Raw genomic sequence first — 144179 nt, 5'->3', positions numbered from 1 at the left:
AGATTTTAGTTTAAAAAAAAAAAATCAGATTTGAGCATTTAGACCTGCAGTGTGAATACAGCCTTGTCTCTCCTGTCCTTTCTGTGTTTAATTCACCATCTGCATTTTGAAACTTGTTGTTCTGTCTTTCCTGTCGTCTCCACCCCAACCAGTCGAGGCAGATGGCTGCCCTCCCTGAGCCGGGTTCTGCCGGAGGTTTTCTTTGTGTTAAAGGGGAGTTTTTTCCTTCCCACTGGCGCCTTGTGCAGCTCAGGATGGAGGATTGGATCGAAGTCATGATTCAATGCAATCAGTTGGTTTCTGTTATAGGATATGTATGAATTGGCTTGAAATGATGTGGATGTAAAGTGTCCTGTGACAACATTGTTGTGAAGTGGCGCGATACAAATAAAGCTGAATTGAATCGAATTGAATTTAAATCTGTGAAATTGGCTATCAGACCCATCGACCACTTTAGTGCAATTTATGAAAATTTTTGTCTTCTCACTCTTCTTTTTCCACAACTAAAAGTCCCACTGTTGCCAAATGAAGGTCATACCATAAACAGCATCCAGCTGCAGGTCTGGATGGTATGTTTTACCTGTTTAAGTACCATTTGTTTGCCCAGACCCCCTCAATACTAGAAGACTTAACAAGGTGTGCTTGATCGCTTCTGGTTCTTGTTGTTGGTTTGGTGTCCTGAGAGAGTCAACATTGGATGATACTGTCATCGGGCCCTCAGTTGACACGGATATTTAGCTAAAATTATAGAATGTATTTCTACAAACCCTGTTCAGAGAGCAAAGTTTTAGGTAAAATCTGTCAAATGAAAACATGCAACAGTAGTTGAGTATAACTCACGGTGGTGTATCAACACTTTGGGTTTGTAATAAACCTCAGGGAAGTGTGGTGTACACTGCCAATCATCACTCTGAATCAATCATATGAAGAAGATCTCCATAACAAAAGTAACCGTGACAAGCTGCTTTAAAATAAAAAGCCCAACTTCAGCCTCAGTTTCTTTACAAGCAGCATGCAGCTTATAAAGGAGCAGGTCATCAGTCAGTACCCCATGCGTGCATGACCTTTATTTTATCTCTATCTAGAGTTGTCACTGATGGGATCATTTGTAGATTCTTCCTCCATTTTGAAAACAACTTAAGCTTTGTCTGGTTTGTATTGAGAACAAGTTTCAGATGAAGTAGTGAATGCCGGACCGCAACAAAGGTTTTCTGCAGGCCTGAAAAAGAGCTGATCCATACCAGTAAATGACTGTGTCACCAGTATAAACATGTAAATTAGCTACTGACACATTTTGACCCACATCATTCATATAAACAATGATAGATAAGGACTTCATGCAGAACTTTGAGATACCTCTTTATAGACAATAACTAATTCAGAATACAGACCATCATTTCTAAAATGCGGTTGCTATGGCAGCAGCCCTTATGAGCATACGGGTACTGGTTCCTGGTGTGGATGGATCCTTAGACATCGTTTCCTCACATCAGCATTAAGTCAGAATTTTATCACTTAATTAATGTTTTATCTGTTTTATTAATGATTAAAATCGTCTTAATTGTTTTTAAATGTCTTGTTATCTACTATTTGTTTTAATCCTTATGACTTGATTTTATGTTGTAAAGCACTTTGTGTTGCCCGTGGCGTAAAAAGTGCTCAAGAAAAAAAGTTTGATTTGATTTGATTTGATAAAGAAAAAGTCTTATGATTGCGATCAATATGAACCAAGCAGCTGAATGCTCCGACAGTCCTGAATAAAGTTTTAAAATTTAGACTCCTTCATTGGTTTATGTTTCACATTGCAATGATGGGAAAAGAAAAACCAGATGATGGACATCAGATTAATATTGAACTTAATACAAATTCAGATCATCAAACTTTATTTTTCTTTAGTCATCGGCTTGTGAGTTGTTTTTGACTGGCTCACTAACTGGATGTTATTTGTGGATGCTGGTGTGTTCACAACAATGGATTTTCCCATCCGCTGGGACGTCTAAGTGGGAATTTGTCAGCATCTGAATGAAGACACGAGACAATATGGGAATAAAACAACCTGCAGTGTCACCACTTCTTTACGGTTTGTCTTTAACCTCTTGACTTTCATCGTGTGTGCGCTGCAGATCTGACTACATTAGGAAGGTAAAGAACCTTTTATTTGGGGATGGGAGGGAGGAGGGCTGGGACGGCGGAGAGGAACGCAACCTTCGCAGTTTAAAAAGAGACGTCTCTAATTGACAAGTTGCCCCTCCTCTGCGTTTCAGACGGCATCCCTTCGAGGGCTCTTCACCGTAATGCCTGCTTTTCCTGCTTACCCATGACTGACAACCCCCCCCCCCCATTTAAAACATTCCACACCTCCCCTCATAAACACACAAACACACATTCACATGCTTGGTTTCACTTGTCTGCACACAGCATGACATGCAACTACCAAAACACCCACGTGCACCACTCTGCACACATGCATGTATCTCATCATACAGCGACGCACATGCACACACTTTCTCTTTTTCACACACACACACTCACACAGACATGCAGAGAGGGGAGGAGCCCGCTCTAAAAGACTTGTAATTTGTGTTTTGCCAACAAAGGCGGGCTAATCCTGCAGTGGGCTTTGTCGCAGATACCATTGTGTGAGCATGTGTGTGTTCGAGTGTGTGTGTAATTGAGAGACAGAAAGAAAATAGTGGAGGGGGGGGGTTAATGGAGAGAAATGTGTGAGATGAAGAAAAAGAGAGAACTAAAGGAAAACAGTGTGAAGTAAAAAGTCTGTATGTGTCATTCTTTGTCTCAGCTGTGCATGCATATCTTAGCGTGCGTCTTAGTCCCCCCCCCCTTCTGCAGTTTTCTGCATGACAGAGCTCATTTCACTCCATCTCCTCCGTTTCCCATGGCCACTCCTCCTGGCCCGGACTCAGACCTCTGCTCCTCAGGCGGCCCGTGGTGCCAAAAGGTCGTGGGGGACAAGAGCGGAGGGCTACAACGCTTGTTGGAGCCGTTTAGCTTAAGATGGAGATGATCTCTCTGATATCTGCAAGGGGGCCTCAGTTGAGTCCAAATAAAGTCACCAAAGTGTGACAGGTGGAAAGAGAGCAAGCTAATAGCTTCGGAGCGGCAAAGGCTCCCCCTGCCTCCCCCTTCACCCTCACACACTTTAAAGAAACCACTGAATCGAATTTACTTCCCAGTGACAAAAAACAAAGGCAACCTGCTGGTAGGTTGATCAGATTGAGCAAATTCATCAGCTTTCGCAGCAAACTTTAAACGTGCAGGTATCACAGGGCTTGTTTGCCTTTTTCTCTTCACTTCCAGAAAGTTTCATAGCGCCTGATCTTTCTGTGAGAATCTGCTGACAGGCCCCTCTGTTCGATCCAGTGGCCTCAGGGAAGCAACTGGCGTGCAGTCTGCACATTTTCCTCTTTTCAGGGAGCTCTGCAGTGGAGCGCTGCTGAGCTGCTGTTGGCAAACCCCCTCCTCTCCTCCCCTTCAGAAAGCAAAGATCATAATCTCCAAGTGGAGTTTGCTATGACACGATCTGACAGAGAATGAAGCTGAAGTAAACATTTGTGGAAAATGTGATTCCAGCGTGTCGTACTGAAGATGAGCACAATCTAAACAATCAGCGAAGACCTCGTGGCTTTACTTATCTCTTTTCTAAGTTGTTAATCTGTTAAAACTACGTCACAGATGTTTTGTTTCTTGGTTGGACCTTTGTGCCTTTTCTTCCATCAAACTGGAGGTATGTGACCTTTGTTGTCTGTTTGTTTGTCTCTTTGTTAGCTGAATGCCAGAAACTTGCAGTAAATTGTGAAATAGGTCAAGATGAATTGCGTGTGTCCTTTATTTTATCCTTTAAACTTTTAAACCCACAAGGTAAAATTGGAAAAATGAAAGTAAAACCAAAAATAACTTCATAAAAACTAAATAAAAAGAACTACAGATTAATAATAGGAGCAAAGAGACGTGGACTTGACACCCTTCATCTTGCAGGAGTTAATGTTTAATCAAGATGAAGTTCATGAGCCCAGCAATAATTGAAATCAGCTTCAAATGGAAACCATTAATAAGAGAAAAAACATTGCACTGTTGGGAAAATAAACAAGCCAGACAAGTCTTTAAATATCTGACTACTGGTCCTGAGGACAGCTTGTCTCACAGTGGAGAGACACTTCCACTGTCCAACACAAAACCAACACATGTCAGGAATTTTTCCGTGTTTATGTGACATCTTGGAGCTGATAAGCAGTGATGATTGATAAATACTGAGACATACCTTTCCCTTTCAGGCCCGCATGCTGCAGCGGGCAGGCATCGACCAGCCATCCTTCTCCTTCTCTAAGTTTATTCTGTAAGAGTTATTCATGCATACACTCGGTTTTGAATGTGTCCTTGTTTACACATCTGTACAAACAGTAAGATCTGTGCCTGTTTCAACAGCCAATGGAAGCAAGAAAAAGTTGCTGAACGTGATGCAATACATTCATCACAGTATCTGGTGATCGTGTGAAAAAACGGAGTGTGTACTGTAGATTCTGGGAATGTAGCACTGAAGCTTTTTTTGTTAGAGTTGCAAATGAAAAGGAGATTATTAAGCAATGAAATAAACTGATTTGTGATATGACTGATTGTTTCTGCAGAAGAACAATAAAACTACATCTGGGGGAAAAAAGGGGTTAAAAGAAGCAGTTTCATACGACATTTTTATCATTTCTGAACATTAAGTTAAGTTAGACGGTTATAATACACAACGTGGAGTCTAGAACAAGTGCATTATAACCGTCTAAGGTGACGCTGCGTAACGGAGGGACATTACAATGATTTAAAGCCGAACCATGTGTGCGTATATACGAATATAATTCACACCAGTTTTCATTAGAATTACCAATGACCTAAAAGGAATAGATGGGGTTAAGAGGCTTCTTAATGCTGTCTGACTAGTATACTATTTAATCCTTCCTTGTTGGCTGATCTCTGTAATGCGTTGGTTGAGAGGGGGGGTGGGGGATTGGGTGGGTAGAGGGTGTTCCATTGTTGAAAATGTTAATAAAAATTCCATTACAAAGAATTATCAATGACCATGATATAATGGATGTGAAACTAGACTGGATGGGATGTTTAGGATATCTGGAAGTCAGGTTATTATGTGAGAAATTAGTGTTTTATCTCAACCAGTGTTTCCAAATGGTGTTGCAGATGTTTAGCTTCTCAGGATGATGCCTGAAAAGGCATCATTTTTATGCACCTCATATAAAATTTGAGGCTTAACAGTGTTCAGTACAGACCATTATTATGCACTTATATGACCTCTCTGTTCATTTAACTAAGTTCAACTTGTTTGTTCTGGGGTCAATCCCATTTTGTCTTTAAAACAGCCATCATTCTTGGTGTCATTGATTCACTAAGGTGTTGGAAACATTCCTCAGAGATACTGACATGCTAACATCACACATTTGCTGCAGATTTGTGAGCTGAACATCCATAATGTGAGCCTCCTGCTCCACCACATCCCAAAGCTGCTCTGTTGGACAGAGATCTGGTGTCATAAAGGGATGGACATGTTCAGCAACAATCCTCAAGTAGGCTATGGGGTTTATATGAAGGTGCCTAAAGTGCGTTGGGAAAATACCTTGCACACCACACCCCCAGCAGCCTTAACTGTTGAACCAGGGAGGGATGGATCCAGGTTTTCATGTGTACAACAAATTCTGACTCTTCCATCTGAATGTTGCTGCTGTAGTGGAAACACATCAGACCAGGTAACATTTTTACCATCTTCTGTTGTACATCCCACATTTAAAGTAATTTAAATCTCCTTTTTTCTTCATTTTAAGTTCAGTTTGAACTTCACCTAGATTTTTTTAACATGTCTACATCCTCATTGAGTTGCTGCCATGTATTTATTTGCATTAACCAGCAAAAAAAAAAAAATAGGTGGGCCTGATAAAGTGGCTGGTGAATGTACGCTTGAGGTAATACTGTTACAAACACCACAAAACTATTGCCATGCAGATGATACTAAGCATATCTGTTAGTTGTTCAGAGTAAAAACACATCTTCATGAGGTAAAGGCATCTCCTTTCATTTTAAGACTAACGTCATTGTCCTTAGACCTGTTGACCTCAGAAAGCCCCAGTCTAGCTTTGTAGTTACCTTTGATGGCGTTACCTTGGCTTCTGGTACTACAGAGAGAAACCTGCATGTTATTTCATATTTTAACTCAAATATAAAATGTTTTTAGGAACAGATTCTTTCAACTTAACAGTCTTGATTTACAAAGCTCCATAACTGTGCCATGTATTTGTTATATCATGATTAAACTACCAGTATCGGCTACATGGCGTCCAACTGGATTGGATTTGAGTTACTCGGTTTCTTTTTTTTTCTTTTTTACCTTGAGATGATTTGTAAAAATAAACCTAGCTAAACACTGGATTTAATCTTGTTTTCAAACAGTGATTAAAATAACAAGCAATGCAACAGAGCCTTGTGACAACTCGCAGCAGATCAGATAACATCTATTTTGACTGGCATATTGTAAATCAAGTCAGTCATCGAAGCACTCGCTGCTGCTTTGACCCAAGCTTTACAAACAGGTTTGACTGGCATTGTGAGTCTCTCCTCCACCTGCACCTTTCCACCTACGCTGCTGCTCTCGCAATCCTGCATTTCAGCGGCCAAACCCTGTGGTTCTATGTGAAAAACGAGTTCAGAGTTCTGCCTCTCTGCCCTCCCACACAGTCATTAAAACGGCCTCATGTAGCCGACAGAACGAGAAAAAAAAATACCTCACTCTTGTCAGATGAAGGCAACATATCTTCTGATGTGTTCGAGTGATAAGAGCTGGCTGTAAGGGCACCGCACTGCAGCACAAGTGAATTATGGGACAAACCAGCATTGCTTTATAACTAGTATAGTTTTCAGTGTTAATCTTACTTACGTCACTAAACACACATGAACACTAACACACAAACCTCCACCCATCCCCCTCCCTTCCAGTCAGCTACAGTATGCAGCTGTGCCAGTGTGTCAATGTTCACACAGTCTCACTTGCATCCAAAAGCATATTCTCATGATCTATGAAACCCATAAATATATCAGTCGCTCCAACTCTTTTTTTGTAGCAGCAGCTTTTTGATGTTAGTAACTAAGGGAGTGGTTATGAAAAATATATCAGGCTAAAAATAGGCTGCGGATGAAGAGCGGGCAGAAAATAGCCTCACATCTGTCTTTGGCACATTCATTTTTACCTTTTCTTGTTTCACAGTGAAGAATAATTCCAGAAACCCGCACACTGTGAAACAGGCTGGAACTGTGAATTCCAGATTGCATTTTTCCAGGTTCTCCGACACACAACAGATTCCTTTTTAAGAAAAGCTGTACAGCAATATGTTTCCTTGCTCATGACTTTTCTTTTTGACTTCACTGCCTTGTTCAGAACAATTAGCTTCATAGGGGTGAAATGAGAAACATCATGTCTCACTTTTCTCCAGTGTTAGCATCTTTTAAGACCGATGGTACATTATGCTAACACGCTAACATTAGTTCTAACACAAGTTAAGCTAACTAGCTATAGATCACGTGACAAACACGACTGCGCTCAGTCTACCTCACGCTTAGTGTTTGCACAAAGAAAAAGTAATGGAAAGAAATGCTTCTTTTAATTCATTTTCTTAGGAGAATGGCAATAAAAATATGTTTTTTGACAAATGGTTAAGATAATAGTCAACAATTAAGTAAGTGAGTAAATGTTTATTTATATAGCGCCTTTCAAGATAAAAATCACAAAGCGCTTCACAACAAAACACAAAAACTTTAAAACAACATAAAACATTAAAAGAAAACATAGAAACAGAAAAAAAACTAAGTGAAAGCAAGATTAAAAAGACGTGTCTTAAGCTGCTTTTTAAAAGAGATCAATGACTCAGCCGATCTCAGGCTGAGAGAAGAGAGTTATACAAAGAGGGTGCCACTGCTGCGTATGTTAAAGGGTTATTTATTCTAGCTTTGGTGGGATGGTGCTGGTCACCTACGGCTAAATTGATTTTTTTTTTTTTTTTTTTTTTTGTTAAGTTTCTTTCAGGTTCTTTTAGCAGCAGCACAAAGGCAGCCAGTGTTTCCAACATACATCTTGTGTCCGTACAGAACAAACATGTTTAGCTAACATGCTAAAAGTTTAAAGTCCCATGCTGATGTAGCACCTCTCAACAATGACATCAGAGTTGGTCGGACATTTGAACGGATCCTTCAACAAATACTTTTACACTGAAAGAGCTGGTTTACATTAATATCTTTGAGTTGGTGTTTACTTTAAAGACACACGACAGAACTTTTACCATTTTCTCCGTCACGCGTCCTGTATCGACGGATAATTTAGGATCCATCTTGCCTCGTACCTGACCTGTTAGCGTTCTCCAGCCAGCAAAAGACAATCTTACGATGACTCTTGCTTTGTCTCTTTCTCTCTTTTAACTTCTTGCATTTCTTTGCTGAATCAGCGATGTTGCTTGTTAAAAACAGCCAGTTCCTTATTTTACCACAAAGTAAAACTCTGCTGCAACGTCACGTTGTGTCCCAGATGTAAAAGCTGATTAGTGTCGGTTTCCCATCCTCTGATTGCTGCTGGGAAGCAGCGACACATAATAGATGTCACTGTGTCATCGAACAAGTCAGAACAAGTCAAAAAAATTGCAGAATTCATCTTTAAAGTTCAGGAAAATTATTAGGTTTTTTTTTTGTTATTGTTTTTTTGTCCTTGATAGTAATATCAGAGTGGTACACTGCACATATAAAGCTTTGTTTAGCGTCCATTTGTATCAAATAAATCTAATTTAACTTAAAAGATGTCAACAACTGCAGCTGTGCCAAACATAGAAATTTAGCCATAGAAACCATAGAAATATTACCACTGATGATGGGGGACAAATTTATATATTACAGTATGTCTTTTAATCATGGTGAGAACATTACAATAGCTGCTTTTCAATGATGCTTTTAACTCACTGTCATTATGAGTACACCATTCGCTGAAGAGGCAGTTTTGTACATTACCTGCATCCCCTCCTGAGGGCTGAGCCCCCCATCTTTAAATCTTGGAAACACCCCTGTTGGTCCATGTCTGAAATTTTTAAGCTAAAGCATCTTCTGACAAAACATAGAACAGCTTTGATCTGTGTGATCATGTTTAACTGGAAAAGTTGCTAAAAATTTACTTTCTGAATGTTTTCCATCAAGGTTTTACTGCGCAACTTCTCCAATAGCTCAGCTGCTCTGCTGCATGTTTAGTGGTGCAGCAGGGAAAAGGTTCCCTCCTCACACAGCTTCCTGTTGTGGTTTCGAATAATTAAATCAGGGTTTGTGTTCGAACTGATTTACTGCCCAATACTAAAATCTTCCTTTTTAACCCCTTAAAATTGGAAATTAGCTTTAAATAACTTGCAACTTTTACTTATCTAGTTTTTTTTTTTTTTTTATTCACTTATTATATTTGATTCATTCTTATCTATGTGTTTACTTTATTTATTTTATTTACTTTATTAATCTATTTCATATTAAACTGTACTTTATTTTGTTCCCATCTTTTTCGGTGTTAAGGGATTAAGACAAGACTTTAACAACATCACAAACCTGCAAAAAAATAAAATAAAATACAAAGAAGTCTGACTGAGAACATTTAAAAGTCATACTTACTAAAGAATACCACATTTCTGTTGTCAATTATATTGTCATCTTCTGTGGGGAGTGAAACTAATAAAGTTTAAGCTTCTAAGCAGCTACAAAGTCTGCTTTGGTACACCAGAAAATAATGAATTGTAACTAATACAGTGTTTCACAATGAGCCTCAGCTGGGTGTTGAGACAACACATGATGGATTAATAGAGCCTTTTGGTCTCAGAGTGTTTCTGTACTGGATTTTGAAGTATTTTGTCACAATTTCAACACTGTCAGTGGTGAAATAGCCTCATCCCTTCTCCCACCAGTGATTCCTCCGCCTGTTATTGCACAAAACTGATGCTTATTCTCTCTAACTCTCCACACCAAATCTAACTTCAGTCTACCATTAAAATGTTAAAGCTGTGATTTATATTCTTCCACCAGGCTCAGTTGTGCCAAAGTCTTGCCACCAGTGTAGGGGAAGTTATGAAAAAATGCACCAGCAAACATTAAAACTAATCATATTACCAGAGGCTACTGATGTATTTTCCTTTCATCTCCAGCTGATTCAACTTTCCCATCATACTTCCACTGTTCTAATATCTCTTTCTCTTTTTAATACTCCTCTCCTGTAGTTTATCTTCCTCACTGTAGGACCTCCACCTCTTCATGCCACGTCTCTGTCATGGTATCAGAAGTAGCCTCAGGTGAACACACACTACCCAGATGTCTTTCTGTCATTACCAATGTAGCACCAGCATGCAATGATCACAAGCTAAAACCTCTGAAGTACTGATAATATGAGGCAGTGGCTCTGAGCCTTGAGACGGCTGAGTTTATATAACCTCACTAGAGGAGCTTGTGTACTGTTATGGCTCTGCGCCTGCACCAAGTCTTCAATATATGTTTGGATAATGAAATGTATAGTCTGCCGACTGCTGTGTGTCCTCTGGAACAGAACATAAAGTCCTTTTTTTTCCCCTTCAGTCATGTTGGAAAATATTTCAAAATGCTGCAGTGACAGAAAATGTGAAAATACATCCAAAGAAGAAGGACGCTTCTGAGCATGTCTGAACTAAAACTCGTGGTTCAAGAGTTACGGGTGGGAAAGAAGGTGAAACAAAAAGGTGGAGAGGTGAAGAATGTGAATGAAACTAATAACTTAAAGCTGGGTTTGGTTAATCTTGCTTTTTACTCTGGGTGAAGTGGTTCCTCGTCCTGATATTAGTCTATACATTTTGTCATCATGAATAAGAAGAAATATAGTTAGATCCCTCAGTTTACTGTACATCTGTAAAAACTCTGACTAATCAAAACGTTCGGACTGATTTCAAGTTGTTCATTTATTATATTTCGTAAGCTTCTTCTCTCGGCTCCCCTCATCCCTCTCCTGCAGCACATACCTGATAGCCACACCCTGCACATAAACAGCGTGTTAGGATGAAAATACAAAGTAGTGAAGAAGAAACTCAGAAGGAAAACATGGCTGAGAAAATGCAGGAAGGATTTCCCGACCCGGCTCGGTTTATTTGCCTCCTCCTGCTAAACAGCCGAGAAAGAGAAAATCGTTGGTGGAAAAAGCTGCGCATAACAAAGTCTTGGATCACGCAAGGAGCAAAACCAGAGGGGGAGGAGCCAAGACGGGGGAGGAGCCACAGCAGGGGGATGGGCCAAGGTGGAGGAGGGGCCAAGACGGGGGGAGGAGCCAAGACAGGCTGCCACTTTCACATCTTTCCAGCTCCCCAAAATTACCTACCCCAGATTTAATTAGGAAGGAAAAAACCGAGCAGAGACGAAGGCAAAGAGCTCGATGGAAGGTTCAATAAGGACAGAAGAGAGGAAATACAGTTATGATAAAAATAAATATGACAAAAGGAAGAATTGGTAGAAAAACAAGAATATGACGTAAGAAAGTAACAAATGGAAACAAGTATTTAGGAACAGGAAAGTAGGAAAAAATTAAGTTAGGACATAATCAAATGAAGGCAGGAAGACATGCAGATGCAAAAGACAGAAAATATAATTAAAGATTTTAGTAAACAAAGAAAAAGGAGTCAGTTTCACTTCACTAAACTAACTCTGATGTTAAAGACTCAGATGATACAACCCAGTCCACATGCTTGCTGCGTTCTGAATGAATGTAGAGGCAGAGAAAAGCCACATTCTTCTCTAATCCAAGCACGGATCAGTGTCTCCAGCATCACCACCTTGATTCAATAAAGTTCAATAAATCTCCCTTTTTTACACCGTCTGGCTGGCAGAGAGGCAGCTGGCAAACTCTGACAAGACCGATGCACTGAAAAGAAAGTCTTCCTAAACACATCGCCTCTTCTACTCCAGTCCTCTCTGTTCAGAATTGATTGTTTTTCCCTGCAATGCAAACCAGCATCAACTTTACTTGTTTGTTGTAGCCTAAAATTGAAATCTAAATAAAAATGTGTGGCGCAGTGCCTCTTTTGTTTATTCCTTATAAACAGCAGGTTTTCTGTAGGAAGGGAGGCAGAAATAAAGAAAACAGCTTTTTGACTTTCAGAGGGGTTTTTTCAGGGTGTGAGTGCAAACGCAAACACAGCTGAGAGCTTGTTTTTGTTTGTCATGTTGACTCTGTTGTACACCTCGGCTTGTAATCAGAGCAGAAAGGAGGCAAAGCCGGAGTTTGACATGGGGACGGGGACATCGTGCCAAGGTCCTGACGCGAAACAAGCAGCCAGTGTGTGCTGAGACAACAGAGAGATTTAAAGTTCCCGAACTCTTGTGGCAAACTAGCTTTGAAAAGGTCTAAATAATCTTCAGCTGACTTCCTTTCATTTACTCAGAGGAACATGTCGGGGTGTTTTTTTTTTTTTTCAATTTCATTCATTTTTCATTCTGGGTGATTTTCAGGAGAAAATTTGTAACTTCCAATAAGAAATCTTAAACTTAAAAGGAGCCACATCCGATCAGGAAAAACAATCTGAAAATCTGCACTTAGCATGATGCAACCAACAAATCTGCAGTAACTATGTGATGGTATTGTGTATATACGGAGCAAAATATATGACACCAATTAAAGCAGTTTTGAAGATGAAAGTAGGTCCAACTCAGTACAGTTAACCCATGAAGACCCAACCCATGAAAAAATGATCAGATAAGTCCATTTTCTTAGCAAGAGGTCTTTATTTACTCCTTCAACAAATTATTAAAAAGGAAAAATTAGGAATATTTACCATTTTATTGTGACAAAATGGTAAATATTACCTTTTATTGTGTAGTCTAATCCTTTCTGGTGTCCATTAAGGGCCAAAAGACAAAAATCAGATTGTGTTTAACAGGAATTTGTGCAAAGTTTGCACCATAAAGTGATGCCAAATGTCTCAGAAACTGTGTGTATCATATATGTCATGTTGGGTTCTTATGGGTTCAAGTAGATCTGATAAAGGGGCCGTTGACTGTAGTTGACTATTGCCTTGCAAAAAAATCTGAATATGCATATACAGTGTACTTTTTAACAGACACAATCCACTGTCATTAATTATTTGAAACATTATTATTTAATGACATTAAGTCATAAATAAAGCATTTTATTATTATCATCATTATTATTATTATTATTATTATTGTTATTATTATCATCATCATTATTATTATTATTATTATTATTATTATTATTATTATTATTATTATTATTATTATTATTATTATCATCATCATTATTATTATTATATATTCTAAAACTAAGAATTTCAAGTATTTGCTCAAGTAATCTTTTACTTTCCATATTTCCATTTGACAGATTCGGCTTCTATTTGGGCCTATTTTGTTTTTAAACCAGTCAGCCTAATATATTCTGAAATGTTTCACCAGTTTTTGTTGTTTTTGTTTGGTTTTTTTCTTTGTTTTTTTTTTTCCAGTTTATTGTTGCCTCACTTCTCTATATGAAAATTAGCTTCTAAAAAACACTGTTGGACACTGAGCCACTGATGGTTTTTTTCTGATGTGATTTCTCCCTGCTGCAATTTATTCAGCCAGTTCACATAAAAGACTTGCAGCTCATAAATACTCCTGTAGTTTGAATTGCATTAATTCACAGTAAAGCAGGCTATAAATATCTGATCTTGGCACAGTGAAGGTCTCCTGTTCGTACGGCAGGAACATGTACAGAGGATTGCAGTGACAAGAGGGATGATAGAAGGAAGTATAGAAAATATATTTGTCCTTCAAGTTTGCTTTCAGGATGTTCTCTGTGTCCCCAAAGGGAAATGTCTTCGAGTCTTCTGAAGTGTTTTTCAACATTTCATTGTCTCATGGTAAATAAGTTTCTGTTCTGCAAGCAGCCAAGATGGAAACTTAGGTTTCCATCGGTAGGAGGCTGGAATGCAAATTGTCAAACGATTGATGACAATAAGTTTTGCAACCATTTGAACATTAGATGTAGGACGGACAACGTGGCAATGACATGAAGGAATGCTCTAACTCAACAGGAAGGAGGAGTCGTGATCAGCTGCTGGATGTCAAAGGAAGATATCCTGAAGATCCCTGAAGATCTGAGACAGCCCAGGTGTCCATTCCACGTCCTCCTTATTATAAGGACAACAAACTCTGCACAAGTCTGCTAATGAGCCATTGATTTGAATCTGGATGGAAGAGGCTTCTCTACATAAACTCACAAAAAGGAGTTGCATGGAAAGAAGCGTCGCCTGTATGGAGAGAAATTTGTGTCTTTATTATCCAATCAAAAAAGTTAGATTTGAAACCAAAAATGATTTTTGAGAGCAAAAAAAAAGTGAGAATCAATTTTTTTTTGTAGAGATAGAAACTAATTAGGTTCCAATTAAAAAATATATATATTTGAGAAAGCAGACTTCTCCAACTTCAATCAAAACTAATGTTTTTAAATCAAAACTACAGTTTTCTTCAATCAAAACTAATGTTTGTAAGTCAGAAATTACAACCATTTCTCTTTACAGTTAAAAACATTTGGTTACAAGTTGTAAAGTTTTGTTTGCAAATCAGTCCTCTTTGCTTGCAACTTCTAAAGTTTTGGTTGCGAATTTAACTGCATTCGATGGGCGGGGCCTGCGCTGGTGAATGAGAGCAGAGTTTCTATTGGTTGGTTTCACCTGGCTTTGTCGCCAGCTGAATCTTCTGCGTTTCACCCATTTCTCTCTTGCTGCCCTGCAGCAGTTCTCCAGACTAATTCCGTGCATTTCCACATTAAGTTAATAAGAGCTACTATCAAAAGTTAGATTTGGTTTCAAGTCTAACTTTTTTGATTGGATAATAAAGACACAAATTTCTCTCCATACACCTGATCAGTGCTGTAAGGTAATAGAGAAGTTGCTGCACTGAACTATGGACCATGTTTACCAAAGCAGGGCTCCAAAGTTTAGTTGATATATCAGAGAACTGTTTCAGATTGTGTTTAAAGTTCATTTAATTTCCCCTTAAGGCAAATAAGTGGATCTTCCAACAATGGCCGAGTCAATCATCGGCTCACAATGTTTCTCTTACTTAAGATTCAACTGAAGGCAGGAAGACCCACAAACAGCAGACGTCTCCAGTAAGGGTCAGACGAAGCATCACAAAGGAGGAAACCAGTGTAAAGTCCGTGGATTTCAGATTTCAGGACATCACTAAACGTCACATCGTTTGTTTTACTGAGCACCACCTCGACAAAAAACTTTCCTTTCTCTCTCTCTGTCTTAACCACTCAGTTGACAATCATAGACAATCAATTATAAAACAGAAAAGCGAACTGGAGCAGAGAGGAAGGCCTCTCTGAAGCCACCAGTTGTGTGTGTGTGTGTGTGTGTGTTTGGGGGGGCTACTGTGCAACTGACAAGGTGAACTGAAACCAGCATTAATGTCTACTTAATCTTTACTTACTAAAACTGTTTCTTTGCTCCATATGTACTGGTCCTGTCCTTCTTTAGCTAGTTAAAATAATAATAAAACAAAATCATTTCTGAAGTCCTGCAACATCAAATTAAACCGGATCCACTGTGTGCTATTTTTGGAGTGGTGCCAGAGCTTAAATGGCCAAACTTTAGGTTTAGGATATTAAAATTTTCACTGTTAGTAGCTAGACGTGCTATATTGTTTAAGTGGAAAGACTCTGCTCCCCCTTCACATGCACAATGGGTAAAAGATATGATGCTTTGTATGGATTTAGAAAAAATTATATATACAGTCCGTGGATCTGAAAATAAATTCTACAATTCCTTTTTTAGAATTTTTTGAGAGGTCCACTATAGGTCTCTGAGTAGCCTTTGTCAGTCACTTTATATTTATTATTATTACTATTATTACTTTTTTTTTTTTTTTTTTTTTTTTAATTAATTTTTTGTAGATGTTTATTTTTTGTTTGTGTTATGTATTTTGTTGGATATGGGATAGTAAAACAAAACATGTTGAATATTTGTATTGCACATTTCATTGATACTTTGTGTAATAAAAAGACCTTTGAAAGAAACATTGTTTATGCCGACATTGAGCAAATGTGCAACTGACAAGTTGAACTGAAACCAGCATTAATGTCTAATTAATCTTTCTAAAACTGTTTCTTTTCTCTCCATCACTCGGACCCAGTCCTCCCACTCTGAGAAACCAGTTGTGCTTCTGTGATTTACTTTTCTCTGAACAACCACAAAAGGAGCTCAGAATCAAACTGTCTATTTTGCCACAATACAGACAAGTGTAATAACAGCTTCCAGTTTTTCTTCAGGAGAGGTTTCAGAAGGAGCAGCTATGCTAAACATGTGGACTAGCTCAACAATTCTATCTCCTGCGAACAGTTTCCATTACTGAGACCATTACACCCAGTGGGAGAGCTGATACAAACCGGGGAGCCCTGCAAAGATTCAGCAGGAACTTCAGCTCAACTCATCTTGTTCTTCAGACGTGCTGGTTTCAGTTTTTTATGACAATTGTTGTTTACCAGTGATTGCACACACCGTCCTCCCAACTGGCTCCATGTTTCTGTCATTTTGTTGCACAACTTGTTTACATGCAAATGAGATCATGGAGTTACTTCATTACTTTCCTACATAGACACGGCCATGTAGCAAATAAGGAAGTACTTTTTACATATCAAGAATTCTTGGAAATGATTTGATTGGACAGCAAACTATGATTAGATATAATCCACTTTAGGAAAAATCGAATCTTCTTATAATCATTTTGTTACTTAATCCACTTAAAGTTTCCAGGTTTCACTTTCTGAGCAGGCTAAATCTTATTCCACATTCATGATGTAGGGATTCACAGGTTGTTGAGAAGGAGAAAATGCTTTAAAGATTATATAAAAGTGTTGGAGGAGCTAACTGTGTAAAACAAATGTCTCTGGTGAGAACATCCCTTCGTGGAATTTCCTGCTCTTCATTCTGCATGCATGTCTTCCGTCAATCCATGTTTAAGGCTCATCTGAAGCTCCCCTCTCGAGATGGTTGTCTTACAGTTGTGGTCCAGGTTTGTCTTCATGGTTTCTCAGGATCTATATACCCTTGTTCCTCTGTACATTTCAGAAAGAGCCTTCAAACCACTAAATCAGGGATGCTCCAGTCCGGTCCTCCAGATCTTGTATCCTGCAACTTTTAGAGGCATTCCACTCCAATGTACTGGAAACAAATTGCAGAATTTCCTCATCCAGCTCTGCAGAAGCCTGGAAATGAGCCATGCATTTGACTCAGGTGTGTTGGAGAAGGGATATATCTAGGGTTGGGCGATATGACCTTTTGGTAATATCCCAATATTTTTATGCCATGTCACGATATACAATATATATCTCAATATTTACCTTAGCCTTGAATGAATGCTTTGGTGCATACAATCACATCAGTAAGATGATTTTGTGTCTCCATTAAAACATAATTGTTCATACTGCATTAAGATATGCTGATTTTAAACATTCATGCTAAAAGGATGAAATTGTAACGAAGGAAATTGATCAAAACCGTTTTCATTGAACAGTTAAAGCAGTGGCAGAAACATGTAATTTTAAAACAAAATAAAGTGACTTTGCATGATGTAATAAATGCAAGGTATGAAAATACGTGCTCTAGGGGTGACTTTTCAAATGATGAAATAAATTTGTGGTATTACGACCTTTTGCGACACACTTTGCATGCGACAGTTGTTTGGTCAACATCCTCTCTCCGGTATCCAAATCACCTCCAGATGATGGATCCTGTACTACTTTTCTTCGGAACAAATTCTTCCTCCTCCATTTTTTGTAACTCGTGCTGCTACTGCTACCGGAGTTCTCTGCTAGAAACACGCTGCCTCTCATGACGTAGCACGTAGCTCACATTACGTACGTAATGAGGTGCGCTTGCTTTGACTCTCTGTGCAAAGCGGTGCAGAGAGTCGAGGAGGAGGGAGAAAACCCCGTCTACAGCTAACAACTGCGTGACAACAGGATGCTCGAATATGACGGATATACGATATCTCGAGTATATTCGATATACCGCCCAGCCCTAGATACATCTAAGAGTTGCAGGATAGTAGATCCTGAGGAGTGGACTTGGGCACCACTGCACAATATCAAGACGACTCTTTTGTGTCCAGGCTGGTTCACCTAAAGATCTGCAGTAAGCTCTCTGACTATACTCAGCTGCCTGTCCATCCTCCACCATCTCAATCAGCCTGAGAGTCCCCGGCCCATTCCCAGACTCTGTTCTGCCTGACTGGGAAGTCAGTCATTCTTCCAACAACATGACCGGTATGGCCTCCTGTGTGGAAGATCAATACTTTTTGTTGCTTCTGTTGATAATTCTAACATTATGGTCAACAACACCTTTAGTTCATGCGGTTAGATTTTTAGGTTTTAAAGTAGGAGTGTCCAGCTTTGGTCCACAAGCGCCACAATCCTGCAGGTTTTCAGTGTTGAAGCAGGGAAACACCGGAAATCGGCCGAACAGCGGCCCTTCAGGACCAACTTTGGACACCCCTGTCTTGCAGTCTTACACCATAGTTGCCTCATATGACGAGACGGCCTTTGGAGGAGGCGACAATGACTGTGGAAATTACTGAAGCATGTCACGCTGTCAGTCATTTGCCAAGAAAAATATCAAATCACCACCTCCAGAATATTCTTACTTGGAAAAGAAATATTGCAAGATCTTTAAAATATTTAAAGTATGAGCTGCCATGCAGTTAAATTTCTATTAAATGCTTTAGCTGTCTGAGCAGCAAACAATCCAGTCTCCTGCTGGGAATAATAATGAGCCTGAAATTACTAATAATCACTGTGATGGCTAAGAGGACAGGTTGGGTAGAAACAATACATGTGAAAGAGAGGAGTTATTGTCGTTTAGAGGGAAAAAAACAAGGTTTGTAGAGGAATTCTGCTTGACATTTTAAGAGGGATTTTATGTTTACAATGCATATTAATGGGGGACCTGAGGTCTGTGATGTTAATTACAATAAAGTCTACCCCAGTTAGTTTTACTTTTACATTTCACATGTTTTATGTATCAAATAAATGGCATCGCTGTGACAGTCTCAGGTTAAAGATGAGGTTTTTGTACGGAAGAAGAAACTGACACCAACATTTCTGTCTAAAATACTCTGAACAAGCTGCAGCTAAGAACAAACATGGCTATTGATTGTCAAGTCTTAATAAAGAATAAATGAAAGCAAAGCATGAGCTCAACTGCAACAGATGTTCTTCTTTGCTCAAAAACAAAGAAAAAATGTTTTATTTTCTGAATGGAAAGAAGCAAAGATCAGGGAAAGATCAGTTTTCTTTCATTAAAATTTCAGAGCGTGTTCACATCAGCCTATTTAATCCGAATCTGTTTGCTTGGAAAGTCTGCCAAGTTTGGGGAAATGTGAACACACCAAGCAAATTCTGATTCGGACCAAATAAGTGGACCGGATCTGCCTACAAACGCAGGTCTCAGTCCGTTTCAAGCCGACCAAATACAGGAAGCGGACTACCTCGTATGTTCACACTGCGCCCATTGTTGCAGAGTATTTCTGCAGTATACTTGCATAAGACAAAATAAAAACCCAAAACAGCCATAGTTTTGTCTTCATATTTAACTCACAAGCAGAGGAGTTTTCTTCTTCACGCAGATCTCATCCTCTCTTTCGCTAAACACTATTTCAACGCCACCTCTGGTGGGAATTGGGAATATATTATTCTGATGGTTTGGCTCATTTGACGAAAGTGCAGCGTGAACACGACCTCGGTCCGCATGGATACACCCCCCTGCAACTGAGCCGAGTCCACAGTCAGAACAAGTTTATGTGAATGAACCTTAAAGTGCAAAATTTGCAAATACAACCAAATAAATGTGTCTCCCCTTGTTTCTTCAGTTTCTTAAATTTTCATAATCCCAGATGGGAGATGTCAGTACATGAACAGAATCTGTTACGTGGAGCTAGACTGGGAATTGCTGCTGGGAGGTCTTGCTGAGGTGTTGGCAGGTAAAAACGTTCATCATGTGTGGCATTCCACATTTTCCACAACAGCATAAAGGCCCGTTTATGCCCAACGCAGACTGACAGTTTCATCTGTCTCCTGCATCAGTTACTTGCCTAATTTGATCCATTTTTGGGAGCTTGTCGAGGAAAATGGAGCAGTCGTTGTTAGTTGTATAGCTGACATGCAACCAATGAAAAGTACGAACCAGAGAAGAAGAAATGTGGCAGGAAGAAGATGACAGAAACTGCAACTAGGAAGCTCCAGAAGAAGATGCAGAAGAAGTCGAGTAGAAAGGCAAGAAATCTTTTGGTTTATTCTTCTAGCTCTCATGATGTTTTCAGAAGGTTGTAAACACCTTAATGGTGGTGCATTTCTGCTACAAGCGATGTCAAAACATGCAATGACCTCTGAACTTAGAAGTGCCTACTGGTGGATAAACTGACTTCACAATTATAAAAGAAGGAAGTATGAGGACAGCGACGTTTACATATGCAAAGAAGCAGAAATGGACCTTTATACTTTAAATGAAACGTCTTGCTGCTCTCTTTGCAGCTATAGTCCAGCCCGACTCTCACTGAGAGGCTGTTTAATCGCTGCAGGGAGTAGAAGTTATTAGATTTCACTCAACTCTCCTCCTGGTACTGTTAACAGACACACCAGGGTGACTCGCCTTGATGAGCCAACATATTGGACGTGTTGCAGAGTGGCTGTGAACTGTTTGCTCACAGTTACAGTAATCTACTTACCACCCTCATCAAAGGCAGGACTGAATCCAAAACACTCCCACACACACACAGCAGACTGAACCCATTATACTTGTACATCCTCAAACTCTTTTTTTTCTTCCCCACTTGCTTTGTTTACACCGGACCTGACTGATGGTGACAAGGAGGCCTCGTCACGCGTCCCGTCGATAGACGTCCCACAAACACATGCCCACACATTCATCCCGACATTCAATCTGCCGTTAGCAGATTATTAGGGGTGCACACCTAGTTGTTCCGCTATGAATACTGCGAATAAGCTGTTGGACTATTACTTACCGTGTGTCTTCAGGTCTGCTGGTAGTTTGTGAAAACAAAGGCAACACTTGGGCCACGCAAGGCAGCAGTGACTTCAGCATCACGTGACTCACTGAAACGCCGCTGCACATCAATTATCATGTTTATTTTCTTTGTACAATGTTGATTATCATGATGTTGATTATGATTATCATGGTTGTTTGAGTATATATCCTTTATGTGATGTTTTTGCATGTGTATTTGAAAAAATGGAACATAGGAAAAGAACTTATCTTATATAATAGATAATTTGGAAGCTTCCTGTTGTGGGAGGAGCTTTGGGTTTAAAAGCAGCTTAACAGGGTGGAGAGTGGGTTGGTTTGAGCATTGCAACGCTGGCATTGAGAGAACTTATAGTGAGAAGCCCTTGTATATATTGTACAGAGTGTTGATATTGTACATATTTCTTGGGATCACTGTATATATTGCTGAACATGGGAAGAACTGTAAATAAACCATCTCAACGGAACCACAACGTTGCCATCTTTCATTGGGAACAACAGACAACCCTTTGACACTGCTCGGCTCAATACTTAACCTGCATCCATGTGAACTTAGAGAGGGGGAAACATAGTTAGTGTCACAAAGTTTTGTTTCACATGCCCTAAACCAAACAATAAGCACATGCTCCACATTGAGAGCTTTTTGTTGTGTGATAAAACAAAAGACATCTGAAAAGAAAAAAGAATCTGCATTTTCTGCTCTTCAATCTGAGAAGAGCTATAAGGTCATTTCCAAATGATTTGCAGTTGGTAGCTTAGCTTAGCTACAAAACATCTGGAGCAATGTTCCTGGAACAGATGAGACCAAAGTTGAGATGTTTTATTATAGTACACAGGCTTATTGTGCACTTCAGTGAGCAGTCTCAGACCTTGTCCACGCGTAGCCGGGCTTTTTAAAAACCGAATCTCTTCACTCCCAGTAAAAAAAAATAGTCCACACAACATTGTTTTTTAAAAACAAATCCGTCATGTATCCGCATAACCACGTTGTTAAGCACATTCATGAGCATATCAAACCTTTAGAGCTGAGAGGGGATCTGTGAGCATCATGGTGGATGATTGACATCGAGCGAACTCCGAGCTTTCTGTAGCTAAGAGCTAACCGAGCTAACCCGGAGATAACAGGAGCTAACCAGCTAACGGAGCTAAGTGGGCTAAAGCTAAGTCACGTTGTTAACCGGCTAAAAATCGCGGTTGTTCTACGTTCTTACTTGAAGCGGGATATCAGGTACCTGTCAATCAAAAGGACACGTCCCTAAATGTGCCGAATTTTTAGATCAAATTACTTTTAAACGGGCGAGTTAGAAAACAATTCACTCCCCCACAGTTGTCATGAAGGTAAATCTGACCTATTAAACTAAAAATGGATTTTTGAACCAGGCTGTAAACATGTTTATTTCTGCTGTAAACATGTTTATTTCTGCTGTAAACATGTTTATTTCTGCTGTGAAGTTGGTCTTTTTAACATGGGAGTCTATGGGGATTCACTTGTTTTGCAGCCCCTAGTGGATGAAGGGGGAACTGCAGTTTTATGCACTTCCGCATAGGCTTCACTTTTAACCGCCAAAGGTTGCCGCTTTCTGTATACAAAGAAATCATAGAAATATTTACTTTAAAAGTTTAACAGAGACTATACATATATTTACATAAGCCTTAACCACCCCAATTAACACACCTAAATATTCCAATCAATGATTAACTAAACGATAAGAAATTCTTCCCCACAAAATCCCCCTTAAATTAATCTAAACCTTCAGTTCCCTCCCACCGGAACCGTTAAAAGCCACCTGAACACCTGGGGACATCTTTTCTCTATTCGTCCTTCCTTATTTAAGCATAATATGGAAGACTCTGTGCCTCTACTCCATGGACACACATATCATAACACAATAAACCAGTTAACCCACATGTTTGCTGTCATTGATCCATATATCCACAGTACAGTCACAACAGCTCGTTGTGACGTTTACATCTGATAAAACCAAACACAGCATGTCAGCTACAAGCACGGGGGTGAAGGTTTCATGATGTTGATGGGTTTAAGTCACAGCACTTAAACACTTTGCTGTCATTCATGTTTGCATGAACAGCTGAGTCAGAAACTTTTGTCATAAACATGCAAGGTGACTGGGAACATACGGAGAAACATCTTTTAGTGTTTATCGTCCTCGCCTGTGGAACAACCTTCCAGGGGACCTGAAGGCGGTCGGGAGTGTTGAGATCTTTGAGAGGCAGCTTCAAACTTACCTTATTATTACAGCTTTTGATTAATCATTTTTCAATTTATAATTGTTTTTGTCATTTTTAAGTTTTTTTGTTTTTTTTTACATGTCAACTTTGATATATTATTTCATTTTAAAGTTTTTATTAGTTCTTTATTGCTTCTTACTATGTGTTTGTTTTTACGTTTCAATGTTTTTTATTCTCTTAAATTTTTATTTAGTCTTTGTATCTTTTTCATTTTGCAGAGTTTTAGCTTCCCAACACAGCTGGTTGAGACGGCGCCTCTTGAGACACAATTTAATGTGTTTGCTACGTTGTTTATATGCCGTTTTTTAGGAACTCTTCATTCAGGGGAGTCTGATAAGTAGTTTTGTCTTTATCCTCTTGCTTTTAATATAAAACACTTTGCGCTACATTTTCATTGCATGAAAAGTGCTTAAATAAAGATTGACGATTGATTGAAGGTGTTTGTAGAGTTTTGATTTTATACAAATTCAGTCAGAATAACGTCTCTGTTTGCACTTTAAGGTTGGAAAGACAATTATATTGTATGTAATTTGGAAAACTATAACTTTAATGTGTTGTTAAAACCTTATACCAAGTTTAGTTTTAAATTCAACTTTGGCACCAAACAGACCAATAATGTCACATGACCTGTGAGGTTGAACAGTATCTGCTCGCTGCCTCTGTTGTTTCTGCAAAACAACGCGAGTCGTTTAAATTTGACCAGATAAGCTTACAGCAGGAACAGATGTCCGATCAAAGACACAACGATGCAACGAAGTGAGCTTTTTCGTGTTATCGTGCCTTTCGAGATGGACTGCAACATGGACAATCTGCAGTAACTTCGTGTTTATCAGGGTCATGAGTGCAGAGCAAAGAGCAGCTTTCGGCCCAGTCTGAAGCCGCCTCGGTGATCTGTTCCCTCCCTTTGTGCTTCGGCTTTGTCTCCTGTTAATGATTAACCCTTTAGCTTTTGTCCACATCGCTTCCAGTCAGTTGGCAGTTGCCCATACAAGCAGCGTACAGCAGGTCTGAAGAGAAAACAGCTCCTTCGGGGCTATCAGTGAAAAAATGCGACATGATAACGGCGGCCAGGCAGTCTGCTGGGCGAATGGGGATTTACTGAGCTGCTCAGATTTTTCTGGACATTTCCAACGAGCTAATCAATCCAGACTCTGAGGTTTTTCTTCTTCTTGTTTAATTTTTAACTCCATTTTAAATGAAAAGGCTTCACCTTTCATCTCCTGCTGATCTCCTCCCTGGGGGGCTGGGGAAAGAGGAATGTAAGGGGAGGGGTGGGTGTGTGAACGTGTGTGTTTGTGTGTGTGTTGTGAGAGTTCATTAGATGTTAGGGTGTTGTAGGGGTGCTGGGAGGAGTTTTGTTTTTCCTATTAACATCAGCAGTTGTGGCAAGCCGGGGATTGGGGTTTGTTTGTGTGTGTGTGTGTGTGTGTGTGTGTGTGTGTGTGTGTGTGTGTGTGAAGGGGTCATTTGGTCAGTTTGCCCATCAGTACTTGAGATGTCTAAGTGAGCATTCTCACCATCTGTATGACCTCTCCTTCTGACCGGCTGGCTTTTGTTCCCGAGCTTCTTTCCCTCCCACTAACATCTCACACAGAACTGTAGTCCAGAGTCACTCGTCCCCATCTTCATCCTCGCTCTCTTCTCCTCTTCCTCTCTCACTTTAACGTGGACTCTTTGTTCTTTAGGAGGATTTTTCCCACCGTGACACTTTCCCATGGTGTGGGATCTCTTACAGAACATAAGCAACTTAAAAACCACCAAATGCACTGAAGTAAAAGAACACTTTTACATTTCTCTGTCTCTGTGTGTTTTTTATGTAGTGACAGCATTTAAAGACCTTGAAATGGTCTTCAGAGCTCCTGCACTTCTGCTACTTTGTGAGAAAAGGGAGTGAAGTGTTCAGTTCATGTCTGCATTATGTTATTATCTCTGTCATCTGTGGGTGTGTGCAGCCTTTAAGATCCAAAGAGCCGTTTTTGCCATCAGCCCAGATAAAAGAAACCAGTTTAAAGCCACAAATGACCTTTTGAAAACAATTTATACTTTCTGATAAATAACAACTATAGGATTTTTTTTTCTTTTTTAAAGAACCAAATATTTTTTCCCGTTTTAGGTTTTTATTAATAATAAATCAAGGAAAAACATACTAATTTAGCACAAAAAAGAATTTATTTTACTTTTATTTGTTTGGCACAGTTTGCTCCAAAAATTACGGTATCAGTTGATATTGGTATTGGTAAAAAAATAAATAAATAAAAAAGCCAATATCAAACATCCCTTCATCTAACCCTAAACCTGAACATAGAAACTATGTAGAGTGAAGAGTAACAGACAGAATGCACGGAAACAGTTTCTCATTTCAGGTTGGAGTCAAACGGCCTTCCATCTTCCTTCTGAGTCAGATTTTATGTCTTGTTCAGTTAAACACTTTGTAAAACCATTAGGCCCAGTACAACATGTGGGAACAGTTATAGTAGGTACTGTTTGTATGGAAATACTGACCAACATCTGGGAAGTAAAGCTGTGATGGTGAACAAACACAACTTCAAAATGATACTTCCACTTTTGTTTGGTTTATTGGAAGCAACCATTATCAGAGACGTGTTTGATTCAACCCACATTTAGCCAAACTTTACTGCCCTAAAAAAGAAGATTTAAACTGCTGACATCCGTCGCAAAAATGAATGAATCAAAATATCTGCTTATAGGTGCACTGCTCATCTTGTCTCATGACCTTGTTATTATTCATGTGTTGTCAGATGGTCACAAATCACGAGGGATCTCCTGCACCAACATGGAAGACAGCGGCACACTCCTTGAGCCTCCTCACAGGCACTTGGCAGAGGGCCGCTCAGCTTTACGGTGTCGTAAAGTTGCCTTCTCAAAACACACTTTATGAGATGACAGTAATTAGTGTGTTGTTTAGAGCTGGGTGGGTCAGGTGCTATCACCTCTGTCCTGACGGCAGTAATTAGCCCCAAAGCTGCAGTACATGGCAGATTAAATGGGGGTTGATGGTAATTTATTCCTCACTCAGGGCACTTTGGGGTTTGAATGGTCAAACGCTGGTGCAAGCTGGCTGCTGTCAGTCTTCTAATGACTGAAAGACATAAACATAAACACAATATAAGCTGGTGAAACAGACTTTTTACCATTTCATGGAACATATTAGTTCCTTTTTAATTTGAAGGCAGAAACACGTCTGAAAATATTGAACAGAGGAAACAAAAGGCTGGAAGTCTGGACAAATAATTGACACATATCAAAAACAACTGGGAAAGGAATTAACAACTTATTAGGTTAACTGGGAACAGGTCAGTAACATGACTGGGTATAAAAGGAACTTTTCAGAGAGGCAGAGTCTGTCAGGATGCATTTACATCAGGATAGTCCGCTAAACTCTGGCGACTCGGCTCAGTTGTAGGGAGGTGTGTCAATGTGGACCGAGATCATGTTCAAGCTGCACTTTGGTCAAACCATAGACTGTATATAAAGAGATGGACGTAGCTTCCGTGACGTCACCCATAGGTTTCTGAAGAGCTGAAGTGAAGTTTGGAGAGCGGTTCCTACCATCACCATCTTGGCAGGGTCACGTGTGTCGTCTCACCCGGAAAATACAAATATGGGCAAAGAGGTGGAGCTGAGAGGGGGGCTGTGAGCATCATGGTGGATGATTGACATCGAGCGAACTCCGAGCTTTCTGTAGCTAAGAGCTAACCGAGCTAACCTGGAGATAACAGGAGCTAACCAGCTAACGGAGGTAAGCGGGCTAAAGCTAAGCCACGTTGTTAACCGGTTAAAAACCGCAGTTGTTCTACGTTCCTCTTACTTGAAGCGGGAGATCGGGTACCTGTCAATTAAAAGGACACGCCCCTAAATATGCCGAACTTTGAGATTGAACTACTTTTAAAGGGGCGAGTTAGTTAAAAAAAACAATTCACTCCCCCCACAGTTGTCATGAAGGTAAACCTGACCTATTAAACCAAAAATTAATTTTGAACCAGGCTGTAAACATGTTTATTCCTGCTGTGAAGTTGGTCTTTTTAACATGGGAGTCTATGGGGATTTGCTCTGTTTTGCAGCCATTAGTGGATGAAGGGGGAACTGCAGTTTTATGCACTTCCACATAGGCTTCACTTTTAACCGCTGGAGGTTGCCGCTTGGTTCAACTTCCTCCACTTGTTCATTAAACATGGAGAAGAAACTATCGCAAGTATACTGTAGAAATACACTGCAATAATGGACGCAGTATGAACACCAGATGAGGCAGAGGACTCTTAACGCCATCGCTGTGTATTTACCCACAATGCAATGCCACACCAAATGCAGGAAAGTACTTTTTTCTGTAGTCAGCTTCCTGTATTTGGTCTGTTTGAAATGGGGTGAGACCTGCGTTTGTAGTGGACTGAGTCCACTTCTTTGGTTCGAATCAGAATTTGTTTGGCGGGAATTTTATTTCCCCAAACGAAGCGGACTTTCCAGGAAAACAGACTTGAATTTGACTCAAAAAGTCTGCTGTGAACGTTCCCTCAGACATAAAGATGGACAGAGATTCACCAATCTGAGACAAACTGGGTCCAAAGGTGAAGGAACACATTTTTAGAAAAATTCCTAAAAAAAAAAAAAAGAAAAAACTGTGAAGACTTTGAAAATCTAAGCATCAGCATTTATCATCAAAATGTTCAGAGAATCAAGAGGAATCTCTGTGGGACCAGAAGATCACAACAAAATGTTTGTGATCAGCACTGCACTAAAAACAGACTGGAAACCACTGCGTGGAAGCAGGAAGACCTCCAGAAATCACGGTGAACACAGTTTACACTGTTGAGAAAACTAATTTTGTGGTTAGATGGGTTTAACGTCTTGTTGGAAACCATGGACGCTGTATCTGCAGACTGAAGAGGACAGGGACCGTCACATAATTTACACATAATTCCAACTTTTTTCGGGGGAAGCGGGGATGTTATAGGTGATGTAACTACCTGGGTAATCTGTGATGGAGAGTTATATGGAGGTGTTTTCATGTAGGAGCCTCCAGAGCCCTCTCCCGGCCCCTTTGTGGCACCTAAACCCCAGCAGCCTTTCAGATTTAGCTTTGGGCTCGCGCAGCTCGTGGATTTGGGGCTTTTTTCTTTTTTTTTTAAATTAAAGAAAATGGGGAGGTGGGAGGTGCTTTGACCATCATTTAAGCTCCTCCGTCACTTCACTGCCTTCAGCGGAGCCGGGAGGGGACTACAGAGGGGCGGCAACAAAATCTGATAGTCCTGCCTCCGCTTCTGAACATGTCCTGCAGTCTGGAGCAAAACAGGGGGGCATCATAGTCTGAAAAGAATAAAGCGTAAAGAAAAGCTAAACACACGCGGTCAGCAAAATGGCGGCCCCGCCTTCAAAATAAAAGCATGTCCAGACGTTTTAGACGACGTCAGCGATCTTACTGATGACTAGTCCAAATGCTCTCTTATCCCACTGTAAACTTATTTTATCTTTTAGCTTACCAACTACAAAATTACACAACTGTGTTAAAGATTGTGCCAAGATTTATTACACACCGGAAGTCCTGTTCAGCTAACTGATAACTTTGAGCTCTCACCAAGGCCGGATTATCCAATGGACATTATGGGCGCAGGCTCATGTAGGGCAAACACCAGCAGTTTAGATATTAAACAAAATTTTCATAAAATCCACATACTTACACAATAGTGTCTAGTGTATTGCTGTTGGCTGAGAGACGTTAGAAATGTCGTTTCACAGTGTATCATTCACAATTTTTACAATGTTGCTGTGAGGAAGGGGGCCCCTGAAACACTCTGGGCCCAGGGGCTTGTGCACTTTCAATCCAGCCCTAACTCTCACGTTATTCGTCCTGTTAGATATGGAACGATTTGTGTTTTTGTTTTGTTTTTGTTGGGTTTTTTTTTTTTTTTTCACCAGACACATCACAGACAGAGAAAGACGGTTCAGAAAGCGTCGCCTGCGAAACGCTTTTACTTTTATTTTGAAAGTCCCACGCCAGAAGACGTCTCGCCTCTGAACACCGCCACCTTTACATCAGCACCTGGCAAATAGTACTTCACGCGCAGCAGAAGGAGAAGAGCCACCAGACCGAGTTGGGTGATCTGAGACACAACTGGCATCCCGCGTGTGAGAGACCAGAAGCTGCGTGGAAGCCCACGTCCCGTCATCCTCACCGCTCCACGCAGGACACGATGCGCGCGCCTGGGGGCTTTGGACACTTTGGACAGAGTGGACAGCAGCGCGCGGAGCAGACCGGGATTTAGTGGAGAAGTTGGGATTTCAGGAGCCGAGTCGGAGGTCCTCTCCGGGAGCTCGCGACGAGGATTTCTGACTTTTCCCCGCTTCGCCGAACTGCTTTTTAACATTTGGACGTCAGGATTTAAAGTGTGGATTTTTGTAAAGTTTACAGGAAAATAAATTCCGGTTTCTCCTCCTGATGAAACCCTGGTGACATCTGGAATCTGAAAGCTGCCTCAGACTCAAAACGGAACATTCTGGGTAATTATTATTATTACTATTATTATTATTATTATAATTATTATTATTATTATTATTATTATTGGCCCAAAAGAGACATTTTCCGAAGCTTTTCGCTTCTTTGTAGATTTGAGTGAGTAAGGTTGAGCCGATCTGCTCCGCTTTCAGCTGCGGGTCCTGGATCTGCGTCTCCGCACAGGTGGCGCAGATCCTGACCGGCTCCCGGTCCGGACGCACGCTGGTTCTGTTCCGGTTCGGTCAACAGAGGAGACAAACCTGCTCTGGTTCTGTGATTTACTGCATTTGGAGCAAGAGTCCGACATTTTCCCAGACTTGGAGCTGCTATCTGTGTGGCGCAAGTTTGTGTCGCCATAAGCACGTTGTGGAAATAACTACATTTATTCTACATTTTGATTAGAAAACAGCTTTTCTTTTTCTTTTTTTACATGAACCGACTGTTGACTGAACTCAGTTTAGATCAAATCCTGGAAAAATCCTGGAATGAATGGAAAGATGCAGACAAGTGTAAAAATTACGCACGTTTTTGTCCACCGGGACGTAGTTTGATGTTTCCATTCACGGTTAATCAGGTGTGTCTACAGCCTACATTTTAATGGTCACGAGGCATTTATTCATATTTTTTAATCCTCCACGGACCCGCGTGTCTCTCTGAAACGGTGACGTCGTCCCGGATCCGGAGCTGGGATCTGAACATCAGCCCTCCTCTGAAGTTCCTCCAGAAAGCAGCAACATTTTTCTGCCTTTGACTGAACGAAGCGCGCGGTTCTCTCCCCTCAGCAGCAGATCAGTCATCTCTTCTTCAAACACAAAGCTCTTCAATGGGATTCAGATGTTTATTTTGTTTTTATTTTTCATCCACTCAGCTCAGCTCTTACAATCCCAATATGTCAAGTTACAAGCAGGGAGGGAGAAAATAAATGAATTAAACACAGCGTCCTGTCAGAGGTGGACGGCAGAAATGAGATTTGGGACTTGAAGGGAATTTGATTAAACTATTAAATTTCACAGCTCTGAAATGAGCCTGCAGATGATGAGAGTTTGGGGTTATGCTGCAAACTAATTGTATTTATTGACCCGAGAAATAATGCCTGCCAGTTTGCAATCAGAGGCTCCAAATGTGAGTCTGATTGCTTGTTTTCCTCAGACAGGCTTCAGAGCATCCTGCTTTCTGCTGTTCTGCTTGTGGTTTCTAAAGAGGACAGCAGCGTCTAAACTGGCTTTCATTCCCTTCTAATTTGGGGATTTTATTTGCCATAAAACTTTAATTTGTTGCAAAAAATGAGTCTCAAGTAGTTTAATGCTCAATTAGTAACTTTTCAGCTTCATTTCACATTAATTTTATCCTTTCAGTAGCAAAACTGAATCTTTTGCTTCTTTTTGTCTTTAAAAAAGGCGAAAATGAAACTGAACCATTTTAAGGCCCCTTAACTTTTGTGTATTCAGTTTTCACAATGAACAGAGAGAGTTTGATGGGTTACAGGCACTGATTCAACTAAATATCTGTTGCTTTGATTGGTTTACGAGTTCCGCTTTCTGTCCAGGATAACATTTGGACAAATAAAATAAAAAAAGAACGGCGTACGCCTGAAGTGAGCCGGGTTCGGAACTCCTCTCTCGGAGTCACGCTGCTCCTCTGACAGCTCAAAGTACAAAGCTCTCTCATCTGATCAATATCTCTCCTCACCTGAGGGTGCATTTGACTGACTGCTCTGAGGAGAGAGAGGCTGATAAAGGCAGAGCGAGGGGGGACAACAGAGGGAGACACTGGGTGGGAGACGTGGATGAAAGACAGAAATATGAACGAAATCGTTGGTTTCTTTCCCTTCTGTGGGTTCAGCTGCTGTTTGCACTCGTCGTCCTCTCTCCAGAAAAAAGCCTTAAATCTCCTTTTCCCAATATGACAAAGCAGATCCAGCTCCGGCCGCCGATTCTTCCAGCTTAATTATTAAAGCTTACTGACACTCGGCAGAGGTGTGACGGGCATGTGACCGTATTGATCCTGCGTCAGGGGGGATGGCAGGGATCTGAACCCTGCTCCCAGTCCGAGGCCTTTTCTGCCTGGAAGCTTTTACAATGTGAAAGTAGTTTTTTTTTTTTTTTTTTTTGCATGATTAATGCTCATGTATTATTCACTGATGTTCTTGTGTTTCTCTTTCATGCTTTAAGAAAACATTCATATAAAAAAACATTTGTGAGTCTTTGATCTCCTCTTTCAGACTTTGTTCTTTGAGTTCGCTTGACGGTAAACAGGAGGTCTCGTTCCTTCGTTTGTTGCCAGAAGAAGAGGAAATGATCGCAGTGATTCATTGAAACATGCAAACATGAATGGAAATGCAGCGTATGAAGCTAAATTAATGTTTGTATGAGTCCAAAGAGCTAGAAAATCTATATTTGTACGAGTCCGGACTCTCTTGTGATTTCTTGAAGCGGTCTGCAGGAATAATTCTCCAGGATTCTTGAAGGACTTTCCAAAGTTCTGCTTTCGGTTCCGATCTTCGTCCAGATGATCCAACGCTGTGAAGATCCCGGCGCTGGGGAGGAGTCATGTCTCCATCAGAGCTGCTCCCTCTTTGGTTTGCCTTCCTTCTAGACAGCCACGTTTCCATGGAGACCATTTCTAACGAGGCTTCGGCCAGCAGTAGATGCATCAGCTGAAGGTCGACATGCGTCGCTCAGATTGTGTCTCAGCTTTCACATCTGCTGCAGCTTCTTTTCTGCTCCTGCTTGTCAAGTTTCCTTCAACTTTCTGAGGACCTGCTGCATAAAACGCTTCTTTTGCCATTTCATGCCTGTTGAGCTTTGGGTTATATTTGGATTTGTTTCTGGAGAAAAGTAGATTTTCCAAACCGGCTGCTGGTAAATATCCTGAAAGCACAATTTAAAATTGGTTCTGGTGCTCAGATTTTCACGTCATGGTTATTAGAGATGGGAGAAAAAAATTGATTCACATAAAAATCTGGATTTTTTTTTTTCTTCTACTCTTTTCAAATCAGTTTGAAATGTTTCTATGTTTTGATGCCAGATGGAGAATCTGTTATCGCTTTCCTCCAGCAGGGGGCGACATGTTTCTCAGTCCAGTTAAATGACGTTTTATCTGTTTTGGAAAAACGCGTAAACAGAAGATGGAGAATGGCGACAACCTGCAGATAAATCCTACATTATTACATTTTAGGTCAAAAGTTTGGACACATTCTGGACTTTTTTCCTTTGAAGGGAAAAGCAGAGCTGGACATGTGGAAAGCTGTTTGTAAACTCTGTAATGCACACGTGGCGTACGGCGGTAACACGACTAATGTTACTGCCCACTCAGCAAGACGCCATCCTGAGGTAAATGCAGAGCGAACAGCCAAACGTAGCGCAGCAGCAAGAAGCCAACAGACACTCAAAGCAGCACTTTTCTTAGCAGTTCAAGCTTCTGAAACAAGAAGTTCAGCTGCTTCAGGTGTATCGCTGCAGAATTAATCTAAAAAAACCGACACAGTTACGCTTTTTATGTGGGAAATCTGCCTCATGATCTAGTCTGTAAACTTGGTCATCATGCAACTTTTTCACACGGCCTGCTGTTTAAAAAACAAACTAAATATCGGTAATTCTGAGAAATCGCAATTTAAATCGAATCGGCGCCCAAAAAATCGTCATAAATCCAATCGAAAGAAAAGCATATCGATGGTCATTATGATGAAAAACATTCACAGTAATGATATTATCAACATATCTGTAAGAAAATGTAAGTTTTCTGCTACTCTACAAAATGTTCACAGTAAATATGAGTCAAAAAGCAGCAAAAATCCAAATAAATTCTTTGAAAGACCTTTGCAGAACTATTGCTCAACACCTTTCCCAGCTCTCAGATGCTAAAAAAAAAAAAAAAAAAGTGAGTCCTAACCCAAAGCGTACGTTATCGCTTAATATTTCATAAGATCAGACAATAAAGCTCAAATTTGTTAAAAAAAACTGAAATAGCCCCCTGCTCCCACACACACCAGTCATTTGTCAGCACTCGGCCGTCCCACAGCTTCCAGGATTCACTCTCAACTCCACATTAGTTGTTTTTTAATCCATTTTATTTTCTCCACACATGGTTTGAGAGTCTGTCCTGCTACGTGTCTGAACAGCCTCAGAAAACCCCGTTAAGAAAGCTGTGGGGTTTTTTTTCCTCTTGTTTTTATATACGTGTGTGTGTGTGTGTGTGTGTGTGTGTCTGCCAGAGAAAACAACAGTTGCGATTCAGAGGCCTGCAATCAGCGAAGGCCTTATCGAGCTGAGTAAACAAACCGCAGCGGCGTCCCGAGCTGGTAGGAAGCTGAGGACGAGCTGCGAGGAGACGAGCGCCCTGCGGTACACCTAGAGAACATTAAAGGCTGCAGTGTGTTGAAGCACGAAGGGTGCAGTGTTTAGATTAGCGCAGAGTGTGTGTGTATGTGTGTGAAGTAACTGATAAGGTGCAAATAGAAGCTTTGCTGAAGGAGGAAGAGGTGGCGAGTCCCTGAAGGGGAAGAAAAACTGTAGCATTCAGAGGAAAGAAAACACAACCTTTCTCTGGACTCAGACGTGTGTGTGTGTGTGTGTGTGTGTGTGTGTGTGTGTGTGTGTGTGTGTGTGAGAGGAAAACCTGTTCTGTGTGTGTTTCTGTTGCTGTCAGGACGGGCGCTCCTGCTAACAGTGCTAATAAAGTGTGTGTTTGCGCAGGTGTGTGTGAGCTTTCACCGAGGAAGACTCTGTGAGCTGCTCCGGAGTCCCGATCGGGACTCTTCTGCTCCGGAGTCCCGATCGGGACTCTTCTGCTCCGGAGTCCCGATCGGGACTCTTCTGTTCCGGAGTCCCGATCGGGACTCTTCTGCTCCGGAGTCCTCTGCATGAGGACTCCGGAGCAGAAGAGTCCTGATGAGGCAACGACTGAAATGATGGAGAACTTAGTGAACTTGTTGGCTCTGGATGTGGGACATTTCCAGACGTCCATCTGGCCGTCCAACTATCAGGAGCTCGGCGGGTTTCTGAGAAAAACCGCGGAGCGGGATTTCCACTCTAATCCCTGAAATCTGTGTGGAATGTCAGAATATGGGGGCGTGTGTGCAGACCCCGCGGCGTTACTTCAGACTCCGACTGATTTTCTGCTTTATTATCTGTCTGATGTCTGTTTTCTCGTCTGTTGTTTTTTCTCCTCTATTGTGTCTTTTCTCTTGTCTGTTGTCTCGTCTGTTGTCTCGTCTGTTGTCTCGTCTGTTGTCTCGTCTCTTTTCTTGTCTCTTGTCTCGTCTGTTGTCTCGTCTCTTTTCTTGTCTCTTGTCTCGTCTGTTGTCTCGTCTGTTGTCTCGTCTCTTTTCTTGTCTCTTGTCTCGTCTGTTGTCTCGTCTGTTGTCTCGTCTGTTGTCTCGTCTCTTGTCTCGTCTGTTGTCTCGTCTCTTGTCTCGTCTGTTGTCCCGTCTCTTGTCTCGTCTGTTGTCTCTTCTCTTGTCTTATCTGTTGTCTCGTCTCTTTTCTTGTCTCTTGTCTCATCTGTTGTCTCGTCTCTTGTCTCGTCTGTTGTCTCGTCTTTTGTCTCGTCTCTTGTCTCGTCTCTTGTCTCGTCTGTTGTCTCGTCTCTTTTCTCGTCTCTTTTCTTGTCTCTTGTCTCGTCTGTTGTCTCGTCTCTTTTCTTGTCTCTTGTCTCGTCTCTTTTCTTGTCTCTTTTCTCGTCTCTTGTCTCGTCTCTTTTCTTGTCTCTTGTCTCGTCTGTTGTCTCGTCTCTTTTCTTGTCTCTTGTCTCGTCTGTTGTCTCGTCTCTTTTCTCGTCTCTTGTCTCATCTGTTGTCTCGTCTCTTGTCTCATCTGTTGTCTCGTCTCTTGTCTCATCTGTTGTCTCGTCTCTTGTCTCGTCTGTTGTCTCGTCTCTTGTCTAGTCTGTTGTCTCGTCTCTTTTCTTGTCTCTTGTCTCGTCTGTTGTCTCGTCTCTTTTCTTGTCTCTTGTCTTGTCTGTTGTCTCGTCTCTTTTCTTGTCTCTTGTCTTATCTGTTGTCTCGTCTCTTGTCTCGTCTGTTGTCTCGTCTGTTGTCTCGTCTGTTGTCTCGTCTCTTGTCTCGTCTGTTGTCTCGTCTCTTTTCTTGTCTCTTTTCTTATCTGTTGTCTCGTCTCTTTTCTCGTCTCTTGTCTCATCTGTTGTCTCGTCTCTTGTCTCATCTGTTGTCTCGTCTCTTGTCTCATCTGTTGTCTCGTCTCTTGTCTCGTCTGTTGTCTCGTCTCTTGTCTAGTCTGTTGTCTCGTCTCTTTTCTTGTCTCTTGTCTCGTCTGTTGTCTCGTCTCTTTTCTTGTCTCTTGTCTTGTCTGTTGTCTCGTCTCTTTTCTTGTCTCTTGTCTTATCTGTTGTCTCGTCTCTTGTCTCGTCTGTTGTCTCGTCTGTTGTCTCGTCTGTTGTCTTGTCTCTTGTCTCGTCTGTTGTCTCGTCTCTTGTCTCATCTCTTGTCTAGTCTCTTGTCTCGTCTGTTGTCTCGTCTCTTGTCTCGTCTCGTCTCTTTTCTTGTCTCTTGTCTAGTCTGTTGTCTCGTCTGTTGTCTCGTCTCTTTTCTTGTCTCTTGTCTAGTCTGTTGTCTCGTCTCTTGTCTCGTCTCTTGTCTTGTCTCTTGTCTCATCTGTTGTCTCGTCTCTTGTCTCGTCTGTTGTCTCGTCTCTTGTCTCGTCTGTTGTCTCGTCTCTTTTCTCGTCTCTTGTCTCGTCTGTTGTCTCGTCTCTTTTCTCGTCTCTTGTCTCATCTGTTGTCTCGTCTCTTTTCTTGTCTCTTGTCTAGTCTGTTGTCTCGTGTCTTTTCTTGTCTCCTGTCTCATCTGTTGTCTCGTCTCTTTTCTCGTCTCTTGTCTCGTCTGTTGTCTCGTCTCTTTTCTTGTCTCTTTTCTTATCTGTTGTCTCGTCTCTTTTCTCGTCTCTTGTCTCATCTGTTGTCTCGTCTCTTGTCTCATCTGTTGTCTCGTCTCTTGTCTCATCTGTTGTCTCGTCTCTTGTCTCGTCTGTTGTCTCGTCTCTTGTCTAGTCTGTTGTCTCGTCTCTTTTCTTGTCTCTTGTCTCGTCTGTTGTCTCGTCTCTTTTCTTGTCTCTTGTCTTGTCTGTTGTCTCGTCTCTTTTCTTGTCTCTTGTCTTATCTGTTGTCTCGTCTCTTGTCTCGTCTGTTGTCTCGTCTGTTGTCTCGTCTGTTGTCTTGTCTCTTGTCTCGTCTGTTGTCTCGTCTGTTGTCTCGTCTCTTGTCTCGTCTCTTGTCTCGTCTCTTGTCTAGTCTCTTGTCTCGTCTGTTGTCTCGTCTCTTGTCTCGTCTCGTCTCTTTTCTTGTCTCTTGTCTAGTCTGTTGTCTCGTCTGTTGTCTCGTCTCTTTTCTTGTCTCTTGTCTAGTCTGTTGTCTCGTCTCTTGTCTCGTCTCTTGTCTTGTCTCTTGTCTCATCTGTTGTCTCGTCTCTTGTCTCGTCTGTTGTCTCGTCTCTTGTCTCGTCTGTTGTCTCGTCTCTTTTCTCGTCTCTTGTCTCGTCTGTTGTCTCGTCTCTTTTCTCGTCTCTTGTCTCATCTGTTGTCTCGTCTCTTTTCTTGTCTCTTGTCTAGTCTGTTGTCTCGTGTCTTTTCTTGTCTCCTGTCTCATCTGTTGTCTCGTCTCTTTTCTCGTCTCTTGTCTCATCTGTTGTCTCGTCTCTTTTCTTGTCTCGTCTCGTCTGTTGTCTCTCAGCAAACAAGCATTTCAACTGTTTTCTTGTGTCTTACGTTCATGCTGTTGACAGGACGGCGGCGGGGAGTCGGTGGACAGCTTCTTGCGGCGTCTCTGGCCGCTGTTCTGCAGGACGGCATGCGAACGGAGGATGTTGCGTGAGTTGGAGTCGCGCCTGGCTGCTCTGCGTCTCAGCTCTTCGTCCAGAGGAATGGCGGCCGTGTGGTGGCTTTCTCTCCTGCTGCCCCTCTGCGTCGCTCCGGCCAGGCTTCCCACCGCTCAGCCCACAGGTAGGACATGAAGCTTCTTTGTGCAAAAACAGGAGCTAAGTGATGCAAAAAGATGCACAAACATAAAATATTTAAGGGAAAAGCAAAGTTTGGAGGAGTTTCTCGCTGCGGCAGCATTGAAGGCACAGAGAGGGACGTTTTTTAGCACCGGCGCACAGCAGCTGGCTTTGCATCGAGGATGAAAGCAACGCTCAGATGACAGCATTTACTTGATTTTCTGCTCTTTATCAGTTGCGTCATCTTCCACACATGTAACATCTGCTTGGAACAACCCTCCGTTTTTCTGTGTGCTCATCGCTTATAATGAAAGCTTTCATAAGACGTTTATTGTTTATGTAAATGTGGCCTTTTTTCTTTTTCCCTTTTTTTTTTTTTTTTTCTCAAAGTGGATTTAATTGGACTCTTCTTGCTTCGCTGAGCTTAGCGCCATTTTTCCCGCTTTGTTCTCGAGGCGGAGACAAACCCTAAGATCAATCCATAGTAAACGTCGACTATGTTTGCTTTAATCTCTTCCACAAAAGAAAAGGAAAAAGAAAAACAAACACAGCAGTGTAATCTTTTTCTGAGGCGTTAGCTAAAAGTTTCTCCCTCTTTCTTTTTTCTGTTTTTTTCTTAAAATATCAGACACTTTCCATGCTGCAGTGCATCACAAACGTTGAGGATGTGTGTTGAGGCTGTAAAACTGTGTGTGTGTGTGTGTGTAAAACTTTATGATTCCATGTTGTTAAAATGGAAACGCCTGATGAACAGGGATGTGCTTCATAATGTAAAGAATTCCAGCTTCAGGCTGATATGACGGTGTGGTAATTCCCCTCCTCGCAGCTAAAAAACACCCCCCTCGATGCCCTTCCTGCCCCCCCGACCACTCTGATGAACAACTTTGACAATATCGAAGACATTTTGTGATTCCCATCCCACCTGAGTTCCTTCCCTGCTGAGTCATCGCAGCCCATCACACATAGAGCTGAGTGTGTGTGTCCAGGTGGTCGATGTTCAGGCTACAATTTCCATTTACCTGCAGCTACACACACACACACACACACACACACCTCAGAGACGGAGTTTGCTGTTTTTCATTTTAAGGTGTGAAGATGCATTTTATGTGAGATGGATGTGGTGTTCCCTGGTGAGGGAGCGGTTTCGGCAAAGTTTTATCACTGTAGCACATCCAGAAAACCTTCGTCTACAAGTTCATACTCAGGTTCATGTGCTGGTGATTTCACAAAGCTTTAAGCACGAGGTTTTTCTGCAATTAGTTGCCTTTTGAAGGAAGGAAAAACTTGAAAATCAACTAGTTTCTGATGCTTCTTGTCAGAACAGAACACCTGAAGGCCCAGCGGCCTCCAGCATTACATACAGAACATGCAGAAATATTACATTTTCTATATTTCACAAGTGCAAACGTGTTAAAGATTATAGAGACAGTGATAGCAAAAGTATCGGCCTGCCAATATTATTGGCTGATATCGGCATTAAAATGCAATATATATCCGCACAATGACACAACCTATACACAACATGCACATATTATATATTATGCTCTTCAGCTTCGTCTCCCGTAACTCAAAATGACAAAATATAAGAGATGTCTTGTATAGTTTCCCAGATATTTTTGTTTGTTTGGCAAAACTTAGTCCTAAAATATCTGTATCGAAAATAAAAACTTGACAAAATCAGTACAAAGGCGGTCCTTGGTTTACAAACGAGTTCCGTTCCTACGCCGCGGCGTAACCCGAAGTTCCATGTAAGCCGGATTTTTATCCTTAAATACCCCCTAAATACCCCTTTAATCACCAAATAACTATCTAAATACAATTATTACATAATACAGGCAATTAAAATAAACATTTCAATTAAAATGAAATAAATATACACACTGAGGCATCGTCTCAGCCGCCGCGTCACACGTTGTAAGAGCCTACATGGAGCCTCGTAACTTCAAAACTTGTTCTATTTTTTTTATTTATATTAATTTAATGAGCATCTTAAAGTCAAAATAACATAAGTCGAGAACCAACCTGAGGACCGCCTGTATCAGATGTCGGTATAAAAGCTGATATCCAACATCTTAGTCAGGACAAAACTGGACTTAAGTCATTGAAGATGTGTTCATTCAATCAAAGATCAATCTGGTGTAAAACATCTTGTTAACGGAGAACCTCCTCAGCTACACTGACATTCTGTACATACGCACCCAGATGCTGCACAAATCCTCATAAAGTTCCTTCTTCTTGCAGAAATAGTGATGCATCCAGCAGAACACAGCATCCAGATCATCATTCTGGTGCTTAAATGCTGGACAAGACACACAAAAAAAAATAGTCATGCATCAGTGCATATTAATCCTGCCAAGTTCCCAATAAACCTGTCATCTGCACATTTTTCTCTTTCTGTTAAGCTGCGTTTCCATGACGTTTTTTCAGAAAATAAAAGCCATATTTGTAAGTTTCGACAAACAGGTGCGATTTGCGGGCGTTTTCATTGAACATGTTCAGCGTATTAGCCTCAACTCTCGTAAAATGTCGTCACTTTTTCGAGATTTTATGAAAACTTCTGTTTATACAACGTAGACACGTAGAGTTATTTTGGAGTTTTCTACCTGCTGTGTCGAATTTGCTACGGATTTTTGAAGCTTTTCTCCCTCATTTTCTTTTCTAAAACTCTAAAATTTGCTGTTTGTTCCACACCGTGCCACCTGTACTGGAAATGAACAGGACTGAATGCAAAAAAAGTGTTTCCATGACACTTTTGTGATCCATTTCTTTATCTAAACGCCTGACAAACCACCTCATGAGCGCATTAAAAACTTTTTAGTGATATTTGAGACTTCTTTTTCTAAATGTTGGTGTTTCCATTCATGGTTTTTTATTCTTATATTTATTTTTAGAGCAATTCTAGGTGTCATGGAAACGCACCTTTAGACAGCAGCATTGTTTATCTTTCCTTCGGCCTAATGCACCACCTTATTCCAGTCTGATCAGGATTGAGACCTTGTTCCCAGTAAGACACTGAATGGAACTGTGCTTGAAGGCTTTGTGGAGTTCTCCGGTCTTACTTCCACCTTGCAGAGGTGCTTTCACCTTAATTGTCCTTCATAGAATTTTCTTGAAAGATGCATTGGTTCTTTCCACATGCATCACATTTTTTACAAAGTCAACAAATAAAATTGACCATTTCAGATCAGAAATCTACTCAGACACTTTGACGTGAGAGTTGATAAAGTTGGGCACCTTCAGCTACTTCCAGCCTGAGATGCAGCCTGGAGCTGCTCTGGTGGTTTCAGTGCAGAACGGGAAACCTGCAGTGTGAAAATATTGTGTTTTATGAGCGATATGAATGAATATAAATAAGACTTTGGGTGGAGGCAAATAATGCAGTTACGTTTGGGAAGGTAGAGTCATCAGTTGCATGTTCTGCAACACTGATCAGACTTTAGTCCAAATATGTCCAAATGTCTCATCTGGGCTCTGATTTATTGATTAAACAGATATTTTACATCATGCATTCAGTCTTTTATTGAGATTTGAATACTTAGTATTAAATCAGAGCTGAAATTATAATCTGAAACATCAGTATTTCCATCTTTAGCTTGCATCACCCAGCAGCTGCAATTGTGCAGCTTTCTGTATAATATGGAGATGAAGAACACAGTGACTCCCACATGCAGCGGTCTCTGTGCCTGCTCGCCATCTCCCCCGCGGCCCTCTGGCCTCCAGCGGCGTTCCCAACGTCCACAGATGGATGAGCAGTGGGTGTAAAATGACTGTCGTTTACTGGCAGATGGCACGATTTCCCCTCAGCCGCCGCAGCACGGAGCTGCTAAGTTGTCACTTAGGTTTGGGTTTTCTGTGTGTGCTGCTGTTTTACTGTGTGTGTGTGTGTGTGTGTGTGTGTGTGTGTGTGTGTGTGTGTGTGTGTGTGTGTGTGTGTGTGTGTGTGTTTTGGGGTGGATTAATGTGTCTATGTGTGTCAGGGTCAGTAATCAGCAGGTGCTGAGGACAGAAGTGTCCTTGAATGTTTACAGCAGAGCCGTAAATGTTCATTTAAAGCGATGAGCTGCAAGTTGGAGCGCTAACTGTTCGTTTGTCTTCGTTGAGCCATGACATGTCCCCGTAGGTTCCTGTGCTGTCCGGACTTTCTGGGGAAGAATAAAACTTCTATTACTGCTCAGAAAGCAGCATGAAAGATGCTCCGAATGAAGGTTTTTACCTCAGATGACTTGCAGGCATGTCAGTCAGGTTTTTAGAAGCACACTTTGAAAATAATCATAACGAGACTAAAAACGGTTTTGTTCAATTAAATCTTTCCACGTCTGTGTTTACTTATGTGTAACGTAATGAAGCACTGTGTGTGTGTGTGTGTGTGTGTGTGTGTGATGTGCAACTCCTTGTTTCCATCCATTGCCCCAGAGTGCAGCTTTGTTTATTTCTCCAAAGGCAGCTTGCATTTCCAAATGTTTTTAAAAAGTTTGAGAAGCAAACTGATGGGTTGGCTGATGGGAGACGCTGATGACAAAGAGCAGAGGCTATCCAGTGTGTGTGTGTTATTCTTCTCCCACATGTATTTACCAACCACACACACCTCCCATCGGTGCCCCACGCTGTCTGGATGAAATCTGTCTCCTCGGTTGCAGCGTTTTCTGTAAAACAGACGACATCCAACATTCAGCATATTCAGTTTTATCAAATTATTGCAATGTGTGTGTTTGTCATATTGCACACATATGGACACATTCACTCACTCAGCTGCGTTTCCATGACATTTTTTTTCAAAATAAAAGCAATATTTGTAAGTTTCGACAAACAACAATTGCGATTTTCAGGTGTTTCCATTGAACAGTGTTTAATCTCTGAGCCGCAGTTCTTGTAAAATCTCGTCCAGTTGATGAGATTTTACAAGAAATGCGGCTAAAATGAGAATTGCGGCTTCTGCAAAGTCACCACGTTGTGTTATTTTAGAGTTTTTTCTACTTTCTGCGGAGAACTTGCTACGGCTTTTCAAAGCTTTTCTGCTTCATTTTCTCTTATAAAACTCTGAAATTTGCTGTTTGTTCCACACCGCGCCATCTTTACTGGAAATGAACTGGTCACGACCCCACCCCCATATCACGTCTGGGGACACTTAAATGTGAAAAGAAGAGTTTCAATTTCACCTTTTCTATATATTTCTACATCGAAACATCTGAAAAACCACCTAATGTGAGCTAGATTTGAGACTTTTTGTTAGAAATATTGGTGTTTCCATCACCGTTGTTTATTGTTTTTGAACGCACTTCTGTCTCGCTCCTCTTTTCACTTATTCTCTGTTAAATTCTGTTTTTGCTGCCCACCTTTTGCTCGACTTGCCTTTTCAAAGCCTGTCCTGAGTTTTTAATACCGCTGAAGGTTGCAGTGTTGTGTGTGTGTGTGTGTGTGTGTGTGTGTGAGGTTATCACCAGCAGTCCTGATCCAACCCTTCAGCCTGTGTTTCTCAGGTCAGTCCTGGAGAAAGACGCCTGTAATCATGTTCTCACCAACATGTTTTGACAGTCGCTTTGGAGTTTCATATAAAAAATAAATAAATTAAAAAAAAAAGCTTTTCTGGGGAAAAAAAAAAAGGCTTTCTGGGAAAAACCCAGAAAACCATTTTTCAGTCCCATTCTGACATCAGCCGTCCAGTTTGCAGCTCCTGCAGTCAGATGTTGGAGATGCAGGTCAACCATTAGAGAGCAGCTTCTGCAGTGAACAGATCCTCGAGTTGTTTTCTATTCACATCATGTTACCATGAACTAGATTATTGATAATAACATTTACTAATAGCCAGCGGTGGCAATTCCTGGTCCAGAAAGTAAAAGTCCAGTCCGGCAGCTGTTCCAACCAGTCACCAAACCAGCTGAATTTAATGAGCAGAGTTTATTTACCAGTTAAACCAGCCTGTTAATGAGAACACCTGTTCTAAATGCACAGATAGACCCATAAACATGGCAGAACTTTTACTTTCTGGACCAGATCTGGGCCACATCTGCTAATAGCCCCAATTTTCTGTGTGTGAAAGCCACAGAGATACTTTTATATGGTATCCTCTAAGCTACCTTGCTGTCTTTGATCAGTTCCTGTGACTCTCAGAGCATTTTAAGGGAGATTTTTAAAGAACTACATTCCTCTTGTTGCAGCAGGAAAACACAAAAACCTGCAGGCCAGTAGCTCACAAAGACCAGATTCGGGGTCCATTCTATACAGCCGGCTCTCTTTCTAGTCCGATCTGCTAACAGTGAAGTCTCTACATAACCACAGATGTCATGGAGGATTTTGGCTGAATGCATGACATTGTCCTGATGATGTCATCCCTTTGCTTTGCATGCTTGCATGTGTTCTTCGACCGCCTCACCAGCGTGCACGTGTAGGGTTAATTTCTTGGATATCATGCTACTGTTATTCACCAAGAAGAACCGCACATCACCATCACCCTTTAATCATCCAATTATGTAAATAAAGGCGGCTCCATGTGTGGGCTTAACATGGCCCAGTGAAAATGAGACCGTTCATCACAACTTAGGCGTAATGTTTCTCTAAGCGGTTCCTCCTCTTCTGCAGCGAGACTTTCTGAGTCTCCGCATGAATGTTCATTTCCCTGGCAACATTATCAAGAAATCTTTTGGCAAGCGTGGGAAGCGTGCAAGCCAAACAAGCTCTGCAGCATGACGATTTGCTGAACAATGGCTGCTCTATACTCCATCATGCACTTAAACCAACAGACACTTCAGACACTTTTCTGGATGGGAATTAAAGATTAAACCCGACTGCCGTTAAATGAGGAATCATAGCGTGGGATTCCTGTTAATAAGGACCACAGATTTATGGCAAAATATTGATTTTTATTCACATTAAGCTGAAAATCTTTCAAACATGCCTGAGTATATATCACATTAACAGCAGCATTAAAGTTGTGTTTTGCATATAGGTGCATTTTGCTTGAAAGACTGATCATGTACGGCACTTTTTTTTGTTTATTTATTTTGTACAGAAACAGAGGTCCATGTAAATAAAAGAAAATATATCAACATACAGACAACACACAATTAGTAAACAGTTTCTCCATCCAGTGTTTCCTTAAATCAGAGGTACAATGACAGCTGCTCGGTTGAGGGTTTGTTAAAGTTGGTATGATGGAGATTTCTGGCTCCTCCAGCTGCCGCAGAAGTTTAAACATTAATTGTTTCAAAGGACTTTATAAAGCGGAGGGAGACGGTCAGTCTTTCCAAGGACATGCATTGCAGAAAAAGTGGAAAAGGTCTGTTGCTTAGCGAAGTTGCACTAAAGGTTTTTCATGCTGGATGAAGACTCAGACTGAATCATTTTAAAACATCTTATAAAAGTTTATATTTCAGGATTTATGGATATTTACTAGGGACGGGAAAATCGAATTGAAAAATCGAAAATCGGGATTTTTTTGCTTCTTAATTAAAATTTTTTTTCAAATAAATAAACATAATCCATTATAAAATTTTTGTCATTTTTATTGTTTTTAATGATCTTTTCACTTGTCTTATTGGGCATTATAGCAGCAGAATGATGGTGTGGCTTATTGTGTTTTCTCCTCATTGGAATTAAGAAAAATGACGTGTTTAAAAAAAAAAAAAAAAATTTTTCTTTTTTTTTTTGTTTTTAATCTACAAATATTAGCAATATCAAAGAATTGTGAGAATCACAATTTATATTGAATCGGCACCCAAAAAAATCAGAACCGAATCGAATCGGGCTAAAAGCATCGTTGCAGCACAAATATTTACTCGCTGGACGATTTTGGCTTTTCGTTGCATCAGTCTTGCAATTTGTGGAAGATAAAGAGAAAAAAACCTTAACACAAGTCACGTTTCGCAGTTTTAAATGTCCAACAATGTGAGTTGTGTTTTAGAAATGAGAAGACAGCTGTAGATCAGCAGGTCGCTGTCACCCAGCGACCCTCATATGGACTTCGTCTGATATGTATGTATTCATACACCTCATTAATGCCCTTTGAAATCCTCTCTGAGCGTCATTTGATGAATTATGGATGAAAAGACAGACCTGTCTCTGTGCTTTGCTCACAGCTAACCCCTGCCACCTTTCCTTTCACTTTCTCTCTCTTTCAGTCCACGTCCGACACATTGTCAGCCTTAAATCTCCACAGATGCCTGATTATTTTCCTTTCCTTCATGGCATGTTTTCACATCGCCCTCAGTTTATGATCCCTGCGATAGCTGCACGTACGGCTTGTTTCGGCCTAATGTTGTCTTAGAGGCATGTACATACACTTGTCTGTCTCGAACACACCTGTGTCTCTACCTCTGGCTGCAGTTCAGGGCAGCTCTTAGCCTGCTGGCTGACAGTGGCGTTGACATATGGCTGGTTTTTAATTACAAAGCTCCCCTTAAGGAAATTGTTGAGATACTTAGCAGATAAGGCAGACATGGAAGAGAACAAAAAGTCTCATTGTCACATCAGGAAGACCTGTTTTGGGCGGGCTTGCAGAGGGAGCGGAGCGTTCAGCTGGAGCTGCAGGTAAATATGACAAAATGTTTTAGTGCTGCGAAGTGACTGGTTGATAGTTTTTTATTGAAAGTTACATGTCATCTCAGACTTTCCCATTATTTCTCCCTGTCATCCAGACTTATCGGCACCAGCCGTTAAATTGCATAATCTCGTCTGAATTGCTGGGATGGATTTGCGATTGAAAAATCCAGCCAATACACTCTGCAGGTCTGAACACGCTGAGCCGGTTTCGGTGGAAAAGCAGATCGGACAGAAGCAAACACATGGCAGGTTGTGTGCTGTGTTCACGAACATGCAGCGTACTCAGGCTCAAGGTGCGCTATCTCCTCTTGTGGATCCATTTCTGCAGCCTGTCCCCAACCTGCGGAGACGCCGGACATCTTTGTCTCGTCCAGCTCTTCAAAAGTGACATAAAAACATTCCCAGTCCAGCAGAGGAATAAAATCTCTCCATCAAAACTCCAGCCTTTGGAAGCATGTGGAAGCTATCCTAAAAATAATGCCCAATCCTTCCTTAACTTTCTCCATTTTAAATGCAGAGGAGTCTCAAAGTTGACGGAGCTCTTCATCCCTCTCTCTTCAGAACTTGTCCATTTCGCTTGCTTGCATCTGCAGTCTCATTCTTTAAGACATTCTTTGTCCTCTGTGACTTCCTGAAACCATATCAGACACCCATGTTAGCAGATACATTACATCCTTTTTCGTGTGGGTAATCCTTTCCAAATATTCTTGTTTGCTTTGCAGAAACTCCCACTGCATTTTTTTCTGGCTCCAACAAAGCCTTGACTGGTAATCTCTTTTACCTGCCATCCCTCTTCCTGTGTGGAGTTTGAAGTTGCTTCTTGTACCTGTGAAGCTTTTCCAGACACATATTTAACTTATTTGTTTCTTAGTTGTGAGTTTGTCCAACGATGGACGGTATAAAGCAGGCGTAGAGAATGGATACCTAGATAATACCTTCAGACTGATTGATAAATGAGCCTGTTTACATGACCATCAACATCAGATTACTGAGAATAGTCAAATGATTGTAATAATTGTGTCTGATGCATCCACATGCTTCTTTTAAGTGCCATACTTGAAAAAAAAACACTGTTCTACATTTTATAGTCCATTATCAGAGTACTTACCCAGTGAGGTCACTTTGTGTCATGTTTAATATGTGTAGTCCTTGTTGAAGCAGATGCCAGTGGTTGTAGCATTAGCTGCTAATGTGGGAGCTAATCAGCCTGTAAAACAGCCTTCATGTGAGCCTTCAAGTCATAGTAAACCGGTCAGGTGATCCCAGAACTTCGCTAACTGGCTCATTTTCATCAATACTGTGAAGAATCCTTCCAAAAATGTCTTCATCCACAGTTCCTTCCAGATCATTCCCAAGATGTAGTGGAATCTAAGTTAGGCTGAGATCCGTTCCTGGAAGAAAATCACGTCAGTCCAACCCGGTAGTCTTTGAGTGAAGTTGCTAACAGACAAATAGATGAACGCGGATGGAAACGTAACCTTCTTGTTGGAGGTGATGATCCACCTCCCTGCTGCGGCATGCCATCGTGTTTTAACTGCTGTATTCTTACGGCACATTCACATCAGCCTTTTTGATTCGTACGAATTCTGATTTGAACCAAAGTAGCAGACTTGGTCCACCTACAAACGCAGGTCTCGGCCCGTTTCAAGCGAACCAAATACAGGAAGCGAAGTACAAAACAAAATCACTTCCTGCATTTGACGTAGCATTGCATTGTGGGTAAATACATAACGATGGCGTTAAGAGTCCTCTGCCTCGTCTGGTGTTCATACTGCGTCCATTATTGCAGTGTATTTCTGCAGAATACTTGCAACAGTTTCTTCTCCATGTTTAACCAACAAGTGGAGGAAGTCTCTTCTTCACGCGGGTCTTGTCTTCTCCTTTGCTAAGTACTAGTGCAGCGCCACCTTTGTTGAGAATGGGGATATATTATTGTAAGGGTTTGGCACGTTTGACCAAAGTGCACCTTGAATGCAGTCTCGGTCTGAATGGATACACCTCCCTACAACTGAGCCGAGTCCCCAATCGCACCGAGTCTAGCGGACCCTTAATGACGGACAAAAAAACAAAACCCAGAAGCTGCAGGTTTTTACACATGCTCAGTTACATAGGAAGAAATCCAGGCGTCTTAATCCAATTTGCCATAATCTGGATATGGTAACTCCAAAAATCTGATAGCGATCAGACTTTTAGTGTGTATGTAAACTGGTTCATTCATTCATTTCACGGGGAAACGGGAGTCAATCCCAGCAATCATTGGGAGAGAGGCAGGGTACACCCTGGACAGGTTCCCAGTCCATCGCAGGGCTAAACAAGTTCAACGATTTGTTAATCTCAAATTGTTTTAATCCTAATCTCCCATTTCTGCTGCTATTTCATTGACTGTCCACCACAGAAGGCTTTTCTTTATGCCTGTCTTTCACACTGGCCGCTAACCAGGAGCAGAGTCTGGCTCGGCTGCGTACCTTTGATATTTCATTCTGTGAATGAAAACAGAGAGCCAGCAGATAGTTTTAAATGCTCTGTGTGTGTGTGTGTGTGTGTGTGTGTGTTGGGTTGTCAGAGGATGAAGGATGGAGGGAGACAGTTATTGCGTAGGAGTGTGTGCATGCCTCTCTTTCATCTTCCCCCCTCCCGTCTTCCTCATCTTGCCTTCCTTTTCCTCCCTCTGTTTGTCCCTTCATCCTCCTGCACATTTTCACGCATCTGGCCGTTCATCCCTCCATTCCTCTCCTCTTCCAACCAGAACACAATGTAATTAACTTCTGCAGACTGTTACTTCTCTCTTTCTTTTTTGGCTCATCCATCTCTTTTTATTTTCCCTCTCTGCAGTATTGCTGAGGAGTCTCTGCTCTCACACTCATATATACGCTTTTGTTTAAAGCTCCCCCACATCCAGGGCAGCTGACACATCTAATATTGAAACCAAACTCCCCCCCCACCCCCCACCCCCCTCCTCTCTCTCAGTCTCCTCGTATGTTATTTTGCCAGGAGAGCTAAAATAAACCCTTGTACCGTCTGCAGAGTGTAATGGAAGCCTTTTTCCCCGTGGAAAGAAGCGAGAGGGAGACGTGGTGTTGTGCTGGCAAACGGCAGCGCTGACAGTAGAGCTGACTCCACTTTTGGTTTTTTAAATATCTTACGTCAGAAGTTTTTTTTTTTTTTTTTTTTTTTTTCCCCTCGAACTCTCGTGAAATGTTATTTTTGAGTGTGGTGGATCCGGTAATTGGCAGAATATTTTCCTTGTGTGACAACGTTCTCCTCTTCTCCGCATGCAGAGCTGCATCTACTGCGCATCTCTGCAAAAGCTGATCATGATCTATTGGATTGTTTTCACTGTGATAGCCTGGCTTCGCCTTCCAGATAAGTCCGCTCTGTTTGAGTGGCCTTCTTCAAGGGTCAAGATGTCAGCAGTGACCTTTTATCTTAAGAGAAATAACTCCAAGAACAGTGACAGAACAGCTTTCGTTTGCCGACACCCTGCTGATAAATTGGCCTCTCACTGATACAAAGCATGAAGTCAGTCTCTAGACACTGCAGCTAATCGCAGACACAAGCAGCAAATGAACTTTTTCCTCAGTTTTATTCAGATTGTTTAGATTTCCTGCTCAGGTGTTGTTGTTGTTTTGTTTGTTTGTTTTTAGCTTTTGTTTGCGTAAGTGTCAGAAAAGTCCCTGTTTGTGTTCCCGCATCTGGCTGCAGCTTTAATCAAATCAAATCAAATCAAACTTTATTTCTTGAGCACTTTTCATGCCTCAGGCAGCACAAAGTGCTTTACAGGATAAAATCAAGTCATGAGGATTAAAACAAACAGTGGATAAAAAGGCATTTAAAAAAAATAGACACAAGCTCTTTCCACACACACACACACACACACACACACACACACAAGGACATAGAGCAAAGAACCCCCCCCACACACACCCACCCACATTCCCCGAAAAACATAATTCCCTGAATACTGTCTCTTTAACTGAATTCTGGCTAATAAAACAACTAAAAACATTAAGTAAGTGATAAAAATTCTGACTTGGTGCTGATTTGAGGAGACAATACCTCGGGATCCATCCACACCAGGAGCCAGTCCCCCGCATGCTCATAGGGGCCGTTGCCACAGCAACCGCACAACTCCCAAACGAGCGTCCACTCCGCCGTTTCACTGGAACAGTTTAGGATTAAATATCAGTGCTTTGCTCAGTGGCACATTGGCGCTGACTGAGTGAGAAGGCATTTCTAAGTGTCTGTGTGTGTGTTTCTAGGTGTGTCTGTGTGTGTATTGTGGCGAAAGCCACGTTTACATGGAAGTTTTAATCTCGAATAAAAGTTAATTCCCCTTCAAACTGGTGAAACATGAACATGTAAACACCTAATTCCTAATAAAAAGGTCCATTTGGAATTAAACTTTATTATTAAATGTATCAGGTTCATTCACATTTTAAATCCAATCTGTTTAATCCCTCTATTATGTAAACCTTTATTCGGCTCTGAGTTAATTCCAATCGTTGTGCGAATGCTCCTTACCTTATCCCGTCCCAACGACGCTCATATCCCTCGTGTTGTTTTGCCTCCCGTGTTCGGTCGTCGATCTTCCTTCTCCTTTTCAGCTGCTGAAAAAAGGTGAGGTTGTATTGTCACGGTTTTGGTGGAAGTTTGGACCCAAATCGGAATGGGAGCCATACAGAATCAAAATGGAAATCCTGAAGGCTAAACTACGCATGAACTCACACTCAATGAACCGGCCTCTAACAACATAAACCAAGGCGTATAAATACATGGAGGGAGTAACTAGGAACAGGTGAAATGAATCAGAAAATCAAACCAGAGGAGCTATTGAACAGGAAACTAGAGATGAAGGAACTAAACAAGGAAAATGACAAAATAAAACAGGAAACTGGAACTGAAAACACACAAGAAATAAAAACCATGATAAGTATGCTGTTGTGGAGCTGGTTCTTCAAAATTATGATCAAAATAACGGCGAAACTGGTAGTTATTATGTAGTTACCTCCGCCAAGGAGGTTACGTTTTACCTGGTGTTTATCTGCTCGTCTTGTCTGTGTTCAAGATAACTCAAAAACTTGTGGATTTTGTAATGAAATTTTCAGGGGTTGTTGGAAATGTGAAAAGGAAGACCTGATTTAATTTTGGTGGTGATCCGGATCACCGTTTGGATCCAGGAACTTGTTAAAGGCCTTGGCGGACGTTTGCGACTGCTTATCTAGTTTTCCATGTTGCGACCGAAAAGACTAGAAGCAGGAAGAAATCTTTGTTTATTTCTAGTGGACATCATTACGATACCTTTCCCAACCCATTGATCTAAAGCGGTGTTGTTTACGTGCTTCCATGTAAACCTCCATTCAGAATTATTGTTTCCATGTAAACTCTGAGACAATACTGTTTGTTCGGAATTATTTATCACAGAATTATTAACAATGAAGAAAAAAACATCGTGTAACCGAACACAATGGCTCTTTAATGGTAACAGAACTGTAGCGGGACACAGATGGGTGGTCACCCTGGTTACTAGGGTGGTTGGCTTATGTATGTCGGTCTGTCTTGGTACCTGCAGGGTACAGCTAAGCGGCTAGAAGCACAATTAGTCACATGCTATTTAATGAAATATTCGTTTTTTTGGCGACCTAATGTTGATTCCACTTACTTTTGGGTCTTAGACCTTCTTGTACAATGTTGTGAGACTGCGATAGTATAGATGTCTGGTGTGGATGTGTTGGGACAACTGTACTCCAGTTGTTCTCCCAGACAGAGGCTCCTCTCTCTGATCAGTTTGTGCTGTGAGTGGAAGCCGGGCCTGGTGGGGAAGCAAGAGGGCGGGTTGATGGGATTAAAGGGCTTTCCTGCTCCTGTGCAGCTCTCATGAGCAAACACACTTTCACAGTACCTTGTTTTAGAGTTTCACCATGTTCAATCCAAAATCCACAAGGGGAAGTGAAATGGCGATATGTGACACATCTAGTTGGACCTCTTTTTGTTATTATAATGAAAACAAGAGGAAAATATGGAAAAAATGGAAAGTACGTAATAGATTTGCACTGGAAGCAGAAGAGGCTGAGAGCAACAGAAGGTCAAGCAGCGACCTTCTCCTCGTTGCAAACAAACTGCATCATAAACAGAAGTAAACACCAAAACATCCAAAGGCAGACATGTACAGACCCCCTTTTCCAGCGCCTTGCAGCAAATTGTTTTAGCAAAGTCGTAATACTGAAGCTTAAATTTGTTGTTGGTGCTGAAACGACCAGGATTAAAAAATGTTTTATTGATTTTAAATATGTATTTTTACCTCCACCATAGGGCTGGGTGATATGACCAAAATCTCATATCTTGATATAGCTCATTTTATATCCCCATAACAATATTGTGATGGAAATTATGCACATAGTGTAGTTTATACACAATGATATAAAATTAATTAATATAAAATTGTTTGTGTAATGTTGTCAGTCATCAGTTATGTGTCAGATGTTGCTTGGCAATGGCAGCCGTGATCTCCTTCCATCTGCAGGAACTGTGGCCGTATGACGTTTTATGGGTAAATACCTGTTGCAGCGTTTGCGTCTGATGTTCGCCGCCACTTGACGCTGCTTTTGCAGCTTTTGCAGTTTTGCTCGTTGACTATGATTCTTGTGCAGGTTTATAAAATGAGCTAGTTGTGTCGGAGTCCGTTGTTGGGACTGTGAGCTAGTCTGTTGTCTGTTCCACATCGGTCTTTTTACATCCAAACCGCATCCATGCGACAGAAATTTCCCCTCTTTTAGGGACAAGCTCTGGTCGACTGGTCCTCTATTAGTGAAATATCCTGCTCTGAAACACGTTTACTACCATATTCCTCCATATTTGTTTATGTATAAGAGTGCGTGATGTAAAGCACATCTTGACGTAAAATACTGTAGTAAAGCACCCTATGTCACCAGCTAATGAAAAACCATTTGTGACAGATTCCCAACGAGACTTTAACATCTTTGTCAGCTTTACTGAAACAAAACAAGCCTGTGTGTGAATTACAGCACTTCAACACAGAATACAGCAGGCTTTAGTGGTGTTTTATGTATGTGAAGGCCTTTGAATTGATCCAACTCTACAACACAGATGTCATCTCACACGTAGATACACATGGACTGTCCAACCAGAGCGGGGTATCACTCCTGCTGGATTGTATCACAGACTGTGTATCAGTGTGTGTATGGGTGGGCGGATGGGGAGGGGTCACACTTGCCACCCTGAAAGGTCAGGGCAGGGTTGTAGTCGGGGGCAGTACAGGCCAAAGTTTAACGTTTCAATCAGGCATCTCCTCGTGCTGTCAGTGTGTTTGGAGATGGTTTCCATCCCCGGAGTTCTGGATAAGACTCCCTCAAAGATCACTTTGAACTTTAAAAAATGACTTTCTCTCATCAGTTTTACATCACTGAGTCAGGCAAAGAGGTTTGTGGTCGCACGTAAGGAACGTCGCTGATTGTTGGGATTCCTTGAGTCATTTTTAAAGTTCATTCATTCATTCATTCATTTATTTTCCGAACCACTTAGTTAGATTAAGGGTCGCAGGAAGCTGGAGTCTATCTCAACAATCACTGGGCGAGAGGCCGGGTACACCCTGGACAGGTCACCAGTCCATCACACTTTTGAAGTTATACCCTAAATATGCAATGATATTGCCTTTTCTCTTAGAGATATATTGAAGTCGCCACCTCAATTTGAAGATCTATTGTCCAGATTTTGAGCTCGAAACATTGCGTTGTAATCAGACTGGTTCCACCATCTTGTTTAGAGAAGTGTGATTATGTTGTGTAGTAGCCCGCACTCACTTCGCAGACATCTTGGCTTTGTGGGCCGAGCTTCTTACACTTGTCTGCTGAATTGAAACTAGGCCAGTTCGTCTTTGGAATGACAATTACCATGGACCAAACCCAGACCCCCATTCTCTGGGTGGATGGATTGGAGGTGGGGGTGATGAGGAGGGTATAAAAAGGAGTGAAGACGATTGGTTGCTGCCAAGGTGCTCTGGATGTACAGTAGCTTCCGATGCTCATTAGTGCAGCCGAGCAGAGGGCATGGCTCTAGGGGGGTGGGGAGGCGAGGTGGGGTTGAGGCTGGCACAGGCCGGGGCGGGATGTTTAGAAGCAACGTCTATCTTTAACTTGAATTAAGGGGCTCTTTTGATAAAGTGCGGCTCAGCTCGGTGAAGAAAAGAGGCAACAAGCAGGGGGAACCCTCCCACCCTCCAACCCAAAGTCCTTGATCTCCACCCAACCACCCCCCCCCATCTCCTTCTGGCAGGCTTCTCCTCGACGGTGTGAGGTTGTCAGGCTGGCCCAGATTAAAGGCATTGTCCAAAGGTATTTACATCCGGCCAAACCATATTAAACAGAGATTAAGGGTTTTCACTGCACATTTCAAAAAAAGAGAGAAGGGGGAAAAGAAAGGAGTGAAAAGAAGAGAATCCTTCCAGGATGGGCAGGATTTACGATTGGCATAGCTGTGAAATGGAGGAAGAGAAATGTGCTCTATATGGAGGGGGGGAGGTGACAGTTGTTTTGGGACTGCACAGATCCTGTTTGAAGGTCATGTGATGCTGACTTGTCTCATGAAGTGGTGAGATTGCCAAACGGTTGGCCGCCAGTCTAATTTTTCAACATAGGAAGTAGAAGTAAAAGGATCTGTTGGTGGGACACAACAAGCAGATGGGCAGCTGTGTGTCTGTCTGGCTCCAGTTAAGCAGGAAATGTTTTCTTTTTCTGGTTTTTTTGTTATAAACTAATCAGAGACCTACACTTTGTTTATTTTCAGCAAATTTGAAGGTTTAATAAATGGTTAAATTTATAAAGAATTTAAAAGTGACAAATCATCCCATTTTATTTTTTAGAAATAGACATTTTTATGAGGTTTTAATGAAAGATTTGTGACACTTTACCTCAAAAAACACAATGCACCTCTCACCGATGTTTATAGCAGGGCTGAAGTGAACCCATTTAGCCAGATTTGCAGATTTGTGTACAAAATATCTCTAATAAAAACCATAAATTTTTACATTTGCATATTTGAAAAAGTTGCGTTTACTCAACGGTGGAATAAAAACTGTCTCCATACAGGCAGCAAACACAAATAGGGCTGGAAATAATGTAGTGTGCATGCCAGGTCTGTAGGGGGCGGTGAAACTTTGCAACGACACATCCTACGTGTACACACTACATCGTGCATCAGACCTGAAGGCTTCTTGTAAAGAAGCATATTGGTTATCTATCGGATGTTATCTATGCACAAAAAACAGAGACCAAAATAACTAAAAGGTTCAGCTGCACATATCGAACAAGGTGGTTCAGCATTGTTGTTGTCATCCAGTTTGCATTGGTAAAGAGGTCATCATTGCCAAAAGATTGCTCTTCATGTTTTCGCGAGCCTTTGTATTTGCTTTTATTCATTCATTTTCTTAACCACTTAGCCCAGTCAGGGGTCATGGGGAAGCTGGAGCCTATCCCAGCAATCAATGGGCGAGAAGCAGAGAACACTTTGTCGTTCTGTCAATCCAAAACTGTTACTGTGTAAATGAGAGGCCAAAACTCACCAAAACTCAAAATGTTTACGTTTTACGTAAACTAGGCCTTAGATTGGTAATGTAACTTTTTATAACCATGCAATATACACACACATATATATATATATATATATATATATATATATATATATATATATATATATATATATATTATAAAAGAAATCTGCACACACACACACATACGCCTGGTACCTAGCCTTAGAACTAACCCTAACACACACTATTCTGGCTATGTTGGGTTATTTTGCCCTGAAGTCCATATGTTTCCATCTTCTTCGGTTTGATGACACACAGTTGTAAAAGCACAGTTAGCTGAAACTAAACACTTTGTTTAGGAACTTCACTGCCACACCACAGGTGGGCGCAAACGTTTAGTCATTTCTTATTTACATATTAGCTCATTAAGTCCCTAACCTTCACCACCACTGTCATTCTTTTGTATCATATCTATAGTTTTAGAGGAACTGTTGCTTAAATAGGGAACGTTTCATGTTCACCATGTCCATTTAGTAATTAACGTAAACTTTACAATGATAAAAAGTCACATTTCCTCATCAGGATTTATGGTAAGCTTGTATTAGCGCTCTTTATCCTTTTTTTTTCTGGCAAAACGTTTTACTACCTCAAAACATTTATAATATATATTTCATCCATCATTGCTTAAAGCACAGGTCAAGCATTTACCTTATTAGAAGATGACAAAAGAGCTCAAGCATAATTTTATATATCCCAAAATGCAACGCATGTTAGTTTACATCGTTAAAAGTTTGCTTAAAAAAAGATTTTAAGTTACCAGTCCAGGCATCCTGCCTCTCACCCAGTTGCTGCTGGGATAGTCTCCAGTCCTCCCTGTGACCTTGTATTGGAACAGGTAAGTATAAAATATGGATGGAGGCTGCAGCTGTTTGTCTCATCAACATGCTGAGGATTCAGTCAACTTCAAGATAATGGCTGGAAAGTACTTGGAACGATTGCTATCTCTTGTCTTTCTACACATCATTTCTTTAGGTAATGCATATTACTTTACACACATCGAGACAAGTTGGCCAGTATTTGATCTCTAAATTGCTATCTTTGCTGAAAAGAAAGAAAGAATTCAGTTTTTATACAGTAGTAGAAACAAGCACTAATTACCAGGCCATTTGTCGCTGAATTGTTTGCTGCTGGTTGGGGAGCAGTCTGCTCCGCACATGTTGGAAACACAGCCTCGTTGTAGTATTAGCTAAACGTAGTGAGGAGGAGGAAAAAAAGGGCTTGATAAAGACGAATGTCTGCAGAGCATCTGGAATCCATCACTTTGAAAAGCGGTTTAAATGCAGATATGGTTTGTAAAGGTATGTGCTCCTGCTTTTCAACCAGACTCAATAAACCTTCCTGTTCAGAAAGAGTCCTGTAATCTTTTACAGTTCAGGATGCTTCTCGCCAGGCTAGTCGGACCTGTGTGGATGTTGCTTTATGCAAATCAGCCAGGCTGAAGAGGACGATGTTGTTGAAACAGCATCATAAATCAACTTGCAGGACGTTGACGTAATCAACAAAACTCTTTTCAGGATGAAACTGGCTGCGTTTAGTTTAGTTGTTTACCGAGAGGTGTCGGTTTCTGAAAATGTCTTTTTCACTCTGAATTCTAATGAAGACCACAAAAAGAAACATCATGCCAACACCTAAATACAAAACACCCTTTTAAAGATGATGTAAGACTTCACTTTAGAGGCAAGAACGACATTTTAAGGCATGTTAACAGTTACATAATAGGTAGCAGACCACACTGGCAAAAATCTCCTGGACTGAAAATGTAAGTCTAAGGTTATCTTATTTTATCTGATTATTATTTGAGGCCTAAAACTTTAATAATAATACTATTCGCATTAAAATACCACCCCAAGAATTGACAATTAAATTCTGGCAAATATTAAATGTAAGCTGATATTTAGCTGATTAAAGCTCACATGCTTGATTGCATGTAAATGCAGCGTGTAATGTACCTCTACATGCTGTCCTGCATCAACATGATCATGTTCTTCATCATAATACAGGCTTAAAACAACAACATTCCTGCCTACATCACTGATATTTGTCTGGTAAAAACATAACAAAGAGGATATAATAAAACCACCAGATGTGACGGCTGTGTACAGTGGGTCAGTAAGGCTGAAGAAACCCTGGTTGTGATCCGGCTTCAGGCAACTTTTATTATTAATGAAGTGTTTGAGCAGCAGTTGTAATAATCAGTTCATTATTTCCTAAAATATAGACTCTTGTTTTAGTCTCATTTACATGCACAGCTTCCGTTCCAACGCTGCGGCGTAACCCGAAATTCCACGTTCAGTCGAATTTGAACCCTTAGAGCCCCCTAAATCACTAAATAACTGCTGGTGGTAAATTCCTCCGTCTCGGCATCCTCGCCTTTCTGGTCTTTAAACGTCTGAAAAATACGCCGTGCCTTTTCCTGAATGGAGATTAGGTTGATGGAAAGCCTACGCTGATTCTGATCCTCCATCCAAATCGTAAGCAGCTTCTTTTTTACGTGTTTAATAAGCCGAAACGACATAAGAACCGTGTAGCTTCAGAACCGCCTGGACATGTTTTGTCTCGTTTTTTATCCCCCCAACATAAAAAATAATCATATGCACCCTGTTATCAAAATATCTCCTGAAAATGTGGGAAAATATTGTTTCAGTTTAATTCATCTCTATTTTTAGCCATTTATTTTTTTCTTGGTAATTTTAAAAAATGGAGAAATTCCGTCCGCAGTCATTAATTAATTTAATGCTGTGACTAAAGGTCGATATGTTGTGTCAACCACTCAACGGTCTGGCACCAAAAAGTATTGACAAAATGTTCTCACTGAGACGATAACCGTGAAACTTCTTGTAGAAACTTTTTACAGTAAACATTTTGCGAATTGGATAAAATTGGTTCTACTGAGGCAAATGTTTATCAGCTTTCCCTCCCGCGACCCGATAGGGTATCTCCATGGAGACCGCTTCTCAGCTTGTACTTCTTCCTATTACCAGGACCTTCCACTCAGTCCTTTAGTGGGTGTGTGTGTGTGTGTGTGTGTGTGTGTGTGTGTGTGTGTGTGTGTGTGTTACAGAGGCAGAAACATGGAAAGACTTGCCACATAAAGAGATCTTTTTATCCCTGGGGCCGCGGCCTGTCCAGCGGCCCCTGGAGAAGTTTGTAGAGGATAAATAAAGCTCTTCAGACACACAGAAAAGATGGAGTCTGTTAGCAGTACAGCAGTTTATCAAAGACACACTATTTTATTCTGAAGAGCTATTTGTTATGATATTGAGAGTAAGTAGGGCCAGGAGGGCAGGGGCCTCTTGATTGACGGAGTGACTGTCAAGCCCATACACACGCTCAATATCTCGTTTACACACTCTCTCTCTCTCTCTCTCTCACACACACTCACACACACACACACACACACACACACACACACACACACACACTCACACACACAAGTATCTGAACCAACATCCACATTAACACAGATGCTCAGAAAGCACATATAACACATTGCTTCCAGCTGGCAGGGTTCCGGCAATAGTGCCACAGCCCCCCTTCCTCTCATACACACACACACACACACACACACACACACACACACACACACACACACACACACACCAAGGAGGCGATATCTCACGCATGCTGTGCCGGATGAGAAAGCAGCGGGAATGTCTACATGTTGATATCAGACTGGACGCCACCAGAATGCTTTTATTTATCTGCTTTGTTGGAATCCCTTCACTGATTTAAGCTGCGTTTCAGCTGCAGAGGCCGATGACATGCAGGGGGTCTTTTAAGGCTCTTAAATGGTGCCTTTCGCTGCCTCGCTTTATTTTGACTGCACGAACCAGGGGCCAAATAGAAGTAGTACTTGAGAGAATATTCTGAACTTTTGTTCAGACGTACTGCTTCGGTCCCATTTCTTGGCGTCTTTTGACACAACATCATCCATGTGGGTCATTTTTATTTATTATTCTTCTTTATTGAAAATTCCAGTTAAAATTCCTGAAAAACTTCCCCATCTGCCTCCATTGAGCCTCGTTGGGCGCCATCGGTCCCCATTGGGCCCCATTGGGCCCCATTGGGCCTCATTGGGCCCCGTTGGGCGCCATCGGTCCCCATTGGGCCCCATCGGTCCCCATCTCTCCAGAAGATGCACATGAGAGAAAGATGAAACCAGAGTTGGATTTCAAGTTTCATATTTATCTGATCACCATAGCGACAAAGGTGTCTTTGTGAAAACCTGGCTCAAGTTTGTTCATTTCCACAAGTTCCCACCTGGGAGCAGCTCAGTACCACCACAGTCCTGCACAGCTGGGGACACAGCTGCTGGCCTTTCTTCCCTACAGGGACTGAAAGTGCTAATCAGAAATTCCTCACTGCATTTTTCTCTGTGAGCAGTTTACACGAGCGCGTTGCGTTGCAGCTCTTTACGATACACTCACGCCCCTGACCTCGCAGTCTTAGTAGATCGGTGCTGGATGACCAGTCCTGAAAACCAAATCCACTTTCATTCAGAGCAGCTTCAAATCTCCACTTCAAAGTCCAGGATCTGAAGCAGGTCCTGGATTGTGAGCAGAGGGAAGGCTTTTTGTGCGACACCTGAGAACTCGGGATCTTCAGATGCATCTGTGTTTCATGTGTTGCATTTGTTCGGCTTCTGGCGGTCAAAGCATCCGAATGGTGAACAAAATGGTCCTCCTGCATGTTTTCTCAAGATCAAAGCAAAGGATCACACAAACGCTCTGCACAGCCTTGCCTCGCTATTAGCTAACGCTAATTAAATATGTTTGTCTGCTAGCGGCGTTTTGTGGGATTAAACGTCTTTCAGTGTAAAGTAGAAATATGTTTCTGTAATCTGCATGAGCCAAACCTTTACAAAGGAGATGCCTGCCTCTTAAAGGACCAGTTCCAGCTGAGTTTTCATGCTTGCTGCTCATTCAGAGCCGCCAGTGGAGGCTGTGGTCGAGTGTTTTGGGGTCCATAAGCCAAAGTGAGCTATGAGTCTCTGGAGAATATTATATCTGCCCCATAAAGCCCAATTCCCCATATTTAAGACCTGAAGATATTCTGCAGCCCATTTTCTCATGTTTCCTTCCCAGTAATATACAAAGGTAGAGAGCCATTCATGCTATGCTTGGATTTATGTGCTCGGCACTGTTGCCGCTGTTTTTCTTCTCCTGAATGGAGCTTTTTGTTTTAACAAACCGTGCTGTAAATTTGGCTGTCAAAGCCAGAGGCCTCTGCGCAGCCCTGTTAAGCACATTATTGACTCGACATCTCCGGCGTTTTTAGGTGCGAGTTGAGACAGAGAGGAGAAGACACAATTCTTTTGTTTCCTCTTAACTTTATTCAGAACCTGCACATAAATGGGAGAAAAAATAGTTCCTGTGGATCAATTTTATGTGGTTTGTTCATTCATTCATTCATTATCCAAACCGCTTAGTCCGATTAAGGGTTGCGGGAAGCTGGAGCCTATCCCAGCAGTCTTTTGGGCGAAAGGCAGGGTACACCCTGGACAGCTCGCTAGTCCATCGCAGGGCAACATAAAGAGACAACCAGCCACTCACACTCATTCCTATGGGCAATATAGAAAAACCAGTTAACCTAACATTCATGTCTTTGGACGGTGGGAGGAAGCCGGAGTTCCTGGAGAGAACCCACTGTCCAAGCCTCACACCGGCCGAGGATTGAACCAGTGTGAGGCCACTGTGCCACCGTGCAGCTGTTTATGTGGTTTATATTTATCTAAAAGCTATTTTATATCCAAACATCACAAGTTTCATCCGTTAATGTGGTGATTTGCAGCTAATTTCCAGCCCCCATTTGTAAAAGTTGGGTTTCTGTGTGAAATATAAATGAAAAAATAATATTGTTTGCAAATCTTATCAATACGGGCTGCACGGTGGCGCAGTGGTTAGCACTGTGGCCTCACAGCAAGAAGGTCATTGGTTCAATCCTTGGCTGGGGGGGTTTGGTCAGTGGCCTTTCTGTGTGGAGTTTGCATGTTCTCCCCGTGTATGCGTGGGTTCTCTCCGGGTACTCCAGCTTCCTCCCACCATCCAAAGACATGCATGATAGGTTAATTGGTCACTCTAAATTGCCCCTAGGAGTGAGTGTGGTTGTTCGTCTCTCTGTGTGTGGCCCTGCGATGGACTGGCGAGCTGTCCAGGGTGTACCCTGCCTGTCGCCCAAAGCCGGCTGGGATAGGCTCCAGCTTCCCCGCGACCCTGAATTGGAATAAGCGGTTCGGAAAATGAATGAATGAATCTTATCAATACAGATTTCACCCATCTGTAAAAAGTCGTTCCAGGATGATGTTTAGCATCGTGTAGCTTCTCCTCTTCTTTTAACATCTGTAAACATCTGAGAGGTGAGGAGGTCTGTTGATGGAGTCTTAACAGGGAAATGTTCCACTTTGGTCTGATGCAGGATTCCAGCTGCTCTACTGGACCTTGTTAATTCAATTCAATTCAACTTTATTTATATAGCGTCAAATCACGGCAATGCCATCTCAAGACGCTTTACAGACAGAGGGGAAAACATAATGAAGGCCAATTCATAACAGCCTATATAAGGAAACCAACAGATTGAGTTGAGTCCAACTCAATCTCCCATCCTGAGCAAGCACACTGGCGACAGTGGGAAGGAAAAAACTCCCTTTTAACAGGAAGGAAACCTCCGGCAGAACCCGGCTCAGGACAGGCAGCCATCTGCCTCTGCTGTGTGGGGGGAAGAGGACAGAAAGACAACAGACAACAGGAACTGCTACTCCCGGCCAGGGAGACCTGCTGAGACAGGAGACATACATGTTAATGATGCAACACTGTTATGTTAGTCACATCTGGTGTTCCCTAACACTAACTGGGAGCTTATTCCATAAGAGAGGGGCCTGATAACCAAAGGCTCTGCCTCCTGCTCGGCTCTTTGAGACTCTAGGAACCACAAGTAAGCCTGCAGTCTGTGAACGAAGTACTCTGCTTGGTATATAAGGAACTATGAGGTCTTTGATATATAGTGGTGCCTGGCTGTGGAGGGCTTTATATGTAAGGAGAAGGATTTTAAATTCTATTCTAGATTCAACAGGCAGCCAATGAAGAGAGGCTGTTACTGGACTTCCATGATGCTCCAGATGTTTTGTACTGGTGAAAGAACTGGACTGGAGGCAGACCAGTTCTCCTGTTCCACCATACTGCTGTGATGATGCAGGATGTGGTCCAGCATGGTGGAACCTGCAAGGTCTTCCCTGAAAGAGACGTTGTCTGGATGGGAGCAGATGTTTCAGCATTGATGGAGCTTCCCAGATGTGGAAGCTGCCCACGCCATCGGCACTAATGCAACCCCATCCCATCAGAGATGCAGGCTGATAACAAGCTGGATCCCCCCCTCTCCTCTTTAGTCTGCAGGACACGCCGTCCATGCTGTCCACAGAGAATCCCACATTTCCATCCATCTGACCACAGAACAGTTTCCCACTTTGTCTCAGACCATTTAAATGAGCTTTTTAGCCCAGAGAATTCTGATTCAGCCGCGTTGCTGGATCCTGTTCACACATGGCTTCTAATTTGCATGACGGAGCTTTAATTTCTGGGTGAATGTGTTCACAGAAATAGATTCCAGGAGAGTCCATGCACTGGTTCCCAGTAGAGAACCATGTCTGGTTTTAATGCAGCGCTGCCTGAGGACGCCAAGATTACAGCAACCAACTTTTGACCTTTGGCCTTGTCCCCTGCACACAGAGATTCCTCTTGATTCTCAGAATCCTGGTGAAATCACCCTGTAGAGGGTGGAAACTTCAGTCTTCACTATTTTACACTGAGGAACATTTTTCCAATATTGTTCCACAATTTTTAGACTGTTTGTCTCAGTTCTGATGATTTCTCTTCATCTTTACGTCTGAGAAAATCCCTGAAACATTTTTATACCCAGTCATGTTCTCGGCCCGTTTCCAGTTCACCCAGTTAGTTGTCGAATTTTGCTGAGGTGTTTTCCCTCCTGTTGTCTCTGTTCCACATTTTTACTTTTGCTTTTTATATTTTCCATGATTTTGTGAAGTGACTCAGTTTCAACCTTTTTATAGGTGGTTTTTGTTGCGTTGAATAAAATATGAGACTTGGAATCATTGCGTTCTGTTTTTATTTACATTCCCCGCAACATTCCATGTTTTTTGGAATTGAGTTTGCAGCATTGAAGAGTAGAATAAAAGCTTGTTCTGCAGGCAGGATAATAAGCTGACAGCGTTGCCCGCTGCTTCTCTTACATAAACTGTTGGTCTTTGAAGGTGCATTTGTTTGCCTGTGTCACATTCAGATAACTCATCTATAATTTAAAGCACCTCTTATGTATTCTCCGCCAAGATTTCCTCGTCTGGGCTGCTTCTGAGTTCAGCTTTGCCCCTCGTCTCCACTTTCCTGATGTCAGTTTGAGGCGGTCTTGGAACGGGCCAGGTTCACGTTCATGCTGCTGTCAATAGCAGGCGTGTTCGCCTCCATAAATCACCAGCTCCAAACACCTCGTTCTGCGTTTCCCATGGGCGGCTGGCTGTTTGCCTGTGAACACTCATTCAGACACGTCCTAATATGGCTGCACTCTTGCAAACATAAAGCCCGTATGCATCTGTGTGCTTATAAGTGGCCTTTTTGTCTAAACAAGCATGAGGTAGTCCATCCCATCTCTCCCCAGCAGCGATACGGCGCATTTGAAGTTTGAATACGAAGATACTTCTGATTAATGGCGAGAAGTGAGAAACAAGGGAGCTTCTATCCCAACGTCTCTGCCCCCCCCCTCTCGTCCTCGTGAGAGGTCGGCATCCTCAGAGAAGTTGGTAAACATGTTGGTTTTTCCCTGACTCCAACCAAGCTGGCAGTCGGAGCTGCTGGTGTTTGTCAGAGAAGGCTGGAGAAGGCGGGGGGGTTCATTCTCCATGCAGCACAGATCTGTCTTCTTCTAGAAAACCTTCTGTTGCTTCCAGAAGCACATGAGCTGGTCGCTCGCCAGCAGGTCGGTGGCTGGCTGTGCACCACCACCTTCTCCTACAGGAACTTTTGGGGAAAAGGTTGTTGTGCAGGAAAAAGCAGCTCTCCTGATGGAATTTAAGCCCTCTAATAACCAACACATTCACAGTTTATTAGTTTGATCGTACAGATATAAGAACACGATCATATTTTGAAGTTCAGATCGTCTTGGGAGCTTTCAAAGTGGATTTGATCAACACTTTTCTTTGTTTTCCGACCGTTTTTCTGCCAACATTGGCTTCTTTTTCGTTCACTTTCAGTCTGTTTCCATCAGAAATGACAAGAAAGTTTGGTTAAAATGTCTCCTTGGAATTGTACAAACTTTATTTTTGTCTCATAATGTGATAACATCAGTTTGGATGTCTTAATTAATCTCTGAACATATTTCTGTTTACTGGCATTATGGGAATATATATATATATATATATATATAGACCTATATGAGGAAAAATGAGGCCTGAATCAAGACTTTGTGTAAACTCTGATTACAGACTCTGTGTCCAGCGAGACGGCCTTCCTTGAGAACTATGTCCTGGGTTTGGGGGACACCTTGGAAATCTCATGTGACCTGGAGGACTCGGAGCCCATCGTCTGGTTCAAAGACGGCGCCGGACTCGTGTCCAGCAACCGAACGCGACTGGGCCAGAGGATGCTGCGCATCATCAACGTGTCATACGAGGACTCCGGAGTCTATTCGTGCCGGCTCGCCCGGAGCAACACGCTGCTCAGCAACTACACCATCCGGGTGACAGGTGAGAGTCGAGTCACGGCACAGAACTCCCTGAAACTTCACCTGATTTGCTTTTTTTGCCCGTCTGACGCAGAAAATGAGATTTAAAGTAGTTCCTATAAAACACACTCGAATGGCTGCAGCAGCGACATCTCAACATGACACTTTTCTCAGGAGGAGCTCTCCATTATTTTCTCTTGCTTGCTTGATTTTAGCTCCACACACACACACATCTATACACAGCAGCTCACCGGCTAACGCTCGACCACGTCCCACACACACTTCTGATGCAACAGGTTGAGAAGCTGTGTGGTGTTCGATGCAAGCAGAGCTTTATTAAGCACATACGGCGGTGGTTGGAGAGGAGGAGTCGGTGGGGCGGGGGGGGTTTCAGAGGGAAGGAAACAGCAGTCTAGAAGTCAGACAGCATTTTCCCATAAAGCTGAAGGACACCAGCTGAGCCTATTATTGACAACTAATTAGAAAGCAATTAGCTCAAAAGATTCCTGCATTGAAAACAGATGGGGCGGCAATAAATGCATGAGTTTGTCCCTCTTAGTCCACCCTCCTGGCTCTTCAAAAACACACACACACACACATGCATATTTAGCTGCAAGCAGAGGAGAAAACAGACCTTTCCATCGCTGATTAGAAGTGGACAACTTGTCCTCCTGGACCCACATGTCCGCTCCAGACTTCACATCATCCTCCATCAAAAAGCTTCTTTCTGCTCAAACTGATTTAGTTTATTTTTTAATCTATTGCATGAATAAAATAAGTGAACTTACGTCCAGCTCTGCTCTCTGACACGAATTCATTGCAAGCTAAAGCAAAACATTTTGGCCATCAGTGTGTGTCTGAATTATGTGTAAAGTTAGTGTGTAGGGATATCGTGTCCCGCTCCGTCCACGTTCATCACAGAGCCTCCTGTATGTCTAGAGCACACGTGCACTGTTGTCATGTTCTGCAAATATTTGAGGAAGGTGTCAGATACTTTAGAGCGCGATCAGATTCCGCATCTGGACAGCATCCAGGCAGCGGAGAAGGTCTAGTCATTTTTTGTGCACATCCTGCACGTTGGAGACAGAAGCAGTGAGCGGATTTATCTGCAAGCTTCAGCAAATTAAAGGGAGGGTTACAGTTTTTCCATGTGTATCATAAATTACTGAGGCTTCATCAAAGAAATGGGTTTTTTTTGTACGTGGATGAAGAAAACTGGGAAAACATTTAGTTTTTAAACTTTGCAGCATATATTAGATTAAGATTAAACTATTTTTCCCTCCAAAGTCAGCTGAAATGTGGACTCTAAGCAGCGGACATGTCTGCCTGAGATCAGCTTGTCTCCAGACTCTCTGTGCAGAGTTGATATATGGTTTCCTCCTGGCATAGCTCTGTTTCAGGTGAAAAGTCTGGCGGTAATGGACTGTGTGTGTGAGAAATGGTTTTTCAAAGTACTCCTGATTCTCCTGGGCTGTATTAATAATCAGGACATGATAGTTTTGTGTTCAGTGCAAACCAAGCAGCAACCTCCGGCGGTTAAAAGACAAGCCGATGCAGAAGTGCTAAAAGCTGCGGTTCCCCCTTCATCCACTAGGGGCTGCAAAACAGAGCGAATCCCCATAGACTCCCATGTTAAAAAGACCAACTTCACAGCAGAAATAAACATGTTTACAGTCTTAATAGGTCAGGTTTACCTTCATTACCACTATGAAGGGAGAGAATTTCTTTCTAACTCACAAAAAGTAATTTTATCTTGAAGTTTGGCACAATGAGGGGCGTGTCCTTTTGATTGACAGGTACCCGATCTCCTGCTTCAAAAGGGAGGAACGTAGAACAACGATGGTTTTTAGCCATTTAACAGCGTGACGTAGCTTTAGCCTGCTTACCTCCGTTAGCTGGTTAGCTCCCGTTAGCTTGGGGTTAGCTCAGATAGCTCTTAGCTACAGGCAAGGTCCCAGATCGCTAGATGTCAGTCATCCTCCTCCACGCTCACAGCCCCCCTCTTAGCTCCGCCTCTTTGCCCATTTTTGGCACCCATGCTGTTAAATGTGCTGATTTGTTTCTTTGCTTCTCCTTTTTAGTGTTTTGCTGTCATGAAAACTAGATTTCTTTAATATTTATATTTTCCAAATACTTTGAAGTTGGTCAGTGACGATAGTGAAAATAACTTTCTTTCTTCTTGCCTCTCTTTAAAAAAAAAAACAGAAAAGCTTCTAGATGGAAAAGTTGTTTGTAATTTGTGGTGGGACAGCAGACATTGGACCATATGTGTTTTTCTCTGAAAGTTTCTAAAATTACTCACTCACCCAATGCCATTTTGAGGTTTGTTTACACAACCACTTCTTCTTTTTTTTCTCCCGTTTTTCTTTTTTTTTCTCTTCATTTTTCTTTGGTGTTGTCAGAAGAATGACATCCACCAAACTTATAAAATCTCTCTGCTGAGTTGTACCACAGTCAGAGTTTGGGGGGGGGGGGTTATGGACTGAGGTGTCGAATAATAGCAACGAAAACCTGCTAGTCAGGAGTTTCAGGAGCAGGCTTTGCTCACCGGGGCTGTCGAGGTAACAGCTGGCTCTCATTAACCAGACCTGAGGCGCTGAACCACAAAACTCCAAGGTCAGATGGAAAATGATTAGAACAAAAGCTGCTGTGAAAAAGTATGATGCAGCAAATCTAAACAGTATCTGTGAGTAATAATAATTAGACTGACACGCAAGCCTGTTGGGAAGAGTTGCGTGTTGCACAAATGCCTTGAAAGACTCAACTGTTTGCGTGTCTGCACTAAAGTGCACACATTTTCATCCGAGCGTGTCGTAGTTTTACTAACGACCCTCTCGTATCTGACGTGTGTGGAAATGTTTGGGTTGTGAAACGTGAGAGCCGCCGCGCTTCACAGAACTGTGGACTCATTCACGAGTTTCTCAATGAACCGTGTGTCCATTTGTTAAATCACACTAAACAGCATTTAAGTATTAACATGCAAGAATTTCTGTTTATTTTTCTCGATAGCATCTTCTTCATTTCTCCTTTTCTTTTCTCCTTTCTTCTCCTCTCAACAACAGTTTTAATAGATTTCTGGGAATAATTTTGGTCTTCATGATGTCTCTTGAAGACTGAGGTCATGTGACACTTAAATCGCATGTATATAAATTATTATAAAAGTGCTTTCAAGTAGTGAAAATGCATCCACAAAATATTTCAATTTTAGTTTTAAATTATCAGAATTTTTAAAAAGAAAATTTGGTAACAATTGTGTTTTGCTTTTTTTGTTTTTATTTTGTTCTTTCATTTCACCAATTCATATAAATATTTTATAAAATGTAGCGAAAGTTAAGCCAAAAATCCATTTAAGTTAAAGGTTTTTAAGCTAAATCATAAATAAATGTATAAATAAATTATTTTTGCAGGCTTCTGTTCTTCAGACATTTCTAGAATCAGTTGTTTAAATAAATGTTCCAAACCAGGAATTAGTCATTAATCCTGAGTGTTTTCTGTTTCCTTTCATCAGATTCACTGTCGTCTGGTGATGACGAAGACTATGATGAAGACCCCGAAGATGCAGGTAATGGAAATGGTGAATTCTTTTTTAATCTTTTCTTTGATATTACTCTATAGACACACTCACTTGTTTCTGATAAGCTGATACTTCTAAAGCTTTACTGAACCTTCAAAACATAAATAAAACAAAGGAAATGAATAAATCTCATTAAACTATGATGACATTAATATTGCGACTAAATAAAAACAACATCAGGAAAGCCAAAGCTTTGTGAATCAGACTTTCTCCACATGGTGCACATATCTCACAAAACAAAGGTATTTTTCTCTGATTCGGCCTCTCATCCACACCAAGACTCAGATTTACGCACTCAAATACAATGGTATAAAAAACATCCTAAGGGAAGATTTGCGAATACTCTGTATGTCATGTGGACACGTATAACCGGGTTTTGCTGTTTTTAAATGTGACGTCACATGTGCGACCTTTTGTTTATGTAACCGAGGGTCTTGGTCTTACGCCTGTACTTTTATGATGTATAAAACAAAAACATGAAGAAGTTCTGCGGAACTGGCATCTTTTACTATTAGTCACCACTGTAAAACTTTCACCAACAACACAGCACGGACTTCCTGTCTGACCTTTTCAAAGTAAAACCGTCGGCACACTGCTTTCTGAACACATGAACTCTTTTACATTTACACCTGCATGGACGTCCTCGAAACTGTGATGGTGTTATCTGTTGTCTATTGTTTGTTTTTACAAGCTCTTATACCGCTCTACATAAACTACCAACGGCAAAGGACGACATTAAGGCAAGGCAAGTTTATTTGTATAGTACCTTTCATGTACAAGACAATTGTAAGTGCTTTACATGAAACAATAAAAGTATGACAAGAAAATACAAATAACAAAATCATAATAAGGACACAGTAAGGACAATTATTTTCCGCCACCACACCAGATCATGTTGGAGGCATGTTTTGTGGAAGTGACGTTGTGGACAAGGCCTCACACCTTTGTCCACACATAGCCGGGTTTTTGTAAAAACCGAATATCTCCCCCCCTCTGGCCAGTCCACACCACCTCGTTCTCCAACCACAGATCCACCCACATCTATCTGCACGTTGTTCAGCACATTCATCAGCAGATCAAACCTTTAGGCGGCGGTCGCACCTCTAATCCTATCCAGTCAGAATAACCTTCCATCTCATGACGTCACTTCCACTAAACATCCCTCTCATGTCATGCACCGATGGTGGAAAGTAACTCCTTGATCCCGTCCTTCGCCGTTGGTCGTCTATGTGGAGCGGTTCTGGCTTCAGTGTGCCTGGACAACGGATGAGACCAACACAGTTTTGAGGACGTCCATGTTGTCGTAAATAAAGACATGTGACGTCATGGTATTTTTGTTGCAGAGGGTGATAGAGAAATATCTTTGTTTTGTGAGATATGCATCTCACACGTTTAAGAAGAAAAAAAACCCAAGATGACTCCAGAATTTCCCCCCCGACACGTGACGGTGAGATCAGGCAAGTTTATCTGCTTCATCTGCTAATTAGACGGTTTCTCTTCTGTCATTGGTTCTGAATCATACAGCATCCAGATGTTTGATTCTTTTCACATAAACCCAGCACGCTCGTGCACGTGGTGGGTTTACCGTGTCGTGAGGGGAAACCTGCGTTTGATTAAGGCAGCATGAGGCACGTCGTTAAGGTTAATGAGCTGCGCCCGCCACACGAAGCGCGGAGTGAAGTCAGGTGTGGGAGCCGGTCGGCACTTCCAAGATGCATCTGCAGCAGAATTCCCACTGATGCCAGGTTTAAAGGGTTAAAACTTGATCAGTTTCATGTTCATTCGTATGGGATTAAAATAAATTAAAAGTCTGACTGAACCGGCGCTTTTATGGAATTAAAAATTCCAGATTCAGCTTCCTGTCGACTGTCTGTGCAGTAAAATAACAGCAGTAATGGCTTCCAGCCGAAAATAGAGATGCACCGATCCGATACCGATATCTGCAGATAATGATATTTACCGATACAAAATCTGTTTATGTGAACATTATTGTAACTACTTATTATTACTGCTGTTATAACTGTGTAAGATTTCATTAGGTTGTAATAAATGACCCATCCTTTCTAAAGTTACCTCACCAATACAAATATAATAACATTACAGATCTAACAATTTCAGTAAGTTTTATTCTGTTTAGGCACATTTTACCTAAATACAACTATAAATGTCTGGTTTTGAAACAAAGATCTCGCTTTTTGTGTAACAAAAAATGTCACATTTTAACATTCAAGGCATTTATTTCATTTAAAACACGTCCGAAGCATCAAACACATCTGCTCTGGCTTGACTAGTGTGGTATCGGTTGTGGTATCAGAACACTTTCATTAATACACACACATGATATCGGTATCGGTGCATCTCTTTCAGAAATGAAACATTTGAGAAACATTTGATATGCATGTTTTTTCGCTTCATGCTTGACGTCATGCAGAAAAACATCATTAATACTTTACCAGTGGTTATATACACTACCAGTCAAAAGTTTGGACATACTATCCCATTAGACTCAAAAAGAGTCTAATGGGTGAGTCTGTGACTTTTGACTGCTACTGTATAATAGCATTTAGTTTTTAAATGAATCTTAGTTCTGTCTTTGCTCACGTATTAATTATTTTAAAGTTAGACGTTGTTTTAATTCCTGAATTGTGATAAAAGACATCGTCTGTAAGAGCAGCACGTCTTTCAGAAAGTTGTTTTCTTCCGGTGATTTAACTTTATACGAGTGCCGTTGGAATTTTCTGTGTGTAATTGGCATTATATGGCTCTTCTAAGCACCTGCTGTCTTGCTGAACTCACATTAAACCTGCACCCCAGAGCACGTACCTGCTGCACAGATCAAACGCTGGTAGCTTTCCAGCAGGTAACGTGCCTGTAAGTGCTCCACTGTGATGTGAGCTCATTTGGCATTCAGGGATGTGCTGAGTTCAGGTGTAGGTGAAGAGGGAACAATGAGGCATGGCTTTCGCAGGCTCTGCAGCGCTCCGATCTGTTTGCAAGCACGACTGCAGAGAGACGGAAAGCGTCTCCACCCCAGCCAGACGCCACTCTGCGCTGCCTTTATTGTGCCATATGGAGCGAGACGGCTGAAGGTGAGGCGCCGACAGGCGGAGGAAAATCAGGAAAATAAAAAGTAATTAGATAGGAAAATGCTGTAAAAGATGGGAGACAACGGGGGAGAAACGAAGAGGAAAATAGAGTGAAAAAGTGGCATGACTGGATGGATGGGTGTGCACCAGACACTTTGCATACTTCATGCGTTTAGAAACATTTAATTAGACGAGTCACGACAGCAAACGGCGACTAAAAAAAACAACCCAGTCATGTCAGAGAAGTCATGATTTAATAAAAATGACTCCCGGTCCAAATGAACTTTCAAACAATTTGGTGCCAGAAGTAAAATATGGAGCAGTCTGAGTGACGGAGACGCCCTTCTGAAATCAAAGCCGCTTTGTAAACGGCGGGACTCTCCAGCACATGTCGTCACTCTCCACTCAAAGAGAAATACCAAGACAGTGACTTTGGGAGATGCTCCTGCTGAAGCAGCCGGACTGGCCTGTGGTCTTCATTAAAGTTTCATGGCAAAGGGAAAGCCTTTAGAAGATGTGATGGATAAAACGAGACATTTTCAGTGCCTGAAAACGTGGAAATTTCAGAGAAAAGTCCATGAAAAGGTTTCAGAAAACTGCTGAAAAGTTATTTTGCACCAACTCTCTTTCATTCGATAATTACAGGAACGTTGCCTGGATGCACTAAACCTGTCTCCCTTATTGTTGCTGTGACTTTAAACTCCGTGCATGTAACATAAAATGCAATCTTGCCTCATATTCGCAGCTTTTTATCTGCGAGGCCCGCTGGAAGCTTTCATCCAGACACATTGGACATGAAAGCAGCACATTTAGATGCAGAGTAACCCCGCAGAAAGCTTCTCCCTGCCGTCTTTGTGCTGCAAGTCGCTGCAGATGAGCCTGAACACCTTTAGCTGAAAAAGCTCTGCGTGTTTGAATGCGCAGCTTCGCTTTGCGCTGACAACCTGGAGTGTTTTCCAAACGGGCCGAAGTGGCAGCAGCGGCAACAGCTTACTGGAGATATCCTGAATGCCAGTAAATAGCCCCTGACTGCCAGACTTAATCTCTGGATGTAAGTCCGCCTCATGACATATGAGGCTCTGGTTTCCTGGCCAAAAGGAGAGGGATTAGCTCAGAAACATTAAACCCCTATCGGTGCTTAATGTCCGCTAAGCCAGCACTAATTAGCTGACTGTAGCAGGAAAGGAGCCATGTGACGAGCCACACAGCCAGACGGAGAGTCCCCGATGGCGAGCGGAAGAGCAGCCGCATCCACAGGCAGAGAAAGCCGAGACGACGAGAGCGCCGAGCTCTTAATGAGGACAGGGAATGGAAACGTTGCTGATTGACAGAGAGAATTTGAAGATGGGAGCTGGGAAGAAAGCTGGAAAAAGAAAAGGGAAAATGAGCGTTTTTAGGAGTCTAATAAGCAAAGCTGCCAAAGACATGAGCTGGTTTTTCACAAAGCTCCAGAAAAATGCTGTCATGAGTGGAAAAAAAGAGCCAGGAATTCACAAATCAGGATTTATTAAGTATTATCTGGTCCTTACGGCGTCACATTAATCTCCAGTCTGCCACTGGTCTCCAGTCCGCCACTGGTCTCCAGTCCGTCACTGGTCTCCAGTCCGTCACTGGTCTCCAGTCCGCCACTGGTCTCCAGTCCGTCACTGGTCTCCAGTCCATCACTGGTCTCCAGTCCATCACTGGTCTCCAGTCCGCCACTGGTCTCCAGTCCGTCACTGGTCTCCAGTCCGTCACTGGTCTCCAGTCCGCCACTGGTCTCCAGTCCGTCACTGGTCTCCAGTCCGTCACTGGTCTCCAGTCCGTCACTGGTCTCCAGTCCATCACTGGTCTCCAGTCCGCCACTGGTCTCCAGTCCGTCACTGGTCTCCAGTCCGTCACTGGTCTCCAGTCCATCACTGGTCTCCAGTCCGTCACTGGTCTCCAGTCCCTTACTGGTCTCCAGTCCGTCACTGGTCTCCAGTCCGCCACTGGTCTCCAGTCCGTCACTGGTCTCCAGTCCGTCACTGGTCTCCAGTCCGTCACTGGTCTCCAGTCCATCACTGGTCTCCAGTCCGCCACTGGTCTCCAGTCCGTCACTGGTCTCCAGTCCGTCACTGGTCTCCAGTCCGCCACTGGTCTCCAGTCCGTCACTGGTCTCCAGTCCGTCACTGGTCTCCAGTCCGTCACTGGTCTCCAGTCCATCACTGGTCTCCAGTCCGCCACTGGTCTCCAGTCCGTCACTGGTCTCCAGTCCCTCACTGGTCTCCAGTCCGTCACTGGTCTCCAGTCCGTCACTGGTCTCCAGTCCGCCACTGGTCTCCAGTCCGCCACTGGTCTCCAGTCCGTCACTGGTCTCCAGTCCGTCACTGGTCTCCAGTCCCTTACTGGTCTCCAGTCCGTCACTGGTCTCCAGTCCCTTACTGGTCTCCAGTCCGCCACTGGTCTCCAGTCCGCCACTGGTCTCCAGTCCGTCACTGGTCTCCAGTCCGTCACTGGTCTCCAGTCCGCCACTGGTCTCCAGTCCGCCACTGGTCTCCAGTCCGTCACTGGTCTCCAGTCCGTCACTGGTCTCCAGTCCCTTACTGGTCTCCAGTCCGTCACTGGTCTCCAGTCCCTTACTGGTCTCCAGTCCGTCACTGGTCTCCAGTCCCTTACTGGTCTCCAGTCCGTCACTGGTCTCCAGTCCGTCACTGGTCTCCAGTCCGTCACTGGTCTCCAGTCCGTCACTGGTCTCCAGTCCCTTACTGGTCTCCAGTCCGCCACTGGTCTCCAGTCCGTCACTGGTCTCCAGTCCCTTACTGGTCTCCAGTCCGTCACTGGTCTCCAGTCCGTCACTGGTCTCCAGTCCGTCACTGGTCTCCAGTCCGTCACTGGTCTCCAGTCCCTTACTGGTCTCCAGTCCGTCACTGGTCTCCAGTCCGTCACTGGTCTCCAGTCCCTTACTGGTCTCCAGTCCATCACTGGTCTCCAGTCCGCCACTGGTCTCCAGTCCGTCACTGGTCTCCAGTCCGTCACTGGTCTCCAGTCCGTCACTGGTCTCCAGTCCATCACTGGTCTCCAGTCCGCCACTGGTCTCCAGTCCGCCACTGGTCTCCAGTCCGTCACTGGTCTCCAGTCCGTCACTGGTCTCCAGTCCCTTACTGGTCTCCAGTCCGTCACTGGTCTCCAGTCCCTTACTGGTCTCCAGTCCGTCACTGGTCTCCAGTCCGTCACTGGTCTCCAGTCCGTCACTGGTCTCCAGTCCGTCACTGGTCTCCAGTCCCTTACTGGTCTCCAGTCCGTCACTGGTCTCCAGTCCCTTACTGGTCTCCAGTCCTTCACTGGTCTCCAGTCCGTCACTGGTCTCCAGTCCGTCACTGGTCTCCAGTCCGTCACTGGTCTCCAGTCCCTTACTGGTCTCCAGTCCGCCACTGGTCTCCAGTCCGTCACTGGTCTCCAGTCCGTCACTGGTCTCCAGTCCCTTACTGGTCTCCAGTCCGTCACTGGTCTCCAGTCCATTACAAGGGGCATGATCACCTCTACAAGTAAAAAAAAAAAATGCCAAAAAAGGTTTTGGCAGTTCATGTTTTTAACTTAATGACAAGGAGGAAAGACATCAGAAATTATCCTATTGAACAAATAGTTGTTGCTCATTTTGTTTATTTATATTATTTAATTTAATGAAGACAATGCCCATTAATGAACACTTTGTACAAATTTAATACAGTGTGTAGATATGTCAGATTTAGCTAGAAGCTACTTTCTATCCGTTTGACTGACCTCACCTTCTCTGCGCTCAGTGATTCCTGATCTGTTTTCATCAGTCTAGAAAAGGTGAAAATCAATTCTAACCAGTATGCAGGCCGTTATATTCCATACTGAGACTGGTTTAAAACCAGTTTCACCCTCCCAGCAGAGAATATTCCTGCAACTTCAACTCTAAGTCAGACTGTAACACTCAGAAAAACTGCAAAATCCAGAGAAGTACATCTCAGACTCCACGGGCCTCAGATGAGTTTTAAACCCCGGCCATATTTTCCTGTGAAGACTTATCAATGAGCAACTGCTCCATAATAACAAGGTTTATGTGCATGTTCATGTCAGGATTAACGATGATTCCTGCATACAGATTATTCTGATCACATTCAGCTACAAAATCATTTCTGATTATTAACATTTGACCTAAAACACACTTTCAGGCGTTTGATTCTGAACATTGACTTCTACATCTTGTCGCGTCGCGTCATGGTTTGACTTGGAACCCTTACCATGAAACCGCTTGTGTTTTTGCGTGCACATTGCTGTGTGAATCACCAGGAATGTCACATTTCTGACATGTTAAGCAAAAAAAACACAAAGAAGCTTATTAAGATGGGATTTTGAGCATCTGATCTGAACTTAATTTAAAAAAACTGAATGGATGTAAGTTTGTGATGGCAGTCTTGATTAAAAACAATCCTTAAGACAGAGTCAGAAAATGACATTTAAACTGAACAAATTTAAAGCTTAATTCACCTTTTATTGTCAGAGCATCATCTGTTTCATCCGATGATGAGGTGCGTCTAGATGTGAAGCAGATAGAGCGAATAGAAAGTTAAAGACCCCGCCTAATAAATGTGAGGAAAGTGAGTATTTTTTCTAATTAGGAAGCAATGCACACACACTGTGTGAAGTGAAAGGGCAGTGTGTGTGTGTGTGTGTGTGTGTGTGTGTGTGTGTGTGTGTGTGTGTGTGTGTGTGAGGGGGGAGGAATGTTAACAGAGCCTAATCTGTGCTCTGCTGTGCACCAGAGCTATGCGGTCTCCTTGTTTACCCTGGCAGGAGAGCAGAGAACCGGACGCCGGGCCACGCTATGCTGCTCCACAGCCGCTGTTCCTCCACTTCTGTTTGCCTTGAGTCCCTGCAGGTCCTCCTGGGCAGCGTGCCTTCAAAGAGCCCCAGTGTAATCTGGAATGAAGTCTGCCTGTGTGCTCGCAGGCGTCAGTGAGGGCAAATTATACAATTACACAATTAAAACACCCCCTCCTTTCCACAGATCGGTGTCTGAGCGCGAAAAGGGCCTTGTGCCCCGGGCATCGGCACCGCTGTGTGTCCTGCTGCAGCTGAGTTCTGCTGCGCTGAAGTCAGGCTGGTAGGAGCGCCTCTGTCACGCTTCTCTGACCTGCAACACAAGTCAGAAGGAAAGGGAAGAGAAAGCTGAGGAGGCGGTGTGGTTGTACGTTTCAGTCTCTATGGAACACTTGTTGCACCACATAATCCAAGCACAAGATAAATACCCTCATTTTCCTTTTCTTTGTTTGTTTTAGGCAAAGAAAATCTTAAAAAATCCACTTATCTCATTTTAAAAGTAGAAAGCATTTTTAAAAAATTGAATCTATTTGGATTAGCATCAAAACCAACACTATGACACACAATAATGACAAACATTTGTCTTCTTTCTCTCATTTAGATTAGCAGTTCATGAGAAAATACAAAATAACTAAAGTTTAAAAGAAATGTTTGGTTAAAAGAATCTGGATCCTTCTCAAACTTTTTTTTGCTTTTCTTGCATAACAATCCATCAAATCTCACTGAAATTAGTTGAAAAGTTTAAATAATTTATGAAATTATCACTCCCACCTCTGTGGCGTTTAAGATGATCTGTGATCAGCTATAGAGCCCATGCTTATATGTAATATACGTCCATCTAAAAGCTGTAAATATGTACAGTTGCAACAGACGGTGTGAGTGGAAGCAAACTCCCCTCCCTCTGACTGACCTCACCTTTTCTGCGCTCAGTGATTCCTTCTTACACACAATCTGTTATCAAACGTAAACCAACCAAACTGGAACCCCGTTGTGTATTTTTAGTCTCCCGGAGAGATTTCCCTCCCTGGTTATCCTCTGCTGCTGACAGGTGGACGTGACACTGGGACAGAGCTGAGAGAAGATGTCATGGTAAACCAGTTTCCACTACAGCAACTGCATACCCAAGCAGGGCTCGGTTGTTTGGATATCCCGCCCCAGAGGAGGTGGAAGGGTATCTGTTTTGGGTCACCCACCTCCCTCCCATCTATGCCTCCCTTCTAGAAAATCCCACTGCCCTCTACTGAGGAAATACCATCCACCCCATTAGACACGGGTTGAGATTACTGTACAGCGCAGAACTCCACAGGGTAATACTGGAGAAGGAACAATCCCTTGTACCCACCCAGTCAGCATGGCCATGTGGGGCCCTTAAGGGTTAAATTTGGGCTTCAGATAAGGACCCCATGTGGGTTCGTCCACAGTACCCACAGTGGTGTGTCCTGTGTTCACCCATGGCTTACAAGATGGTTCTGACTGGCTTTCAGCTGAGGCCTAACTTGGGGAACATGTAACCAGTCCACACGGGCTCCCCATGCCCACTTAGCTCACCTACATCCTTTACAGGACTCATTCGGCCCACATGGGCTTCGGGGCTCATGTAACTGAAACCACATGGGATTTGCAAACTTGGATATGGGCCTACATGGGTCCTTTGCAACTCACCAAGTTGGTCCACAGCCAAAACCCAGTCAGAACCAACTTGACAAACACAGGTGAGGCTCTGTGGAAACTGTGGACAAGCCTACTGTGGACCTTTATCTGCAGCCAGGGCCGGGTTAAAAGTGCACAGGCCCCTGAGCCCAGAGTGTTCCAGGGGCCCCATTCCACAACATTGTAAAAATTGTGATTGATACACAGTGAAACAACTTTTCATACATCTCTCAGCCAGTGGTACCAATAGCAGTACACGAGACACTGTGGTGTAACTACCTGGCTTTTGTGAACATTTTGTTTTATGTCCAAACTGTTGAAGTATGCCCTACATGAGCCCCCAATTGGTAGGAGCCCCTGGGCCCATGCCCATAATGCCCATTGGGTAATCCGGCCTTGTCTGCAGCCCATATTGAACCCTCACATGTCCATGTCCAGCCAGCATGACCCCCATGTGGACATGGACATCTTCTGACTCTACACCTCTCTCATTAATTTATTGGGGATCTATAAACATAATGACAAAAGCAGAAGCTACAAGAAGAAGTTAACTTGGGTCTCATGGAGACGCTGCCTTCTTTAGGCAACCAGGTGCTAGCTGCTGGCAGCTACTCACAAGCTTGGGTTGGTCCAAGTCTCAGCTGTTAGGTCTCGCTTGTCATGCCTAGCGTCGTCTTGGTATCTAGCAGCTGTGACATGCGTGCTAGCTCTGAGCAGTGGTCACTAGCTCAGCTTGCTAACTTTTCCTCCTGGATTGCGCAAGGCTGGTACTTCGCTGGTTCCAAATAGTTCATGTAAATTAGCTGAAAAGCCAAATCCTGCTAGTAGTCTACTGGTTCCCCCAGTTTTCTACATGACCTCTGACCTAGCCTTTGTCAGACCTGGCCTGCCCATGATATTTCTTTTAAGATGTTTTAAAAACAAACATATTAAGGACAAATTTAATAAAATTATAATAATATTTGGCAAAGCAAAACCACTCGCTTGCTAGAAATGGACAAAGTCTCAGCTTTCACTTGCCTTGCAGAGCCTGATCCTTGCAGATAGCAGCTAACACCTGCTATGTAGGCCTGGACAGCCTGGCTAACCTGTCCACAAGTTTTGGGTTTCATTGTTTCTCATAGATCATGTAAATAAGCTTGTTAACATGTCTTATGGACTTGAAGTCAACGTTAAAATGTTCATTCTTAACAACTGAAGACTTAAAAAATCTAAAAGATGACAAATGTCACATTGGTGAAGTATCAGAATCAGAAAGACTTTTATTGCCATTGTTTTTTTTAACAATTTACAGACAAGGAACTTTCGGTGATAAGGTGCTGAATAATAAAAATAATAAAAACACTGAACAGTAATATAAAAGTAGAAATACAGCTATTTTACAACTATTTTACAAATAAGGTAAGGGCATGCAGACAAATGAATATACATACATAATTTTTTTTGTTAAAAATGTATAATAAAAGTAAAGGTAAAAGTAATTTCGCATGTAGACATGTAGATATGTACAGTATGAACAGTAGCATCCAAACAACTGTGCAAATTGGCAGTGCAATAGATGAAGTGATGTGACATGACTTGTTTAAGTGACTGAAGTTATAAAGTGTCCAGCTCAGGTATTATGTGTTCATGAGTCCGACGGCAGAGGGGAAGAAACTGTTTTTATGGCGAGAGGTTCTGGTCTGGACAAAAAGACCAAAGAAGGAATTATTGTGGTAAAATTCGCTCTTTGTGTTTTAATAATCCAACGTCACATCTGTTGAGTCAATTTAATCCTCCATTTATTAAAAAAAAGTGATAAATGTCCTTTTAATCTGGCTTTTATCAAGAGAAAAGGGATGAAAATAATCTTAATTTAGTTTGCAGCTTTAACAGTCGTCTTTTCCTTTTAAATCATTTCATATTGTTTCAGTTCCTGCTTTTACATCCCGCATTTCTCTTGACCTCATCGCCTCTTTTTAAAGGGGTGCTATGATGGTATTTGGAGTTTTCTGAGCTTTCCACAGTGTTACAGAGTTGAATCCTCATCAGACATGTGAACGACACTGTTTTTTATCACCTAAACGCATGTTTGAGTTTGAGTTTAAGTTCCAGCACGCTCTCCGTTCGGTTTCCATGGTGACGAAAAACGCTTTAGAGAGTTTTTTCTATTTGGAAATCCTTGTGACGTCCCGGGGGATAAGGTTGGGTGATTGGTTACCTTCTACTGGTTAACAAGGGCATGTACAAATACATCAGGCGGGTGGAAAACGTGGGATAAAGTTATTTCCAACGATGGCTGGTGAGTTTACCAAAGAGAGACATCCTGCTGCATTCGTTGCTGTGGGTTGCTGTTTTCCACTTCGTTTTCAGGGTCTGATTCAGGTTCCAACATGTAGGGCTGTATGCTATGTGTTGACATGGTATTTTGTTTTGTTTTTTTTGAGTTCATATCAGCCTAATCCTTCTGTTTATGAGATGTTACAATGATGGCGAAAGCAGGTGCGGTGCGCGCTCCCGATGTAGTGCAGTGGCGGGAGGCGGGGCTTAATGCGGAAGAGTCTCAATCCACTCGTTTTGCCCGCAGGCTGATCTGACAGCCTACGGAGAGGGTCGGTCTGAAGTAAATAAAGAGATTTGTGACAATAACTCCATCAATCCCAGCCCTTCTGGTCTCAGAAATAAAAATAAATTAGCCAGAAATGCACATAATAGTTCCACTTAAACTATTAAATAAAAACCACACATTTAGCCCTTCGGTCTACCCCGTCCCCAAACAAGGAAGATGATGTTGGAAGGGAAAGTGCTGTTTGTTTCCTGAGATTATAAGTTGTAGAAGAAGAACTAGAAATATATTGACAGAACAGGGAGAGAAAAGACATCTGAGCTCCACCCCCTCTGTTTGACTGACATCCAGCCTTGTGTGTTACGTGGACTTAAACAACAGAAACCTCTCTCTCTTCACATCGGTGTGTATTTAGTTAAAGATGTCATTGTGGCCGCAGGAAGGTGTGTGTTTTAGGTCCACATGAGTTCAGGAGCAGCAGGACCACACATCAGGAGCGAGACTGTTTAAAACCCAGTGTGTGTGTGTGTGTGTGTGTGTGGCTGATTACAAAGCCAAGAAAACAATGTGTTCAGACTCCATGGTGATTTGTGCCACACCGTGAGAAAAGCAACGAGTCGCTCCACATATGCAGAGACGTCATGAAACCTTACAGATATTTCCCTCTTAAGGTGGAGGTGGTGTGTGTGTGTGTGTGTGTGTGTGTGTGTGTGTGTGTGTGTGTGTGTGTGTGTGTGTGTGTGTGTGTGTGTGTGTGTGGTTTCACGTGGAGAGTGTTTGTCTTTGCAAGCTGGGGAGTCTAACTCAAACAACGGCAGGCTTTGCTTCACACACACACACACAGTTTCCAGCCTGTTTAATAGAGTTTAGTAACACTCTGCCTGCTTTCTGAAGAGATGCGGCTGCAGCCTTCATCGCATCACTCCCTCCGTCTGGTTGGAGTTACTCTGTGAAGCTGAAGCCAGTGCTTGAAGGCAGTAGCCAAAGAGGTGTGTGTGTCAGAAATGTATCAAGCTTTTTCGATAAGCACACACACACACACACACACACGTGCAGCTCAGATTAATCAGATGTGGGTGACATCTCACCTGAGTTGCAGTGAGGTAAAATGCCTGCTGGTGGTGCTGAGGCTGAGAGTTACTCTCCAACTACGAGCTAATCCTCGTCTCATAGCGTCTCATTCACACACACATTCACACACACACACCAAGTGCTGCCATTGAGATGGTAATAAACTCCTCTCCTCCTGCGTTTGTGAAGTAAAAAGAGACATCTGATGACCGGTCAGCCACCTCCCCAGCTTTTGTCCTGGTTAAAGGGCGTGAGTGAGTCATGCCTCAGTGGTCTCACCCTCCTCACCCACACAGCGGCAACAATGAGCCTGTGTGACTGGCTACTCTCTCTTTGTCCAACAACTTCTCAATACAACTCAATAAATCGCCCTGACAGGTTTCTGAACTCGGGATGGGACGATTCGCATTGTTTTCAGGGGGAAGAAGATAAGTTCGGTTTTTGTGACGCTTCAGGCACCAATTTTATGTTCTTTCAAAATCTGTCAAACTGTGTTTCACACCACTTGGGTGTCTTGTACATAACAGTATCTCTTTGTCGACCAGGTTGGGTTTTACAAGCGTCAGAGTATGCGCGATGGGAAAGTGGCCGCTGATGGATCCCGTCTCCCTGAATCTCAGTCTGTTGCTTCAACAGAAAAGAAAACACAGAAACTTTAAAGCTCACGTCGGTCTCTGTAAACAGTGTTGGTACTTTTGTGCATTTCGATGAAGGAAGATCTCTTGTGAAACCGCAAACTCACATTTCTTCTGGCCAAGTACATAACTCATCCAAGATGCAGCGCATTCAAAACGGGGCAGGAGAAAAGTCATCCCATCTGCACCATCTTTATGCAATTACAACAACATGTAACTATAAATTCCTGGAAGGTCTTTCCCCAAACTTTCTATGATCTAAGAATACACAAAAGCTTTCTTTTTTTTTTAAAGAAAAGAGGGAAAGATCTGCTTCGGCAGAGATAATGGCAGGTCCTTCCCAAGCTAATCAGACAAAGACTTACTTGAGAAGCCTTTTTATTTTAATCTTTTAACTTAGTGTAAATATTAAACCTAATAGGCAGCTTGATTTGCATATATTCTCCTTCATGGAGTCTGTTTTATACGACTAAAAGACCTCTTTCATGTTTTTGACCCACAGAACCTCCACGTTGGTCCAAGCCTGAACGGATGGACAAGAAGCTCTTGGCTGTTCCAGCAGCCAACACCGTCAAGTTCCGCTGCGCCGCGACCGGAAACCCAACGCCGACCATCCACTGGCTGAAAAATGGCAAAGAGTTCACAGGCGAGCAGCGGATGGGAGGAATCAAGGTGAGAGGAAGAACATCCTGAAGGTTAGAGGAGCTGGGATGTGATTTATGAACCTAAAGCTTCACACTGTTGCCTAGAAGGGGTCATGTTCTGCCCTGCTTGTGCTACTATCAAAATGCCTTTTAGCAAGGCATTTTAATCCCTGCGTAACTGCAGCCCATCGCTGGATGGGCGCCGCGATGCGCCCCGGTGGGAATTTCCATAACTGGAAGAGTGCGAAGGAGCGCGCTGAAAGGAACCTTGCGCTTGGCGAGTCTTCTCACGGTAAATAAAGGTCAGAAAGCACGTCGCGGAGGCCATGCTCAACAAACCGCCGACCAAAATAAATGGAAGGGAGGGGGTCAAACGGCGGTGGTGCTCGGATTGGTGCATGCTCATGTGAATGTTCAGCAAACAGCTGCTGGATTCAGTTTTGTCATCGAATTCGCTCTGAACACCGGAACAGCACCGCTTAAAGTAACAAGGCTCGGTTTATTTTTGTTTCCCCTAAATGCCCTTTAGCTGCAGGAACAAAAGACATCGAGCGTGTGTTTGGAGTCACATGGACCAAAAGTTGATGATTTACAGCATAAATTCTAAAATTATACGCAGAGACCTTAAATCTTTTCGACTCTTTTGGCCCCAGTGAGTGATTTTGTGACTTGAAAGGAGACAAATATGCCCATAAAAAGCTTACAGTCACATGTTTTCCATATTTTTAGGTGTGTTGAATGTTACTCCACACTGCACAGTTAACAGAAGCAAAGCCAATGAAATCGCCTCATGTGGCATTAAGTTGCATCCTCTAATTTGAGCAGAGTAAACATGTGTCAGGTGGGCATTGAGGCACCGAGGGGTTCCTCCCCAGTGGAACTTTGGCCTTTAAAGAGTTAAATGTAATGAGATCCTGTAGCTATTAACAGTTTACAGAGATCTCCAACATCTGCTCCCAGCAGACCAACAGCAGTTGCCTCCCTCCCTCTGTCCCCACTCTCTCTCTCACACACACAGATTCACTCCCACCTGTCACCAGCCCTCACAATGCCCCCCCTCCCCCCCCCAACTCAGACTGAAGTGGCTCCCCGACAGCAACTTTTAGCATGTGGAGTGCACATGACGACTTGCTGATGATAAGGTGTATGCATTGTTAGCAGCAGATTAATGCCAAAGCGAGCGTCCAGAGTGTTTCCACCTGTTCAAGCCGTCTGATGTTTGCCCCAAATCCCAACGTTTGACTGTTTCCCAGCTGGCGTCACGTTACAGAAGTCACAAGTGTCCCATATTAAACTGTTTGTTTATAGATGAGCAAAGAAAACACATTTAAAAGTAGAAGTCTGAAAAGTAAAAAGTCATTTTCTCCAACAGAAACTTCTTCATAGTTATTAGCGTCAAGGTAAGGCAAGTTTATTTGTACAGCACCTTTCATGTACAAGACAATTCAAAGTGCTTTACATGAAACATTAAAAGCATTACAAAAAAAAAGCATAAAAGAAAATACAAATCGTAAAATCACATTGAAATCAATAATTATATTAAACTAATTAAAAGCAGAATTAATTAAAAGTTACTGTGCAGATGTCATGAATGGGTGCATCTACTGCAAGATGCATCGTTCTACTGCAAGATGCGTCTTTCTACTGCAAGATGCGTCTTTCTACTGCAAGATGCGTCTTTCTACTGCAAGATGCGTCTTTCTACTGCAAGATGCGTCTTTCTACTGCAAGATGCGTCTTTCTACTGCAAGATGCATCGTTCTATTGCAAGATGCGTCGTTCTACTGCAAGATGCGTCTTTCTACTGCAAGATGCGTCTTTCTACTGCAAGATGCATCTTTCTACTGCAAGATGCATCGTTCTACTGCAAGATGCGTCTTTCTACTGCAAGATGCGTCTTTCTACTGCAAGATGCGTCTTTCTACTGCAAGATATGTCTTTCTACTGCAAGATGCATCTTTCTACTGCAAGATGCGTCTTTCTACTGCAAGATGCATCTTTCTACTGCAAGATGCATCTTTCTACTGCAAGATGCGTCTTTCTACTGCAAGATATGTCTTTCTACTGCAAGATGCATCTTTCTACTGCAAGATGCGTCTTTCTACTGCAAGATGCGTCTTTCTACTGCAAGATGCGTCTTTCTACTGCAAGATGCATCTTTCTACTGCAAGATGCGTCTTTCTACTGGAAGATGCGTCTTTCTACTGCAAGATGCGTCTTTCTACTGTAAGATGCGTCTTTCTACTTCAAGATGCGTCTTTCTACTGCAAGATGCGTCTTTCTACTGTAAGATGCGTCTTTCTACTGTAAGATGCGTCTTTCTACTGTAAGATGCATCTTTCTACTGCAAGATGCATCTTTTTACTGCAAGATGCGTCTTTCTACTGCAAGATGCGTCTTTCTACTGCAAGATGCGTCTTTCTACTGCAAGATGCGTCTTTCTACTGCAAGATGCGTCTTTCTACTGTAAGATGCGTCTTTCTACTGCAAGATGCGTCTTTCTACTGCAAGATGCATCTTTCTACTGCAAGATGCATTTGCTCTGTGCACAACGAAGAAGCAGAAGTCATTGAACTGGGGAATCAAGGATTTGGTTAACTGGTTTATTTGTATTTTTTACCACTTATCCTGTTTTCCATCCACAACTGATAACTTAAAACTTCATTTCAGGAGGCTTTACTTTCCTGCAGCTGGCAATCTGTATATTTTAAAGCCAGTTTTCTCCAGTCATTGCCGCTGGGTTGGTTTGTGCAGATCATAACGTTCAAAAGCAAATTCCTCAATATTGATTCTCATAAAAAAAAAACTACAAACCACTAAGTTTGATCTACTTCATGTGAAGATTATTAGAGGACGATGATGGAGGAGAATCGTAGCAGACGAAACCAGAGTCCTTATTAGGTGATTGAGACGTTCTCTCTTGTGTCTCTATCAACATCTGATCACATGCTCCTCCCTTCACTTCTGTTCCTGAGCTGTTTTAAAATCCAGTTAGCCAATCGCCATGTGGCCACTGTTGGTCTTGAGGGAGGGCAGCGGAGAGGTCATCCCCTATAGAATCGTGGTGCTGCATGACAGACAAGCCTGTGACACGGCCGGGCTTCAGAGGGGTCAGGAACCACAGCTCCACCCCGTCTTCATGTCAGAACAACACACTGTTGAAAGTATTTATCTGCATTTTATCTAAATTTTTATCTGTTTTATTTCAGGGATTAGCATGAAATGGTAATGCATGTGTTTTTCATGCATTGGCATAAAAATAGTTTACTCTGAACTACATCAGATGCAACAAGTAGTGAGGAAATGTACGTAATAGCTTATGACTTATCATGTTATGCCCAATAAAGACAAGTAATGTACCTGATTATGTCACATATTTGCCTAATTTTTACTCCGTTTGGTGTGATTTTTATTTATTTTTTGATACAGCAGAACTGCCAGAAAAATGAAAATGCAACAGTTGTGCTTATTTTATTTTATTTGATTTGATTTGATATTATTTTATTTTGTTTTGTTTTATTGTATTTTTACTTTACTTTACTTTACTTTACTTCTTTTATGGCCTTAATCTATATGTTACTCATTAGAAACATCTACCAGTCATTTGTTCTCCACTTTTATGTAGCCGCAACACAACAAAGCAATTCTCCTTGTTAAATAAATAAATGAAAATATAAAAAAAATAAATTATATATATATATATATATATATATATATATATATATATATATATATATATATATATATATATATATAATTTATTTTTATAATATTAATGTTAATAAATATCTAAAAACCGCGACTCAGTGAAAGATAATCTCTGTTAGGTCTGCTGAAAGACCAGCTGATGATTGATTTGTCATTGTGTCCACACGAGTAAAAGACAATTTGACAGATGTCATGCTGTGTCCCAGAGCTCATAACCCCACCTCACATCGGTGTGATGAGTTCATCGAGCCAGGCTGGGGGTAGCTCTGCCGGAGCAAAGAGGGTCTCGGAGTTCTGACAGCCTGACAATGGCCTTCTGAAGACTCCATTCCTCCGGCAGGGTCTTCAAGGTGAAGCCTTGTTCCTCCTGCTTCTGTTGTCAAATGACAAGATCATTTTTGATTTGACAGCCATAGATGATTCTGGCTGAATGAAGGCTCACCACGCCTGATTTTTAACCTTTCGGAGAGTCAACGGGGCAACTTTGTCGCTCTGCAAGCGAGGCGTGTGTTCTTTAGGCTGGAAGTGCCCGATGAACTGGTCCGTGCTGATTTGTACGATGGCGTCGTCTCCCCACCAAACGGTTTGTCGGTTCGAAGTTCCTTTCGAGCTGCAGGAGTGTGAGAGACGGCAACCGACCGAGTCAGACCATTACGCTCCATTAGGTCTTCACAGCGGTGGTGGAAACTGGAGTTCTCCACACGAGACGCTTCATACTGGATAACCAGTAAATAGCCTGACGTCCTAACTGGATGACGATTCTTAGAAGTTGAGTTTGTGAGTTTTTATTTCTTGAAAAGTAAAAAGAAGTCTCAGACAAAAAGTATAAAATTCAAATATTACTGATGGAATTGATACTCTGTGGTCATTAAACGAAATTAGCTTGAAAAAACATCAGTTTTTGTTGATGATTGATAACCTGTAATATTTTCATGTCTGATCACAGATAAAAACTTATTTTATTAAAGTAACTGTGTGTAAATTTTTTACTTTCAGAGCATGAATACCTCTTAGATACGCCGTTAATCCAGCTCAATTCAAGACTTTTATCAGTCAGTCTGTCGTTCAGTAAGTGTTGTTAATGTCCCATGATGGTCTGTATGCTTCTAATTCTGCGAAATAATTAGCTTTTTTCACATTTTCTACCATCATTTGTCCACAAATGGAACCACGAGCGGAAAACTGGAGCTTTTTTTTAGTATTTTCTGGCATCTTGTCAGACTTTCGGGGCAGTTTTGTACATCTATTTAAAAGCAACACACGGAACAAAAGGGTGCGTTTGTTGAAACTAAATGAAACGGTAAATAGGATGTGTGGCTCGTTTGTGGGATAGAAAATAAAATTCCAGCAGGGCGATGCGTTTCAGCGTTGCGCGCCTACCCAGACAACTGCGGCGCTCTCTATTATGGCAGTTCAGGGCCTGGAGGTCAGAGTTCACCCTGCTATTGAGCCATCAGATGGAGGTGGCAAGAGATGGGTGTGTCGTCGGCCTATTGAGTCCGCCTGAGCCTTTGACACCCAAAGCCAGTGCTGTTGTGTGCGTCCGCATATGGCCGAAGGGATTTTATTGTGTCTATGCTAAACGGCGGAGACTCAACGCTGACAATGTCATTACTGTGTTTCGTTCCATCCAGGTTGCTCAGCACTTACAGGATTTTTCAATCTCTGTTTTGACAAGTTTCCAAAGCAGGGCTCTTAAACTGGCTCCACACTGTTACTTTTTAAGACTTTAAGCACTTTAAATCCGTGTTTTTCCAGTCCAGGTTTTAACACAGCCTGGATTGTGGGTCCCTGATGGCCACATAGGAATTTCTGCACTTGCAAGATTATTTTTAGACTCTTGTTTCTTTTCTTTTTTTTCTTTTTCTTTCTAATTTCAGGCCTGCTACGGTTATTCATCCCCCCCCCCCCCCCTCGCCATTATACCCAAATCCACCGCGGATATCAAAAGACAGATTATCTTATTTATTTGGTTTTATGACTTGTTTTCCTCCTTCAGTGCCGTACTGTTACACTCTCAGTTTTTACAGTCTCCTCCTTCGTGTTGACACAATGTCAAGCAGAGACCAAGTCAGGCAACAGACCTTACAAACCTCCCCAGTTTTAATAGAGGGCCCTCAGCGCCGCATCTATCTGCTTCCGCTTTCTCTGTGGGTCAAATTAGACGGTAGCGCAGATCCGGGCCACTGGTCCGCTCTGGCACAGTCATAAATTCTGCTAACTGGCCCCGCTGGTTCTGACAGGGCTATTTTGCGAGGTGAAGACGGAGGGTTTGGACTATAAAGGGAACAGGGCTTCCTGTGTTTTCTCAGACAGCTACTACACTGCAAGAAATGTCCTTTTTTTCCCCTTTTTTAAGTGGTTCAAGCCGACAGCGGAGTCTTGAATTCTTGTCAGGATTAAAACAGGTGAAAGAACAGCCAATAGGAGGAGGAAACTTTGCAGGGCACGACTACAAACCCGACAGCAATGCGTTAAAATGAAACAGATGATGCTGTCCTGAGACATTTCCTTCACAAATTCTGAGCTGAATACAAATTCCAGCTCCTCGTTCTCATCCATGCCAAAACTTTCCGTCTGATGCACACTTTTTGCAGCGGGTAGCCCCCCCCTCCCCGTCCATTCCCATGGCTTGTGCAGTTCTGTACATCCACAGCCAAAGCCCTAAAACCTTTAAAGCCTCGTATGACTCAAATGTAAGCTGCTTAATAATTTAATTCTAGTTGGAATCTGGCATGATTGAAATAGATGGGATTATCACATTTTGGGACTAATGCTGCAGGTTCAATAGGGTTAGCCAGTGTAACATGTTAATGAAATCCAACGGCACGCATGTGGAAAATAATTAACGTGCCGAGAGATGGGCGAAGGATGTTCAGTTTTACTGTAAGCAGCTGGAGACACGAAGACAAGCAGGACGAACAATAGCAATCAGATAAATGTGCCAGAAGAAAGAAACATAAACAGAGTTAATATGTGAAATTATACTCTCACGTATCAGAAAGTCTGATTCAAACCTCCCCGTTTCTCTTGGTGGTCTTGGCTTCTCCAACTTTCAGCACATATTTGACCACCTTTTAGATCCCCTCTTCATGAATCGCCATTTTTCCCCCCCCTCCCTCACCTGCTGCTCAGCAACCGCAGCACAAGGCGTCACTCATCTGCTCATGAGAGCAGCCATTGACTTCAGTTTGACTCCTCGGCTCGGGGGGGGGGTTAGGCGGGGTGGAGTCAGCCACTCAGAAAAACCATTTGCCAGCGTTGGAGCGGGTGTAGCTGCTCTGTGTTACCACGCAACTGCAAAAAGCACACGCAGGCATAATATTTACACTGTTACTTTATTTTCCGAACACGCCTCCAGGAGAGGGAGCTGAGAAGTGTGCCCTGTAAGAGGGAGAGAGAAGAAGGGGAGGAGAATGAGATCCTTTAGCCTACAAACGCGCGTGTTTGTGCTGGGTGAATGGCTGGACCGTCACCAGACGTGTGGGGTGAAATGTGAAAACACTCGGCCCTCTCCGGGTCGGCACATTTTCCTACGCAGGTGAGGTTAAGTGTTCCACTCTGAGGGGAAGAAAAAAAAAAAAAAGCCTCCTTGTTGACATCACCCGCTCCCGTCATTAGTAATTCTGACCTCTTTCCGAAGAGTTTACCGCGCTCTCGCCTTGCACAGCCGTGCACAGGTGGCGGCATCCGAAGCACACGTGTACACTCGCACTGAGGAGGTTGTTCTGGTTGGCGCGCTGAGACTCTCCGGTCTCACCTCGCTGTGTCGGGGAGGCTGACTACTCCTCCTCCTCCTCCTCCCCACACCGTCGTGATGGTATCTGTTGGCTGCTGCCGTCGAGCCACACCTGGTTTGAATTACCACGGAAAATTTAGCCCTCCGCTCTCCGGATTGCTCCAGTGACACAGTAGATGCTGAAAATAAATATGAAAGAATCTGCCTGTCCTCACTGCAGGGAGACAGAAAATTCAAGAAATTGCCCCTTTTTGTCTTCAAGACAACAACAATTTTAAGAGTTGGAAAAAAGATCTTTGGGTTCTGATAGAGGCGTAAAGTCTCCAGCAGACATTTAACCTGACTGTCGTCTGTTTCCCATTAAAATCAAGCCTGCTTTCTTTTACTAATGGTATCTGCTCTGTTTCAAGGTAAAATCCAGTTATTTAAAGAAGAATAGATTTGTTCTGACACTGCAGTGAACAACTTTGATTGGGTTTCCATTCAGATCTCCTCTTCACCCGTTACCATCAGGTCATATGGAAGCGTCTGAGACCACCCTGCAGTTATAAAAGGGACAATGCTGACTTGTTTGTTACCTGTCTTCAAAGTTTCAAAGTGCTCTAATGACATATGTCCCACACTGTATTGTCTTCCCCCCCAGCTGAGACACCAGCAGTGGAGCTTAGTGATGGAAAGCGCCGTGCCGTCAGACCGGGGAAACTACACCTGCGTGGTGCAGAACAAGTATGGCACCATCAGCCACACCTACCAACTGGACGTTTTAGGTAAGCGTCTTCAGATCCTCGACTTGACTCTGAAACTTCGGTAAATGTTTGTGGAAGTAAACCTGCCTCAGTGTTTGTCACCCCTGGTGTGTTTAACATTTCACTATTGTTTCCATGTTATTAACTGTCGTCCCAACGACTTGTTATGAATATTTCTTCTTATGACTGCTGTCCAAAGTAAAAGAAAAACTGCACAGAAACATTTTTCTGATGCTTTTTTTTTTCTTTATGTGAACTTCCTTCCTCCCTCCTGTCTGGAATACTCAACATAGAACTACAAGGTTATATTAATAATCTCTCTGAGTCTGATGAGGTAGTGTGGAAAAGTAGACTAACTTAAAGCAACGTTGTAAAGATCTCTTGATTGATGATCCCAAGCGGCAACCTCTGGTGGTAAAAAGTGACCAAAACTGCAGTTCCCCCTTCATCCACTAGGGACTGCCAAACAAAGCGAATCTCCATAGGCTCCCATTTTAAAAAGATCAACTTCACAGCAGAAATAAACATGTTTACAGCCTGGTATAGAAATCCATTTTCAGTTTAATAGGTCAGGTTTACCTTCATGACAACTGTGGGGGGGAGGGAATTTTATTCTATTCCATAAATATGACGAATATCAAATTTGTCATCATTATGGGTGTGTCCTTTTGATTGACAGGTACCAATCTCTGTCTTCAAGTCAGAAGAACGTAGAACAACCGCAATTTTTAGCCGGTTAAGAACGTGACTTAGCTTTAGCCCGCTTGCCTTCGTTAGCTGGTTATCTCCTGTTATCTTCGGGTTAACTCGGTTAGCTCTTAGCTACAGGCAGCTCGGAGTTTGCTTGATGTCAATCATCCACCATGATGCTCACATCTCCCCTCTCAGCTCCACCTTTTCGCCCATATTTGTATTTTCTGGGTAAAAACGACACGCATGCCCCTGCCAAGATGGCGATGGTAGGACCCACCCACCGAGCTTCAATTCAGATCTTCGGAAACCTACGGGTGACGTCACGGAGTCTGTTTGATCCCGATCCAGATCACCTCCAGAAACTAATCACTTGTTCATCACTCCATTTCTGACATTTCCCAAAAATGTAAACATATTCCGCCCATAACTTTTTCAGTTCTGTTGCTAACAGACAGACAAACCAGCACCCCCAAATGCATTAAGTCCGCTTTGGTTGAGGTAACAAAAAGTGAAGTTGAGCTGTTTGACACATCTTATTAGAGGTTATGTGCAGGAAAATATCTCAGGAAGCCATCAGCTGATGATGATCAATGGTCAGAATCAGAAAAATCCAGGGATAGTCCTGAAAAAGTTAGCTTAGAAACACTCAAGGATCCAAAAAGATCATTATCATTATCCTAACCGCTTAATCTGATCAAGGGTCGCGAGGGAGCAGGAGCCTATCCCAGCAGCCTTTGGGCGAAGGGCAGGGTACACATTGGACAGGTTGCCTGTCCATCACTGGGTTTCCAAAAAGATATAAAGCCCAATATTGTAGGAATAGTGAATACTTCACAATAAAAGCCCCCTTCTTCGTCAAGAAAAACCAAATTTGTTCTCCGAGTCACAGGAGAACGAATTTGACCACAAAACAGATTTGTTGCTGCTCTTAAGCAACTAGTTTTTATCCCGCATGACCTCATGCTGCCCTCTCTACTGGAAGCTCTGGTGAAGAGGTTATGGGTTTAATCTTACTCTGCTTTTTTTGTTTCCTCTTCAGAGCGTTCACCCCACAGGCCCATCCTCCAGGCAGGCCTGCCAGCCAATCAGACAGTGGTCGTAGGCAGCGATGTGGAGTTTCACTGCAAGGTGTACAGCGATGCCCAGCCGCACATCCAGTGGCTCAAACACATCGAGGTGAACGGCAGCCGCTACGGCTCAGACGGAGTTCCCTACGTCAGCATCCTGAAGGTGCGTTCAGAGTCCCGCGCGGTGGTCTTAACGAGTCTGGGACTCGCCGCCTGGAGTCCATCTCAGCTGCTGATAATGCCACTCAAAAATTAATCTCCCCAAAATGTCTTCTTTAATGAGCTTTTACAGTCGGTGAGTCTGTGGGGCCCGCCGGCGCCTTTCACTGCAGCACGTAATTGAATAGCTCATCGCTCCTGACCAGACCCTCATTATGAGACCAAGCAGCTTATAGAAATGTTCATCCATTAACCTGATGATGTAGGAGGTCTCTGTAGCACCAGCTCTGACTCTGCCGCAGCTTCTTGTTGCATTTTTTTTTTACATATTTTCTAACTCAGTCTCTTCATTGTGCTCTATTAAACACATTTGGTGTTTAAGAAGCGTCTACAACGCTCCCCACCAAGAGGAGACAACCGGCTGCAGGGCCGTCTTTTTGATGAGGTGCAGAGAAGAAAACTCCTGTCGCAAAACGAGGAGCCTTCTGCTTTCACATCTGATCCCCCCTCCTCCCTTCTGCAGTGAGAGCGAATAAAACAAACATCTGGTTTAGGCTAAGTTAACTGCTGTGGTGGCGGCAGTTCAGGGAGGGAGACGGGCTCTGTTAACCACTGCTGCCGTCAGATGTGCTGCGTCGCGTGGTTTCAGGAGGAGGAGGAAGAGAGGGAAGAGGCACCCAAAAAAGCCATGGAAAGAATGAGTGGAGGAATACAAAGAAGGGCAAAGTCAGCAGAGAGAGAGAAGGTGTGACAGAGTGGTGGGGTGAGATGGACGAGAAGAAGCAGGAAATAAGAGGAGAAACTGAGACAAGACGGCCAGAGATAGAAAAGTGAGTGACAGCAGACAGAAAAAGAGATGATCTCCAACAGCGCCGACTTCTTTTGTTTCTCAAGTTCTGCTGAAAGTAATAATGTCAAAGCAGACGGCAGATTGTTTCACTAAAGCCTCGAATAACAATCACTGTGAGTCCAGGAGATCCTCGGGGCCTTATTTTCCCACTTGTGAATCCTTTCATCTCCATGATCAACAGGCGACTAAGAAGTACAAGTTTAGAGGAAGTAGGCGGTCTCTGTTGCCATTAAAGCTTTCCCTCGATGGAGACATGGTTTACCTTGTTACGTATCAGCTGTATGTCAGATTGGGTTCCACTTTCATGCATCAGTCAGAAATCACCTTTCTAAACTGTAACCACATCATATTTGTGACTTCTTCTTTTTTTTAAAATTAAGATTGAGAGAGCAGGGGTCTGAAGCCGAGACAAGACATAAGGGCTACGGTGTAGAGTTACATCTAACCAGGTACGACTACAAGTAACCAAAATAGTTATCACCAGACATCACCGCCTTACTCAGCAAGACAAGGTAACATAATTCTGTCTTAGTGCGATTAGTAATATTAGATGTTTGATATTGGGTTTATTACTGATATCCGATATACCAATTTTGTCCAACTCCTAATTTCCGATAACGATATCAACCAAGACTGATATTTTTGGAGCGAGTTGTGCCAAACAAAAAAAATATATAAATAAATAAATAAATAAAAATATATATAAATATATATATATATATATATATATATATATATTTGGAAACCTATACGTGGCACTTCTTTTATTTTGTCATCTTGAGTTGGAGGAGACTCAGCAGAAGAGTTTGATATATAATATGTGCCTGTTGTGTAAAAGTTATGTCATTAAAAGACAAAAAACCGATATAGAAAATTTCCGATATTTCATTTTAATGTCAATAATATCGTGCCGATAATATCGGCATGCCAATAATATTGAACATCTCTAATTATTAGTATAAACATCATGTAAAAAGTAAAAATAAATTATATATCTCTGGAACACCAGTCAGGTTTTTGTTAATAATTAAGCAGCATTACTCTTTAAAGTAGGAACCCACTAATGACTGAGTGCATTTTGTTTTAAATTATGTTTGCCATATTTAAGCTGTTGATTCATCTAATAAAATAAAACTAGAACAGCATTCAGAGACAAGGCCTCCGACAAGTTGCTGATTTCTACCCATAGTGTGGATTCCACTCTCTTCTAGTCCTACGTTCATTTTATACGGATACACTATTCATCGGTGATCAAAACATACTTTTAGCATTATAACAGTACCTGCATTTATCATAAAATAAAAGTAATATTTATAAAATTTTGACAACCTACAATTGCTACTTTCAGGTGCTTCCACGTTTAGCGGCGTTAGTTGTAATTCTTGTAAATATTGCGTTTTGGAGCGGCCATTTCCATTGCAATGACTGCTGTAGATGCTGTCCTCATCAGAATACGATAGAAGCAAAGCGGGATTATTCAATGGATATCATGGGCCCACGCCCACTTGGGGCCCATGTGGGGCAAACACCAGCAGTTTGGACATGAAACAAAATGTACATAAAAGCCAGATGATAACACCACAGTGTCTAGTGTTTTGCTCTTGGTACCATTGGCTGAGAGATGTTAGAAATGTCGTTTCACAGTATATCATTCATAATTTTCTAAATGTTGTGGTGGTGAAGGGGCCCCCTGGAACACAACGCGCCCAGGGGCCTGTGCACTTTTAATCTGGCACTGGATGGAAGGCATTCAGTTGCCATCATTACTAGAAAGGAACTGGTCACATGACCCGTACATCACATCCAGTGATATGCAAATGTGATCAAAAGCGTTTCCATTACACTTTTGTAATGTATTACTTTATTGTCGCATCTGGAAAAAACACCTCAAGTTTAAAGGAAGAGTTGAGAGGCTTTTTGAAATGTATGTTTCTCTACCTGTTTTTATTGTTATATTTGGGTTTCTGCAGGTAACTCTGTAAGTAATGGAAACACAGCTAACAATATTAATAGTAAAATATTTATCAAAAACATAGCAACCTTGCTACACATCTTTTTTTTTTTTTTAAAGTAAAACAAACAACATCAGTATATTTATAAACCAGTGTTATGTACAGCGTCTGGACTGGAAATAAAAAATAAAAATTAAATGAAGTTAAAGTTAGACCAAGTCCAAGAAAAACTAAACTTTGTCCCACAGTTTTTGCGTCAATTTGCAAGCAGACAGACGGACAGATAAAAGTGGACAGAAACATAACCTGCTATTGCTAAATGCTATTGATCGTGTTATTTCATGAAAGGAGGATTTCAACTGTTACTCAACTACAAACATCTCCAGCTGTTTCAAGCTCTCTTCCGTCCTTTTTTATGCGTATTCCCCTCTTTTTTTTTTTTCCCATGGGACCGTTAAACAGTTCCCCTCAAATCAAACCGGGTCCACTTGGTTCTGAAGTCCGTTCTGGCATTTTTCATCCTAATTGTTTGGAGTGAGATTGCGACTCTTTCTGCTCTATGGCTTGAATCAATCTGTGCCTGAGATCTGGGTTACAGAGAAAGAGTCCCAATCTCTTGGTGCATTTCCATTAATTGTCTAAAAACTAAGTATCACAATGAAAAACCGCAAATGGAAACACCTACATTTGAAAAAAAAAAAAGTCTTAAATATCCCTACAATGTTTTTGCCTTCTGGTTTTTCACATGTTTCAATATCAAAACATATCGCAAAAGTGTAAAGGAAACACTGTTTTTTTTTACGTGTCCCCTGATGTGACGTGGGGGCTCATGACCAGTTAATTTCCGTTAAAGATGGCGCAGTGTGGAGCAAACAACAAAATGAAGGAAAAAAGCTTCAAAAAGCCACAGCAAATTCAGCGCAGCAAGTAGAAAAACTCAAAATAATCCTACGTGGCTACTTTGCATCAACCAAATCTGTCATAAAATCTCACGAGAATAACGATATTTTATGAGACTTGAAGCTTATGCGTGAAAACACCAAATCACAGTTGTTGTTTGTTGAAAATCACAAATATTACTTTTTTTTTTTGTGAATAAATGTAATGGCAACGCAGTTCTGATGAGGCTCTTTCTGAGTCGAGCTAAAACAAAGCTCCAGCGTGAAAAAGGGTCTATGGCTCCGGTCCTGGCCGGCCACAATCCTGCAGGTTTTCCATGCATCCCTGCTCCAACACACTTGACTCAAACTAATCAGTTATTGTGCAGAACTTAATTGGCTGTTGGTGTGTTGGAGCTGCAGGTCAGCGGCCCTCGAGGACTGACTTTTAGCACCCTGGTCTGTTGTATTCTCTGAGTTCTCTGAAGGAGCAGAACAAGATCCTCGTTTTGTTTATGGAACCACGTTTGTTACTCAAACAGCTTGATATATCACCAGATCTGGTCGCCATCATTTGTGAAAAAGTGAGTCCAGAACTTTAAAAACCAGCCGGTTTGGGTCATAAAATCCTCCAGCAGATTTCAGGAAGCTGTAAATGTGAGAAGGTGAGCAACATCGATGAGATGAAGTCAGATGAGATTGAGGAATAATTCTACAGAGAGGCAGTGTAAGAAGGAGAGCGAGAGAGGAGAAAAGCAGGCCAACAGAAAGAAAAGAAAAGAAAAAAAAACCCGCCTGTCAGCCCCAGACTGCGGCTCCAGGCTCTATTTTCAACTACCACATAATTGAAACAGTATTTACTGAGATTTGTGTGTGCCTCTCTCTCTCTGGGCTCACCACAGTTCATTCAGACATGAGATGCTCTCTCATGTGTGGCATACTGCAGGAGTTAAATACAGCTTCGGGTGGGAGGAGGGGGTCATGCTTTTTTTTTTCTGAAAACTGCCTAAATGGCTTTTTGATGCCTGGAAAAAAAGAGCTAACGATGAGCGACTGGTCCTGCATGGGGAAGGAGACGGAGCCAAGCGCTGGATGTTCATTAAGCAACTGTAAAACATGATATGTTCTCTCCTTCATGTGCTTTACCCGTTTAATAATTCAGCAGCAGCTTGGGTGTGTATGTGCACAAGGTACACGCCTTCAGATTGACAGCTGTAATCTCTTTAATCTAAACGCTCAACATGATTTACCAGACATAGTCAGAGGGAGACGCGTTGAATAGCATAGCTTAGCATAAACACTGGGAGGACAGGCAACCAGCTAGCCTAGCTGTCAGGGTGTATGTCGAAGCTTTTTAATGTTTGCTTTATATTTTTCCATGAGAAAGTGTTCTTGCAGGACCTGCGAAGGCCTCACTGTGCCTCTCACTTTTCCCTTCACAGAGTGATGTCAGTAAACACACTGTGGCCCACAGTAAGTTGAAACTGTCCAACGTGACAGAGAAAGATGCTGGGAAGTACTGGTGTCGTGCCTCAAACTTTGTAGGCAAGTCGGAAAAAGCTTTCTGGCTTAAGGTTCACAAAGCAGGTAAATACGAAAGCAGGAACCTCCTTCACCGCACCTGATCTTCTGCTGCGTCTCCTGCTTTCAGCAATGTTCCTCTTGGTTGTGGGTCTGCTTGGCTTGCTAATGGGATAAACACACACACTTAAGTATTCAAACACAAACTCATTCTCCTGCTGAGCTCATGTAATCTCATGGTGTTCGCGACTAGCTATCATTCAGTTTAACTCCCAGTGCCACTCTGAGATCAATAACCAACACAACGTCGGTAATTCCTGCCGTGGCTTCAAAGGTCTCGCCGTTGCACACTCACACGCCACCATACATGAAAACACACATATATCTAAAAGCTAAGATGAACCCTCACTGACCAAACCACACGCAGGTTGGTATTGATCCCCCGAAGTGCATTCTCCAGCGATATTAATGTATTTTTAGATGAAAGGGGGCTGCGGTCTCATGCCTAACTGGGTCTGGGTGACAGTGTTCATTACTGGGGCTCTCACTGGTCATCACTGCAAACATTAGTCAAAGCAGAAAAAGCTCAGCTGCTGTGTGTTTAGACACAAAGGAACGGACTGAATTTATGGTTTTATGTTGGGACATGTTAAATAATTCCAACAAAGCTGCTGTTTGGAAGACAAACAGGTGAGACGGATGAAGAAGCAACACAAAAAGCTGATCATGAGACATTAATGGCTTTCACTTCAACCTGTAAATGAGGTCCAGTCTTATACCGTTATGTGTGACAGGTGCATTTTTACATGCGCAGAATGTCGTGTATCAGGAATCCCCAATCCTTCAGGTGTTCTTCGGCGTCTTTCAGCCTTTCCAAGTGTCCCTGCTGCAACACACCTGATTCACATCAGTGTGTATTCAGCAGACTTGTCTGAGTCAGGTGTGTTGCAGCAGGGACACTTGGAAAACCTGCAGGACCCCGACCCTCAGGGACCAGGATGAAGGATTCCTGGCGCATGTATTTTTCATCGCTTGTTCTTTGTACAGGACAGATTTATTATTTTATTTATTCATTAGGCTTTAAAAGGATGTAATCTGTGTGTATTGATCAATATCCAAACGTAGCCTTGTTTTATTTAATTTCTTTTACCCTCGTCACTGCAAAAAACACATCTTTACTTATTAGTTTTTATCTTCTCTTGGAGACCTGGACCTTGTCATTTTTCTACCCCTAAATACCTGCAACTGACAGCAACACAGTAAATGAAAAGCATTATTATAATTATAATTGCATTATTTTGCAATTATTTTGGTTTCCTTAAATAGGCTAATATGAATCAGCTTTCATTATGTTTTTTCCTGTCTGTAAAGCGTCTTGAGATGGCATATCTGTGATTTGACGCTATATAAATAAAGTTGAATTGAATTGAATTGTTTGAGGAAGACTTCTCACTCTTCACCATGGTGGAAAATTCAATGCAGTCTGTTTGTTTGTTTTGCATGGCCATTATTTTATATATTATAACATAAACACAGTTATTATGAACTGGACCAACATGGATCCTATCGTCATTTCAGTGAATTGGACTGAACTTTGACTGTTAAAGTGCGTTGATGTGACCCGGAACAAATAAAGTTGAGTTGAACTGAATGACACCTCCAGCTGAGGGGATCTGGTTTGGTTTGGTTTCAGGTCAGCTGCTGACTGGTTCCATTTAAATTCACAGTTGCTTCACAGATACGTCAACATAAATCCATTACAAATGAAACAGTTTAGGAAAGATGATTTCTGTCGGATGATCTCCTGGGAGATGAGCGGTATCTTTCTTGTATGATCTGTTTGCTAATCTTTTCTTTTTGCCACTTTCCAAATTATGAAAGAAATTAACTGAAAAGTAAATGAGGAATCAAAAAGCGCCTGTGGCGTTGGACCGACGGGCTTCATCGGCCGCGGGGGAAAGATGCTGCTTGGGTGTTTCCAATCGTTGGTGGTGGCACATGTGACTCCTTTAAATCCTCCGTCCTGTTCTTTCCTTTGTGGTGTATTTGGTGTTTGGGCTCACGTTATCTCCTGTCTCTCCTTCTTCCCTCCTCCATCTTCTCTCCTTCTCATCCCCAACAGACTGCTGGTATTAACACCACAGATAAGGAGCTAGAGGTTCTCTTCTTGACCAATGTGTCTTTTGAGGATGCGGGCGAGTACACATGTCTGGCAGGGAACTCTATCGGCTTTACTTACCATTCTGCTTGGCTGACTGTGCTTCCAGGTATATTTGTCATCACTCTATGTCTCCAATCACTTCACCTGAATCCATACAAATGTTACAAAATTAATTCAAATGTAGCTGATGCTGCAATGCTTTTACAACTTCCTGTTTCCCTCAGAAGCAGAGCCTTTACTTCACAACCAAATGATACTTCTCAATATGTTTAGAGTTTGTTCAAACTGTATCATCCCATCAAAAGAGCAGGTTGAGCATGTAGTCTATCCTTCATTGAAAAACACTTTTAAATCAGATAAAGCAGATAATTTGTTTAAACATCTGGAGGCTATGAGGCAATTTAAACCATTTCTGTGTTCCATGTTAAAAGACAGTAATTATCTCCTTGGGGTGAAACAGATCACACATAATTACCTGCTTCAGCTGGAAACTACAAGCTGATTATTTAGAAAGGGAAGGCATACGTCTCAGTGCGCAAATACAAGTTTCTCATCTCAGTTTGTTGAAATCTGCTCAGGCCAAACAGCTACTGATCAAAACAATTTATATTAGGCATTTTATAAGGATAATATATACGTTACATTACTGTATTTTGACTTTCTTCTGTTTGTTTGTTTTTTAACCCAAAAGCAGTGAACCCACAGAAGGAAGACTACTATGCAGACATCTTCATCTATGTGACCGGATGCGTGGTCTTCATCTTCGCCGTGGTTATCGTCGTCCTCTGCCGCATGAGGATGACCACACAGAAGACTCTGCCGACGCCTCCTGTGCAAAAACTGTCAAAGTTTCCCCTCAAGAGACAGGTAACAGAAAGTAGATACAAGATTTGTACAAAACCTTTCCCTCTTTTTCACTCTACCTATCTGATTCTTTTTAGTCTACTTTGATGGTGCATTTGGTGCTACAATAATGCTAAATAAACAGATAAATCTTATATTTCTGTCTATCCTGGACCTTCGCCGTGCTGCTGTTTTACACACTCTGCACCGTACAGGAAGGCATCACACTGGTGACATGTGTTCACATTTATCTTGGAGCAGATTCAGCGCGGGGATATTTATGCCCTCCTGTGACTGTCAGTGTTAGTTTTAGATTTCACTCTGCGGGTCACACACACTCACCTCTCAACTGTTTGGAGAGAAACATGGGGTGAAGCAGCTGCAGTGCCGCAACCTGCAATCTGAAGAAGTCTTCATGCCGGTGTCTGTCAGAGCTGCACTCAAGTCCAAAACCAAGTTCACATGGAGTGTTTGTAAAAGATCAAGCTAATCATGTTACATTTTAGACAAATGAAAGTGACAACAGGGCTTGAGGACAGAAGTAATGGTTTGGAAACCGCATTAATGTCAAAAGTTGAATGAAGGCAGAAGAAAACCCGAATTAGTTTAGCTTATATAACTGGAAACAAAAGACGATTCGCTCTTGCCCAATGTAGTAGATAATGTGCAACTTTGGTTACAAAAAAATGGGTTGGTGTGTAAAATGTAAACAGAATTCAATGCTTAATCAATCATAAACCCAGTTTTTATTCCCTATGGAGCATAACTAACATATCAGATGTTGAAACTGAGACATTCCAGCATTTCATGGAAAATACAAACTCATTTTAAATCTGATGGCAGCAACATGGTAACAAACACCCTGAAAAGAAATAGGTACATATCAGAAACAACTGGAGGCGCATCTAATGGCAACAGGTCAGAAACAGGACTGAGCATAAAAGGAGCTTTTAAAAGAGGGAGCGTCTCTCAGATTAAAAGATGGATAGAGCCTAAATAACCTGAAATAAACTGGGTCTGAACATTTTGGAGCATTTTTAGATCAATGTTCCTCAAGTTATTTGTAGGAGAAAGATAGACACTGGTGACACTGCACTAAAATAAACATGATTCTACAAAGTGTCTCAGTTTAAACATCTGATATGTTTATGCTCTCTGTTAAACATACATAGAGCATGAACATATGCTCTATGTTCATGCTCTATGTAATATTAATAAAATATAAAATAAGTATAATGAAATAAATTATTTATTTATATTTATTATTATAAGATAAATATAAAAGTAATATGAAACAAGTATAATGGTTATATGTCTAGTACATTTTAACATAATACAAGACATTATGGTAATATGTACTTTGTTTACTAGACGTTATGGTAATACAATGCAGATTTAAGAGATTTAAAAATAATGAAAAAATGTTGTTTTAAATAAACTTTTACACAACATCCTAACTTTTACTGTAAATAAGATTGATTTAGCCAAGAATCAAGCTGGCTACAATATGGCTACTAAGCTAAGCTAACTGCTCCAGCTAACACAAGAATTAACCTATTCATCTAACTCTCGAAAATAGGAAAGAATACATGCGTTTCCCAAACTGATAAAGTATTGTATTTTGTCTGAGAAATTTTCAACATAAAAAGGATAAAATATTCTTGTCAGTTCAGTACAATGTGACATAAAAATAGCAGTTTGATAATCTGATTTGAAGTTAATGCTCTACAAGGAAAATATAGCTTTAGGAGATTAATAAATCATTGAATGATATTTTAGTTTACATTCTACACAGAATCCTAACTTTTCTGGAATTGAGGTTTTAGATAAAATAACTGTCTGCAAGAATGAATCTGCCTCCTGTCAAGTCTTTACATGCTACTAAGCTAAGCTAATGGCTCTTGTTAACACAAACATTAACCTCCCCATCAAACTTTTTAAAAATTCATGTGTTTCCCAAACTGATAAAGTATTGTATTTTGTTTAAGAAGTTTATAACATGAAAATAATCAAACATTATTGTCAGTTTAGCACAACTTGACTGTCAAAAAAAATTAAACAAAAAAAATTAGCAGTTTGATCATCTAATTTGATGTTTATGCTCTTCTGGGAAAAAATATAGGTTTAGGAGATTTATAAATCATAGAATTATATTTTAATTAACATTTTACACAGGATCCGAACTTTTTTCGAATTGAGGTTTTAGATTAAATAAATGCAAGAATGAATCTGCCTCCTATCAAGTCTTTACACGCTACTAAGCTAAGCTAACAGCCCTTGCTAACAGGAGCATTCACCTCCCCATCTAACTTTTAAAAAAAGAAAACATCATGTGTTTCCCAAACTGATAAAGTATTGTATTTTGTTTGAGAAGTTTAAAATGTGAAAGAATCAAACTCTATGGTCAGTTCAGCACAACTTTACTGTCAAATCACTTAAACATAAAAAAAAAAGTATTAGCAGAGCTCAACTTTTATTTGTCTCTGGTGTTTTAATTTTTTTTTTTTTTTTTTGTCTTGTCCACATTTAAGCAAGCAGACTGATGTTCTGGATGCTGTGTTCTGCTGAGCAAATTTATTTTGCCAAGGGGAACTTTTATAGATGTAATGATCCCTTTGTATTTCTTGATTCTTATTTTATTTTTCTATTTGCTTTGGATAATAGTTTGTATTACAGAGTTTATGCTGCTGGACCCGACCGGAAAGGATAGAAAATAGGCAGAAAGAGAACAGAAAAGAGAACATAAAAAACAAAAGAAAGAGATCAATGCATACACGTATATGCACATACATACCCACCTACATATATATGTATATACACTCATTATATATATACATATATATATATATATACATATACATACATATACATATACACACACATACACATGCATACACACACATATACACATACATACATACATACAGACAGACAGACAGACAGACAGTAGATAGATGTACATACATATATACATATACATACACACACACACACATACATACAAATACACACATACATACATATACACATACATATACACATACATACAAATACATACATATATACATATCCATACACATACATACATACATATACATACATACATATATACACATTATGGTAAATTTTATTTGCAGGCTTGATTAAGTGTATGAAAGGTATGTTCATTAGTTATGAAAACATATAAAGCAAGGCAAGCTTATTTGTATAGCACATTTTATGTCCAAAACAATTCAAGAGTGCTTTACATAAAAAATATCAAAAGCATTACAGGTGTCATAAAATTGTCCCTAACGGTTTAGGGTGGTTTGGTTAAAAAAAATTTTAAAGAAGCTATCATCATTTGCATCTTGAGTCTACAAAAATTGTCTGAATATCTACAGTCTAGCTGAGTTTGTGATTCTCCATCCAGCCCCACCCTGGTGTCCTCTCACTGTGAGCTGGACAAAACCACTGTGAGGTTATTTTTTGCAAATTCCAGGTTTCCAGCTTCATAATTGGAGGGTTGTGCTCTTCAACATGCACCAGATACATTTTTAGAAAAGCAAACTGTTACTTGAAAGTCACTGTTTAGTTCTTTGAAAACCAAAGGGGAAAAAAGGTTTTTTGCTGTGCACGTTGAAAAAAAAATTATTTAATCATGTTATATAAAGAAGTCCTGTTAGGTTCACGTCCCCATCAAGAAGAAGCCTCCTCTTTTAAAAGAGCCTCTAATTTGCAGCCTAAAGAGTCTCTTTTTCTATTTCTGCTACCTTCATATAAATGGTCTTATAAGGAGGCGCAGGGAAAGTTCTTATTGCATTTTTTTGTCATCTTTGCTTCATTTTTGTAAAGATAATCTCCAAGTTCTCTCCTTTCTTTTTCATAACTCTGAGTGAATCTCCTGTAAACCTCCTGGCTTGTTCTATCAGATATTACTTTTCATGCCTTTGAAATTGTGGTCAGAGCTCCTTTTTTCAGCTTCACAGCAATTTTTTTCATTTTTCTGCAGTCAAAACGTCTGGTAAGTGAACTTGTTTGTTGGAGGACCCCACCTGGAGGGGCAGAGCTCATAGACTTTGACACAAACAGATCCATCAACAAGCCGGGTCAGAACCATCATTTCCCCCCCGCAGCCATCGGATAAATGGTGGGAGGATGTCAAGCCCAGGGGCTCAGCAGCAGGAACGCCAATCTAAAAATGGAGCTTATTGATGGATAGAGATGGCCATTCCATCTCGCCGGGCTGTCGCCCACCTCTGTCTGCTGCTCCATTCATCTTTGTTACCTCCTGCTTCCTCCTGTGCACAGCCACAGGCCCGCTGTTTGTAAAAGTCTCTGCTGGGAAACTGAGCCGAGAGAGCTCCGACATCGGTCCGAAGAGCACTCTGTTTCTGCTAAAGAAGATTTAATCTATTTAACTGATCGGATCTTATTTATTTCCTGTTTGGAAACATTTCTTTTTCCAGGCGGTTTGGAAAGAAATATGATTTATAAAAGTTGCTTTGAATTCTCCCCTCAAACTACAAATAGAGGGATAACTTTCATCATGCGTAGAAGAAGAACGTGTCGTAGTTATTATCAAGAGCGAAGCCAGAAGGGTCCTGGTGGTGCACAGGCCATCCCATGAATAGACTTTTGAGGTGCAGGAGTGCCCAGTCTGGACACTAAACAGACCTTTACCTGGGTAAACCTCAGATGCACGTGTTAAGTGTCAGTGAATGCTGCATGTAATGTAGATCTACTTCTATATGACGTTTTACATCTGGGCTACTCATTCAGGTCCTACAAGGTTTTTCCTGACTCAGATTAATTAATCATTGTGCAGAGCTTTGTAGGCTTTTAGTCAAATTTAACATTTTCAGGTGTATTGAAGCAGAAACACACAACCACCTGCTGGAGTGCTGCCGACCAGAATGAGTAACGCAGTTTTACGTCAGTGCCTCCATGTTTTGGGTCCTTATGCAGCATTTGTACGGCATCATCTCACCATCTGCCTACATCAAGGATTATATTCATCCATTCAAACTGTTTACATTTTATTGAAAGTATGTAAAGTCATAAAAATTTAGCAAGTGCCAAGTTAAGCAACCAATAAAGCAGGAGAAGCGCAGAAAGTTTTTTCACCACAAATATTGATTTTAAAGTGATATAATGGACTGTTTTGCTTTTACAATGTTTTCTTTGCTTAAATGATCGTCTCATTTCTAAAAAAGGAGCCTTTAAAGGGTTGACTCCTCTATCAAATCCATTTTATACATCCACCCTTGATTATAACTGAATATTCAGTTGCAATGCATTGTTTTTTTTTAACTCTTAACCCTTTTAAAGACTTAAAAAAATTGAGCATTTTTTGTGGTTCTTTGCAGGAAGTTTGCATGGCAGCGGATTGTATTAGTGTAACTATGTTTTCTCAACTTTGATGGAAACTTTAAAAGAAACACATTCATAACAGACTGCATTTTTTTTTCCCTATATTTTTCTTCATTGTTTTAAAAAAATTGGTTTAAAACATAATTTAGAACTTTAATTTTACGTTTTGATTTTATTATATGTGCCTCATGAACATAATATTGATTCTTTTTATCCGTTTCGTGTTTAAAATTGTCCTCAACTTCAGTATTTTAGCAGGAAATCTGAGTTTTTGTGACGCTACCCAGAATATAAAGGACATATTAAGAAAAGAAGGGCGTTACAGCAACATGACCTACTAAATATTAAAGTTTAACTTTTAAAAGTCACATTAGGCTTCTCTTCTTCCTCTGTTTCCTCACATAAACACACATCCCCTCACTCGTTTCAGAGACTATAACAGATTGCACCGTTTTTGCACCCAAGCAGGTGTCCTTGGATTCCAACTCCTCCATGAACTCCAACACGCCGCTGGTCCGGATCGCCCGCCTGTCGTCCAGCGACGGGCCGATGCTGGCCAACGTGTCGGAGCTGGAGCTGCCCTCCGACCCCAAATGGGAGTTTCCTCGCACACGGTAAGAAACGGCAATAAATGGCATCTTTAAATCCAGAGACGGAAATTCAAAACATTTGCAAGGAGAAAGCTTCTGCTGCTGTTTCAGGCTAACTCTGGGAAAGCCTCTGGGAGAAGGCTGCTTCGGCCAGGTGGTCATGGCAGAGGCGGTGGGCATCGACAAAGAGAAGCCCAACAAGCCGTTAACTGTTGCTGTGAAGATGCTGAAAGGTGAGAACGCTGTTAGCGCTACCATGCTAACATGTCGCCAGACTTTTTCTCATGAAAAACGAACCGATCGAGCTCTACTCTCCTGTTTAGACGATGCAACAGATAAAGATTTGTCAGACCTGGTGTCAGAGATGGAGATGATGAAGATGATCGGCAAGCACAAAAACATCATCAACCTGCTGGGAGCTTGCACGCAGGACGGTGAGGCTGCAGCGAAACTCTCAATACAGAGAGAATTAATACTGTATGTCTCTAAGTAACGCTGCTCTTTGTCTCATTCGCAGGTCCTCTGTACGTCTTGGTGGAATATGCCTCCAAAGGCAACCTGAGGGAGTACCTGCGGGCGCGGAGGCCACCGGGCATGGACTACTCCTTTGATACATGCAAAATCCCAGATGAGCAGCTCACATTCAAAGACCTGGTGTCCTGTGCCTATCAGGTGGCCCGAGGCATGGAGTATCTCGCCTCGCAGAAGGTCAGCCATTAAATTCCTGGCATGGTCATTGTGTTTTGCAACCTGATCCTTTAACCACAAGACAAAACTCCAACCAAAATATTTGTTTTTCACCGTGCATCGCTGCTACAATTCTTCTTTTCTTCATGGTACCACTCAGTTTGCCTGGTAGTCCTTCGTTTCCAATTGCTGCAGGTTCGCATGCTTCCTCTGCTGTTGCAGCACTTTTACTCTCTGTATTTAAACCTTTTTCCTTTGTTAAATTAGAAATCATTCCCTTTTTGTAGCATAGTATTTATATCCAAGTTAGCATTAGCGGTCTGTCTACAAGCAGTGTCGCCAGTTTGGTTAGTTTCACCCCATCAGTGAGCTGATTTACAGGAGTAAACCAGTATCTTCCACTGGTCTGTGGCTTATCTCTAACCTGCCTTCCTTTAAAGTCACTTTGTGCTGCCACATTTTCTTCCATTGCATAATAAAAATAATAACCCATTTCTTAAACGTGTACCAGCATGCATCTAATACCAGCATCGCTGATTCCTTTCGTTTCCTCTTCTCTGTCACAGTTTGAACTGCACTCGTCTTCATCCACAGAAAATGAAAACAATAAATCATTAAGCAAAGTAATTAGATGGGAAGAGAAATGCCATAGAATCTGGGTTTCCTCTTGAAAATCTAAACATATTTTCATTAATTAGTTTTGATCTTTCCAAGAGGTCTTTCTTTCCAGAGGTTCAAGTGATGGATGATTGTTTTGACTGGAAAGAATAAAAAACAGGAATGTGATGATACTGGAAAAGAGCTGATAGGCACTAAAACATGCAAGTTGGGTGTAAATCAGGCGAGGTTAACTATTTTGTAGTTATGCTTCTGTTGTCAGGGCAGATAAGAAGAAGTTGTTGTTGTTGTTTTAGGGAATATAAACTTAGATAACAACATTGTTTTTATTTATTTATTTATTTTATCTCAACATGTCCCAGTGAAAAGAAAAGCATATTCTTTACGCCTTGTGTGCCACATTTGACCCTCACAAGCTCTACCATAACCCAGTTTACAGCAGACGTGATTTCAGCCCAAACAAAGCACTAAGTCAGGCTCAGATAGTAAATAATTAAGTAAAAACTGCTGGTTTAAAGTTGAACTTTAGCATTTACATATTTGTGAGTGTTTGTAGGTGTAATACTCTGTTTAATTTCTGCCCACAGTGTATCCACAGAGACCTGGCAGCCAGAAACGTCCTGGTGACAGAAGACAACGTGATGAAAATCGCCGACTTCGGTCTGGCCAGAGATGTGCACAATATAGACTACTACAAAAAGACCACGAATGTAAGTCTGATTCCATCTGGAAAATATTCCTTTAAGCTGGCGTGACGGGACGGTGTTGGCTAAACTCAGCCCTGCATTAAACCTGCAGCGTGACGCGGCGTGAGAGTAGACGCGCGCGGCTGATATTCCTGCTAAAACTCGCTGACCGCCGTCTGTTTGGAGCAACGTTTTGTACAGAAAGATTCTGCTAACCCAAGTGCTTTTGTTCTGCTTTTGTTCCAGGGTCGGCTGCCCGTGAAATGGATGGCTCCAGAGGCTCTGTTCGACCGGGTCTACACGCACCAGAGCGACGTGTGAGTTTGCACAAAGCCACCGTCACACGCCAGATGCCCGCTCATCTGTACGCGGCAGGAATGCCGGTGTTGAAATATCGTGACTGAGCGCGTTAGCATCAAGCCCTGAGTTTGTTTGTGTGAATCTGGAATTGCAGTGTTCCCTTGCCAGAAAGTCCCGAGCTCCTTGTGAATGGAGGGGATCAGCATTCCTGCCTGCGTTTGTTCTTAAATCTCCCAACACGACATCAGAGGGAGACAGAAACGCGTCGGAGCCTCGACGTCTTACTGCTGTTTTATCAGCGCAAATCCAACCGGCCCCAAAACAGGAGATAAGAGGGTCAGCGGATTCATCGCACGGCGTTCCACCTCGGGGTGTTTTTCCAGAACAGTTCAAAGGCGTCAGGGCGGCGGAGACAGACGCACCTTTTACCGCCTCTGGTTGCTTCCGTGTTGAGCGGACAACTTCAGGCGAGAAATGTCACCATATCAATCTGTCTTGCAGTAGCTGCAATCCTCATAAACCCACTTTTCCCCCCTCAAACAGCTTCAGCCAGACGCCGTGTCCCCCGCGCAGCCGTCCAAGCATAACAAGGGCCCCTGTCAACACCGCACGGCCGTGTGATTACACCAGACTGGGAATGAGCCGAGGGGAGAATCAGCCTGCTCTGTTATTTCAGCAGGACTGGATTACAGAGTCAATCCTCCTCCTCCTCCTCCTCCTCCTCCTCCTCCTCCTCCTCCTCCTCCTCCTCCTCCTCCGTTTATACAGTAGTCACTCTGAAGCCAGTTTACTCTCACACACCCTGGGGGGGCTTTGACTTTTGACCCGTGATTGCTTTTCATGCACTGCTATAGGGAAACAGTTCAAAGGCATTCAAGTAAATCTGTCACAAACCTTCAATCAAACCATAAATAACACAAATCTGCGAAAGTTACAAACCATCACAGCTGAAATCCCAGTTTATGCAGTCAGATTCACACTCTTACGCTGCAGAAGCAGAACTGGCAGCAGTTTTACTGGATTCTGTTTTTCCTGGAGAAACGGCACGTCGTTCGTGTGCACATGCAGACTTTAAAGGTCCTCCGTAAGCTTCTCCGGCGACACAAAGGGGAGGATGTTATTCAGAGCTGATGCAGAGGTGTCGGCTTATAAAAGCAGCAGCTAGCGAATCCCACCGCTCCGTCTCAGGGATTCACCGACTCGTTGAAAGCAAAGGACGGAGGAGGTGCGGGTCAAAGGGAAGTTTCAGGACCTGGCAGCGTTGATAATAACCTGAAAGATTTATCACAGCATCTTTTAAACTGTGAGTTCTGATGCGTTTGCTGCCAGAAGAAGAAAAGATTAACTAAGATTGGTGAAACGTGCAAAAACTGCAAAAACTTTTACTTTTGGTCTCAGTCATCAAGGTTGTGGCGTTACACCTCTTCAAATTTGACCTTTTTCATCAAACATATGCAAACTGATATTTTACCCATTCTCCAAGGTCTAAATTAATTAAATATACCATTTATTTTGATCTTGAACCTCGGCTATGCCTGCCTCATGAGCCATATAGTTTTATTGTTGACGTTCAAAAACAAAGCAAAATATGGGACATGATGTCCTTGTTTTCATTGTAGCTTCCCAGAGGTTGATGCTGCAGCACTGACAGTTGTACCAAATGAAAGCTAATAAAATGTGGTTGTTTACACATTAACACCTGGGTAAATTTGAGCTAATTGTAATGCACAAGCAATGGCAAACATTCATATTTTTTATGCTATGGATGACATCATATGACACAACTATCTCAAAATTGTTACTTTTAATGCACATACATCCCGTCTTATCACTAGTTATGTTTTATCTCTTTATTTCAGATTTTACACAGGTGTTAATGTGTTTACAACCATATGCAAGAACATTTCATTAGCTTTCATTTGGTACAACTATCAGTGCTGCAGCATCAACCTCTGGGAAGCTACAATGAAAACAAGGACATAACGTCCCGAATTTTGCTTTGTTTTTGAACGTCAACAATAAAACTATATAACTCATGAGGCAGGCATAGCCGAGGTCCAAGATCAAAATAACTGGTATATTTAATTAATTTAGACCTTGGAGAATGGGAAAAATATTAGTTTGCATATGTTTGATGAAAAAGGTTAAATTTGAAGAGGTCTATTGTGGCGTGGCGGTGTTTCTTTCCACACAGTTACGAAGGAAGGTCGTGTTAAAGTCTGAGTCACTGTTTGACTTTTCACTGTGGACATCCTCCCCCCCCGATCTGCAGCCACCTGGCTGGAACGGGACGCTCTACCAGATTGTCTGGGTAGCTGGTGGTCAGCAACGCCAAGCACTTTATATGAAACTAAAAATAATCCTACAGCTCCAGCAGAGTCGTTCGAAGGGAATTTCATCTTGTTGCAGAGTTATTTTTTTCTGTTTTACTCACAGTTTCAGCATCAATTTTTATTCCTGTATGGAGGGAAAAAAGGCTGTCAACATGTTACACACTGCAAAAACTCAGCCTTAAAAATGTACAAAAAAAGTACAAAATATACAAAAATGAGTTAAATGTTGCTTAAAATAAGATAATTTATCTGCCAACAGAACAAGAAAATTTGGCTTGTCAAGACTTCTTAAAACAAGTAAAAATACTCGTAAAACAAGAGGAATTCTCTGGCATAAAAACTAAGAATTATCTTGCCTTTAAAAGAAAAATAAGCATATGTGTACTCCATTTCAGATTTTTAATCTTACTTAGACTTCAGTTTTTGCAGTGCAGAGCTTTTCACTTTTTACACGTTTCCGTCCACATTCTCCATCAAAAGGCATGAAAATGTGACGGTAGGCTGGACGGGATCGGCCACTTTGTGCTTTTCACTTTCAGTCTGCTCCTGCAGCTGAGCTGATCATCTCCGGCTCTGACTGCAGCTTTGAGCCCGGTGCTGCATGAGGACCAAACTTTCACGTCAGTCCCTAAAAAATAACACCCAAAAAAAGTTGTTAGTTGCTTTTAAAAGGCATATTCGTGTGGATCTGAATTCCCTAAACCTAAAGTTACAAGAGCTCTGATGTGAGCATTATTATAATCGCTGTACCAGGAAATGCTGCACTGACATGCAGATTGAATACATTAACGTCTTTGTAAAAAATGATCTAAAATATTTGGGATAAGGATAAAGATATCAACACATTGTTAAACAAATTAACCATAATATTAAAACAGTATTAATAAACAGTACTCTGACCCCTAATGGTTGACTTAATTTATTTATTTATCATATGCGTTTATAAGTTTGTCTTAAAAACGTCTGTTGTTGGTGTTTTGGTTTCCAGTCTGTGCTGGGTTGGTGGACTCCACCAGTAGTGGCTTTTTTCCAGCTGCTGGTCCACAGCATAGATAATTAGATTAGGCTCACCGCACGCCACAAAGGCAGGAGGGACCTCATTAGGATTCACTGGATGGACAGCCCAACAATGGTACAGTGGGTTAATAGAGCGCCCATTATTAGATTACGTTCCCTCATTTTTTAGCCATTTAGAAATAAAGCTGCAGTCCAGTGAAACTGCTGCCACAGAGAGATGATGGCTTGCTTTAGAGCTCCAACAGACTCTGGGCTGGACCGCAGCTGGGCTGCAAACATAGATACTGAATAATGACTTCCCTCATTTCGTGCTCATTTTAGATCCAGCCATTTATTCCCAGTTATTCTAATTGGTTTTTAGTGGCATGAGTGCTTTTAAAAGCATCAGGTGAGGCTAAACATGTTCTAATTTCCCCTTTAAAGGCAGAAAAGTCAGTGGAAAGCTGAAAGCCAGCATGAACCTGGTCTATCCTGCTGCAGACACTGTGTGGAAGCGACCACCGCTGTAAATAATGCCCAACAAAAACATCCTTTACTGCTTCTGAGTTCAGTTTGCTGAAAACAACGCTCAGCAGTTTCAGCAATGTTACACTTTTAAACTGATGTTCACAGGTTCAGACATTTCTCATGAGGATTTTAAACAATGAAAGACGAAACCATCTCATTTGTGTTTCTCTGAACAAGAAAAACTTTTCTGATCCGTTTAGAGACGTATTTATCGTCTAAACGTAGATGGATTGATGTCTGGGGAGGAAATGTCTCTCTGAACTTGAGCAAGCTTCAGGCTTGGTGCTTTTTAACCTCTTTTCTGTGTTCATTCTCCGTGTTTTCATCCAGGTGGTCTTACGGCGTTTTGCTGTGGGAGATATTCACCCTGGGGGGCTCGCCGTACCCGGGAATCCCAGTGGAAGAACTTTTTAAACTGTTGAAAGAAGGACATCGGATGGACAAACCTGCCAACTGCACACATGAACTGTGAGTTTCTACTTTAGTTTTGTCACATTATTGTCATGTTTAGGATCTGGGAGTACATGTAACTAATTTGTCATTTAAATGATGCAGTGAAATGAACTTTGACCTCTGGCTTTCAGGTACATGATCATGAGGGAGTGCTGGCACGCCGTGCCAACGCAGCGGCCGACATTCAGACAGCTGGTGGAAGATCATGACCGGGTTTTATCTATGACCTCCACGGACGTGAGTAGCCTCCACTGCACGCAGCTAGAATCACACAAAACTCCACCTCAAACTACTGATCACAACACACAACCTTCCATCTGGATCACACACACACACACACACACATGGCCTGTTGCACAAAGAGCTGTACCCCTTAAAACAAAATCATTTGTGAAAAAACAACCTTAAGTCTTGTCCTTAACAAATCAGGTCCTCACCTCCTACAAAGCTTTTCCTTACAATCGTCTTCAACCTGAAATGAATTAAACAGCAACAAACTTCAGCAGCTAAATGCAAAGTTTCTGAACTTGGTGTTGTTCAAGCAAGAGAAACCCAACCAGACTCGGTTTTGTTCTACCTGACGCACAGTTTGGTATTTATCCAACCATTTATATTTGGAGCTTTTCTATTTCCCACTGCTCTTCGGAATTAGTTACTATGCTCCAGATTTCCACTGTAGAAACTTCCTGAGTTTGTTCCTTTCAGGCAGACAGACTTAGGACGCGCCCATCCTCTGTCCAATCAGAACTCTTCCCAACCCGCCGAATAAACGCGTTTTCACTGTAAACCTAAATTCAGAGTTACTATCTCCAGGTGAACCTGAAAAAGAATACTTTAAATCAGAAAAGTTTAAATAAAAATGATTCATTCCAAATTAAAAGTGTTGGTTCTGAAGTGTTATTTGTAGCAAAGCTAGTCTGGAGTTAGTCTAGTTCCTAACGAGCCACAGCCATGATCTCACCACATCTTTCCTGAACTGGTCTAAAACTCCCTGAGCTGGTTCTGAAAAGAATCATCTGGTAAAAAATCATGGTGTGTATTAAACTCTGGAACAAGCTGGCAGAAGTCATCAGTTCAGCACAGCTTGTCCTGGTTTGTAAAACTAAAGACTCGTCTGTCTGGATTTTACTTAAAAGTACAACGAAACAGAAAAGTTCCCTTAAAATCCAATAAAGTAATAAAAACATTAAATGTTAGCAGGAAGTATGATGTTAATCTAAACTAGCAAACTGTGAGGTTTGTAACTTCCTTTCTGATCACAGACAGCTCGTATGACAGTGACGGTGTAACCTCTGCGCTCTCCTCTGACAGGAGTACCTGGACCTGTCGGTGCCCTTTGAGCAGTACTCACCCACCTGTCAAGACTCCAACAGCACCTGCTCATCGGGAGACGACTCGGTGTTCGCCCACGACCCCCTGCCTGACGAGCCCTGTCTCACCAAACAGCTCTCCAGCAACGGGGGGATCAGGACATAAAACCTGAGCTCAAGGAGCTTGGACGTTAACCCTCTTCTCACAGTTTGTGACAAATAATCACCTCTCTGTGACTCCAGCTCCCAAAGATGGAAATAAAAACTCAGCATGCAATGCTTCCACAGCTCTTCAGCTCGTCTTAAAATCGTGCTCCACATTCTCTATGAACGAGTTTTTTTCCCCTCATCCTCGTCCCCAAGAGACTCTTTCAGCATTGAAGGATTATTTTTTTTGCTGTCGAACCATGTTTGTTGTTCTTCTTTTCAGAAATGAAATTATATTTTTGTACTCAGGCCAGTCTTTTGTTACAAACTGTCTGTGGGGGGAAACCATTCCGTGCCTACTGGGATTAAACCTCCTGAGACTGAAATAAAAAAAGGATGTAGGAGGAGAGGGAATGAAGGGCATTGACGAGTGACCGGTTAGCTGTGCGGCGGGGGAGGACCTTTGACTTTTATCCTCCTGTGTGCACAAAGTCCAACAAAGTTTTCAGTCTGAAAGAGAATCCATTAAAGAAGAAACCAGCAGATCCAGAATCATGGATGAATGGAAAAGTGGATCACACGAACATACGGACATTTCCTCATCGGCATGTCCGACGTCTCCGCAACCTGTCTGTGATACTCACCGAACAAAATCCTCCAAGTTTCAGGGCCATTCAGAAATGTGAGCGTTGTGGTTCGGAGGGCTTTTTTTTAAAAATACATATAGCTACATATATAAATTGAAAAAAACAAGTGATTTATTGTAAATATAAAAATGCAAATATGTATGATAGTGCTGTCCACAGCCATGTGCTCAAAAGACAAAAAAGTGACGTTTTTAAGATATTATTTGAGGATGGAAGACACCGTAATGAGTGTGTAAAACATTTAATCATATAAAGTGATACAGAAAAGGTTTATTTGATTTAAAATTAACGTGTATATTTGTAAAGGTATTTATAGACCTAATATGTGGTTCTTAAGTTTAAAAGGTGTAGTTTAGGTTTTAGTACTGTACACAAAGATTTTTATTTCAGCATTTTCGTAACTTATTTTACAGCAGAACAGCGATGTTATCGTCACAAATGGCAGACTCTTCCAGGTTTTTATCCATCTTTTTATTGGTTTGTTTACAGACTTAAAGAGAAAAGTAAGAATGTAAAACAGAGACGAAGATTTTTTTTTTTTTATTGTTATGTAAGAGAGATGCGACTGCCAGAGGAGGACTTATGAGCTTCCCGCCGAAAGGCAAACGGATGTTTCCGCTGAGCTCCAACTCTGGTTTGAAAAGTTGATGTTTGCAATATATAAGCGGCAATTAACTCTTGCTGGGCAAGAAAAAGCAGCTGTTCAACACACAACACAGAGAAAAACTTTTATATTTGCATATTGAACATCAGTGATCAGCCGTGACAAAGAACTTGGTCAGCTTTTAAGGAGAAAAAAGTCTTTTTACTGATTTTTTTTTTTTTTTTTGTGCTTTTTAACTTGATTTGTTGCCATACATGATGGTTCAAATACGTCTGAAAGAAAAAAAACTAATCATGAGACATCACTTAGTTTTTCTGTGAACTCTAAAAGGATTCAAGAGATTCAAGAAAAACTACAATTCCCAGCAGGCTTTGCAGAAATCAGCAGAAAGAAAAATCCCGTCCATTTTCTTAACCGCTTAGTGATTCAGTTTGCGGGAAGCTGGAGCATATCCCAGCAGTCATTGGGCGAGAGGCAGGGTAGATCCCGGACAGGCCCCCAGTCCATCGTAGGGAAAAAGACTAAATCTCAGAGATGAATTGTTTTGAAGAAGACCATTTGTATTTGTCCTAGAAGGAATGAATGGAAGTGTGATGGGAATTTAAGTCCAGTTTGAGGCAAGCTATCTTCTGTACCTCCTCAGTGATACAGAATAAATTACTTAATTCCACTTAATAAAAGAAAAGTCTGCTATCTGAGTGCAGAAGATCAAAGTGGGTTTTTTTTTTTTAAAAAGGAAAAAAATTCTGGAGATATTCTTTTATTTTTTTTTCCTCTTAAAAGTGGCCGAAGACTTCGGTCAGTTAATTATTTAAGTTCACAAGGTGGGTCCAGTCAAAAGGTCCTAAAGACATTTTGACTCAGATCCCTTTTAGCTGTTGGGTCTTTTTCTACTACAAAAAATCTGCCCTGGTGCTTGAGATTTTATCGCTGCTCTTTAGTATTATTACTGAAATGAAGGCATGCTGTGTGGCGCACAGATCACACAGCAAAAAAGATGAACATATGAATGCAGGATTTCTGTTTTAGAGGCTCCGAAGTCTGCAGTAAGAGAGATGCTCATTTTGTTGTGCCAAATTAATCTTAAAGTTTGTTTCATCGTATACACCAGATCTCTGAACCAAATGGTGGAATGTAAGTGGGCGGAGCTTACGTGTACAAGAAAGGATTCTGGGATTCCTAATTGGATGTATTTTGTTGATAAAGCAGCCGTCTCTCTGGCTGACCCCCATGGAAAAAGAAATCATAAGGGTTGAAATGTTTAGTGTTTTTAGCTAAAATCACAAAAGGGAAATGACGTTTATGTGGCATTGAAGGGTTCAGAAACACAATTCAGACGCTGCTCAATGGAAACGTTACTGTGCAATGGCTTGTTCCAGTGTTTGAGTTCAAATGAATCAGCTACAAGTCCATGTCAGAACTTAAGTCATCCCAGTGTTTTAAGTACTTAAATCTGCAGCTCAAGTGGTAGGGGGGTTTTTTTTTGTTACTGGCACCAAATTATGTACTTTTTCATAACTTCATATGCAGAAAAAAAAAAAGGCCTTTGTAAAGTAAATTGTCACTCAGTGGTATTATTTCTGTTTCAGTAGAGGTTTGGCCCAAATCCATGAAGTGCCTCGATTCATTTAGTAAACAAAAAGGAGATTTGGTTCGTTTTGATCACATTTTAAAAGTATAAATGGAAAAAAGTAAAAACGTAGTTCTTATGAGAAACAGGCTAGCGACTATTTCGCTTGTTTTGTTGTTACTGAGTGAACAAAACTGTTTTAAAAAGCACTTCTGTAAAGGATGGATGGATCTAATGAAACAGAAGGTGTTTTGTTTTATTTATTCTTCCATGCTGGGTAAAAGCTTTCCCTATGGTGAGAGTATTTTTATTCATAGCTATCTGCTTTTCAGTGTTTTACTTCACGAGCCAGAAGAAGAAGAAGTAATTTTATTAAGATGCTGATGCTCCTCATCAGGGTTATTACTTCTGGGATAGTGTCTTTCATCTGTAAGCCCTCCTTGTTTTCCTTCTTCCTTTCTGTATCTTGTCATGGCATCTGTCTGTTAAATCACTTTAGAAATGAATGTGATGTTTTTAACATGTGGTTTGTTTTCAGCAGCAAATGTAACATATATTTGCTCAGATTAAGTCATTTACTTTAGTTATTTTTAGTCAAACTGTTTCAGTACTTAAGCAGAATTTTTTTTTTTTTTTCTGTTTTTGTTTAATGAGATTAAACTCGTGATTCTGCACAAGTTTGGTTAAGTTTCATAACAATGTTTCATAACAGCTACAATGATGCTGAAAGGACTATTTTTGCATCGTCTCTAATGCAACACATCAGGGTTGAAGAGCTGGCACACGTTACGCAGACAGATGTTAAAAACAAACATGTTTTCTTTGCTTTCGAGTGAATAAATCCCAGTGTGAGCAGGAAGGGTCACACATGGACATCATACCACCAGCCGACTGAATATGAGACTCGGAGGAGCCGAGTGTCATGATGGGTGCACATGGTCCCTTCCAGAGACATAAAACGAGATTTTTCCTTGTTTCTTTCCTTTGTTTATCGTTGTTTCTGGGTTGGAATGGTTCATTTTAACACAACTCTCTTTATTCATCCCATTTTCATTCATCAGTTTTAACCCAACAAGGTTTTAGTTTGGAGTATTTTGTGCTTTGATGTCGCTGATGCTCAGCAAATTATTAAGACAGTGAAGCTGTCTTAATAATTTGGTCAGAATTGTCGAGAGGAAAGGAGTTTGGTGCAGTTTCTTTTCCTTTTGTCGTGTTTATTTTTGCATTCCACATCCATTTGTTTTCTAAAAGAATAATCAAAATCATGCTCATCCTTTCATTTTTTTTTCTACCCACATTATTTTTTTTTCTGTCTGTATTTATTTGTCTAACATAGAAAGGTGGAACTAACCATTTGGCATTATATGATTTTTTTTTCCATTTATAATTCATAGCTTGTTGCATTGTACCTATTTTGATCATGATGTAACATTCCACCACAACAACCCCTCTGAGCAGGCAGCTCCCACTGGGGATAAAAACACACAAAAAAACTCATTTCACAATGTCTCTCACTTTCTCTCTCTCTCTCTCTCTCTCTCTCTCTCTGTGCCTGACAAACGATGCTGTTGAAAAGGTTTTTAATAAACATGTTATAATAGCGTTTGCTGTCAACAGTGTGTCTGTCAGTGTGTTTGCCAAACAAACGGTTCTCATGGCAAAACAAAAGAGACAGATTTTATGATCCACAGACAAGAGACACATATAAATTACAACCAAAATACCTTAGAATAAAGACTTCACTTCCTTGGTTCCAGATTGTTGCGCCTGAACTTGGACACTACCAACATACGTTTAACAGATTACGCTAAACTGGTCTATTACAGGCCACTTTATCAGGTCCACCAAGGTAGGAGCAGATTGGATCCCTATTTTCCTTTAGCATTACCTTGATGTCATAGATTAGACAAGGTGTTGGAAACATTCCTCAGGTTTTGCTCCATATTGACAGTATCCGGCTTAAAACGTGCCAATTCACCCGAGCGATGATTCTCTGTGGCGACCTCTTCAAAGGGACAAGCTGAATGGGAAAGAACAACATTGACATGAAGCATCACACAGTTGCTGCACATCATGATGAGAATTTCCCATTCCACCACATCCCAAAGCTGCTCTGCTGGCCTGAGATCTGGTGACTGTGGAGGCCGTTGGAGGACAGTGAACTCATCGTCATGGTGGAGATTCAACTTAATTCATCTTTGGATGGCGGAAATTCACAACAATGTCCTCTCAGGGAACTGTACAGATGCATCAGTTCAAGCCTGTTCATAGTAAATAGCCTAGTTAAGGAAAACCAACAGATTATATTAAATCTTTTCCACATGCTGAGCTGCACAAGGCGACAGTGATGAGGAAAACCTCCGTTTTAACAGGAAGACAAAGTCTTCAGCAGATCCCAGCTTGGAAAAACAGATCAGTGTAGCTTTTATCCAGGAAGACCTGCAGAAAAAGGAGAAATACGTTACTTTGTGACGTGGTGCATCGTCCTGTTGGAAGTTTCCATCTGTTTCTGCTCATAAAGGGATGGACATGGTCAGCAGGAATACTCAGGTAGGACGTGGTGGATAAACCATGCTACACTAAGGTGCCCATAGTGTGCAAATCAAATCAAAGATACTTTATTCATCCACGAGGGGAAATTCAGTGTTCAAGCCAGCTCGTCCAAGGTTTGACATACAGACATCTAACATTAATGACAAAAAGAATTGCAGATATTCCCCTCACCATTACACCAACAATAACCCAAAGCATTGGTGCAAGGTAGGGTGGATCCATGCTTTTATGTTGTTGCCACCTAATTTTGACCCAGTCATCTGAATGTTGCAATATTCAGGCATTTAATTGTCCTTGACTCACACTGTAACTTCCAGGCTCCATTGGCTCCCCTTAGACCATCTGTCAATCGATTTTCCATACCCATTCTTCCCAGTTCAGGTTAATGGGGAAGTGGAGCTTATCCTATAGGCGACTAGGCATGTGTACACCCTGAACAGACCATCAGTCCATTGCAGTCCCCTTAGGGCAGTGTTTCTCAATTCCGGTCCTCAGGCTCCCTGTCTTGCATGTTTTAGACATGACCCTGCTCCAAGGCACCTGAGTCAGATTATTGAACTTCCTCATCAAGTTCTTTGCAGCCTCTTAACGAGCCCTTCATTTCATTCAGGTGTGTTAAAGTAGGGTTGCCTATAAAACAGGCAGGGCAGGGGGGCCTGGGGACTGGATATGAGAAACACTGCCTTAGAGCATTAATGTCAAACTATGGTCCATGAGGACCACTGTCTCGCAGGTTTTAGATGTTTCCCTCCTTAAACACACCTCAGACCCATCTGTAGTAGCTTCTAGATGCTAAAGGAAAACCTTAAGGCAGGTTGGGTATTCCATAAATTACAATGATTTAATATAATTATGCCCACTCAAAATACAGTAGGGTTGTTTTCTGTTTACTGAGTTTGTAATAAGATCAGAAATGATGGTCAGCAGAAGCAGCAGAGGACTAGTTCAGGTGAGAGAGTCCAAAACAAACATTGTCAGACAGCAGCTTGTGGGATTGTGGCACCTCTTTGACTGCAAAAAGCCTTCAAGAGGATTTAGCAGATTATGAGCTAATATATATATATATATATATATATATATATATATATATATATATATATATATATATATATATATATATATATATATATGTATATGTATGTATATATATGTATATGTATGTATATATATGTATATGTATGTATATATATGTATATATATATATATGTATATATATATATATATATATATATATATATATATATATATATATATATATATATATATATATATGTATGTATATATATATATATATATATATATATATATATATATATATATATACATATATATATGTATGTAAATAAATGACCTTTGTTGTTTGAAGTATAAAACAGCAGTTATATAACATACACATCATCACAATCACACCTGCTCAGCACGAATATACACACTCCCCACCTCCCCCATTCTCTTGCTGCACAAACAACTCTGGCTTCTAGTTTCTGTCTTCTTAATTGAAACATTACTATATACATAAAATAAACTGAAGATAAACATCTGAAAATACACATCTGGCTTGATGCTGAGATGAAGAAACAACATGTTGGGGACCCGTCCCTCCCAGGAGCTGCCACATCAAGGACTGCAGATGGTGTCACTATTGGAACCACCCAGATCAGGGTAGGCAGGGCTCCACAATACTGCCAGGACTGCACTGCAGGACCCCGCCAACCACCCCAAGCAGGATGATCTCCATAGCAACAACCCTGCCGATTGAGTAGGCACAGCTCCTGATGTTTAATTAAAGATTTTTCTTCTAGTTCTTAAAAACGATGGTTATCAACCATGCTTTGGTTCCACATTAGCCTGCCGGAAGACAAACGACTGGACATAAAAAGAAGATTGTCTCTAGAACAGAGTAATAAAAAAAAAAAACAGTGGTTTCAGAAGCTGTCTTCCAAATTTTTGGGCCAGATCTGACCATCCCATCTCATTTAACCCAAGTTAGGATGACCGACCATGTCCATCCTACATTGTCAGTACCGACACTGTCACAGCAAAGCAACATCTAACCTTCATGTGAGCACATCTCTCTAGCTCAGACTTTACGGCTGAGTTACCTGAACAGCAAAAGTGCTGAAAAGAGCGTGGCATCATAGAGTTGCAGTAGACAGAGCAGGTAAAGAAATTCGATGAACCAGATCAGGGTTAAGGGGAGAAAAGAAATATAGCTGCCCTTCAGCCATTTGAAGGCCCGAAGTTTTTTTTTTTAAGACAAAATCTTTTAGATGTAGCCTTCAATTTTAAGAAACACAAATTAGTTTTATAACTAATATTTAACATGCTATATAATTATACAACCAGGTGTTTTAAACGTATGGCCCATGGGCCAAAACTAGCCCATCAGCGGAAACATAAGCTATTTCAATAAAGAAGTACTACTAAGAGTCATTTTTTTCACGAAAGGTTGTACTTTTTAGATATATTCACAATGTTAAGGGATAATATTGTCAATTTTTTATTAAACTTCTCTTCAGTACGTATGATGATATGATAGATTTTCATGAAGTTTACTACACAGAAATGTTTGTTCATGTAAAATATTTTCCTAACTTTCATCATCCTGATCATAAAGAGGAATGCTGTATTTCATGGTTCCAGATACTAGTGATGAAATACCTTTTTATACCTCTTATGATCGAAACTACATTTATCTTTTTTTTTCAAAACATTTTTAGTTTGTTAGTAATATTTTTGTAAACGTAAACATCTTCTTGGTGGTAAAAGAAAAGGAAAAAGATAGAGAGGATAGGAGTTGGGAGTTTTTGTGATTTTTAGGTGACTATGTTGTTGTTTTGATCCATGTGAGATCTAGTAAGTTCAGCACGCCTGCTTTAAACCAATTCTGGGTTTGGCTCATTTCCTTACAGATGGATGTCGCCTTTAATTCAGACACTGGAAAAGCTGTCTTTTACATGGTAAAAAGTAGGAAAATGAGAAAACTTTGTGATATAAAAGCAGGATAAAGAGGGGTTCAGTGAATCTGATCTTTAACTGAATGACTCCAGTATGCTCTTTCAAGACAGAGCAGGAAATGCAGGCCACGGTGATTTCTGCACCCACTTCCTGTTGATTTTGTCACACAGTGAACAAATTGCCTCTATAGCGTCTCAACTGCTCTTTAATCAGGCAAAGTCTTTACCCCTCTGTCTTTGTTTGCTGAGTACAGTTCCACGCCCTCCCTTGCCGCCTCGCTGGCTGCAGCTCAGTAAAAGGCTGGTAGGAGGGGGTGGAGTGAGCCAGCAGGCGGGCGAGGACGGTTTTCTTTCTTGGTTTTTTTTTTTTTTTTCCAAGGGGCAGTGAAGCTACCAGGCTGGGGAATGAGGGCAGAGCTGGACAGTGACAGAGAGAGAGAGAGGGGTCTATGTAAACAGGCTGTTGGCCCTCAGCCCGTCTCAAGTGCGTCCTGAGGGGAACATCCTGCCCCTCGTTGGAACTTCCTCGGCTGACTGAAGTGGCCCATTCACGGAGGTCTTGTGAGGGGGGGCTTGTTTTCGCTGCTAAATGGATGTTTCTGTTTCAGAGGTGTTTGTAGTGGTGGCAGCTTTCCACCATCCACCCCCTGGCTATCCCCCTCCTCCCGTTCCTCCTGTTCTTGCCTCACCATTCCCTCTTTCCTCCCTCTGCTCAATCTCCACGCCATCCTCTGCTCTTTAGGTTCCTGTATGACCTTTAAATCATGTCCCAGCATAGGAGGAGGATCAGGAGGTGTGGCTATATGCAGAAAGTTTCTTCCAAATTATATGAAGAAATAAATAGGAAATAAAAAAAGGTTCTTTGGGTCCTGGAGAGGTTTTCTGTGAGATTCTCACGAACCATACGGCCGTCTGGCTTCATGCGCTGCCAGAAAGGACTTTAATTGTTTCCCATTCAGTCAAAAACCACAAAGCTTCATGCGCTCCAGGATATACAAGCTGCCGCCCCACAACTGAAAATAATTGCACATTTCAGACTGGCTTTGAAAACGCAGAAAGTCTGAAGTTATTTTGGTGGAACAACAGTTAGAGGAAAATCAGAGATGGCTGCCCTCCGAGTCTGATACATAGCCGGCGTGCTAATGAGGTAGAAATCTAATGTCTACTGATGTGTTTGTGTGCGTGTGTGTGTGCAGATCTATGTGGGTTTTCACAGTGATACTTAACCAAGACTAAAAGTCAGTATTCATGTGTGTGTGTGTGTGTGTGTGTGTGTGTGTGTGTGTGTGTGTGTGTGTGTGTGTGTGTGTGGACACTGAGATCCTGAAACTGGACCTTGGTATGTTGTCAGTGTAAGTGTGCCAAATCAGCGATTAACTGCGCTCCCTCTGAGACAGGCGTGTAGCCGAGTGACATTCAGAAACAGGTGTGTGTAAAACAATCTGGTTTTCAGCGCTCCTTAGAGAACCGCAGTTCCTCTGAGCTGCAGGAATAGACCTGATGATAGTTTGAGAGCTACGTAGGTATGCTTGCTGCTGAGCTTGTAGATGCCCACCTAATACCAGGGTTCTTCTCCAGTGTCAGTCGCAGCTGCATCAATTAGCTCTAAGCTCATTACTGCACTTCATCAAACTTAAAAGGAAGCCTGAAAAAACAAGGCAAGATTATTATTCTGCATGGTGAAAATATAAATTCAGTTATAGGTCAATTCACATTTAATTGTCAAAATTCTTTAATGAGGAAAAGAAAGATATGTGCTCCATCGTTATACATGCACCTGATGAGCAGGTGAAATTGCAGTAAAGAGCCAAAACACATTCTCAGAGGATGGATGTCATTTTCTGTACGTTAGATCCCGACATGCTTAAGTCCGCTTGAATTGTTTGAAAACAGCAGACATTTTTTTTTTTTTTTTACCAATCACAGATGGAAGAATCAGATTAATTCAGAGCTGAACAGAGGATTTAAGAGTTTGAAGAACGATGAGGAGGATTTTAATCAGAAAATTGACTGACAGCAAGAAATTTTGGCAACACACCAGAATTTAGGTAAACATTTACAGGATGGACTGCACATTTATCTGCTAAAAAATATTTATGTAGATTGGTTGTGCAGTTATATGGATTCAGTTCACACTTTGTAAACCTTATGGAAAATGCTCAGAAAATTTCCACAGGATGAAGAGAATTCCGTGTCATCTTCCTGTTATGGAGAGAGAATTAGGTTTTTTATGGGCATCGTTGACCGGTTGACGGCAGAAAAACATCTCAACACGACACCAGATCAAAACTTATCAAATGCAGAACTGACTTATCCTATGTATGAGAGCATGAAAATATTGTAGGTTTGATAGTAGCCTCTGCTGTCCTCCACACCAGGGTTTTTCAACCTTTTTTTAGCCAAAGCACACTTTTGTTTTACTTAAAAAATGACGAAGCACTTTTTAAAAAAAAAAAAAAAAAAAAAGTCTATATTATTAATATGAAGTCCATCTTTTCAACGCCTCTTGAATAGAAATCAGATAAACACAAGAAGAAGGAATATTATTATCTTTCACTGGGGCCTGTTTGGTGGAACTCAGAGCTGCTTTTTAGACCAATCAGGTGAAATTGGGTAATTTCTCAGGACACACCTGATAAACTAGTGTGCCACGGCACAGTGGTTGAAAAACACGGCTCTACACTGTTATCTGCTGGGTGAGCAGCACTGACTAGGATAGGAAAAGAGTTAATAAGTTGGTCAGAAAGGCTAGCCCTGTCCTGGACTGCCCACTGACTCTGTGGAGGAGGTGGGTGAGAGGAGGATGTAGGCCAAATTTACATCCATCATGGACAACACCTCTCAACCGCTGCACCAGACCGTGGAGGGGCTCAGCAGCTCCTTCAGCAGCATCCTCAGTGTAGGATGGAACGCTACCGCAGGTCCTTCATTCCCACTGCTGTCGTGTTGTACAACTCATCTGTACAGTTATAATGTGCTACCTATTTATATTTCACATATTATTTATATTTTTCATTTTCCACCGTCACCATCCAAATATACATATAGCTTGTGAGGTTGTTTTTTATTATACGTATGTGTCTATTTATGTGTTTATATTTGTTGTGATGCATATTCATTTTTGTCTGTTGCTTCCTGCAATTTATTCCTTTATTCCGCTGTAACAAGTAAATTTCTCCACTGTGAGATTAAATAAAGTCTAAGTCCTGAATCTTTTTTTTGTTGTTGTTGTTTTTTGGTTTGATCTCTCCTTGATGACTTAAAGGTGGAGTATGTAAGATTTTCAATATTTTCAAAATAAATTAACTAAAAACTACAATCATAATTAGATAGTCTTTTTTAAACATTTAGGTTCCAGTCTGTCCATATTTGATGTGTTATTATATTACAAGTTTAATTAATGACAAAGACCCTTCTTAAATGTTTGCCTACCAGTAAAAAAAAAAAAAAAAGTGCTTTTTGTCATTTGTCATTAATTAAACTTGTAATTTAATAACGCACCAAATATTATTTTGAAAATATTGAAAATCTTATATACTCCACCTTTAAAGTGAAGCCAAACCGGAAGTGACACAAATTGTGTATCTCTCTTCATCCACTAGGGGCTTCAAAACAGAGCAAATCCCCACAGACTCCCATGTCAAAAAGGCCAACTTCACAAAAGGGAATAAACATGTTTATAGTGTGGTACAAAAAAATATTGTAGGTTTGATAGTAAGGCTGCAACAATTTGTCGACAAATTTATCAACGCAAAATTTTGCTAATAAAAAACGGCTTTGCTAATAAAACGCTGCACCAGGCAACTTAACGCCATTTACCAACCAAGCTTTTCAGATGGCATCTTCAACCCCAAGTCCATTACGATATGCAAACTGTAATGGGTCCTGAAAGGTGTTTACTTGCTTGTTGAGGTGAGCCAGTAAGAGTCTCTCCAGGACTTTCATGATGTGAGATGTCAGGGCAACTGGTCTGTAGTCACTTGGTTCAGCTGGTTGTGTTTTTTTAGGCACTGGAACAAGGCAGGAGGTTTCCCACAGCACTGGGACTCTATTTTGTCTCAGACTGGTGTTGAAAAGGTGCTGGAGAATCGGACATAGTTGTTTTGAGCAGGTCTTGAGAACTGTGGGAGCTCGTTCGTTTTGTTGGCTAGCGATCTCACGTTGCCCCTCACAGTAGTTGGAAAAAACGGTTTAAGTCTCCACTGCTTTCCCAGTTTTCCCAGTTTACATGACATCTCTCCTTTGTCACAGAAACAGTCAAACACAAATCAACTGTAGCTGTGCTTCCATTACATTTTTTCACAAAATAAAAGCAATATTTGTGAGTTTTGGGTTAAACAATTGGTCAAACAACAATTGCGATTCGCAGGTGTTTCCACTGAACAGTGTTTACCACATAAGCCTCCTTTCTCCTGAGTCGGAAGAGATTTTACGAGAATTGCGGCTTCTGCAAGGTAGCCTTGTAGCGTTATTTTAGGGTGTTCAACTTGCTTCAAAGAATTTGCAATGGCTTTTCTAAGCTTTTCTCCTTCTCTAAAACTGAAATTTGCTGTTGTTTGTTCTGTTTTGTTGTTGTTGGAAATTAACTGCTCACAACCCCCCACATCACATCTGGGTACACGTAAAGGCAAAAAAAGGGCTTCCATTACACTTTTGCGATGTGTTTCTATATTGGAACATCTGAAAAACCACCTCATGAGAGTGTAAAACTTTTTAGCAATATTTGAGACTTTTTTTTCTAAATGTAAGGGTTTCCATTTGGGGTTTCTTTTTTTTTTTTTTTTTTTTTTTTGCAATATTTAGTTTCTGCGAAATTCTAGGTGTAATGGAAACATAGCTTCTCTGATTTGTTCAGATTTTCCTGGTATTGACAACTCTATAGAGATTTTAATGGACGTCCAAGTTTTCCAACCTTGATTTGTTACAAGCATGTGTGATTGACAAATTCATCAATTACAAAAATGATAATTTATAAAGATAGTGTGTGCTTGACTGGCCTGCCTGCCAGATCAGTCTCATATTAAAAAGAAAGACAGTTTTATATATAGAAACATTTGAAGACAGCAGCCACTTAAAAAAGTGCTGAACATAAAATAATTAAAACTTTAAAGGACATTATGGTTCATGTTTAAAGGAACAGTTGGACAACAAGTTGTAAACAAGCTGAAATCTTGTCTTTAATAGAAATGGAGGCTGATTTATCTGGCAAATCTTCACGTTTTCTTGTGAATTCTGTCTGTTAAAGACTCAAAACAAAACCGTTCTGGTTTATGCATTAAATAATGCATAGATTTAAAAATGCAGGCAAAGTGGAAACACCTACTTCCTTTCAGGCTCAAGTTGCTTAAAAAACAAAGAACTGAACGACTAAATTATTAATACTGTATCAAGATATTCATAGAAGATATATTGACAGTGTTCCAGTAGAAAGCAGCAGACCATAAACTATTGAAAAAACTAAATCACAGCAAGCCGGGTGCACTTACAGGTCGATTGGTAGATAAGAAAAACATTTAGGATGAACTTTGACTGGGGAAGAATGTGATTTTGTCTTGTAGTTATGCTCCACAAATGAAGCGAGACTCAATGGCATCATTGTTTAGTTTATTTGCCATGAAATTAGGAGTCATTAAGGCTGCAGAAAAATGGTTCCACATGCAAAAACCACCTTTCCTCTGGTTTTCAAGGTAAACAACAAAGAAAGGCAGCCCTATCTCTCACTCTCCTCCTTTATTTTTACAGCCTTTAGGTCGCCCCCCATACAGAGTACAAATCCCCCCCCCCCCCCCCCCCCCCCCCCCCCTCCTTCAGCAGGCGTCTGACCTAGAAAGGTGCATCAATGACAAACTTAACAGCACACAGCACCATCAATACATCATTTCTCCCCAGTCATTTCAGGCTTTTGTTTAACCTTGTGAAGTGTTTCCAATCCACAAACACTCGACCACACTTCCTCCTCTTTGTGGAAACGAACATGACTGATGACACAGAGGAAACACTGAGCTATCGATGTGGAATTTAAAGCTGCCCTGTGAAAGTTAGCTGCTACCATCAAGACAGAGTGCACGAGTTTCATATCCACAGAGCCAGGTGGAGCGCGATGGTGGGAAGGTGCGAACGGAAAGTTCAGAGCTTTTTCAGACCGAGATGGAGGAAATTTCTGCACCGTGTGATGCATGATGATATCATCGGGTTTAACGGCTGGGCTGCCATGTTGTTGATTGACACTTGGGATGGATTTTTGACACCAAAAAGCAAAATCTGAGAAAGCAGTCTTCATATTTTCCTTTATGACAGAACGGCTGAAAAGCAAATACGCCTCGCAAGACTTTTTCTCAGCTCCACCTTGTCAGAACTGATGCCTTTTTACCTTCAGAACCATCTTTGCCGGCTGTAGCTCAGGAAGAACAGTGGTTGTCTACCAAGCAGAAAGTCGGTGGTTTGATTCCAGGCTTCCGCTGACTACATACTGAAGTATCCCTGGACAAAGAACCGCATGTTGCCTCCCAATGTGTCTATCAAGGTATGAGAGTGTGTGATAGAGTAAAGCACTTAATATATAAAATGCAGAATTGCTGTGTGTGTGAATGTGACATGTAGCATTAAAGCGCTTTAAAGACGCATTATGTGACTTTCTGACCTTAAAACTCCACGTTCCAGACTTGTTGAATGACACAGTGACATCTATCATGTGCATTTCTAAAGCCATTGCTGAGAAACCGACACAAAACAACTTTTAAACGACGTGACATTGTCACAGAGTTTTACTTAACGGTATAATAAGGAACTGGCTGCTATGAACAAGCAATGTAGCAGATTCAGCAAAGAAATGCAAGAAGATTAAAGGAGAGAAAGAGACAAAACAAGAGTTATGGTAAGATCGTCTTTTTGCTGGCTGGAGAGAGCTAACAGGTCAGGTAGGATGCAAGATGGAAGCCGAATTAGCCGTCGACAGGGGGCTTGTGACGGAAAAATGGCAAAAGTTTTTTAGTGTGTCTTTAAGTGGTCAAGATGACTAGAAAAGTCTCATACAAGTTTGCCTTAATTCTTGGTTTCATAGATTCAACAAGGTGTTGGAAACATTCCTCTGATACGTTAACCCCGTTTTGCCATGAAGCATCATGCAGTCGCTGCAGATTTATCAGATGATGAGAATCTCCCCGTTTTATAGCCACAGCACTCCACAGCGGCTACAATCTCGCCTCTCTGATCTCCTCAAGTCTCATTAATGTTCCTTTTATGTGTGGAAATCATAGACTGTATATAGAGATGGATGTAGCCTCCGTGACGTCTGAAGAGCTGAATTGAAGCTCAGTGGGCGGTTCCTACCATCTCCATCTTGGCAGCGTCACCCCTGTTGTCTCTCCTGGAAAATACAAATATGGGCAAAGAGGTGAAGCTGAGAGGGCAACTGTGAGCATCATGGTGGATGATTGACATTGAGCGAACTCCGAGCTTTCTGTAGCTAAGAGCTAACCGAGCTAACCGGAGATAACAGGAGCTAACCAGCTAACGGTAACCGGTCTAAAGCTAAGTCACGTTGTTAACCGGCTAAAAACAGCGGTTGTTCTACATTCTTCTTACTTGAAGTGGGAGATCGGGTACCTGTCAATAAAAGCACACCCCTAAATATGCCGAACTTCAAGATTAAATTACTTTTAAACGGGTGAGTTAGAAAAAAAAAATCACTCCCCCCACAGTTGTCATAAAGGTAAACCTGACCTATTAAACCAAAAATGGATTTTTGAACCAGGCTGTAAACATGTTTATTTCTGCTGTGAAGTTGGTCTTTTTAACATGGGAGTCTATGGGGATTCGCTCTGTTTTGGAGCCCCTAGTGGATGAAGGGGGAACTGCAGTTTTATGCACTTCTGCATAGGCTTCACTTTTAACCGCCAGAGACTCCGTCAGCTTTGTCTCCAACTCTTACTGCGGCGTTTTCTGAAAAGCTGTATGCATCCTCGTTTGACCTTCAGTAGTAATATTGACCATGTCTCCATGGTTAAATGCATTAAGCTGCTGCCACGTGATTGGCTGATTACATATTTGTCTAACTGAACAGATGGACATGATGAAGTGACAGAATGTGGATGAGTCTAAAAAAAACATTTTTAACTTTCAATCGTAAAGTTTTGTCTTAAAGTCAGTTTACTTATGAGTTTTTTTTCATTTTCAAAGTATTTTTTGACTGAAATATAGGACGTTCAGTCGTGTTACAACAACTACCTTAAAAGGTTAAATACTGGTGGTTTTTTCTCATGGCTTAGTTGAAGAATGCAGCTCCTTTCATGGAGGAAAATCTTTCTGAACGCTGGAGGCAACTGTTTGTCAAAACTGCTGTTTGATTCAGTTTTAAGGATGCTGCTGTGTCGTGACTGGTTGTTTCACGTGACAGGTTGGGTGTGATGATCTTTTTCCAAGTTTTTTCTGATAAAGTCATATAGGCAGTCATATTTCCATGGTGTTAAAAAAAGAGGTTCAGGACATGTAGTTGTGCATTCATGAAGACTGATAATGTAACAAACATGAAACAAGATGGACTCCCAACTAGGACATGATTATTTATTGATTGAAAGAAGAAAAACTTTGACTGGTTCTGATCCAAAGTGTTTAGATGTCAGAATAACAGATGGTACAAAGACGCTCCGGAGAAGTTAATCAAGCCAAGCAAGGAACAGAAAAGGGAAACAAAATAAAACATCAGTATCAATTTTTTTTTTGTGTGTGTGCTTTTTTAAAACAGCTAAAATTATATGAAAAAAAATTTTTTTTTTTCTTCATTTGTGTCTAGAAAGCAACAGAAAAGTTGATAGAAAGTCACAGTTAAAATGAATAAGGGGGGAAAAAAAGGATTTTCAACATCGGAGACATGTTTGTTGTTTTAAACATAAATAAATCAGACTTTTAAAGCGGCCTTTTAAAAAAATTCTCCAGGTTTTCTGAAAGTATTTTTGGAAATTTTGTGGACATTTAACAGATTTATTTAATTTATCAGGGAACAAATGACTCAATGACACCTGAGTAGGAAATGCTGTCTGTCCTCCAGTAAGAACATCTGTACATCATTGTATCTTCAGAAAGCATGACAGCTGCGGTCAAAGCTGTGAAAGTCCATAAATGAATGTTTTGTTCCTCTGTTTCCCAAGCAGCAGGTCAGATCATTCATTGATCACTGCTTGTGTGTTTGATATCAGGCTCCAATCTTCCTTTTACTTTAACACTGGGAAAGAAATTATTGTCTCGTCTCGTCTACGTGCCGCTTATCCGGGGTCGGGTCACGGGTAGCAGCAGCCTAAGCAGGGAAGCCCAGACTTCCCTCTCCCCACCCACATTTGCCAACTCTGCGGGGGATCCCGAGGCGTTCCCAGGCCAGACGAGAGATATAATCCCTCCAGCATGTCCTGGGTCTTCCCCGGGGTCTCCTCCCAGAGGGACGTGGAACACCTCACCAGGGAGGGGTCCAGGAGGTATCCTCACCAGATGCCTGAGCCACCTCTACTGGTTCCTCTCGTCGCGGAGGAGCAACGGCTCTACTCTGAGCCCCTCCCGGATGACTGAGCTCCTCACCCTATCTCTAAGGGTTAGCCCGGCCACCCTGCGGAGGAAACTCATTTCAGCCGCCTGTATACGAGATCTCCTTCTTTCGGTCACGACCCACAGCTCATGACCATAGGTGAGGGTAGGAACGTAGATCGACTGGTAAATCGAGAGCTTCACCTTCTGGCTCAGCTCCTTCTTCACCACGACAGACCGGCGCAGAGTCCGCATTACTGCAGACGCCGCACCGATCCGTCTGTCGATCTCGTGCTCCTTCCTTCCCTCACTCATGAACAAGACCCCGAGATATTTAAACTCCTCCACTTGAGGCAGGACCTGACTCCCGACCCGGAGAGGACAATCCACCCTATTCTGGCTGAGGACCATGGTCTCATATTTGGAGGTGCTGATTCCTATCCCGGCCGCTTCACACTCGGCAGCGAATCGCTCAAGTGAGAGCTGGACATCACGACCAGATGAAGCCGACAGGACCACGTCATCTGCAAAAAACAGGGACCCAATCCTGAGGCCACCGAGCCGTATCCCCTCAACACCTCGGCTGCGCCTAGAAATTCTGTCCATATAAGTTATGAACAGAATCGGTGATAAAGGGCAGCCTTGGCGGAGGCCAACCCTCACCGGAAACGAATCCAACTTACTACCAGCAATGCGAACCAAGCTCTGACACTTGTCGTACAGGGACCGGACAGCTCGTACAAGGGGGTCCGGTACCCCATACTCCAGGGGACACGGTCGAACGCCTTCTCCAGGTCCACAAAGCACATGTACACTGGTTGGGCAAACTCCCATGCCCCCTCCAGGACCCCAGAGAGGGTAAAGAGCTGGTCCACTGTTCCGCGGCCAGGACGAAAACTGCACTGCTCCCCCTCAATCTGAGATTCGACTATCTGGCGGACCCTCCTCTCCAGGACCCCTGAATAGACCTTACCAGGGAGGCTGAGGAGTGTGATTCCCCTGTAATTGGAACACATCCTCCGGTCCTCCTTCTTAAAAAGGGGGACCACCACCCCAGTCTGCCAATCCAGCGGTACTGCCCCCGATGTCCACGCGATGCTGCAGAGGCGTGTCAGCCAGGACAGCCCCACAGCATCCAGAGCCTTAAGGAACTCCGGGCGGATCTCGTCCACCCCCGGGGCCTTGCCGCCAAAGAGCTTTTTGACCACCTCAGCGACTTCAGCCCCAGAGATAGGAGAGTCCACCCCTGAGTCAACCAGCTCTGCTCCCTCATGGGAAGACGTGTTGGTAGGATTGAGGAGGTCTTCGAACTACTCCCTCCACCGACCCACAACGTCCCGAGTTGAGGTCAGCAGCTCCCCACCTCCACTGTACACAGTATTGATGGAGCACTGCTTCCCCCTCCTGAGCTGCCGGATGGTGGACCAGAATCGCCTCAAAGTCATCCGGAAGTCTTTTTCCATGGCCTCGCCGAACTCCTCCCATGCCCGAGTTTTTGCCTTGGCGACAGCCGAAGCCGCATGCCGCTTAGCCTGTCAGTACCCATCAGCTGCCTCCGGAGTCCCACAGACCAAGAAGGCCTGCTAGGACTTCTTCTTCAGCTTGACGGCATCCCTCACTGCTGGTGTCCACCAAATCCCAGTGTCCCACCTGGGATTGCCGCCACGACAGGCACCAACGACCTTACGGCCACAGCTCCGGCTGGCCGCCTCAACAATAGAGGCACGGAACACAGCCCATTCGGACTCAATGTCCCCCGCCTCACTCGGGACATGTTTGAAGCTCTGCTGAAGGTGAGAGTTGAAACTCGCTCTGACAGAGAACTCAGCCAGACGTTCCCAGCAGACCCTCACAACACGTTTGGGCCTGCCAGATCTGACCGGCTTCCTCCCCCACCATCTGCGCCAACTCACCACCAGGTGGTGATCAGTTGACAGCTCCGCCCCCCTACACCCGAGTGTCCAAGGCATGTGACCGCAGGTCCGACGATACAACTACAAAATCGATCATCGAACTGCGGCCCAGGGAATCCTGATGCCATGGACACTCTTATGTTGGAACATGGTGTTCGTTATGGACAATCCATGACGAGTACAGAAGTCCAATAACAAAACACCATTTTGGTTCAGAGGGGGGGGACCATGCCTCCCAATCACTCCTCTCCAGGTCTCACTGTCATTGCCCACGTGAACATTGAAGTCCCCAGCAGAACTATGGAGTCCCCAGAAGGAGCACCCTCCAGCACTCCCTCCAAGGACCCCAGAAAGGGTGGGTACTCTGAACTGCTGTTTGGTGCATAAGCACAGACAACAGTCAGGACCCGTCCCCCCACCCGGAGGCGGAGGGAAACTACCCTTTCATCCACCGGGGTAAACCCCAACGTGCAGGCACCAAGCTGGGGGCTGATGAGAATGCCCACACCTGCTTGGCGCCTCTCACCATGAGCAACTCCAGAGTGGAAGAAAGTCCAGCCCCTTTCGAGGATACTGGTTCCAGAGCCCAAGCCATGCGTCGAGGTGAGTCCAACTATATCTAGCCGGAACCGCTCAACCTCGCGCACAAGCTCAGGCTCCTTCCCCACCAGAAAGGTGACATTCCACGTCCCTAGTGCCAGCTTCTGCAGCCGGGGATCGGACCGCCAGGGTCCCCGCCCCTTGCTGCCACCCAGCTCACACTGCACCCAACCCTTACGGCTCCTCCCGCAGATGGTGAGCCCACGGGAGGTGGGGCCCATGTAACCCTTTCGGGCTGAGCCCGACCGGGCCCCATGGGCGTAGGCCCGGCCACCAGATGCTCGCTCTCGTACCCCGCCTCCAGGCCTGGCTCCAGAGGGGGGTCCCGGTGACCCGCGTCCGGGCAAGGGAACATTTATGCCCAGGTTTGTCGTCATCATAGGGGTTGATGAGCTGTGCTTGGTCTGGTCCCTCCCCTAGACATCTGTTTGCCATGGGTGACCCTACCAGGGGCATAAAGCCCCCGACAACATAGCTGCTAGGATCTTCGGGACGCACAAACCCCTCCACCACGATAAGGTGACGGCTCAGGGAGGGGAGAAATTATTGTTCAAATGTTTAATATAACATATGTCTGATGAATGTAACGTGACTGCACATAATTATATGTACGAGAAATTCAATTTAAAATGATCACAAACAGTTAAAATGTGGGAAATTAACCATCTATATAATGAATGACTTATGGCATGCTATGATAATGATTTTTTTTCTCGTTTTCTTTTCATTGAATATCGTTAGGAAAATCACATTTATTGGTGTGTTATGTAGCTTTTAAAAAGGGGCAGAAATTTTTACAAGAAATTTTCTTTTTCCTGCTCCTTTTCAAACTTTGTGTTCTGTATTGTTTTGTACTGTAAAGTCTTGTTTTAACTTTTGTATGACCATGTGAGAAATAAACAACATTCACCTGTAAAAATGAAATAAATTTCAGGTTAAATCGTGGTAATTTTTTTAGATATCATCCGTTTTTTGAGGGATGAAAGCATAACTTTCCACAGGTACCACTTTGCGTCAACTGATATCTTGTAATGATGATGAAATGCTCTTATTCGTGCAAAAAAATATAAGCAGAGTTCATGTATTTTTTAGCAGGACCGCCAGCATTTTCAGCTCGTTGCAGATTTGAAAGGGATTCTTGTTGATCTGTTACAATTTTTAATCAAGAGCAGGACTCCTGTGCAGCTCAAACATGGTTTTCCATGAAGTCCTCTGACTGATCAGGTTTTACATGCAAATCAGATGATCCTGCTGAATAGAGTTCTACTTACGTTTAATAATTCATGTTGCCACATCATAGAGTCAAACAAAATATGGTTAAAAGATATCTGTGGTTTCTTTTCTCATTGAGCCACTCTAGGACAGGATATGTTGCCATGACTAAACTCATCAGACTTCTTGTGGTGGAACAGAAATCATGAACTTGTAGCCTAAAGTGACAAACAGATGAAGCCGCTTGGACCCTCAGAGACCCTTTTCCCGGTCAGTTGGAGTCTACGCCTTTAAGGGGAAAGGTGTCCGTCTGCAGGGTAGTGACTGGTTCATGCACCGAAAGCTCTTTATGTACTGGTTAAAAACCCTGCATATATCCGACTTTTACATTTAGCCTTTTGTTCATTATGGTGAACTCTTTATTTACTCTGGCTGCAGTCAACATTGTTGAAAAAACAACATCTGGGTGCACAACCCTAATTTTAAATAAATGCTGCAGGCTACAAGAGTGTGTATGACTCATTTCCCTATTAGAAACACACATTTACCTGACTGTAAACACACTCTGAACCTCTGAAAAGAGGGAGGATTTCTAACCAGCCAGAGCTGCAAAAACATTGTGCTAAAAGATCGCTCCCATCAATCGTAAATGGCTAGAGGCCAGTTCTCTGAACATCTCACATCATGAAAGTCCATGAGAGAGCAGACCTTCATATTGAAGCTCAATGTAAACTATGATGATTTCCCGTTGGTCTCTCGACCAATAAGATGCTCAGATTTCTTCTTCTTTTGCTTTTATGACGGTGACATCCAATCTGAGCAGCCGAAGATCAGCATGAGTTGAAATAGTTATCTTTCAGTATAGAAATCGAAGTAATAAAGTTACAAAAAGAACTCATGCAAAAACAGGATCACCACCTAAATTGAGTCAGTTCTTCCTTTTCACATTTCCAACAACTCCTGAAAGTTTAATTAAAATCCATCCGTAACTTTTTGAGTTGTCTTGAACACAAACAAACAAACAAACAAACTAAAAATGTTGTTGACAGGAGTTTATATTTTTTAGTTTCACCTTTAAACGTGAATGTTTTTATCATACCATTACTTTGAAACTTCCTGTAAACACGGAACTGTTTTATTTTAAAAGGGCTTTAACAGATATTGATAAAGGTAACTGATGGTGCAACGAAAGGAACGGTAAAATGGTTTAGTGCAACACACGGAAGAAAAATACAGTTTAAGGCATAAGAAATGGCACAGACCAGTATCAGCACCAGTCAAATGTGGCAACAAGGTACATTAAGGGACTATCTTCTGTCATATTAGAAATCGAGAAATGTTCTAAGTGTATATGTAGCTAAAGCTTGATGCTGTAATCTAATGTATGTAACTCAAGTTATGTCAGAAATGTAATGTTTGCTTTGTTTGTCTTTGTGTCGTTTAGCTCTTACGTTGGTTTATGCTTTTTTCAAAAGGCTGAACGAATAAAAACCACTCCAGACCATCAGTAAAGCCTGTTTATTCTGCTGGGAGCTACACAAACAAACAAACAGATAAATGCTGGTGAAAACATAACCTCCTTGGAGGAGGTAAATAACACTGGCGGCAACTAGGACATTAATCCATCTTCTACACCCTTTAGTCCAATTCAGCAGGCTGAGGAAGCTGGAGTCTATCCCAGTTTATCACAGTACTTAGCAAGCAAGAAGCAGGACTGAAGATCCAATATGTCTAATTATTAAAAAAGAAAGTTATAAAAGACCCTACAACAACATTATAATTTCCCTCAGATTGATAAAAATATTTTTCATTTAACCCTTATGACATATTTTATACGTACTGTTTCTGAGACACTGTATGGTAAAAAAAACTTTTCTTCAAACACAGTGAAGTAGAAAATACTTAAATAACCTAATCTGACCTTTTCACAAAACTATGCAGTTCAACAGTCTCAACACAACAGAGTAAAACTGTATGGTTCTGATAATAAAGCCTATAATACACAGCTGGCATGGAAAAGGTTCTCTTGTGTCTAAAAAGGCTATTTGGACAAGTTATTTTTAGTGTTAAAACATCTGAAGTGGCTGCATGTGTTACAATGAGCCATTACCTGAAAGGTAATGTGTCTTAATATTGCCGCAACATGAAAGCGACTAGAAAACCGTTGCTTTTCCCTTTTATTTGTGGATACTGTGAGGTTGACTATAGTGGTAAGACTATTGTGGTAACTTTGTCTTGTCTTTATGAGTTAAAAAAATAAAACGCAGGAGTCAGCCATGCACCAGCTAGCAGTTGGAAAAGCAGTATTCAATGGCTGCCCAATCACAACAAAAATGCTCTTTTGCGCCTGAAGCTTCTCCTCCAGCTTTATACTGGAGGCCCCTCCTACAAGACAAACCAACATTAATTGGCATTCACTTTACAATTAATACAATGCCTAGATACAAACTATACTACATACATCAACCTGCCAGTAAAATTTAGCCAAGGCTATAAACATTCCAACATGGCTCAACATATACATATAAAAATAGATTATTCAATAATAATAAATAAAATGAACATGAACAGGAAACACCCCTTCAAGGTCTCTACACATGGTACATGCCATTTCACCTGCTCTATAAAGGTATTTGGACACTCACCATTCTGGTTCACCTCACTAGGAGGCATGGTCTACACCATGACAGATACATTGAAGTTTAGCTGGAGCCAACTGAAGCTTCTCTTTTAGCTGTGGAGTACATCGACTTTCCATGTGGACATTGTGCATTTGGCCTGCAAACAAAACCACTCGATGTGTCTGCCTCTGCCGTCACCCTAAAGCTTCAAACAGAGCTTTGACCTTAGTGTTGGTAGATATGTTTGAAAGTCTTTAAAAGGATTAAATCCATCTTGGAAAACTCAAAACCAAAGACAAACAGACAAAGAAACCCTCCCATCATGGTAGTTTTGGCACAACACAGTTCTCCACATGTAAAGCTGCTAAGCAAGCAGAAATCTCTGAAGCCACCCAGCTTCTGGTCATGCTTAAAGCATCATTCTGGTGAAGCTGCCAAACCTTTCCACGAACCTTTGATACTGTGGGATTGAGTTTTCCTCTTGTCAAAAGAAGTTTATAGAATATTCTTGTCTGCTCTGAGCCTGCTGCCCCATAAAATATATGAAAGACTTTGGCTGCCAGCTCCCACAGTGACAGAGGCTTCCTCTAATGGCCCAGAGGGGGATTATAAATGAGAATACCCACAGCAGCAGTAATTTGCAGGTTGTGCTTGCCTTGTCGTACCACTTTATTGACATTCAAATCTACCTGTGACCTGTAATAAGATTATAAGCTTAGCAAGGTTGTTCAAAGTTCTGACATTTATATTCCCTGATGTAAACCGGAGCAGTTATGTTCATGAAAATGACATATTACACAGAATATGCTTCTTCACAATTAGAATTTTTTCATGAAATCGGGAAGACATGCTCCAGATTTAACTTATTTCTCAGTGAAGTTGTCTGGAAGTAGTCCTTTACTTGTCCCTGAGGGAGAAAATTGATCATGGTCGAGTAACTGGGTTACTTAGAAGTGAATGCTCTGTGTATGTAAACATAGCTGCTGTCTCCTGTGCTGTCAGCGTGTGATGGATGAGCTTTAGTGAAGATTAAACGCTCCTCAGTGTGTAGTGACAGGTGAGTCCAGCAGCTCTGTGCATTTTTAGCTGTCTGAACGCTGCACAAAGCTCTTTGTCAAGAGCCGGACTAAAAAGGCCCTCCAGGCCTCCATTGTTCTCCGTGATCAATATGGAGGAGCGGCGTTCAAAAGCACCTGCGGCACTATTAAGGCAGCTCAATTAAAATGGTGGTGACTGCCTGTGTGCCATGGAAGACTGATTTTATTTACAGCATGAAGATGAAACAGGATCTAATGTAATAGATACACCATAGACAAAAACACAGCATGTTAAAAACACTGGGGCATTTTTAAAAACGTTAAATTAATCATTTTTCAGCACTTTGTCTTTCTAAACTGTGAAAAGTTACAATAAATATGGGATTATATTTAAAGTTAAAAACAAAATAATGATCAAATGTGCTGAATTCCTATTACTACAATTGTCATGGCTTCTTGAAAACAACATTCATTTATCTGTTACTTCATCAGGTCCATCGGATGAGATGATTATGAGAATCTCCCGTTCCACCACATCCTTATGAGAATCTCCCGTTCCACCACATCCTGATGAGAATCTCCCGTTCCACCACATCCTGATGACAATCTCCCGTTCCACCACATCCTGATGACAATCTCCCGTTCCACCACATCCTGATGACAATCTCCCGTTCCACCTCATCACCATGAGAATCTCCCGTTCCACCTCATCACCATGAGAATCTCCCGTTCCGCCTCATCACCATGACAATCTCCCGTTCCGCCTCATCACCATGACAATCTCCCGTTCCGCCTCATCACCATGACAATCTCCCGTTCCGCCTCATCACCATGACAATCTCCCGTTCCGCCTCATCACCATGACAATCTCCCGTTCCGCCTCATCACCATGACAATCTCCCGTTCCGCCTCATCACCATGACAATCTCCCGTTCCGCCTCATCACCATGAGAATCTCCCGTTCCGCCTCATCACCATGAGAATCTCCCGTTCCGCCTCATCACCATGAGAATCTCCCGTTCCGCCTCATCACCATGAGAATCTCCCGTTCCGCCTCATCACCATGAGAATCTCCCGTTCCGCCTCATCACCATGAGAATCTCCCGTTCCGCCTCATCACCATGAGAATCTCCCGTTCCGCCTCATCACCATGAGAATCTCCCGTTCCGCCTCATCACCATGAGAATCTCCCGTTCCGCCTCATCACCATGAGAATCTCCCGTTCCGCCTCATCACCATGAGAATCTCCCGTTCCAACTCATCATCATGAGAATCTCCCGTTCCACCACATCCTGATGAGAATCTCCCGTTCCACCTCATCACCATGAGAATCTCCCGTTCCACCACATCATGATGAGAATCTCCCGTTCCACCACATCATGATGAGAATCTCCCGTTCCACCACATCATGATGAGAATTTTCCGTTCCATCTTATCCTGATGAGAATCTCCCATTGCACCCCATCATGATGAGAATCTCCCGTTCCACCACATCATGACGAGAATCACCCGTTCCACCATATCATGGTGAGAATCTCCCGTTCCACCACATCATTATGCGAATCTCCCGTTCCACCACATCATGATGAGAATCTTCCGTTCCAACTCATCCTGATGGGAATCTCCCGTTCCACCACATCACCATGAGAATCTCCCATTCCACCTCATACTGATGAGAATCTCCCGTTCCACCACATCACCATGAGAATCTCCCGTTCCGCCTCATCATGATGAGAATCTCCCGTTCCACCACATCATGATGAGAATCTCCCGTTCCACCACATCATGATGAGAATCTCCCGTTCCACCACATCATGATGAGAATCTCCCGTTCCACCACATCATGATGAGAATCTCCCGTTCCACCTCATCATGATGAGAATCTCCCGTTCCACCTCATCATGATGAGAATCTCCTGTTCCACCACATCCTGATGAGAATCTCCCGTTCCACCACATCGTGATGAGAATCTCCCCTTCCAAATCATCACCATGAGAATCTCCCGTTCCACCACATCACCATGAGAATCTCCCGTTCCACCTCATCACCATGAGAATCTCCCGTTCCACCACATCACGATGAGAATCTCCCGTTCCACCACATCACGATGAGAATCTCCCGTTCCACCACATCATGATGAGAATCTCCCGTTCCACCACATCATGATGAGAATCTCCCGTTCCACCTCATCATGATGAGAATCTCCTGTTCCACCACATCCTGATGAGAATCTCCCGTTCCACCACATCGTGATGAGAATCTCCCCTTCCAAATCATCACCATGAAAATCTCCCGTTCCTGTCAGGATTTGGGTTTTTTCCCTTTGCTTTGTTTTCAGGGTTCCTGTTTTATTTTGTAGTTTCCTGTTTAGTTCCCTCAGTTCTCGTTTAGCTTCATTGATTTCCTGTTATTGAATTCACCTGGTTTCATTTTGTTAATTACTTCACCTGTCATTGTGTTCCGTGTATTTATACCCCTCACTTCTTGTCTTATGTTGCTGGTTCATTCGTTGGTTTTTGGCCTTCTCCTTCTTGGATTAAAAGGATATCTGACTTCTGCATACTGGCTTCCCGACTCCTGCATTTGGGTCCACCTCCCTCCAGCCTCCGTGACAGTTCCACCTCATCACCATGAGAATCTCCCGTTCCACCTGATGATGATGAGAATCTCCCGTTCCACCTCATCACCATGAGAATCTCCCGTTCCACCTCATCACCATGAGAATCTCCCGGTCCACCACATCGTGATGAGAATCTCCCGTTCCGCCACATCACCATGAGAATCTCCCGTTCCGCCTCATCACCATGAGAATCTCCCGTTCCAAATCATCATCATGAGAATCTCCCGTTGCACCACATCCTGATGAGAATCTCCCGTTCCGCCTCGTCATGATGGGAATCTCCCGTTCCACCTCATCACCATGAG

General features: G+C 42.0%; 1 protein-coding gene across 3 annotated transcripts; it reads left to right on the top strand.

Annotated features, from left to right (window-relative positions):
• Positions 1 to 37699: 37699 nt before the first annotated feature.
• Positions 37700 to 116046, top strand: fgfr3 (fibroblast growth factor receptor 3; the record flags this gene model as incomplete). 3 transcript variants are annotated; one of them, XM_079262427.1, is made up of 17 exons in its annotated part: positions 37700 to 37838; positions 65458 to 65718; positions 69205 to 69270; positions 83569 to 83738; positions 91801 to 91924; positions 93636 to 93826; positions 101146 to 101290; positions 101876 to 102051; positions 107848 to 107993; positions 108081 to 108202; positions 108293 to 108403; positions 108487 to 108677; positions 109862 to 109984; positions 110207 to 110277; positions 114448 to 114585; positions 114702 to 114807; positions 115882 to 116046. In XM_079262427.1, the coding sequence occupies 17 exons, from the start codon at positions 37700 to 37702 to the stop codon at positions 116044 to 116046; spliced, it is 2445 nt and encodes an 814-aa protein (XP_079118553.1). The 3 variants fall into 3 exon arrangements, with proteins under 3 accessions (XP_079118553.1, XP_079118552.1, XP_079118554.1); XM_079262426.1 differs by having other exon boundaries at positions 107845 to 107993; XM_079262428.1 differs by lacking the exon at positions 37700 to 37838 and having other exon boundaries at positions 65608 to 65718; positions 101879 to 102051; positions 107845 to 107993.
• Between the last annotated feature and the right edge of the window lie 28133 nt (positions 116047 to 144179).

The sequence above is a fragment of the Telmatherina bonti genome (assembly GCF_933228915.1).
Source record: "Telmatherina bonti genome assembly, chromosome: 22".
Lineage (NCBI taxonomy): Eukaryota > Metazoa > Chordata > Actinopteri > Atheriniformes > Telmatherinidae > Telmatherina > Telmatherina bonti.
The sequence above is the reverse complement of the archived record's forward strand: the minus strand, read 5'-3'. Positions and strand labels throughout refer to the sequence as shown.